The sequence below is a fragment of the Magnolia sinica genome, chromosome 14, assembly GCF_029962835.1.
Source record: "Magnolia sinica isolate HGM2019 chromosome 14, MsV1, whole genome shotgun sequence".
Classification (NCBI taxonomy): Eukaryota; Viridiplantae; Streptophyta; class Magnoliopsida; order Magnoliales; family Magnoliaceae; genus Magnolia; species Magnolia sinica.
The window spans coordinates 76566591-76688363 of record NC_080586.1 but is presented as its reverse complement, the minus strand read 5'-3'; the positions used below and the strand labels follow the sequence as shown (position 1 = coordinate 76688363).

The window sequence follows — 121773 nt, the reverse complement described above, 5'->3', positions numbered from 1 at the left end:
AGAATTTTTCAACCGTAAGAATCTAATCCCCACATTATGGTCCATTTAAGCCTTTGATCTTCTCTATTTTTGATTCAATACTCTGAAATGATATGGAAAAATGGATGGACGGTTTGGATAAAATGAAAACATTACAGTGGACCCTCAGTGACCCTCAGAGCCTCCGCCTGTCCCGAGCTCCGAACAGGCGGGGAAAGCACCTAATCCGCGCCCATGCACAGACAGTCCGGCACATATATCAGGGTGATACACATGTCAGGTGGACCACACCTATACATTATACACCCATGAGTAGTTTTTTTTTTCCTTCTAAACTTATGGCAGCAAATAAGTTATATTATACACCCTCATCGAAGTGGAGCCCACACGATGCACGTCCACATCAACATAATGGATGACCAACATCAAGATGGGCCCCATATCATGGATGGTCCACGTCAAAGGTCAGCTCGTAATGATGAATGGCCCACATCGAAGGCTGGCCCTGCATGATGAATGGCCTACTTCGAACATGCATGATGGCGGGTCCACATAAAAGGTGTGTTCCATATCATGGGCAGTGAATGTTGAAGATGGCTCTCACGTGATGGACAATTAACTTTGATGGGTCCCATGTGATGGATGGGCCACATCAAGGTGGGCCCATGTAATGGACAGTCATTATGATGAATGGCCCACATATAAGGCGGACCCTAGATGATGAAGGCCCACTTCAAATTTAAGCCCTAGGTTGTCCACATTAAAAATAAGCCTCACATGGTGGACAATCCACATTCAATGTTCAGCAAAATAGACAACCCACATCCAAGGTCACCACAACAAAGGTGCATCTTACAAGGTGGGTGGATGGTCCATAACGAAGGTAAGCCCCCACATGATGGAAGGACGGTTCATGTTGAAAATAGGGCTAAGGTGAGTCCAATATCACAAGCAGGTCTACACCAAAGGTGGCTTCGCATGGTGGACGATGGATATTAATGGTACCACCTGAATAAATTTAAATTAGAAGATATTTTGATAAAATATATTTAATAAAAATTGGAAGAAAAGAGGGGAGAAAAAATTTAATAGAAGAGATTTTAAAATTAACTATACGATATTTAGATATAAACAATATATATATATATATATATATATATATATATATATATATATATATATATATATATATATATATATATATATATATATTACTTTTAACTTTAAATATACTATTTATCAAACATATTACCCATTAGATAAACAGAAACTAAAGTAAGCCTAGAGGCATACGGGCCACAAGGGCTGCAGATTGCCTAAGCATTAGGAGGCTCATAGCGACGAATGTGTTATGTGCTCCATCCATCCATTTCGCCGGCTCATTTCAAGACATGAGCCCAAACATGAGGCAGATTTAAAGCTAAAGTGAACAAAGTGGATATGACATATATATCAAGTTCTTTCTTATATTTCTTTTAATAAGAAAAGAAAAGAAAAGAAAAGAAAATCTCACCAGTAGAAATGTGAACTATGGAGGCATCATTTGGAATGCCAGAAAGTGGGCACTTATGACTTTTGCCAACTCAATCAAAATGAAACACATAATGTCAATGAGAGAGGGAGAAGATCCAAGCCGCCTTCTATTTGATTTTCCTTCTCCCAAATGGATTAACTCAGCACATGCAGCATGAATAGGTGATTGGCCATGTGGGGCCGTCAGATATGAGGCCTGCTCAAAGCATGTTTGAAATTTGTCAACTCCAACCTTATTTCTAACAATGGCACATGGTCTAATCAAATCTCACCACATCAGCCATCATGACCAGTACAGCTTTCTAGAGGATTCTTGCTTATTTGAAGAACACAAATGGTATTGCAACAAGATAATAGAACAATAAACCATCGATGTATGGTTCACTAAACACTCAATCCATACTATCACATGCCAGTTCAACTGTCTGCTCATCCCATTTCAATACAGTGAATTACTAACTGGGAGTATACTGTACTCCTGTTTCAAACCCACAAATCCTCATTGCAGCATGATTTTTGAACAATGGACCATAGTTCTAAAACTTACTGAGTCAACGCAAAATTCATACGAGTCAACTCATCTCGTAGGATTTCGATCAAATCACTGGGAAACTTAATCATGGGTCTCATTCCTAACTTGGGACGACTAACGTGACTTGCAGCTCTGCCATGATGCAAGCATTAATAATAAAACACATACAAGGGATAGAGTCGGAACCCACAACCTCACGGAAGAAATGACCCTAAAACCACAAACCAAACAACATACTGTTGACGGTTTTTTTTTTTAATTACTTGTCTTAATGATGTGAGTATCTATTTCTATTCCTTATTATGAAATATTGCGACAAGTGGGGTCAAGTCATCTATTCAACCCAGCATGGCCCAACACCAATACGAGTTGTCGGGTTTTCAAACTATGCAAATGGACCACTCCTGCTGGCAGCATTAGATGAAGGCTAGAGATCAGTACACACCCCTGCACACTAACATATGCCAATTCAACACCCTCTTATGCCATTTCAATCCGGTTAATTTATAATTGGAAGGAAGCAAAATACTCAAACATTTCTGCCTTCTAAATATATCAACATTGCCGGTACAAATTTCAAGATGAAAGTTCTACTGTTGCAAATATTCAGCTAAGACAGAGAACGATGAATTTAACACAATATATGGGCGCTCATCATATTGAAACATGGAAAATATTGCAATACTACACTTGTCCAAGTGTGCCCAAATCATCAATAAGACATGCAGAGATGAATCAATAATAATCATCAATGTTTAAAGTATCGCCTGAAACCTGTGTATCGTCTGATATGTATCCGGCTGTATCGGCCTGAAACAGTCTGATATGGGGGCAATATGGAGTGATATGGGGCCATATCAGTGGTGAACAGTACATGATAACTGATACATTGATTTAAAACCTTGATAAAACACCTGCTCTCACATTGCAACTAACAGAAACTCCCACATTCTGATGATTTGGTTTTACTGGTGTGAAGGTGATTACATTTGCTTTTTCACTAACCTATTGCCCTTTCCGTCTGGTGCCTAACGCGGTGCCATCTCTCCATTCTTTTCTACACTCCTTTTCTGTTATACACTGAAATGAGATGAACAAACTATGTACAGTAACCCACACTGGCTGAAGCAGGGAAATAGAGATTCAAACAACCCGCACCCAGGTTCCACCACACATCGGGCAACCATAAGCCCACCGGCTGATCCACCATGCCTCTCGGTCATTCTGAGCAGCAGAACTTGGGGCACCGGCAGATGCAAAGGCTGATGTCTGACGCAAGCATCTTATGCACTGCATGGAAAAAGAAAAAGAATGCTTTGGAATCAAAACCAACACTATGCTTTGAAATGGAACCAGCATGATATAAAGATAGGAAAAGCAATGATCGAGAACAAAAATTGTGATGTGAGCAATTCACTTGAGCTTCTGATCACTTGGTTTGATCCCACGAGCTTGCAATTTCCGCAGAATGATATGAGTCGTCAATGCAATGGCCTCGAGATTAGGGCATTGGGAAAGCCCATGGTGGGTTAAATATAGGTAATTCACTACAACTGTGCATTTGCAAACCACCTATTGCATGGCAAGCACTGTGACAGAAGAGCTATTACTGCATGAACCATCTCATGATGTGGCCCACCAGATGTATGGCTTAGTTTATCAAAAGGTAACCACCACCTGTAACATTACTGGGTTGAACAAAGGAACCCGGTCTATTGTGATAGAGCATGATATTTACATAACTGCTAATTGCAGCCTGTAGTGATGGAACAGAATAATAGAAGTTGCACCAAATAGGATTGCAGTTTCAGTAATTTGCCTCGAACAGTGCAACTGAGCCAGGGGAATTAATGCATGTCCAGGCCACTAGCCAAGTAGGAAGGCTCACTAGTCAAGTATAAAGGCCCAACAATGTTAAAAGAATGTAGATTCAGATTAGGCCATCATGATGCACCTTTAGGCAGGTATAGGCCCAGGACCCGGCATGATTAGTAGCGCAATTTGGTTGATCCAATCTAAGATCAGGTCTGGTTGGGTCAGGTTCTTTAGGCCTTCACGTTGGGTTCTGGTTGAGCAAATTCAGGTCGGGTTGGGAATAATCACATGAATTTGGGTTGGGTTAGGTAGGGAATAATCATGTGTATTTGAGTTAAGTTGGGTCAGATTGGGCCAGATACAGATGACTTCGGGTTGGGTTCACGTCGGGTCGGTTTGCAATTGGGTCCTCTGGAAGCCGGCTCAGGCTCAGGCTGACCCTCAACCCAATCCAACCTGTCCAAGTTCCACCATTAATGATTAGTCACAGAGCCTGAAAACACAAGCCAGTTCCCATAACAAAGCAGCCTGGCACATTCACTCCTACTTGGAAGTCAAAAGTAAAATGATAAAGACAAAATATGGAGAACTGGCACTTGAATCTTACCTTGTACCAAATCCCGTCTAGCCCAGTTTTCCACACAGCCGTGACAACATCCCGTCGAGATCCCATAATACCCATATATGCACCCAGGCCCACTGAAGTTTTCCAGCCAAATGCAGCATCTCTCTCGGACAACCTACGTTTTCTGGGCCATAGGCCTTGTGCTCCGTAATAGCTATCATAATCCTCAGACGAATTGAATTCGAATGGATCGGAAGACCCACTCATCTTCGAGTTCAGGGTTTCATCCATGAGACCTAGATCCTCTGGATCGGACCACGGCCCGCCAAACATGTTACGTCTATGCCATTCTTCAGCAGGAGGGTGGAGTTCTAACTCGCGGAGCAACAAACCAGCAGCATCTGCGCCTCTGGGTCGGGGCATATACTGGTTGTCATAAGTCCATCATCCGACACAATTCCACAAAAATCACAATTAGCAAATGCCAGAACGCAGCCCCAAGATGAAAACATAACAAAGAAGGTAAATCAATATAAAAAGGGGGGGAGGGGGGCACTGTAAATCATCTCTCAGTCAACTATGAAATGTTAAATTCCAAAGACGTTAAAATATCTCCAAGATTGGACTTAACATTGAAATCCAATGAATGGATTCAAACTTGATGTCACAAGTACAAAAGCCTCTTATAATCGGTCTTTGGACGCAGCCCCAAGATGAAAACATAACAAAGAAGGTAAATCAATATAATAAATCATCTCTCAGTCAACTATGAAATGTTAAATTCCAAAGACGTTAAAATATCTCCAAGATTGGACTTAACATTGAAATCCAATGAATGGATTCAAACTTGATGTCACAAGTACCAAAGCCTCTTATAATCGGTCTAACAGCCAAGTTCGGGAAAATTTCCCACAGTTAACTGACATGCCAGCAGAGTGTAGCAACTCATAAACATGCACCAGCCCACTGTACATGGAACATGCATACACCTCAACCCAACCCATCCAAATGGTGGGGCACATCATGGATAGGTCATAACCCAGAATCAGAATAAATGTATCGTCTGAACTGTCCAAATAGTGGCTATCAAATGCATGAGTAAAGATGTAAAGAATCCATGGTCTAAATTCAACAAACAAATGTCGATTAGTTGGAAGTTATGACTGTCCGACCAATCTGATTTTCGTGATGTGCCCCTCCAACAGAGGGTTCTAAGTTTTGGACACTTCGGATTGATCTACATTTATACAACAGGTCCCGTAGGCTGCTTCCATATGTACAGATGGTGATAATCTGCCAGAGCATCAAGGTTTTTAGAAAGTTTCTGGATAAGGCCCAGTTTAGGATTTCAGTTAAAAAAAAAGTGCATTTCACTGTACAAATTAGCGTAAAACAGTGTTCAGACATGTAAATACCTGCAGCGTTCTTAAAATTGCATGATTCGAATAGTATGATTCAAATCAAATCGTACAAAGGATGAATCAAATTACAAAATTGGTAGAATCATACGATTAAAAAATGTGAATCTTATGATCCAATTGGATTGTATGACTTGACGGAGTGGATTTAAATGCATTTATGGTCCTTTTTTTTTCCTTTTTAAATTTTTTTTTTAATACCCACACATCCAAACATATCCCAACCCATTAAAAAGCTTTCTTATACTCTTTTAACTAATAAACCAAAATAAATTTTTGATTTGGGTGAAATAAAAAAAGAAACTACAAGAGACAAGATGTGATTACTGTGCAACCACTCACCTAGTTCATTCAAAGGGTTGGGCCCTAGAGTTCTAGGAACCTAGGGTTTGAGTCTTGCCGCCTGCTGGATCCAGGTCATCAGGTTACAACCTAGAGTTCCAGCCTCCAGGACATGGGCTGATTGGGTCCAATTCTTGACGGGTACAAGTCCTTTCAAGTCGGGCCCTAGAATTTCCTGACCAAGGTTGATTGGGTTCGGTTACTATCGGGTCCAGGACCTTTCAGGTTTGGGTCTTGTTTTTGAGGACCCAAACCAAGAACTGATCAGGTTCGGATGCATGCTGAGTACCCATCAGGTCTTTGGACCTTGGTTTCAAATTGCATTAAGGTTGAATCCATGTCAGATAAGGGCATTTACACAGTTGGGCCCACTCGAATGGATGGATAAGATCACACACGTATGTCATGTGCCATGTAAACAGGTTGTCTTACTTGCATGTGGCTTAGCAAACCTCATTTAGTTGCTAGAATAATTCATATATTATTTAATAGATATAATATGACTAGTTAAATTAACTAGACCTGAGACAAACCTGATTTTAACTGGGTCCAAAATGGTGGACCCAACCCGAACATGAATAGAATTGTTTTTAGCTGGGTCCAAGATATCTCATCCTATACCATGTTTCACATCATCTACAACTGAAGGTAAAAATAAGATATCCCTTTTTCTTTTTTATTGCTTTTGATATTTATTATTGATTTTGTGAATTTTTTTTCTTTATTTTGTTGCAACATGATGGAATGTAGGTATTTTAGCAATAGATGGGTGGTGATATGGTGAATGAATGTTTAGAAGATGGGATGGGTTTATGTTGGGAATATGATTTTCTTTTTTTATGGATGGGGTTATTCTTGGTGATTGGCAAATGACATGTGGATTTTCTGTGGATGGGTTTATTGTTGGTGACTGTGACCGGTGGATGGGTATTATGGTGGTCGATGTGTAGAGCTATGCCAAATGAAATGTGGGAATATTGCAAAACTGTAAAACCTATGATAAGCAACAGTTCTGGTGTACCTATTACTGTAAGTAATATCATTGTGGTGTCTTCCGTAGGAAGCACCACCTCGCTTGTACAGGAAAAAATATCACACTATGCACCCACAACCTAAAGGAAGTTCACATAAAGTTTTAAGTTAATTAAAAGGAATAGTTGATACAAAAAGGAATGAAGCTTTATACAACATAGTTTGTCGTTTGAACTTGTATTTTCATGGCAAGGCAAGGCTAGAAAAAAGGGCCAACTAAAGGGAAATGGCCCCATGGATGAGTATATCACAAAAAGAATAAGGAAGCAAGCAATTTTTGTTGGAAAGGATAAAAAATGTAGTATAGAAAAAGTGTAAATTGATTTTTGCACCTATGTGTCAATCGATTGTGGGGTTTGGTCCAGGACTAAAGTTACCATCATACCATGAAATGAGAAATCTATTTTTAAAGATAGAGGCGCAAAATTTTGAGCATATGATTGAAAAATATAAGAAAGAATGGGAGGAGTGCACCATTATGTCAAATTGTTAAATGGATGGAAAGAACTATTCAATTACAATTTTTTTAGTAAACAGTCCCATCTGAAACAGTCTTTTCAAAGAGTAAAGATACATCGAATGTTGTTAACAATGATGGCAATTTATAAATTTTATTAGATTCATTTGTGATGAAAGTTGGAGAAGACAATGTTGTAATAACGGATGATTATGAACAATATCAGCTCATATGTATAGGATGGAAAAAATGTTGATGAAAAGGAGAAGAAACTTGGTACGGGCCCTGTGCACGGCACACTGCAATGATTTGATGCTTGACATTAAGGAAAAAGAAAAATTGAAGCCGATGCCATTATGAAATCAGAGTACTAGCAAATCTTATCTATGGGCATGAAATTGTTTTAAACATGGTGCATAGGTTCACGGAGAGTAAAAAGCTCATTCTCGCTATGAAGTAGAAAGATTTGCAATTTGTTTTTTGACACTAGGAAGCAGTGTTTTGAGTAGCGTGGTGGTAGCGTACGCTACGTAGCGTAGCGCTCGAAAAACGTTACGTAACGTAGCGCTCAAAAAAGATTACGTAGCGTGTACAGTAGCGTAAATCCCCTGTAGCGCACGCTACAAGGGTCATAGCGTATGCTATGAACGCGTAGTGCGTATTGCAGGTAGCGCACGCTACCTGTGGTGATTTTTTTTTTTTGTTTTTTCACTGCCGTAAATGGTGGTGAACCCACACCACAACAATAAGCTTTTTTTTTTTTTTTAAAAAAAAAACAAAGCCATTTCGAACAGTGTATTCGACAGCCGGCCCTAAACCGAAGCTGCTTCCTCTCCCCCCCTCTTCAATCTTGCGATCGAAAGGCCCTTCGAAGGGGCTTCTTTGGCCGATTGTTGGAGACTACAAGAAGCTCCATTTGGTGCAGTTTCATCAACAATGGAGAAGAAATAACGGAGAAATCGGATTTCTCCTATTTCGGTTGCGATCGGCTGTGGAGCTTCAACTTTGCATATTTCATTAATTCAATCTCATCTTGAGACAAATAGGTACGCACGCTCCATTGCTTTGAATTTTTTTCGATGTACAATGAAAATAACTTGGTATTTTGAGTTTTTTCTCATTTTTTCTTTTAAAAGGCCGGTTACTGTGCATTTTTTCGTTCTTTATAATTTTTTTCTTTTTTTTTCAATATCTCTGTAGATATAGATTTTTTTTTTCTATGGTATGGCCCACGTGGGGCCCACTGTGGTGTGTGTATGTGTGGATGTGCATTGTTTTTTATGGTATGGCCCACGTGGGGCCCACTGTGGTGTGCGTATGTGTGGATGTGCATTGTTTTTTATGGTGTGGCCCACATGGGGCCCACTGAGGTGCGTGAAGAGGTGGATTTACATTGTTTTCTATGGTGGGCCCACTGTGGTGTGCGTATGTGTGCATTGTTTTTTATTGTGTGGTCCATGTGGGAACTACTATATTATTTTTCACAAGTTAATGTTGATTTTTGTAATTCACTGATTTGTTTGTGACGTGTTTTTTTTTTTTTGGTTGAGTAGTGAACTAAAGAGAGAAGAATGTTTGAAGAAAAAGAGAGATTTTGCACGGAAATATGTGGCTGATAATATTTATCATATTTTTTAAAAAATAAATTTTTTTTAAAAAAGAAGTATTGTGTAGCTTACGCTACACGCTACGCAATTTCGCTACATGATACGGAGGGTTGAACGATAAGCAACACGCTACCGCTATCTAAAACACTGCTAGGAAGTATTTTGGAGAAAAAAGGCACTCAGAAATATGTTTGCATCACAAGAATGGGCTTAGCTACTGCTACCAAAGAAACAAATAATGGTTAAGATTGATGCAAAGTACCATTACCACTTTGGAGGTTCTTTGCTTGGTCTATGGTGATAAAACATCTACAATGGAAGATGGAAAAGGCGAGGACCAGGCCAAAGAAGTTCCTACAAGTTTTGGAGATGCAAAAATAGATACAAGCCAATTTGGAATTCACTGACGAGAGCTGAAATTACAAACTTCAACTCCCTTTGCATGCTGCAAAATATTATTTAAATCCTTGATTTCATACAAAAACTCGTTCAATTTAAACTTAGAAATGAAGACCAGTCTGCATGATGCCTTGACAGGATGGTGATGACCATTGTAGAAAGGATCCTAATCGATAATTGGACCTATTCAGAAATGCTACAGGCTTTTTGCAAGAAACACTACTATCTTAACAAGGAATACAAAACAACCAGGTAAATTGGTTTTCTTATTTATAAACTAATATTGCAAATGATTAAAGCATGCAGCTTTTACATCTAATTTTATTTCAAATATGTTTTTACTTTCAACTATCATGTGAGAGTATTATAGGTGGTAGCATAGCTAAATTGCAATGAGTTGTGATTAGGATTATGAGTCTCACATGCAGTGCTCCAGGTTGCAAGCACAACTGGAGCCCTTTTGAGCAAGTGTGAAATTATAATGCTCTCCCTGTGTATTATGTAATGTTCTTTCATACTGAGTAATTACACATTTAATTACAACAATTTACGCATTTTTATTTGACTTCTGCAGATTCACACGAAAAGGAATAGGCTTGAAGAAATGAGACACAATGCTCTCATTTTGTCAACTATAAGATGCCCTCATTTAGAGTAAGAGAGAACCTGAGAAGGGGAAGCAAAATCCAGATCTGGTATGTTCAGCAAATATTAACTTGGATGATGAGTGGGGGACTGTGCTAGATGATCTGGCTCATCCACAAGCTTTGTAACAATTGGTGATGACATGCTTGAAGAAATAGAAGTGCAGCAACAAGTGCTTATAGAAAGATCAAGGAAATGAAGGATAGCTCATATATCAATGTCGTTTAGTTTAATTGAATTAATATATCTTTCATGGGGCCCAAAAAAACTACAACATGGAGAATAGGAAGGAGTCTATAGAAGAATAAGTGTTGAATTAGATGTAGAAGATGATATTGGTGTAGACGATGTTGATTATTGCAATTGCTCTTAGAATGTTATTACATATGAACTTGGTCAATGGTTGAAGATTTCATTCTTGTGTTTCAGACATTCATAACTTGGTTTCAAACTTTCAATGCCAAATACTTAGACTAGTTGGCTATATATACATTGGTAATTTGGTATAGGATTTGCAACTTGTAAGTGATGGACATTATCGTAGTCTAGCATGATGTCAGGTTATGCCGTAATGACTAAAAATTGTAGATTAACTATCTTCATTTTTTCTAATTTTTGCCAGTGTTGTCAAAGTCCTACGATTTACAATTTAAGTCCAATCTTAAGAAAAAACGATTTGAATCTTGAATCCCTTTTTATATGAATCCTATGATTCTATGGTTTGAATCTTACGATTTATGATTAAAATTATACTTGTTCTCTTCTATTTTAAACTTCACTTGGCTTTCATTTATGTTTCTAAATTGGTGGGGATTTACGAAATAATCTAGAAAAGGTAAATTATTTTATTTTGTTGTTCATAAGAGATTAAATGATATATATTCTCTTCAGCGTTAAATCATAGAGCTTATGTTTTTAATGATTTCTTACCTCTTAACCGGTCGAAACACCGAATCAATGTATGCTTATCAAGAATATTTTTAGGGATGGTTACGATCATGCTTGATTTATATGTATTATAGAATGATAGTTAGAAATCAATCTTTTTTTCGTTGGCCTATAGAATCAAATACCGTATTTCCTTGTGAACATAAATTATTAAAGGATCCTTGTATGTTTTTAAGGAAAATTTCTTAAAAGACAAAGAATAAAGGAAAGATAAGAATCATTTAACACTATCACAACATGGTATTTCCTTGTGCACATTGATGACAAAAGGAAGATTGATGACTTTTTATTTTTCCTGATTTATTTATATTTTTCAATTTTTTTAAAAAAAAAAAAAAAAAAAAAAAAAAAAAAAAAAAAACTTACAATTTAGGATACGATTCAATCCCAAATATGATTTGTGATACGATAACGATTTTGACAACATTGATTTTTGCATACTTATTTATATTTCTCTACAATTTTATGAAAAATAGTAAAAACATTTCAAGATCAGATTCAATTTTCAGAACATTGCATACCTGCATGTGTGGACCCAGGGCTGCTTCTACCACCTCTGGTAAGACTGTATAGTTCCCATCAATATAATGAAGACGGATGATAATGTTGTTGGCGCCCACCTGAGAAATGGGCAAGGGGTGTGGTAGAGATGACGTTCGCCTACAGAGTTCCACCAGAATGAGGAAAAGAACCCTCACCTGCATGTCAGCAAACCAGATTAATCAGACTGCATATCAAACTTTCACAAACACAGGAAATTACATGATCTTGCTCATAAGCAAATGTACAGCTTGCCACCAGTAGGCTTCTCTGCATCCAGGGCATGTTTTTAATGATCCAAACTGTTGATATGATGATAGGCTTCACGAGGGAAACCTCTCGGGTTCAAATCTCTGAACCTCGATATTGTGGCCACAGATATACACAGTTGTGAGAAAAATACAGCAACAGTCTACATTCAATGGATAAAGCCAAATATCAAAAGGTTATGATCTACCAATCTAGGAAATTTCAAGGACACTCCCCGTCAATGCTCAGGCTCAACATATCAGTAGCTTAGATTGTTGAAACCCGGGCTCCACATGCCCGAAATCCAACTGGTCAGAAAATGATACATTTGCAGTTGAGTGGGTCACTATAATTCCTCCACAAAACACAGACAAAAACAAAAAACCTAAAACCCATAATAATGTCGGTCAAAGAATCTAGCGATAGACACTCATATCTAAGGTTAGTAATTGAGCACTCTCTCCATATACATGGGACACGTGTGCAAGATCCCTACATTCAATTATCTGTTCCTCTATGTCAAAAAACACACATTTTGTCATTTTTGAAAGTCTTCCAGTCAGTGGCAAGGATAATCTGACTGGTGAGATTTCTGCAACATGACCCGTCAGTGGTAGGGCCTGGCAGATGAATTGTCTGCATCTTGTATATGAATGCAACGAGTACAGAGATAAGAGTGCTTGATGATTAATTTAGAAATAGTGTGTTGGAAATGGGTGAAAATCATAATAGTTCATCCATAGTAACAAGATTTTGCTAGTAGTTTTCATGCGAGAGCAGAGTGATTTGGGACCCAGCCAAATAATTGGCCTCGCTTGTGTTATTTCATGGTGATTAAAACTATATAATCTTGTTTTCCAGTTATTGTTAGTCTAACAGATAAACAACTCTAGTTGTTGAGAAAACACATCAAAGTAAATTTCTGTATCAATGATCTCACTAACAAAAAGTGCCAACTGATCCAAATACAGAAGTTCTCTAACCATGGAAGACTGCATTATCAATGTTTCTAACCAAAAGCATCATCACATAATCATACTATAACTTTCTGCAGTCTGCACTTCTTTCACACACAAAGTCGGTCTTCACACTGGCATACAAACTTCTCATGGGTCCCATATTTGGAAGCAGTTTTTGCAACTAGCATAGAGAGTTGAAGAGAAGAAGAAAAAGCTGTTACCTCTTCTGATGTGTACCCTTGACCAGCATTACCAAGACCATGTCTTGCCGACCGACCCGTAGTACCTTCTTCAAGTCCTTTCGCTCCAGGAATAAGCTGTCCTGCCCGTCCCTGGGCTTCTTCTGATCTGACCATTCCTGCAGCAGGTCTCGTTGTCACAGAGTTCATCTCCTCCACCTTGGCACCAGTAATAGGCTGCGGTTTCTGCATATTTGGATCCATGTTTCTCTGTGCACCCGCAAAATGCCTAGGTATTTGCTTTTTTCTAAAGAAATAACAGAAAAGCAACAGCTGGCACAATCTATGAAGGAAATGGCAATCTCCAATAAGCCTGACGGCAGGGGTTCCTGGAAAAGTTCCCGTATTGATACTGATCGGCATAAAAGGAGATGGTCCACTTATGGGGTTTGGTGTTGAAGGGGCAACTCCATCTGTGTTACTGCTACTAATCTTAGCAATAGCACCTTGAACCCATGCCTGCATCTGTGAGCTTCCAGTGGAACTCGTAGTTCCACTCTGACCACCTGGAGGAATATAGCAATAACATGATCAGAAGATGTATTAAGTTTGAACCTCTGATTATTGAAAAAAGGGTGAGAGAAAGAAAGACAGAGAAACTAAATGATGACATGTTTCAACTTAGTTACACAGCTAAAGAATCTGGTACTCTTACTTTGCACAAGGGGCAGGTGATTATTCAGGTGTGGGAGTGGGGAAACAGCAGATTACAGAAATCAACGAAGAGCCCCTAGGAAGCACTTGTGGTAGATGATATTCAAGAATTTAAAATGGCCATCCCAATTTAATAACATGTAGAAATCAAGTTTGTGCCCCTAGCTCAATGGCAGACTGTTTTTCAACATCGAGGTCTCAGGTTCAAGCCCAGATTACCTATCCAATGTCATATCCAACTTCAAAGAAAGAGGGATCACATTTGCATTTCACTGTTGTGGGGTCTTTAAAAAAAAAAAAGGAACGCTCGCATCCTTTAAAACGTTGTGATGCTGATGGTCTAACTCAAGGATTTCATCAGGCACTATCTTACACAGTGGAGCCTTATTAGGAAGGATTTTAAGGGAGCTTGGATTATGGACCTTGTTTCCAATTGGGGATAGAAGGAAAAGGAAAGGTGTTGAAAGTGAGATAGGTGCATTCCAACACCAGCCAGAGTTTATGAAAGTAACGTCAACATATTAATTAGAAGATAGACATGTGACTGGTGTTCTGGTTATGGTCAACATATTAATTAGATGATAGACATGTGACTGACGTCCGGTTATGGAAAAATTCTAGCACTTCCCTGCGATTAGCTCCAAACTTCAAATTTTCCATAATGAATACTCGTGTTTCAGTCTCTCAGATAACATCAGGACCAACAATCCAACTTTTCAAGGTGAGCTGCCATTTTAAAGAAAAATTGGTTGTTCCAGAACCACCGAGTGGAAAATCTTGGGCAATTTAGTTTCTCTCTTTTCCTTTTCTTTTTTAATGATCCCGAGATCAAACAAATATTACTTGACATGTACAATATCTTGGAGTATAGACTACACTGACCCTGACTTGCCGACGGAGATGCAGAACTATGGGTTGGACTTGCCACCATATTACGGGCGTTGCCTGTGCCAGCAGATGGTCCAACAGCATGACTCGCCAAAGTACGACAAAAGCTTGCATAACGCCGCAAGCGGGTAATGAAGTGTGAAGCTAGATCAAGAACAGCATCAACATATGCCTGCAGCATGTCGCAGCAATCAAAGCAAGCTCATGCAATGGGTAATAAGATAGATTTGATGCACATTTCAGAAGAAAGGAAGCAAATAGTAACTGCATAATCCATAAATTAGAACTGATCACCTACAGGCGACAGAACCACAAGTTGTGGTACAATACCATCTTCCTCACCAACATTCAACTTATGTAGGACATCGGTACCATGAAAACGGTATATGCCCAACCAGAAGATCATTCTTCTCAAAAATCAGGTTGATCTGACCACTAGGTGGGCCACACATATATGTGAAGCCAGATCGTGTCGGTTGCCCATTGTGGATAAGAGAACGGGCATGATTTTCATGCCAGGCAATCCTCGTGTTGCGGACTACCACATTCTTGGCACTGATGTACTACATGAACAGCATGTTGCTGAGAAGAAGGTACTACACCACACGTTGTGGTACCCTGCATGTAGGTGATCAGTTCGCTATAAATAATAGTTGAGTATCTGATAATAAAACAAAGTGCATGAAATTGTATTCGGAGAACTATTATAAATCACATAGGATACAATAAATGGGAGACTATACAGCTGAAAATTATTATTTTTTTAAATGACGTGGAACCAAGTTATGGTATTCCAATTGTCCAGAAGGGTCCAAGACATTCAAACAACTAGGAATACTGATGCAACACCTATGTTCCAGAATGTGAGTCAATCAGCTCAGCAAGCCACTGCTTCTATCACCTGAGTGACTGAATCCCACTGACAAAATCTTCTCTCACATAGAAGATCAAGAGAATACTGGCTAAACATCATTGATTCATACCACATGGAAAATGGTGCAATGAAGGACACCAGCATGTAAAAAAGGAACAAGGAAAAATATCATGGCAGAAACTATGGATGGATAAAAAGGCACAAACATTGGTGCCTTCCAAGAAAAAAAAAAAAACAAATTGAAATGCTAAAAAAACATGGAATTGAAAACAATAGAAATGCATTTGTGATGCAGGACAACTAACCACTTGCTCTAAAAGCTCAAACTTTTAGAGCAAGTGGTTAGTTGTCCTACATCAAAAGTGGTATCAGAGCGGGAGGTCTCGTGTACGAGACTCCTCACCAGGGGTGATTAATGCAGGGATATTTTCACACCGGGCTCGAGTGGGATAGCCTGTGTGAAGCGGGGACACACTCGGGGTGGGCAACACATGTGAGGCGAGACCCATGTGAATTGGGGGCCATGAGGGGGATTCAGCTGAGGGCCTGACCTAGGCTATGAGATAAAGGGATTGATTCGCCACGCTCTATCAGCTTAAGCTTTTAGAGCAAGTGCTTAGTTGTCCTGCATCAATTTGCTTATGAAACCACACAGCGTGGAACTGAAACCTACCAGTTTCATAATATTCAGAACCACCTCCCAATAGACACTATAATATGTTATTCCCTTTTTGACTTTTGTTTCAGACTTTCAGTAACTCATCTGGTAATGTTGCCAAAGGTTGTCATTAACCAATTATAAGCTCCAAATCAAAATAATAAAGGGTACTGACATCACTCCCCAGTATCTATGTTCTTAACAACTATATGGGCAAAGGTGCCAACATAAGTGACAAAACATACCTGGATGCTTGAAACCAGTGCTGGTTCAACAGTCATTGATTCGGCATCGAGGCCAGATAGAGTCTCGCTAGAGGCCTGCCAGGGCTCAGGTATTAGAGTTGCTGGATTTAGAAGGGCCGATTCAATTCCTTTCCCTAACATATCCAGCAACAACCTTGCTTGCATGTCCAGAACAAGTGCCCTAACATCTTGAGCATTTGTACCTTCCAGCAGCCTGCACTTTATCCTATCCAAACTCTGCATGAAACTAAAAAAACAGAGTTCAGTTCACCGCTTCCAAAGGAAACCACCAAATATCTAAATCCAGTATCTCAATAATAACAATAACAATAACAACAACAACAACAACAACAACAACATCAATAATAAGTAATAATAATAAGCCATACAAACTCAGATTGCAAAATAAAAGATTTAAACACCTTTAACCCTAGAACAAGGTGGGGGGGGGGGGGATAACAGAAATTCTTGCAGGCTTCAAGTAATAATTTGTTAGATGCTTCATTGCGCATAATCTTTTTTCCCCCTTTCTTAGGAGCATCCATTCAATTCTTTCAAATAATTTGTTACATGATACATGATGCATGATATTTATCTATTGTTCGCTAGGATGATCATAGTGGAAATGATGATGTTGAGATGTATGAGTGCCAAGACAAGGATAGAATAAGAAATGTATCCATTCGAGGAAAAATAGTAGTGGCGCCAATAGGTAATAAGATGAGAGAAAGTAGACTTTGTTGATTTGGCCATGTGCAACAGACAACAAGAACTGCAGTTAAGAGTGAGTCAGTTCAAGTTGAAGGCTCAACAAAGGTAAGGGGAAGGCCCAAAAGGACGTGGGTAGATAGTAAAAAAAGACTTGAGAACCTATGGTTTAACTGAAGATATGGTACTTGATAGAGTGGAATGGCATAACATGATTCATGTAGCTGACCCCAATTAGTAGGGATAAGGCCTTGAGGATGATGACATGCTTCTTTTCTATTCCACTTTCTAACATGTGTGGATGCTTTTCCACTATAGCAGCCTAGCTGTATCAAACAAAAAGGAGAAGATAATTGACATCAAAAGTGTAAATTATCCACCTTTGGGAATTCAACTTTGGCCTTGTTGATTATGGTCATTGCCTCAAAATAAAAATCCTAAGATGTGGCCTACAACTAACTAAAGAAAACAAATGAAGTGAGATTAGAAAAGACAAGATATTTGTGTTAAAATGAGTATGACATGCTCTTAGTTTTTTTTATAATGGTGACAGAACTTATTTAAAACTGAACAAAACAACAAAGGAGGCAATGGCTCAAGATGATGAGCAATCTACCCATGAACGACCCTGAGTAGAAGAAATCCAAAAAATAAAAAGCCTTTTCCTCACAAAATTTTTGGGAATATTGACTTGGTGAGTTCCAACAACTCCACTCGATTTGTTTCCCAAAACATGAGTTTGGTGGAGAAATCACGATCCAAAAGTAAATTCCACCCGGAACCCCAAAGGTAAGAAAAGTTTGTTTCTTTCAAATTTTCAACCGATTAGCAACAAATGTGGTAGAATCTATATCAATGAATGCATTTCATGCACTCACATTGATTTGAAGTACATAATTTCAATTTTGAAGGCGAAGAACTAAAGAAATTGGGGGAATTCGAATTTCTTCCATTTTTGCCGTTTATAATCATAGTGTGAGCATGGAATAGACTTGATGGCCGATTGCTTAACTGAGGATATGGTCCTCAATAAAGTGGGTTGGCAAAGCAAGATTCTTCCAACCAACACTAATTAGTTGGGAGATGGCATAACTGATGATCATGTAGGCCAATTCACAGATTGACAACACTTTCATTTTTTGGTTTTTTTTTTAAACCAAATGGTAATTCAAAAGTACATTTAATAACAGAGGGATGCAATGGGTGATCCCTTGCATATTTCTAAGAAATAACTGGACAATTATTTATAAATTTATGCATCAACCACATATTTATTAATAAAAAAGAAAAAAAATCATGTTAATTACTATACACCAAATATGTAATGGTGAGAACATTACATGTTTGAGCTTTTACAAGTATAGATTATTAATGGATTTTTTTTTTTTTTTCTTCTTTTGAAAGGCAAAGATAATTTTATTAGAAAAGCACCGAAGATGGCACCCAAACCAAACAACCCAATCAAGCAAAAGAAAAAGGCCAAAAAAGAAAAAAGAAAAAAATTACAACTTTTAAAATAACAATACAAGAGGCCCCCTCAGCAATATAAGATTTTGTCCTTCGAATAAGATGAGAAGCAGGGTTGCTTATATTGTTAAAAAATCTCCCAATCATTTACACCCACAAGGTCCAATTAACTGCCACCAGCGCCAATCTCCACTCAGCCCTAGCTTGCTTCCCAAAGTTCACCCTATGTCATGCCATAAGCAAACTCGCCACCGAATCTGGCATCAGCATTTATTGTATTGACAATATCGACTAATATTATAGGTATCGCACGTGGGCAATACGAAACATGCATAGAACCTTCGATTTCGAGATTTGAGGGTAAGTGGTTCGATTTGGAGGAATTGGATTTATTTTTTTTAATTTGCCCAATTTCTCCCAAATTGGTTGCAATATTAGACTCCAAACGCGCGCGCACACCACACACACACACACTCGATCGATCATCTGTCATGTGTGTGGCATTCAGATTAAGGTGGTAGTTTGGGCAAAAGGAAATGGCGCTATGTTTTGATGGTTGTTCTTTGGGCGGTTTGGGCCAAGAGAAATAATCGAGTCTTTAGAAATCTGAGTGTCTCCTAGGCCTTGGTTTTCTCTAAGATCTTGATTCTCTTTTGCAATTGGGGGCCGTAATTTGTTTGTTGGGGCTTGCTTCTTGTTGGGGGGATGTTGTAAATTTATTTTTTATTATTATTTTCCGTAACCTTTTTGGTGGTTCCTGCCACCTTTTCAATAAATTATTATCTTTAAGAAAAATACCTGATACAAACAATATATCCCGTGTGATAACTAATACGTATCCCTATCCCAAGGGTGCGACACTTAACACGATACCAATACGGTAAACACCGTCTGGCATCACCCATGACACACTAAACGAGCTGAGATGGTTGGCCCAAACCCCACATGTGAAGGGGCGGTCAATAAACAAATGGTCCGCCGATTCAGCATCTCCCATACGTATGCATATGTTGGGAAAAGCTATACCAATTTTTTGAAGATTGTCAATGGTAAAGACCCTCTTCCTACCTACTAACCACACAAAGGCTACCCACCTTCGGAGTGTCATAATGCCACACCATTATGGTCGGAGCCTGACACTCTTGTCGGTGGCAAAGCAACTCATCGAAAGAATGAACGAAGATTGGCCTTAACTCTCCTTCTGCCAAATCATGCGGTCTCTTTCCCCCAGCGGAGTAATAAGATGGATTCTCTCGAGGAGCATAACTAGGTCTTCAGTTTCTTCTTCTTCAAATAGATTCCTACCAAATTTCCACCAACCATGCAACATCTAGCAACGGGAATATCGCTATCCGGCACAATATGCGCGGGTCTTGAGAATGCTTTTTGGAAGAGAATCTCACTCGCCCATGCATCCTTCCAAAATTGGATATTTTCTCCATTTCCAACCACGAAGCCGATCCCCTCCTTAAACTTGGCTCCCTGGTAGTTATTCAAATGAAAGGATTGCCCCAATTTAATGAAGGAGGTAAGAGTGCCAATGAAGGTGTTGCATTCTACGGTTGCACGTAAAGAAAAGCAAGTTGCCTTATGTGGCACGCGACGAGCAAAATAATGGGAAAATTTGTTAGGGACCTTTAAGAGGGTGTCATAGTGGCATCAATAGTAGTAGATGGTAAAGTGAGGCCTTAAGAAGTGGGACTGCTGGGGGCCTAACAAACACACAGATAGAGCAGCCGAGTGGTGGATATACCCATAGATCCAAAATTATATAAGAGTGAGCGTGAGAAGCAAAAGCACCTTAAGAATATTTTAAGGAAAATGTGGGGGAGAGGCTAAGTTCCTTCATTTATGAGTTTCTCTCATTTAACCATGTGCTAGCCAATGCAACAACTAGCTCACATTTAATGAATATGATTGATGAAGTGCATCACACAGTCTAGACTAGGTGGGTGTGAGCCTCAAAAGTAACATAAGATTATGGGGCATCACATATGAGATTAAGCTTCTTCAAAGAGCAATTGAGCTAGATTTCATTAAAGGCGGAGTGTGGGTAGAGCAGAGCTATATGTTGTCACACATGTCCAATATGTTGACAGCACTTTAATGTTGGAGATGGGTTGATTCAAGAAGCGAGAATGATTGAGGATATGTGAGATTGCTTTAAGATCAATTCATGGCCTAAGATAAATTTAAGCATTGAAAATTTGAGGAAGGTTGTGAGGTGTTTTAAGGCGCCATCTGGCTTAAAAGTTAACAATTCGAAGAGTGAACTTCTAGGCATTTGATTGCAAGAGGAAGAGGCTACAAATCTAACAAGAAGTAATTCACAAAATCTTCCACCCAGTATAGGGCTTCAGGTATGTGGAAACCAATGTTTCAGATAGAAGCAAGGTTCTCGAAGGACTGTCGAGGAATTTTGAAGCTGGTGATCGTAGTAGATTTTGGAAGGATAAGTAGTGTAATGATAATGAAGCTTGCAAGAATATCCTAAACCATATCGGGCGGCTTGTGGAAAGGAGATATTAGTGGACTGGGTCTACGAATGCTTGAAAGACAACATAGTACAATAGCCGATGTTCAGGGTATCGGAATCGTTACATGTATTGATGACAGGAGATACGAAAACATGTATCGATGTCACCGATATTATAGTCAATACTCAGAAGAAAAGTATCACTAACTAAAGGAAACATTGGAGAACATCGGAGAAATATGGAATTTTTCAATAAAACTTCACGAGATGTCAAAAGACACAAATTTACACATTTAGGAATCAAAATATTGCAAAAGAACTATACATAATAACTTTCCATTTATAGGAGCTTAAATAATGTGTTGTCAGAGAAAAATAAGCAGTGCAATTATATCCAAAATGAGTTCATACATTCAAATATCATACAATACAAGTAATGAAACATCAATTCTTAATTTGAGCAATAAGGAGGAAATTAGGATTCCCCTAATTTCCATTGTCACCCTCTCAAATGTTGATTTATTCACCAAAAATCCGTGCCAATGCATGAGATTCCTGCATGGACATTGAAACATATGCTAACATTTGATTTATTTTTTTTTGAAACAAAGTTTTTATGGATTTTTTGTCATCTTTGAGTTTTGGCCCATTACTGCTTTGAGTCAATATTTCTCCCCGACATCCTAAGGAACAAAATTTGCAAAAAAAAAAATCCCACAAGAAATCAATGATTCTTTCAATTTTTTCCCAATTTACAGCATTCTATTTTAGTATCTCTAGTATTGGCAATATTGTCGTTGATTGCAAGGAACTTTTTATATTGTCCAAAGACCAAATTATTGCGATTTATCAACAATATTTGGATTTTTTTTTTAAATATTGCTTGGGGTTTGTATCATTTACTCAATAATATAAATAATATTTTTGTTCTAAGGATAACAATATAAATAATATTTGCGATAGTATCGATAATATCATTAATAATTGGAACTATCAAATAACCACTTGCTCTAAAAGCTCAAGCCATTAGACGATGGTGTATCAATGTATATCAAGGGACTTTAACATTTCCCCACGCATGCGAGGTGGAGCTCCGCACAGGAACATACTAGGCAAGGGTGGCTGGACACTCACACCATAAACAGGCCGGCCTTGTTTTCTTGGTCCCCAGGCTGGACTTGATTTTCCTGGCCCCTCGTGGGAGAATATATTACGGAGGCATATTTGTTGTTCATGAGATTTGAACACTTGACCTTCCGTTCTAATACCATGTCAAACAACCACTTGCTCTAAAAGCTCGAGCCATTAGAGGATGGTGTATCAATGTATATCAAGGGACTTACAGGAACAATGGTGGTAGCTGACCTTTAGGAGAAATTTTGATGACAAAAACTAGTGGAATGCACATACATGATGATGCAATGCATTAGTAGGTACATACTAAGGACTGGGTGTTGGGAATAAATGGAGGTGAATCTTTGCTTTAAAAAATGAGAATTGATGTAAAGTCATTTTATTCTATTTATTGGAGGAGCTTCCTAGGCAACAATTGCACCAATGACGGTTGCTTCTCAGGAGTCAAGACACCCCATTCACCACAAACAATGCGTCATGACTCAGTCAAACTCCTAAGATGCCCCCTCCGCCCTCCTCATAGTTAGTTGTCAAATTTAGATTCATCAATTTCTGCATAACTATTTGCTACTTGTTTAAGGAAATATGCCCTATGGTTAATGTCTTCTGATTTTGCCTTTCTTCTAATCATCTAAGTAAATTGTGGAGATTCTCATTATTTTCTATACAACTTCTTTGACAGATTGTTGCGCAGTTAAAAAAAGAAGATAGAGTAATGCAGTAGAATTTTCACACTAGGCTCGAGTGGGGTAGCCTGTGGGATGCAGGGGCACACTCGGGGTGGGCAACTCGTGTAAGGCGGGTGGCTCATGTGAGGCAAAACCCATGGATTTGGGCCCACGAGGAGGGTTCGGCCGAGAACCTAACCCATGAATGTGGGGCCTGAGCTATGAGATAAAGGGATTAATTAGCCATGCTCTATTAGTTTGAGCTTTTAGAGCAAGTGGTTAATTGTCCTACATTAAATTGGTATCAGAGCGGGAGGTCTCGTGTTCGAGACTCCTCACCGGAAGTGATTAATGCACGAGCAAATTCATACTAGGATCAAGTGGGGTGGCCCGTGGGATGCGAGGGCACACTCGGGGTGGGCGGCCCGTGTGAGGTGGAAACCATGTGATTTAAGGCCCACGAGGGGGGCAGAACCCATGGATTTGGTGCCCACGATGAGGGTTCGGCCGATGACCTAACCCATGGATGTGGGGCCTGAGTTATGAGATAAAAGGGATTAATTCGTCATGCCCTATCAGTTCGAGCTTTTAGAGCAAGTGGTTAATTGTCTTACATCAAATATTAATGCAAAGGCATTTTCACATCGGGTTCGAGTGGGGTGGCCTGTGAGGGGGCGAAACCCATGGATTTGGGGCCCAAAAGGAGGATTCAACCGAGGACCTAATCCATGGATGTGAGGCCTAAGCTATGAGATAAATGGATTAATTCGACATGCTCTATCAGTTTGGGCTTTTAAAGTAAGTGGTTAATTGTCCTGCATCAAATTGGTATTAGAGTAGGAGGTCTCGTGTTCGAGACTCCTTAACGGGGGTAATCAATGCAGGGACATTTTCACACTAGGCTCGAGTGGGTGGCCTGTGAGATGCGAGGGCACACTTGGAGTAAGTGGCCCATGAGAGGAGGGTAGCTCATGTGAGGCAGAACCCAAAATTTGGAGCCCACGAGGAGGGTTCAGCCGAGAACCTAACCCATGGATGTGGGGCCTGGGCTACGAGATAAAGGGATGAGGATGTTAAAATGGATGAGTGGCAAGATGAAGGATAGAAATGAATTCGTTCGAGGAATCGTTGGAGTAGCAACAATAGGTAAGTAAGACTTCGATGGTTTGGCCATGTGCAACGAAGACCAAGAATTGCGCCAATTAGGAGTGAGTTACTTCAAGTTGAAGGCTCTAAAATGGCAAGGGAATGCCCTAAAGGGAAGTGGAGGGAGGTAGTAAGAAAATGCTTGACAACTCATGGTTTAACTGAGGATATGGTCCTTGATAGAGTGGAATGGTGGAATATGATTCGTGTTTCCGACCCCAAGTAGTTGAGATGTGGCCAAGATGCTGACGGCGATAGGCCAACTTTTCCAACATTTATTAATGTCTCGCAAGCCCATCTAACCTTCTCACTTTACTAGTCTTCCATACTTTGCATCTGCTTTGACCACTTCTATGACCTCTTTCACTTGAGACTACCACCTCATCCCTACTTTAGGTCCAAACTGACTGGATTGGCATAATTAGAATTCACCATCAACAGTGCAATTTTCTTGAAAAGTCAACTTCAATAATTGTGGTGTGATCATGGGCCACAACCATCTCTTTTGATCCCTACTTGTTTCTAGGCGTCTCCATATATTGTGTGATGATATGATCTGAATTAGTTTTAGGCTATTATTGTTGACATCTTTTTTGAGGTTCATCATTTATTTCTCCACTACACGGTTTTTAAGCCAATTATTAGGCATACTCCGGGCAGCCACTCCACATTAACTAATATGATTCACACAAGAAAGTTCTGTCCAGCTGGGTAATTTTGCCAAACTAGCCCTCTTCATGATGGGCATTGCAAAGATCCTATTGTGTGCCACTACCTTTCAATGAACTGTTGTGACAAACATTGATAGGGTCTGCACCTAAATTGGAATTTCGTCCACTCCCACGCCCTTCGAATTTTGACTTCGCCATATCACGCTTCCAGCTCAGCAACTTCACATGGGACCACCCCTCAAAGGCCTTCCACCTGACCCGCAACTTAACATGAGACCACCCCTCAAACACCTTCCACCTGACCCACATTCTTGTTATTGTTATTGTTATTGATATTGTTATTGTTGAAAGAATTTCTCTCACAAATTTGTAATCACATAATCCTCCAGACATGGCATTTATAAGCCATCACTATCACAGGTTAGAAAAGTATCCATTAACAAGATCTCATAAGTGATTTATGAAAGAAACCAGACAGACAGATAATGAAGAGAAGAAGTCATGCATTAAATTTCCAATGAAATTATCTTTTTAGAGTTCCAAATACAGACAACAATATTGCATGGTAGAATTGCTGCTAGCGAAAAACAGAAAGAAACATACAGGGCCATGTTGTTGCCGATGCTGAGTAGATGGCAAAGAATGGAAATCCGCATCCAATACCGCAATCACACTGTTCAGTGACACTGAAACCAGAATAAAGTCATTGTCAAAAAACATTAAACCCATCCACATCAGTAGATGTTAGACATCAGAAACATCATTTCCAAGAAGAAATGGTACTTTAAACTATAGGTTTTAAGCATCCTATAAAATACCCACAAAAAATGCAACACAAAAAATAAACATAAAATCAACCATTTCTTACGCAAACACGCATGATAAATTTTCCATATCAATTCTGCTAGAGAAGCTCATCCATGGGTATAGTTATTCCATTGTAGTGCTAATAACATGATACGGATAGAAAAAACTGAAGATGCAATTAGGGAGAAATGTACATATGGATGGCTATCATATCATACTACCGTGTGGTTACCTAGTACATTCTAAATCTCAAATTCGCGGGATTTGAATATATGAAGGATTAGTTACAACCCATAGGTATAATCCTGTCAAATATTTCTCCAATTCTATTCACAAGTCAGGTTCTAGCTGAGCAGTTGATACAATTTGATCCAAAATTCTAAACTAGAAACCTTACTAAAAGAAAAGAAAAAAATCCAAAATACAAAGGTCTGGAGTTAAAAACCCTGGAAACTCTGAAATTCAAGTATCAGGCCGTATCCAAGTACCCAAGCAGGCTACTCCAGTTCTTAAGGATATGGACATCACAGTCGGCTGCAAATTGCTAACATTAGAAAATGGAATAGTAGTGAGTAAGAGTAACAGGCCAAGACACTAATGTAGCTAAAGTAGTGATGAATCATGTCAGTAAAATGGGTCATATGGAAAGTCGATTGGTTCATAGTCCCTCGTAAAAAATAAAAATAAAAATAAAAATATTTGTCCATTTATATCTTCCAATTGGAAATGATAACAGAAGGCATAGGTCATTGGAGAACAGTACTTGTTGGCAAAAAATTAATAATGGGTACCAACTCCCAATTTTCAACAAAACTTATGATATGCATGACTAAATATATTTGCGGAAACCACACTTAATGTTCCTTCATCATATTTCCAGTTACCATAACAAAGAAATGCGATCGTCTCTTACCAATTCCATCCTCTGCAGCACTCTGTGTGCAGCCGACAGCATCCCACCAATCAACTCCAACCAAAAGACTCCACCAAAACCTGCTCGCCCATCACAAACATCAATTACAGTAGACTGATACATATACAGTAACAAAATTATTGTGTATTATATGCACTTGGTATTTTGCATACCTATCAGCAATAGCACGTTCCCATGTAGCAGAATTGACTTTCGTTTGGGTGCCAGGAACAGCAGGAGGAAGAACACGCATTATCTTTAGTATAGTGCGGTCTTTGCTAGTATCATGCCACACAGAAGCCAGGCAACAACCAGTAGAAGAGAAGGCGGGTGCAGAAATTGTAGAACCAACATTAACACGGTAGCTGTCAACTGGAGCAAAGCTTGCACCAGAAAAAATGTGGACTCCACCCCGAATAAAAGCGACAGCAACCTCACCGCCATGTGGAGAGTACACAATTTGAGCTAACATACGGGCATCACTTGGAACATCATAGGGATCAAAACTCAGCCGGTTTGCCTTCTCAACACTCAATTCAGATAAATTTCGCTCATCTGATAAAGTTGGTACACCTGCAGCTACTTGGGGACATTTACCATCAACAATAAGAGGAATACTTTTATTTACTCTGCTCAACCAAACAGTTTGCATGGGTGGCTGGCCTCCAAAATTGGAAGCTGGGTTTCCAAAAATTGGATGGAGGACAACAGGTTGAAGAGAAGACTCCCAACATTGCACTCGCCATCCCGTGATTGATGGCCCCTCGTCAGGATCGTAAGGAGACATATATTGCCCTATAAAAGGGAAAATCCTTTTTAAATGAACATAACGTTCTCTAACAACATAGTGTGCAGGGAAAGCATTCAGTTCAGGTGATATCATCAAACAAATCTCAACATGATTTTGGTAACATAGAGTTCTAAATGACTAACATACATTCACTGAGTTTCCATTCCACTCGGAATCAGAAAAACATAAAGGTACCTTCAAGTATCACAACAGCGATAACAGATCCGCCTCGAGTTGGATCAAAAGTAACTGCTGTAACACCAGAACCCCACGTCGTAGTTGCTGCTGATTGGGCTGCAGCCTCTGGACTCACATAAGCAGAAAAATTTGAAACTGGTGAACAATGAAGTGATACTGTTTCATTTAACTCTTGATCTGCCGGCTTCAACCCTTGCTTTCCCCCAGATCCTAAGTACTCCTGCCAACTGAGTAAATATGCAGCCAAAGGAGCGAAACCTGTCCAGGAAGGAGGATTCAATGAAGGCGGAACCCCATTGCTTGTGTTTGTCTTGGGAGTCGTCTGAAAACCATTGCCAGGGCCAGGGGTAACCTCCCAAACAACAACTGTAGATGGATTCACGATTGGAACCCCAGCAACATGCAGGGTTCCTGCTTCAGTTATGATGGCATCAGCTACCATGATACCACTAGGACCAGCTCCTAGCAGTCCCTTGCTTGTAGAAAACCATTTTGAGGTAGCATCGTTCTGGGTAGGAGGCCATTGAGACCAGTGAAGTTGGACAGAGCCTGAAGAAAAAACTGAGCAAACACAAAGGAAATTTGGCCACCCTGCTGCAGCAGAAATAAATTAAAATGATGCATTAGATATGAAGAATTTCAACTGAACAAGGTATCCAGGTCTACGAGACTACAACTCTACGGACTAAAAACAATTATAAAAGGAAGAGGACAGCCTGCTGGGGGGGGTTGTATTCAAACACAATAAGATCAATATCATATATAGAGAATGAGATCCATGATAAACATATGATGAGTATAGTGCCTACACAATACAAAATGTCAGAACAGCATACCTAGTTTGCAATTAACCAATATAACAATGATTGAAAGAACATAATAAGACATGTGACCACTTTAAGTCATGGTGGTAGTGTGGTACATAAGGGATGTCTTTTCATCAAAGTCGCCTGGAAAAAATAACCAGAACAACTATATTACACAAAGGATTGAGCCTCTGGCCCCTGAATGAACTCAAAATTTCAGACCAATAGTTTCAAAAAGCACAGCTCTCATTTACTCTACAAAACTCTCCATTCCTTAAATTCAAGCTTCACATGTGTCTTCAGTTCCAAGAAGAACTGGAACAAACAACTATGAAAGATAGTTGCATGACTTCATCCCTTTTAATTCTGAACCATGGAAACTAGCTTCTCTTACTTCCTAATGAATGGCAAAAATGCTTTAGTTTCTGATTGAAGTGTTGCATTTCATCATACCTCAAGAGAAATTAATGAGACCATCCTTTCCAAGTAAAGGCATGCGATAGCTGCTCTTTGTATTGGCTCCTCGTAGCTTGTGCCCTTGGAATCCAACTTGATTTAACGTTGATTGGAACTTGGTCCTAAGTGACCATTTACGATGAATGCAATTTGGTCATTAGTAAACTTTATGCTTATATTCTTCTTTTGTGTGGTGATACAGTTGTCCACAGGAACACTGTTCATATATGCTTTAGTTGGCTCCATGGTGAAAGAGAACCGACTCATCAGCAAGCTTTTGGTCATGGGAGGTCTTGCGGTTCTCGAGTACCCTAAATTCCATAACCACTCTAGGATATTGGACCTTCCAAATCTTGTTTATCGTTATCCTGTGTGTTTTTAGTCAATAAGAGACTAATCGGGATGGCTTTCCCCACTGTTGAGTCATTTGTCGCATCTTTGTCTAGGCCCTTAACCACATGGGAGTTCATATATTCACTTAATTAAGAATCCTCTATCAAACATGATTGGACATTCATATTGGAGGATCACATAAAGTCTCCTAACCAAAAGGCCCATTGTGCTCGGATTGGATTGACTTAATCATGCACTAGCTTGGACTTATCCTTTGGCTTGAGGATACAAAAGGTGATTTTATTCTTGATGTGATGACTTTGACACATCTAGCAACCCCATAATATGTGGTTGGCATATGGATGTGATTGGGTACATGTATTGAGGTTAACAAATCTCTTGTGATCTAATAAAAGACCCATAGTTGCCGCGGACTTTTGATTGGTTGCTTAGATCTTAGTTATTGAGGCTCCATACTTCCATATATGATCCAGTTCAGAAAGATGGTTTGCCTTACGTTTGGTGAGTATGAGGAGATTTTGTGGCTCTTTACCAATTCGAGGAAGAGAGGAGCTCAGAAGCCTGGTAGGAAATTCGAGGAAGCTCCAATTGACACTGTAAAGGAGGAGGAAACTGATGATGCTCAAATGATCAACCCACTGAGATAAGGAACCAGTCCAGCCTACTTAGCTGTTAACAACCCTTTGCTTAGCTCCTCCAAAGAACCATTGCAAACCCAACTATGCCAAAATAATCAAAGAATTTATTACATACCTTCTTTGCCTGGCTACGATTTATGAAAATGCAATCAGCTTTTTCCTTCTCCCAACATAAAAAAGCAAATGTTTGCAAACAGCTTGGGGTCCTTTATGCAAGTATCAAGAGTCAAATATTTGTTTGTTCTGGCTGTCCAAGCAAAAGCCTCCACCACTAAAGATGAGGGATAAACAGAAATGATGTCAAGGAAAAGGACTCATGTAGCCAACCCCAATTAGTTAAGATAAGGCTGGATGATGATGATGATGATAGTATTAAGTCTGTATACAGTATACTAAGAAGTACATAGCTGATCGCCTAAACTTGCACGAGCCTTCCTTTTGGATGAAAAACAGCTTTAGAAGATGCACGGACAATGTGGGATTTGGAAGTTAAACTAAAACCACAAAATTACATGTACAGAATTATTTATTTACACTTTAAAAGGGCATAACATTTCACATGAAAACTTAAGACATTTTAGGTACAGCACTATGCATGGAAAATCACCAGTGAGGCAGTAACAATGAGGTTCTAATTGCAATCCAGGATCAAAATACCCATCCAGAAACGAGTTCAGAAATAGCAATCCAACTTAACAGTGTCCGAGTGGAGTATTTCAGAGCATTAGTAAACTAGATGTTGGATAAAAGTAACTGACCACAAGTTTTAGGCTGCTGCGAAAGAAATTTGTCCTCAAAGGTCAACTTTGAGTTGGCAGCACTACTAGTACTTGAAGAAAGCCACCGATACTGAGTTTGACAACAAACAAACCAAAATGTAATCTTAGGAGTACAAAAAATGAAGTGAAAAGAGAAATGGTTACGCATAGCAAGTAGAAACAAAAGCAGAACTTGAGCATGTGAATGGATGCCACTAAGAATATTTACAATTATTTGCAGGTGCATTCAAGCATACCTAATCTTTAAGATATGGATAAAAATAAAAGACTGGATATGATGGTAACTCTTTTTTTTTATACCCATATGATGGCTGCTTCATAAAGCCAACAAAATATAGAAAGAATGGAAGTTCTGCAGGAAAATCAGGTTATCCAAGGAAAGTAGAAGCAAAACACAGAAAAATTGAGCCTGCTAAAGCATAAAACAGACTGCTAGAGGAAGGAATTAAAAGAAACTTTATTCAATTAAGGGCCTGTTTGTTTTGCCCATTTTCCTGGTAATGTAAAGTGTGTCATCATTACTATCTTACCACTGCCAAGCTAAATATAGGATTGGTTGGTCAAATGCAGATGTATTCGACCGACAAGTAATTTGTAATCATTGCACCTTTTTCATGTAATTATTATAAAAATCTACATCCAAATAGCAACATCAGTTTATTTTAATGATGATTTGACATTGAAGTAGTGCAAATTTGCATAATTATGAATAAATCAAACAATGTAAAATTGTTATCATTGCGGTCAAATGCAGCTGACGTCAAGAGAAAAGTAATTTGCACTCATTACGCATTTCATTTACAGTACCAGGGAAATGGGCAAAACAAATAGGCCCGAGGAAGAAGAAACTGAAAGGGCTAAACTATCAATTGATTATAGTAATTGGCTTAGAAGGAAGAAATCAAATGGCTCAAGGAGGGGGATAAGAGCACAAAGTTCTTTCACGGTATAGCTAGCGCCTAGGCAAGATCCAACCGGATCCACAGCCATTGTATGGTACAAGAATTGCCATAAAGATCATATGTGCAACTTGATTGTCTAATTCTACAAGAACCTCCTACCAATAAAGAAGTGGTTCAGGGAAGGCTCAACAACCTACCATTTAACAGAAATTTTCATGAAGACGCTTATTTACTTGAGAGGCTTGTTTCAAAGGAAGAAATGAAGCCTACATGGATGCATTGGGTAGAGACAAAGCACCGGGGTCGGGGTACAAAGAAGGAAAATAAAAATACAATCCTTAAAGGCTTCCAAGGAGGAAGCCCACTCAAAACCACTCTCCACTAGAGTACACTAGTTACAAAAGCACTAATTGTTGCACTCTCCCCAAACCACCCAAAGGCTTGCCATTGGCCCATAACAGCTAGCCGCCAAAGTGGTTTCCCGACCTTCCCAATCCCTCCTCCATGCCAAGCTAAGATAAAGTCATTTATAGAGTTCAGTGACAGCCACACAATACCAAAAAGGGACAAGACTGGAGCCCGAACAGCTCGGGCAAAGGGACAATGGATGAAGAGGTGGTCAACCAACTCTGCATCTCCAAAGAACGAAGGTTTTGATTGCTTAAGGGACTTCAGACCCATTAGCCTTATCAAGAGTCCGTACAAGATTCTAGCAAAAATATTGGCATCAAAGTTCCGAATAGTTCTCTCGAAAGCTATCCCCAATGCTCAAGGTGTGTTTGTCATTGGAAGGCAAATTTTGGAAGGTTCTTCAATTGAGCATGAATGTATCAACTTGTGGCATTGGGGTGGTAAAAACGGCATCATATGCACATTGAATTTGGAGAAAGCTTAAGATCATGTGGACCGGGGCTTCATGGACTAGATGTTGGGTCGATTGGGGTGTGGCCATAAATGGAAATGGTGGATTCAAGCTTACATCCAATCAGCTAAGTTCACAGTGCTAGTTAATGGGTCCCCTAAAGGCTTCTTTAGGGTTACTTGAGGCCTTTGGCAGGGGGATCCCCTCTCGCCATTTTTGTTTGTAGTCATCACGGGAGCCCTTTGCAAAATGTCAAATAGGGGTCAAGTTGCAGGCCTTACTAGTGGATTTAAGGTGGATAACTCCGAGCTTCAAATCTCCCATCTTGCTACAATCTTCTTCTGCAAAGCGCAAAAAGTCATGGTGGACCATTTGTTGAAGATAATAACACGTTTTTAAGCAGTGTTGGGGTTAAAGGTAAATATCCTCAAAAGTGAGCTCTTGGGGTTTCGTGTGTTTATGAAGGAAGTGGTGAGGTTTGTTGCGATATTTGGGTATCGTACCGGGTCCTTTCCAATGACATATCTTGGCCTCCCGCTTTGCATAGGAAAACCAGCGAAGCACTTGTTGGATAAGGTCATCGAAGGAGTGGAGAGAGCTATTGAGGTGGAAGAGCATACAACTCATGTTGGGTAGTAGGATGCGCTCATCAAAGCTGCCTTGTAGAATTTGCCTATCTATTTCATGCCTTTGTTTAGATGTCCAAAGATGTTGTTGACTAGATTGGAAAAGATGAGGGATTTCCCTTGGCAAGGGGCTACAGAAAATCAAAAGTTCCATTTATTATAGCGGATAGAAGTATGCAAACCTTACGAAGGGGAAGGAATTAGAAGGTTGGAAGTTGTAAACCTCACTTCACTTGGGAAATGGATGTGGAAATTTGAAACAAAAGAAGGAAGCTGGTGGTGAGAGGTGATTGCAAGTATGGCAATGGCTATGGGAGGTGGTGGGTCAAGTAATCATCTTTATACAGGGCGTCAAGTCTTTGGAAGGCTATTGCCAGCACAACAAGCAAGCTCAAGGAGGGGATTTGCTTTTCCGTTGGGGATGGGGAGAGGGTTCTATTCTGGGACAATGCGTGGCTTGGAGAGGATCCACTCCATGTCGAGTTTACAAGGTTGGTTGGGCTCTCTTCAGTGGAGATCTCTATTTTTCTATTTACAACACAAAGGTTGTGCGGCCTCCCCCATGTAGAATGAATTGTCGGATGAGGAGGTGGAGGTGGACGTGGACAACTTCAGTCGGCTCCTAGCTTGGCTTGATAATTTCATGCCCTTGATAGGCGAGAAGGATGCAATGGTGGGGCATAAGGATCACTCTGAAAATTTTTCAGTTCGCTCCTATGTGTTGATTTGTCATTTCCCCAATGGGTGTAGTTCACGCCGCTTTTGTGTGGCATTACGACATACCCCCAAGGTTGAATAGGGTGCTCGCTATTGACAATCACCGAAGAAAGTCAATGGTCATCATTGATATATGTAGCTTGTGCCCTACAATATGCGAAGTCGATAGATCACTTGTTCATCATTTGTCCCTTTGCCAAAGTTGTTTACGAGGGATTTTTTGTCTTCTTCAATGTTGCATAGGTAATGTGGGGAAACATTGAGGCTTTCCTCCTCGCATGGCATGGGGGAGGATCTAGGAAGAAAGGAAGGGCAATGTGGAGCTTAGCTTTGTTGTCGGTCTTTGGACTTTAGGGGGAGAACAAAATAACCGATGCTTTCGGAACCAAAGTAGGTCAGCTTTGAAGGACTTTAGAAGGGTGAAATAAGACGTGGTGGCTTGGGTTTCTTGATTGTTGGGGTAAGTGTATCTTATTTTTGTTCTGGCTTGAGCTTTCTTGTTGTGTATCTTTGTTAGGAGTAATCCTCATTGTTGGGTGTTGTCCTACAGACTTCTTCTTTTAAAATTTTATTACCTTTCAAAAAAATAGCTAAAAGTCCCTTAAATCACAAGCCTAGCCAACTTATACAAGATCTAACTTGTAGAAGTCAAAACATAGACTAAAAATAGATAAGTAGGACAGCTAGGACTGCTTAAGTTGCTCAACAAGCAAACTGAAAACAGATAACTAGGAAAGCTACTAAAGTTATTAACTTGCTCAATAAGCAAACTACTACCCCTAGCTAATGCAACCATGTTTGGATTGACTTGATTCCACATGTGGGCCCCACATGAACACCTGGGTGGGACCCTATGATCTCATGGATAATAGCTCAATATTAGTGTTTATTTGCTATTTTTATTCTCCTTTAAACCTAATAATGACCAGGATAACCCTGCTTAAGTAGAATAAGCAAGGTTCTTTTGGTCATTTCATTAGTATTAGGATTTTCTTTCTTTCCTAGCAATTAAATAATAGCTCAATATTAGTGTTTATTTGTTTTTTTTTTTAATGATTATTTAAAAATGAGTTTAGGAAGGTGAGCTCTATCATGTTCCGACGAAGAACGACAAGATCATGGGAAAGATCGTGAAGCTTCTAAGCATCGTTGGGGAGATTCATCTATAGACGACAGCGATCACTCCCTTGGTGATCGCGAATCGGGGAGAAACAGGGATCTAAGGAATATACATGATACAAATGCTACTTTAGAGGAAGGTGAATATGTGCCTCAACAAGACGCGGACTGGAAGGAAGTTCATCGCCGGAAGAATGCCTCCGTCGCATCAACAGCAAGGAATCGAACCGCGTATCCTACTTTATTTGTGAAGGGTTTCCCGGCTGGTTAGTTTCCTCTCAATGTTGAAAGGGTTCTTGGCCGGGTGGGTGCGGTCATGGATGTAGTTATGCCTAGAGATCGAAGAAGTGGCGCTTTCAGAGGATTTGCCTTAGTTTGTATGTCCTCCGAGGCTGAACTTGCAAGAGCCGTCACCATGCTGCATGGAGTGAGGTTTGCTGGTTGTCCTCTGCTTGTTCAGCGAGCTCGATTTGGACCCCTTTTTAGCCCGCCATCAGTTCTCTCGCCCTACTAATCCCATTCCGCCCAAAATCTATCGACCTAAGCGTGTCCTACCCCCTCCACCCCTCCCTTCTGAGTCTGCGGCCCCTTCCTTTAAGGAGGTCCTCCTTTTCCAGCATCAACCTCAAGCTTCCCCCCCCCCCCGGAACATACCCGTCCTCTGACCCTCCTTCTCCCTTCGTCCCTTCTCCTGTGGATTCTTCCTCTCCCTGTTCCAAAATGGGCGTACCTATTCATGTCAATCCTAACCTCTTTCATAAGGCGAAGGAAGATTTGGTGGTGATAATATATAAAGAAGGAGCTTCGCTATCATAGGTGAAGGACTGGATAGCAGAAACAACGGGTTTTAACCCAGAGAACTATAAGATCAAACTGTTGGGCTATAACGAATTATGGGTTAAGGTGTGCCCCGGGATTAACCCGAAAATGTTGATTATGGCAGGTCATCTTCATTCCGGTGGACCAGTGGCTACGGTAAAGAGGTGGGAAGAATTCTCGACCTTTGGCATGGAGAATGTTTGGTTCCAAGTTTGGGGAATTCCGTTAGAATTATGGTTTGATGAATTCTTTATTACAGTCGCCGCTTATCTGGGATCGTTTCTTGAGTTGGACGTGAAGACGAAACTAGGGGAGGAGATCGGCGTTATCAAACTCAGAGTTAGAAGAAAGAAGGGTCTTGATTCGCCTTCATCGGTGAAGGCGATCGTGCAAGATCATTGCCTCGACTTCCCGCTGATCAAGGAAGCCTTCGAGGATCGGCTACCACGTTGGGGCGATCTATGGCAAATCAAGGAAGATCCTTCGCCGGAGCAGCCGTTAACCTCCCAACCATGGCGGAAAGAGGGCCCACAAATCCCATGCTCCAGCAGAGCTCCGGTTCTGACGCCTACCATCTCTCTCTCCGTTAGCAGACGGAATGACCGCTCTGTAGCCACCACAGCGACACGTGGAGTTCATCTATCCTCTCAGCCGCCCTCTGCAGTTCCTAATCCTCCTCGCCAGGCGTGCGATCTGTCAACGGTCTCAAATAGGGCGACACGTGCTGTTCTTGGTGAGACACATACATCCAACAACTGACCTTCAACCAATTTTCCAATGGACAATTCGGAGTATGACCAGACTCGTCAGGCTTTTCTCCAGGAAAAACCGCAGTCGGCGTCAGAGGCAATTATGTTAGCTCTTTCGCGATACACAATCTTGGACACGTGGCACACATAGAAGGAAAGAACGACGGACGCGAGGAGCTCGAAGAGTTTGATGGGTGTATTTCCTCATATCACGAGGATCTATGTGATGGACACGTGGAGGGAGCTGACGGCAGATTAAGTCCTATCCAACGACACGTGGCAGACGCTCAGGTCATCCCTCCTCTTTCGGTTCGTTTATCGGGCGGGTCTTCTTCAGATCCGGACCCGACCTCCGTTTCCACCCGTTCAGCCATCATACCTCCATTGCCTCTCTCGTTAGCCATTACTTCCTCTTCTTGCCTCACGCCTCCTTACAACCTAAGTCTTCTTTCTGCCTCGGATGACCCTTCTAATTCTCGATTTCTGTCCGACCACAGTTCCTCTGAGACCTTCTCTCAGGCCTCTTCGCCCTGTTCTCCTTCTGCCTCCTCCCTCCTGTCTACTGACGCCCTGGATATGGGGCCGATCACTCTTTTTCAAGAGCCTATGTCTACTGAGTGTCTTATGGCGGAGCCGCTGTAAATGATTGCTGATCCTCAAATCGATCCTTCGACATCGGAAACGGACAGATCTGATCTGTTAGCCAAGATCCAGAAGAAGCGGTGGATTCGAGATGCAATTGGTAAAGTGGGAAGATCCCTTGGTTTGTCCTTCAGGGACAGGGTCGAAGATTAAATTGCCTTGTTTCAATGTATTGAAAATAGAGATAGACCCATTGAGAAGAAATCTACTCCTGCAAAACACTTAGTCAAGATTTCGAGTTCCCGCGAGCTGCTACGACTTGAAGCCAGCCCAGGGTTCATCTCATCTTCTGTTTCTAATTCTAGACGTCAGGGCAAACGGGGAAGCGTAGTGATCCCATAAAGATGATCTCCTGGAACGTTAGGGGGGTAGGCTCCAAGCATAAAAGGAGTCTCATTAAGGCGACCATCAGCAGAAAAAATCATGACGTTCTCTGTCTGCAGGAGACTAAGGTCTCTCATTTCAAAGACACTCTTTTGGCTTCTTTGTGGAAAGTTAATGATGCGAAATGGTTATCTGTTGATGTGGTAGGCAGCTCGGGTGGGATTCACATCGCCTGGAAATCTTCTAAATGGGACCTTGTCTCCTCTTCTTCAGGCAACTTCTCGGTGTCAGTGACTCTTCAAGATAAGTCTTCCTCCACTCAATATCTTATTTCAGTTATCTATGGGCCTACTAGTCAGTCCCTCAGGGCAATCTTCTGGGATGAGCTCTCGCAGGTTAGACAGTCATTCACTGGACCGTGGTGTGTGGTTGGTGATTTTAATGTCACGCGCTTTCCGGAGGATCACTCCAGGCGCAGAAGATCCTCCGCCGCCATGGCTCGCTTCTCCAACTGGATCCAGCAAGAGGAGCTTATTGACTTGCCTCTCTTGGGAGCGAGATTCACATGGACTAATGGGCGGGCTTCTCCTATCCAATCTCGCCTGGATAGATTCCTTGTCTCTCCAGAATGGCTTGAGGCTTTCCCGACTATTAAGCAAATCGCCATGTCTCACACCACTTCCGATCACTGCCCGATTCTTCTCAGTGTGGAAGCTGATAACTGGGGCCCAAAACCTTTCAGGTTCAATTCTTCTTAGCTCCATTCGGAGGGTCTCCATCAGAAAATCATTGAATGGTGGAAGTCCTTCCAGGTGAAAGGATTTGCGGGTCATAAGTTGCTCTGTAAGCTCAAACTTCTCAAGGAAAAGCTGAAGGAATGGCGCAGGGAGGAAGCTCATAATCATGAGGTAGAGATTGAAGCTCCTCTATCCGAGCTTAAGAGAATTGATCGCGACTCTGAAGAAGTTCCGATATCAAAAGAGGACTTAGTCAGGCGTATATTGATGCGGACACCAGGTCATTCAAAGTATATCAACACAGGAGGCGTACATTACCCGTGTCATTGTGGTGAGATGACAGATACGGGTCGGGTCTCTAGAGGTTGAAGACCTTACACATATATTCATGACATGTGTAAGTTGCTTAGAGGAGACATTTGGACCATTAGATCGCGAGGACGGTGTGATCGGACCGTTGGATCGTCACGGCCCACCTTCATTACACCACCTTCACAGCACTATCATCGGGGGCCCATCGGGCATCTTAAATTTACATTAGTTTATGAAAATTTGAGTTAATTAAGTTTTGAGACAGTTTGTGCACAATATTGTGCGAATTTCTTTTTTTTGAAACTTTTTTTAGTAGGGGTATTTTGGTAATTTCATGTAATTACGAATTTATAAGGGTTGCCCTAAACCCATAGCATGTTATGTGATGTTTTACGAAAAAGAAAAAAGAGTTTTTTGCTTTTTACGATTTCGTCTTCGACCTCCAGTGATTGGAAGAGGGCATGAGGCCCAGGTAAACGATTTCTCATCCCCTACTTCTTTCTCCTTCTCTTTTTTCTTAAGGTAATATTTTCTTTAACCTCATTCTCTTCTTTTTCTCCTAAAACCTTTAGATCTAGAAGCCAAATCTTGTTTCTTTTTTATCTAAATCATTAGATCTCAAAAGATTTTCATCCCCCACATAAAATCCATCACCCAAATCTAAATCTGAAGAACCACCAATTCTTTTCTGAATTTTCCAGATTTCTCAATCCAGGAAATTCCTATTTTTCTGGATTAGAAAATCCACTTGAATCGTTAGACAGACCGATTGCAAGACGAAAGTTCTATCTTTCGCCAGATCCAACTAAACTCAGATTTTAAGATTCAATACTTCATGTTTGTGATGGATGGCCATAATCAATACTATATTAACCTTATTTCGTTTTTGTTTTATGATGTATAAGGCTGATATTTTATTTGTTTTTTTTACATTGCATAAATCTGCCCCTTTCATATACCATGCTCATTTAAGGTTGTATTAGGTCGTCCTACATCATATATCCATCATTCAGGACCTCTCGAACAAAGCTTTAGAAGAAAAAGCATCTTGGAAGATTAAGTCTAGAGCCAAATGGATTGCAGAAGGGGATAAAAATACTAAGTTCTTTCATCAAGTATCAAATATGCATGCTCGGGCTAAGGCTATTCTCAGCATTCACGACAAAGGTAACAGAATCGAGGATAGAAAGGAGATAGAAGATCTCGCTACTTCTCAATTTCAAGAGCTTCTGTCATCCGAGAACTGGTCCAGACCGACCCTAGACTCAATTTCCTTTAACAGGCTTCAGGCAGATGATGCGGATTTTCTGGAATCCCAATTTACGAAAGAAGAGGTCAAGGCTGCCGTCGATGCTTTGGGAGGGGATAAGTCTCCAAGCCCAGATGGATTTCCAATGGCCTTTTACCAAATCTTCTGGGATTTAGTGCGCCAGGATGTTCTTCAATTTCTTCAGGAATTCTATACTCGAGGAAGATTGTCGAAAGGCCTTGGAGCCACTTTTATTTCTCTGATCCCCAAGGTGGCGGGTGCGTCCTCATTTCCTGAATTTAGGCCGATTAGCCTCATAGGGAGTCCCTACAAAATCCTGGCGAAAGTTTTATCTGTTCATCTATCAAAAGTTATTGGGAGTCTCATCTCCAGCAATCAGAATGCCTTCATAAGAGGTAGACAAATCATCGATGGTGAGCTTATTGCCAATGAAGTTCTGCATACCTGTCATAAATCCAGATACAAAGGAGTCTTCTATAAGCTGGATGTTGCCAAGGCTATGATCATGTGGTTGGAACTTTCTGTTATATATGCTATCGCGGATGGGCTTTGGAACTAAGGGGATAAGATGGATCACTGCTTGCATTGGATCGGCCCACTTCTCCATTATTCTAAATGGATCGCTTAGAGGATTCTTCTCAAGTTCGAGAGGTTTGAGACAGGGGGACCCTCTCTCCCCGCTCTTATTTCTTATTGTGGGAGAGGCGCTGTCCCAAATGCTAAAGAGAGGTCAGGAGCAAGGTCTTCTTCGTGGTATCGAGATGCCAGGTCTGTCATCTCCCCTAACTCATATTCAGTTCGCAAATGACACCCTTATATTCTCTGAAGCTTCGAATGAGAAAATTGAGCACCTCCTCATTGCTCTTCGTTGTTTCGAAGCGGTCTCGAGATTACGGATTAATCTGAATAAATCGAAGATCCTTGGTGTCAATGTTCCGCAGCAATCTCTTCAGAAGTTTGCTTCCATGCTCGACTGTCACATTGATTCCTTCCCAACATATTTTGTTGGTCTAACCCTTTCAGTGGGTTCCTCGCCGAAGAGCATGTGGGATAAGGTTACCAGCAAATTTAAGAGATATCTCACTTCATCGAAATGCTAATATCTGTCTCTGGGTGGTCGGCTGACTATTATCAAAGCTGCTCTATCTAGTCTTCCCCTTTATTTCATGTCGTTGTATAGATGCCCAGGGTCGGTTCTTAAGAGTATGGAGAAAATTCGAAGAAAATTCATGTGGTTTGGTAAGGAAAATCAGAGGAAGATTCATCTCCTAGAATGGAATCAGGTATGCAAGGTTTTCAGAGAGGGAGGTGCAAATGTGAAGATTCTGAAGATTATGAATTCGGCGCTGCTGGGGAAATGGGCTTGGCGATTTGCCTCGGATCAAGATACCCTTTGGTCTTCGATTGTTAGAGGAAAGTATGGTGCTTCCATTGGTAACTGGTGGCCTAAAGATAAGTCATACTACAAGGCTTCTCACATCTGGAAAGGAGTCCTCAAAGCCAAAAACCATGTGATAGCTAACAGGTATGTATTGGGTAATGGTTCAGCAACTCGTTTTTGGGAAGATTTATGGGTAGGAGAAAAGCCTCTCAAATTCGTTTTCCTGCAAATCTATCGGCTTTCCCCTGACAGAGGGATTTTTATTAATAGATGTGGTTATTTCATTTCTGATCAGTTCGTGTGGGACATCAAATGCTCCAGAAATCTCAATGACAGCGAGGCTGATGAATATACGTCTCTTCACGATCGCATCTCCAATTATAAGCTTATTCCCTCTCAGCCTGACAACATTGAGCGGCTGCTGGAAAATTCCGCGGTCTTCTTGGTCAAGTCCCTCTATGCAGCTATTTATCCTGCGGCCCAGCCTCAATTTCATGCAACTCCTTTTATTTGGAAATATCAAGTTCCACCAAAGATCAAATGTTTCGGGTGGCTTGCGGCTCGTAATAGAATTCTTACTATTGATAATCTGGCCAAGAGAGGCATGCAGATTGTCAACGTTTGCCCTTGTTGTATGCGTCAGGCGGAATCTATGAACCATTTGCTGGTACACTGTTCCTTTATCTCTCCCATATTGATAGAGTTCTGTCAGCTATTCTCAGTGTCCTGGTGTGCTCCAGAATCGGCTGCTAATCTGTTGATTGCGTGGAATGGGTCCAAGCTTGCTAAAATCAAATCGATTATCTGGCGCATGGCCATTCTTGCTATTTGGTGGGCTATTTGGGAGGAAAGAAACGAAAGATGTTTCAATGATCGATCGAATTCTGCGAAGGAGGTAGGTGTCAGGGCTAAATCAATGGTTTTAGAATGGGCTGTTAATGTAAAGGATTTGAATAAGGCTGATCTTTCTTTTTTAGGTAGTTAGGAGTCGTCTGCCATCTTAGCAGCCCTCCTTCTGTTGCTTTCCTTTTCCTTCGTTTGTAGTTCCTTTCCCTCTTTAATGATATTCTTCGTTGCTTTTTCAAAAAAATAATAAAAAGAGTTGTTAACCGTGTAGTCTCATTATGCTGTTAGAGAGAAGTTTTCTTCCTTTTCAGAAAATATTCATCCTCTTGCACGTGTAGTCTCATGTCCAAGCTTGACGATAGCAGTGGAGCGCTATCTGCGGTGGCTGTTGCTAAGGAAACACTCGACGGATCGAGTGACCCAACTAAAAAACAAAGTCATCGCGCTCCCGCGCGCGTACTCATCTTTTTTTCATAAAAAGAAAAAAAAAAGTCATTTAGACAGTCGCGAAGCTCCCCTCGTCTACCAGTTGCAACAATTTCCATACTTGGCAACTTTAAGGTACATTCTTTAACCTTTTTCAGTCTCTTATTTCTCTTCCATCCTTGGGAACTGAAAGAAAAATAAGGAGTTTATCATACCCATCTTATTCCCTTCCAAAACCTATTCCTTCCCAAACCCATCGAAACACATTCCCTTCCTAAACCCATGAAAACCCTAACAGTACCCATTCAAAAAAAAAGGGGACCTTACCATTCCCGTACCTCCCCCCTCCCCCCCCCCCCGAAAAAAAAAAGGAAAAAAATCCCAATCTTTCCTTCCCATGGGTCTTACCCAGATTCCAGATCCAAAATATGCAATCCATTACCCATCTAGATATGAAGTGCTTATGTCAATAAGATGTGAGGCTTCATACAATCCCAGGATGACAAGAGAAGATCAGACTAATGTGTTTCAACAAATTCTAAATATAACAAATCATTGAAAATATTAATTGGTTTTAATATTGTAGTGAAAAATAACTTGTAATGTGAGCTACGTAGCATGTAGTGTAGTGTTGCTCATGCAAATTATCATGAAGAGTAGGCTACATGTGACTTGAGCAATTTTCATTAGTTATGTAGCATTAAGGCTATGCTACACTACTTAGTGTAAGCTACAAACTACATAGCGTAACTATTTAAAACACTGTTCTAAACAGACTTAAAATCAGAAAGGTACTTCCTCTTTTTTAAACAGGCAAAAGGTACATTCTTTTTTTTTCTTGAGCGAAAAGTACTTTTCTATCAAAAGATTTAAACAATTAAGAATCCTTTATGAATTCATATGTACAGTAGGTCAATTGTTTAAATGTATAATCACACAACTAAAGAATCATTACAGTGCATCCCAGCACTACCTTGCATGTATGAAACAGCATTGTCATATAAACATCAATGATGCATGCAAATTAGAATGTAGCAAGTTATAATGCCAGGGCAGAAAATCCATGAAAGCATACCGGAGACATCCCTGACAACCACTTTGTAGCAACAGCAATATCCTGCCGCCACTCATGTTCACACCGCCAGCAGGTGGCATCCCGTACAAGATTTACAGAACCCTGAATATGCCAGAACAAAATGCATTAAAGGTCGAAGTTGTAGCACTGAGAAAACAGACAACACGCCTCATGAAAATAAACAAGCGTATACCACCTGAAAAAGAAAAGGTTGCTTGGACATCCTAGGATGACAGCTTAAGAGAACAAATTACAAAGAATAAAACTCAATTTCTTGGCTGGAAAATAAGAGGTCATACTTATTGTTTACATTGAAATTTGCAAAAACATTGACAAGAGGCCAGCAGGATTTTTATTTTTATTGTTCTTGACAGAATGCGAAAAAGATCCCATAACAACAACAACAACAACAAACTATCAAACAAATAAATAAATAATAAGGAGAAAATTCTAGCAATGCCGGCTTACTTGAGAAGGCTGAGTCCAGATAGTTGTCCTTCCATGAAAATTAGCAATTAGTAAAGCACGAGGACAAGATGTAGGAGACCATTCAATAAACTGAACTGAATCACGTGGAGAATCTGCAAAATAATAATCATAATAAAAAACTTTAAAAAGTAGATTATGGGAAGTGCAAATAAACCGTGCTAAAATAAGTAAAACCTACACAAGTATTCCACTTGACATTGTTAGCTTACTTCATAAACTTCTAAGATATTCTAGGGATGGAGTCTGAAGACAATAATGCTCCCAACTCTCACATAAACATCGCATATATGTTCCATACCTAGAAGTTTAATGATTGCAAGATATCAAGGCCAACCAGAAGGTCAAACTTGGATGACGGGCAGATGAAGTTGAACATGGTTGATGCTATTAAGTTTATAGAGCTGTATTCCAAGAATGATTAAAAGAAGGGTTGATTCAACGTTTGGAAAGCCATAAGTTTTGAGATGCATCCAAGAAGGAAACTAAGACTCTTCTGAATAGGATAGGGTGACCCTTTTCGATAGGTCTGCACTAAGGTCCATAGAGAAATTGGGTTAGATTCTCGAAAGACATTTAGAAAGCAAGAAAGGTTTGTGAATACTCATCAGAATTATGTGTTGGACATAAGAAATGATGGCTTGGTTTCCTACTACTAGGAGATTTTGGAAGCAAAGTGGTTAGGAACACGAACATCACAGAACTTCCAAGGGTGAAGAAATTGGGGCTTCTGAAGAGTTGGTGGGGACTCTCAAGAAACTTTCATTGATACTAGGGGGAGAATTCAAGAATATGGAAGCTAGCTTAGACAGTAACTTCCCTTCAAAAGCAGTCACAGCTGCTGCCATGCGTCCTAAACATACCAGGCAGCAACCGACCAAGCATTTTTAATCCATTTCCTTTTATAGTTTACCATTCCCTACAGGTGCTCAAGCTGATGGCTCCCATCCACAACAAGTACTAACCACTTGTCTGTTCTCCCAATCAAGCCAGGACACATCCTGTTACATGTGGATCCGCCCGATTGAAAGCTTTCCCAGGCTATGTAATCCAAGGTTACCTGGATCGCGGGTCGCTTTGGTACGCGGTACCTGTGTTCAAATTATCTCCGATATTATCGAAATATCTCTGATATTATCTTTATCTCTAGCTCAACGATACCGATAACACTGGTAGCAATATCGATAACGCTGGTAGTATCAGAAATTCTAGGTATTAGCAATGTATCGCTAAGTATCGCCAACATATCAATATCGCTAATATAATCATCAATATTTTCAACTATGTAAATTCTAGGTGTCACTTGTATTGTCAATGCATCAATATCGCCACTGTATCGCCAATAATTTCGACTATGTAAATTCTAGGTAATGCTTGTATCATTACTATATTGACGATATTTCAATAATATCGCCAACATATTGATATCATCAAAATTTTGTTTATTAGAAATTTTTTTATCATAAAATTTTTCCGCAGGCACATGGACGTAGTGTTCAATTTGTCATTGATAATATTGATAATATCTCAATATTATCTCAACATGCAAGACAAAAAATATCTCGATATTATCGATATCGCAACATGCAAGATATTGAGACCACAATCTTTCGTTTCCTTTCCAATTGTTGATGATTTCTTGGTGAAATATCATGTGTTGTTGATATTTTGCAATATAAATGGATGTTTAGATGGAATGTTGGATGATTAAATTGGCCGGAGAGGATGGTTGGACTGATTTCTTACACCAGCACATGCTTGTAAGGCCCCATTAAATGGAAACTTGCTATGTATATATTCTTTTTGCATTATTTTTTTTAATTTCTAAATATGCAAATATGTACATTTTAACATCTCCTGAAGTTTCACTGAAAAATCCATCGTTTATCCTATGTTTCCCTGCATTTCTGGTTATCAACGATATCGATATTGTTTCCATATCCTTGGCCAGCGAAACTTGTAGTTGTAGCGATACCGATACTTCGAACACTGCGTGGTACACAGTGTTACCTAGACACTTGCATACACTTGGACACTCCCAGACACGACACAACACTTCAAAATCTGTACAAATAAAATATCTTAGTGATGTCAGAGAAAAGTGCCATGTGTCAGACAATTTAAAGTGAGGTGTCCAAACATATTTTTCACAAAACTTCCTTTAATCCCTCTCAATTTGTTTTATGTGAATTACTATTTCAAGTCAAAAGATGTCTTCTTCCTAGACCTCAAGCTTGCCTCCATTCTCTTGTTGTTGAAGAAACTACTCATAAAATCTTCCTCTCACCCTCTAGATTTTAGTTTATTTTTCACTGCAGGTACCATGAGGCTATATAACAAAAAAGCACAAGCTTTGTTCTTCTTTTTGCTTTTCTATCCTTCCGTGGTCGTTCTCTAATTTTTTAAGAAAGCAAGTAATGTTTCATACAGATTACCATTTTGTGAGGCAATCATAAATTATTTTCAATATTTTGTTTATCAATTGCTTGTTTTTATGAAAGATAGAGGGAATTTCATTAAGAAGGCACCAAGATGGTGCCAAAAACCTTACAACCCTATCTAGCAAAAAGAAAGATACTATCTTTCAATAATGCAAAACAAGAAGCCCAATCAGCAATGAAGGATTTCACCCTACGGATGAAAAATCCAACATCCTTCTCAGAATCATTAAAGCATCTTCCATTCATCCCCCACCCTACGGATGAAAAATTCAAAATCCTTCTCAGAATCATCAAAGCATCTTCCACACCCCCACCCCCCCAAAAAAAATAAAAAAATAAATAACATCCAGGACAACAAACAAGTGATGAAAGAATGCATCTAGGCCACAGAAATTGTTAATTAAAATTAAGCCATTAGAACGCATACTGCTCAAGCTAAACCAATTGTCCTTAAAATAGATTGGACTGATCCAACAGCCCAGATTAGAGTTCTGGACCATTTAACCATCTGAATTGTGAATCTAGACCATTTCAAGTGCCTAGATTGATTAGATTAAAGATACACGCCAAGTCAAGGTCAAATGACATGTGGACGCAATTCAGTGGTCCAATTTTTTGTGTTCTGCCAATCCAATCGAATGGCATTGATGGAATAGACATGTAGCTTGGACTTGATAATATATGATGTAGAGAAGGACATAAAACAATGAGAAGTCACCATCTTCCTCAAGTAAGCAAAACCTTGAATCCACAAGATAAAGAAGGCAAATTCGAAATTGTATTGAGATATGATTCTAAGACTTCCCAATTACATCACTTATAAAGATAAAGTGAAACCCTAATTCAAAAGTTACCTAAATTATTAAAACTCTTCTAAAGCCTAATTTGCCGAAAATAGAAAGTCTAGATCAGCCTTATTGGAGGATTCCTAGCATGATTACAAGCAATTTCAAAAAAGACAGAAATCCTAAAACTCTAAAAATAAGGAGATACGACAAAAATAGAAATTACTAAAAATAGTAATTTTTTCCTAAAACTACAATTTTGAACCAGAAGGGTGGGATTTCTCGCGAAATGAACAGATGCAACCCACTACGCAGGTCAGTTGAACTTAGATGGCCCGCTACATAAAGATCGATAGGTCATGCATTCCATGACGATACCTGGATCAAAACTTATAGCTGATTTACTGTCCACACTTCGGACAACAATTTCTCCCCATCCGGAATGAATTTGTTTGAACCAGATGCGCCTGGGGCCCAGTTACGCAATGCCCTACGTAAGACTAGGCTCAGATTTGACAAACAAATTTCGCTTCCATTTGGGCTTCTTTTAGTCCAGTAGTGCCAAGAATGCATCTATGACATGTCCTACATCAGACCCCCGCACTTGGAAAGAACTTGTCCTAAAGTTACTCAATGGACTCGGCTCATGATACTCATACAAGTTTGTTACATTGAAAGTTTGTGAGATCTCCATGCCCTCAAGAAGATCAACAACATAGTCGTTATCATTGATTTTCCTGAGAATTGAAACAAGATCTATCTTTTTATTCATCGGCTTATTATATGTCCCAGTTGAAAACCTCTCCTTGCACAGGTGAACTGGCACATTATCATCCACTTCAAACACCTTCAAGCACCGATGTTTATTAACCTCTTCCTTATACTTGGCATTAGACTCCTGTAACTTCTTGGGCACCAATAGGGTAGGGTTGGAACAACACACAGACTCATGCTCTCCCTCACTAGACCCTTACGGATTAGTTCCTCCACTTGTCCATGCAAGATCTTGCATTCTTTCGGTCTCATCCGATAATGTGGGCAATTAGGCAGACTTGCTCCTAGGACAATATCAATGTGGTGCTAAATAATATGCATAAGGGGCAACTCGTCAAGAAGTTCTTTGGGTATAATCCCCTTTAACTCCTGCAATACAAGTTTCAACTTATTCAGAATGTTTGTGGGTTCTACTTCTCCCTCCTTCACAACTAATGCATTGATCACCCCTGTCTCCTCAAATTCTTTGACAAAATCCCATAAGGTTACAAGAGACCACCCCTCCGCTTTAGAAGTCTTGGGTTGGTTCTCCGTTCTCATAAGGGCGATGATAATCTTTCTACTATCTTTAACAAAAACAAATATATTATCCCAGCCTGTATGTATGTAGCATTAACATCGTACCGCCATGGTTGACCAAGTAGCATGTGACAAGCCTGCATATCAACTACGTCACACGTTACTTTGTTCTTAATCCATCCAATCATGTACTGAGAGGGGTGCATTTCTATCTTCAATTGCAACTTTTCCACCATAGTCTTCGACACGATGTTCTCACTGCTCTACCATCTATGATCAAATCACAGATCTTTTGATTCACAGTGCGCTTCATTTGAAAGATGTTGTGCCACAGCGGATTAACCTCCTCCTTCGGCATGTACAACAACTTCCTCATGATTAGAGTAGTGGATTGCAATTCACCATTATCGGGTATTGGACTGTGATTCATCATCAGTATCACACCATGAACATGATGACCACGAACTCCATTACAGATCTCATGTTGCTCATTATTACGAACACAGGTCTGTCCTAAAGCTTTCGTCAAACAGTCGTACGCCGCCTGCAATCCTTACATGGCTTAGAAATTCTCCCCACTGGAAAGCTTTAAGGGCCATCATTGCTTAGGATTGTTCCATGGAACACTGTCCATGGCGTTGTTGCCCAAATCCTTGTTAGATGTCGTCAAATTGAGGAAAAGCCTCTCTCTGATACCAACTAACATTAGGAATGACGTGAAACAATGAGAAGAAGATTATCGTCTTCCTCAGGCAGGCAAAACCTTGAATCCCCAAGGTAGATATTGAATCCACAAGATAAAGGGAAATTTGAAATTGTATTGAGATATGATTCTAAGACTTCACGATTACATCATTTATAAAGATAAGGCGAAACCCTAATTCGAAAGTTACCAAAAATAGTAAAACTCTTCTAAAGCCTAATTTGCCAAAAATAAAAAGTCCGAATAAATCTTACCAAAGGATTCCTAGTATGATTAGAAGCAATTTTTAAAAAGACAGAAATCTTAAAACTCGAAATTATTAAAAATAGTAATTTTTTCATAAAACAACAATTTTGAACCAGAAGGGTGAGTTTTCTCACGAAACGGACGGATGCAACCCACTATGTAGGTAGATTGACCTCAGATGGCCCACTACATAACTATCGATAGGTCGTACATTCCATAATGCTACCCATATCAGAAGTTATGGCTAATTTACAGTCGACACTTCAAACGGCAATTTCTCCCTATCTGGAATGAATTTCTTCAAACCAGTCACGCTTGGGGCCCAGTTACATCATGCACTACGCAGGACTGGGCCCGGATCTGACAGACTACTTCTGCTTCCATTCAGGCTTCTTTTGGTCCAACTATGCGAAGAATGGATCTGTGGCACATCCTACATCAATATATTTTGGAAATTTCCTGATTTGATGTCTCCATTCAGTTATGCTATTTCCCTTTTAGTTTTAGAATCTTTAGAATAATTGTCAAGTTTCCTGCTTTACTAGAAGTCCATGTGTCCAATCTTTTAGGGATTTTGTTATGTCATAGCTAGCTTAAAAATATTCAAGTCTAGCTTTGTTGATGAATATTTGGAATAGTAAATGGAAAATGTTTCTTTCTTTATCTTTTCATGTAGTGGGAATTGGTTGTCTTTTGTTTAGATACTACTACTAGAACCATCGGTGCAATGCCATTGGATTGGGCGATTTTACCTAGTTACTCATAATTTTCTATTTTCCTAAATTCATGAGTGCAAACATGAAGAATTTTTAGCTCCAAATCTGTTGTGAAAAGGTTTTAAATTATAGTTGCACAAAGCATGAAGCGAAAAGCCAACAGTATCAAGTGCAGGGGATCATCTATTTCCATATGCTAGCAAGTATAAACCAAGGTTGGCCTTATAGACTTGGATCGACTTGCTTAGTCCACAAAATTTGACTCGAATGGGTCAACATGGCGACTTGGGTGAGTCATGTTTTTCTATTTAATCAAATTTATAATTAGAGAAATTATAGATAAATATTTAAAAATGCTTAATTACTTGTCAATTCTCAATAGTATTGCTTGATGTGAGTTTGGAGATATGCTCATCCACAATATACCCCATAACCTGGACAGTCAGGACAGTACATAAGTACCATGTAAGAGGAGGATGAATCATCACTAAATTTAAAATTAAAATGGTGTTGAACTATCACAGGATCATGTACTTCTTTAAAGCATTTGGTTGGCAAGGTTAACTCTATCAATGGGCATATGGACAAGAGAGTAACTTCATGACACCACATGCCAACATGGAACATGTGTGAGATCTAAGAAGACCATCAGGTGGATCCCACCCTATAGATACCAATGCTTTAAAGTCAAGCTCGCTCCACTTGTGAATTTAAGAAACTTTAGGATGTCTTAAAAAGGCTTGGCTAAACATTTTTATCCATTCATTTGTTTTGTAGCCTCTAGCTCTAGTGATCCATGGATCGGGCTTATCTTTTGTCAATGGGATTTTCATTGTGGCGCCCATCTAATAGGTGAGGTGGATTGCCCCACGAGTGACACTTTGTCACACGGGTGGAATGTAGATGGGCCATGTTATCCACACTCATGTGGTTAGCAAAGTTCTAACTTCTGTCTAGTCAATTGGGAGAGAAATTTCACAATTTTGTAGAGCATGAGTATGATAGATTATACACAAGCTCTTCAAGATTCTGCATGTGGAGTAAAAATAACTCAAGTTGAACCACCTAAATTGTGAATCCCAATTTAGATGGGTTATTAACAAAAAAAATAATACTAATTGAGTAACGTAACTACCAGATCTGTGAACTTTTACGGGACGACTTGATTGAAGAATAGAAAACGGAACTAATTCGACAAATAGGTAAAGCATAGGGTTGTACATCGAGTCGAACCGAGTCGAGCTGGCCTTAGCTTGACTCAGCTCGAACATTGGCTGACCTCAGCTCGAACTCGGCTCGGCTCGGTCCTCGAGCCTAACAAGCTAGCTCGGCTCGATTCGGTCAGCAGCTCGGGCCAAGATCGAGCCGAGTTCCCCATGGAGGCATTTCCACAAACACCTGAACTGCAACTTCAAAAACCCACTATTTTATAAACAAAGGCAATGGTTTTATAGGTGTTTTATCAAACACCTTTTAAGTAACATAAAAACCAAAAAAAAAAAAAAAAAAAGAAGGAGAGAGAGAGAGAGAGAGAGAGAAGGTATTTATTTAATGTACATACCTTGCTTGCCACCGGCCAAACCTTCCTTGCCACCAGCCACATTTTGTTGAGTCATTTTATCAAACAGTTGGTGAGCAACATCAATGGCAAAGTAACCGAGTCACCAAACTGGTTCGATTCGAGCTAGATTCGATCCGAGTCGAGTCGAGCTAGGGCATGCTCGAACTCATTTTCGAGCTCAAAAAATCAGCTCGAACTCAGCTTCGAACCGAGTCGAATCGAGCTTTTTCGAGTTGAGTTGAGCGAGCTAACCGAGCTAGCTCGGTTCATGTACACCCCTAGTAAAGCATAAGTCAGAGGCTTGGATCGTTCAACCAATATGTTTTAGGGTCACGGTCTCTTTATGGTAGGTTCCAGAATTTAGATGGTTTATTTGGAGTGTTTGCTTTGGCACGCCTACAATTTCTAAGCGCACGTGTATGATGTATCAACCATTAAACTCTATCAAAGTATCAAATAACTCTTCTTCCCCCTTATCTTCTCCTCTTCCAAGCAAAAGATGGACAGAAACCTATCCACAAAGGGAGATGCAGCTCCTCCATTCTTAACTCCATCACCACCTACCATCGGCCTTTCATATGAAGCATTAAAAACCCCCCACAAAAACCAACGTGTTCCCAGACGGCCATTTTTTAAATTTTATAAAAAAAAAAAAAAAAACACTGTTACAGGACCGTTACGGGGCTATTACAGGGCTGTCATGGGACCGTTACAGGGCCTTTACAACCTATTTTTTCTATAACGGCCGTTACGGCCGTTTCAATCCTGTAATGCATAACAATTATGACCATTACTGTTACGGCCGTTACATAATCAATTTTGAATACCTTGACAAAAACAGTTCAAACAAATTACCACGACTTGACTGGTTATCACCACTAGCACAAGTCACTGAGTCACTTGACAAATTAATCAAACTCGTCCGAGTGACATTCGATTTTGACCTCCACCTTGTATACACTTATTCGTTTTTAGAAAGATGGTAAATTTATCAGGCTGCAACCGAAAGAAAAAGAAGGAAAACAAACAAAGGAAAAGAAGAACAAGAAGAAGAAGAAAACGAAAACGAAAACGAAAAAAAAAAGCTAGACAAACTAAAAATACAACAACAACAACCCAACGGCTAGAAGAGACCCCGAGGGGACAACCCAACCCCATAAATAATCAAGGAGCCCAATCTCTGAACAAAAGGATCCTACTGAAAACCCCAACATAGTAAAGACTTTTGTTGCGAAAGCACCAATTGTTCCTTTCTCCCCAAATAACCCAGAGAACTACTAACAAAACGACCCTCCATTTCTTCCTACCAAAGCTTCCTCCAGTGGCAGCATGCCAAGAGGCAAAGAGGCCATCAATGGAAAGAGGCATGACCTAGTGAACCTTCAAGGCCAACGACTTTGGACCAAACACCCCAAGAAAACAGACGATGAAGGAAAAAGTGGTCAATCGAGTCCGCATCTTGCAAACACAACATATAGACATTTGGCAAAACTATTCTCCTTTTGTGACGATTATCAATAGTTAACGTTGGACCCCTTCCCAAGGTGTTTTGTATCAATAATGGTGGCCGTAACAATCACCACCGTTACCGATACAAGGGGCGTAATGGCCGATACCCCCTCGTATCACTTGAATTTTTTTCTTCAAAAATTCTAAAAAATATCAGAATAAAGCAAATACTCCAAATATATGAGGTTTGAATCAATCCCAGGTTGTGAGGTTCATAAATTCATCAAACAACCCAATGCAACATTCTCACCAAAGAGTGGACCGTTACACTACCATAAACATGTTCAAAACAAAAAATGAATGCATGTTTGGAATATTTACAATTTTTTGGATTTTCTGCATATTTTTTCAGATACGACCGATATAAGGGCAAAACGGCCAATATGCTACTATATTGATTGAATTTTTTTCTCGAAAAAGTCTGAAAAAGATATGTAAAAAATCCAAAAAAAAAAATGTAAATATTCCAAACATGCATTCATTTTTTTTGTTTTGATGTTTATATAGTATAATGGTCCACTCGTTGGTGAAAATGTTATATCAAGCTATCTGATGAATTTAAGAACCTGGCAACTAGGGATTGACTGCAAACCTTCTATATTTAATTATCTAACTATATAATATCAATGATAAATTTATTAGAATGAATGTACTACCAAAACATCTCACATTTGCAAGTTTTACCATTATTTACAGTATTGGTTTATTACATGACTTGCGTATATTTCATTTCAACATCACTCACATTTGAACATGTAATTCCTATACCTAACAATTTGATATCAGTTCCCCAAGAAATCTTAAGAAGAAATTGAAATTAAATTCGGGCAGACCACTCGATGCCCCAAATTGACCTCAAATTCATGCAATCTATCGGCACTTATCCCACTAATGGATTGGTCGACATTTACCCGACGGTGAAGAATGAAAAATATCAAATGGTCCTATTTTAAAAAACAAGTGTCCGCAAATTAACAACTAAAATCATTCAAACAATTTGATTTGGAATTGTGACTTAGCAACGACGGCTCCATAATTTAATTGGTTAAATTTTGAGTTAGTATATTCCTCATGTAAAATTTTGTTAAGACCCTGTATGTGGTGCCCACGTCGATGTATGTGTTGTATATCCATGTTGTCTATCTGTTTTGCCAACTCATTTTGGAGCTGGCCCAAAAATGAGGCAAATCCAAATCTCAGGTGGACCACTAGTGGGTAAGGCCCTAAACATGGGGCCCACCTTGATGTATGTGTTGTATATCCATGTCGTCAATATGTTTTGCCAACCCATTTTAAGGCATGGTCCTAAAAATGTGGCAGATCCAAATCTTAGGTGGAGCACCAATGAGTGAGGCCTTGAATGTGGGCCCCACCTCAATGTATGTGTTGTATATCCATGTCGTCCATCCGTTTTGCCAACTCATTTTCGGGCATGGTCCCAAAAACGAGGCGGATCCAAATCTCAGGTGGACCACACAATAGGGATCGAACACCCATCGTTAAAAACTTCTTCGGACCAAAATTTTTTTGGATCAAGTTGTTATTTGTGTTTTCCCTTCATCCAAGTCTACATGACCTTATCAACAGGTTCAATGGCAAATAAACATTACAATGGCCATAGGAAAACTTCTTAGGACCAAAAAAAGTTTGGATCAAGCTGTTATTTGTGTTTTCCCTTCATCTAGGTCTATGTGACCTTATGAACAAGTTCGACGGCAAATAAACACTACAATGGCCATAGGAAAATTTTAACTATAGGTATTCAATCCCTACTATGTGGTCCACCTGAGATTTGGATCTGCCTCATTTTTGGGACCATGCCCTAAATGAACTGAAAAAACTAATGGACAACATGGATATACAACACATACACCAAGGTGGACCCCACGATTAGTGAAACAATGCAAACACTTAGCACCATACGTTGCCAAAGTTTTTTTAAAAAATATTACGTGGCTATTATTATTAACATCGTCCATCCGTTACGTGGTTGCTGTCAAAGAAGAAGATCAAAACAAGTAAGCTTTTTTTCTTCGTTTGTTTTTTTAAATTTTTTTTCCCGTTCTCTATAAGGTTATTGTGCGTAATGACCATTATGAGAACCAGAACAGTTGTTATGCCTTGTAACAACCATTACGGCTCCCGTAACAAATGTTACGGTTTCAAATTTCAGGGGGTCACCGATTTGACCCCGTATCATGTAATGTTATCAACCGTTACTATTACGTAATGGTTAATACAAGCATAACATAACTGCCTTCCAATTAGCCAAGCAAAGGCCGGCGTGGCATAGGAACAGAGGAAACCCATGTGGTTGTAGGTGCTTGAGGAAGCGGACTCAAAAGGGATGACGTAGAAGGATCATACAATGAAGGCGCCAACGCACTGAGCCTCCAAGCCATTGAGTCATCCTCCTTCGAAGAAAGCGAGACACCCTACAGATAAGACAAAAGATTAAAGATTCCTCCTAAATGGAGGAAGCCAAATTCCTTCCTCACCACTACCTGAGTAGTAGGAAGCCATGGAAATGTCCACATCAAGGCTGAGGGAGGCAAGCTCAGGGAAAGCAGATTTGAGGGAATAGTCACCATACCATATGTCATCCCAATATCTAACTCTAACACCATCACCCATGGAGAACCCCAAACCTACAAACACAGATAGAGCTACCCGAGCAATTCCTTTCAAAATATAAGATGATCAATAAAAGGAGGAATTTTTTGTCCACTATCCATAGGAGAAAGACCATATTTGGCAGAGATAATAGATCTCAAAAGACAAGAATCCTCCTTACCAAGACGACGGGCCCATTTTCCCAGAAGCGCGGACTTCCTTCCTTCCAATTCAATAGAGGAAATTTTCATAAGGAGCCCCCTTACCAAAGGAAATCTCTCCAGACTCTGTCAATCCAGGAGATAGATGATTCCAAACACTGGAAGAGGGACATGTAGTAGAGGGAAAGGTTGGCAAACAAGGCCTTAATTGGGGTTTAGGGCTCAAAAACGAGTTGACTTCGGCAAGTCTCGAGTGGAATAAAAAACAGTTAACTCTGACAAGTCCTGAGTGGAATCGCCTAAGTCAGCCAAGATGGGTTAAACAACTACGAAACACCACTCAAAAAATAAGAAGAAGAAAAAAAAAAAAAACTATGAAGCCAAAGCAAGAGCAAAGTGGGATGCAGCACCTGGTTATGCAACTAAGTCCAAAATGATTGTGCAACTTGACGACAATAATTTCCCATTAACTAAGAAGCTCTATGGTAGGGCCTAACATTGAAGGTGACATAATGTTGTGAGATGGAATTCTTAGGAGTTCATCTCCATGAAAACATGCAAACATACCAAAAGAGATCCATGACTTGTGACTTCCGCTTATTCCACCATGTTCATAGGAGAAGCAAATGAGAATGTTGATTCCTTAGCTAAGGATAGGTATCACTAGAACACTTCTACCATCTGGAGACTTAAGTCTTGTAAGTTAATCTTTAAAGAGTTTTCTGGTGCATAATGTTTCTTGTTGCATATTCATTCTTCGATGAGAAAGTATCACAAAAATATGCATGTATGATTAAAATCCTGTCACAAACAATCATGGACAATCTTTTTTTTTCTGATCAACAGTGTACAATCAAGTTCATTGCACATGTTTTCCAACAATGACTACTGCAGTTAGTATCTATCCAATTCTGAATCTCAACTCAAGGATTAAAGATATTTCAAAGTTGCTAGGGAGCCATGAAGCTTACCTGCTGTGACATTGAACACAGCACATTCAGTCGGTCGCTCTGGATTTACAATATGTATGGGTATCCAAAATGGTGGATTTGTGGTAGAACTACAAAACACCATTCCAGTTGTCAACAAATTATAGGCAAGCAGTGAAAAGGAACATGCATGTGATTTCCTTCTTCTGATAGAAAATTAACAGAAGACTTGAGATAATATCTTAGATGTTTCAAAGAAACAATATGAAAGAATTGAACGTGCTCTACCCAATTCAAATTGGATGCATATTGATTTGAGAGCCCAAAAGACGGGTTATGGTCAGGCAGAGATGGAAGCAACATTGGTGGAGTGTCATTGTCGCAGCTCAATCATGTTGGATGCATATTAATTTCATAGCCCAATTGCTTGCCATGCCCAAGGAAAAAAGGCTCGATTGAACTCATATTTGATTGCAATAAAGAGGGAATCTGATCCATTTTACCAGGGCAGGAAGCGAGGAACTAAAATGGAATTTGTTGAGACTGTTTTATCATCCATTGCTTAGCCTCATGGTTGTGGGTGGACCCCTTGATATTATTGGAGAGGTTGACGGCAGACTAGATTTGACATTGCCCAAAAAACAAAAGTGTTCACTTGGAGTTTTGATAAACTTGGTGTTGTATTTTACTGAAAAGACGTGGATATTCATGAGATGGCAATTGATAGCATTATTGATGCATTGCCCCTATCATGGGGTTTCTAAAAATAACCCTTTTCATAGAAATAGGTATTCTGAACAGGCTTTTGGCTGTGGGTAAGCTCATGGAGTTTTGAAGTTCAAGCTTTTATCTTTGCTTTCTTCCTAAAGCTCTTAGATTTGACAGTATAATTCGCCTTAAGTGGATCGCAAGAATATCATAGACGCACAGGTAACATATTAAATTATATTATATTTTCTTATATTAAATATATATATATATAGACAGAGGGAGGTAACAGACTATATTACACACACACACACACACACACACACACACACACACACACACACACACAGGTTTTAGGTCCAACTGGTTGGACTTGGACCATAGGGTACAGGCCACCCAGCTGATAATTTCCAAATGTGTTAATGCAAGTGACATCCAACCCTTCCAAGATCATCTAGTGCAAAAATCATCCATATCTATTCATTAGGTGGGCCGCACCATAGGGAAAAAAAAAAAGTCTAGCCATTGGAAAATAGTAAAATACAAGTGTGATCCACTCAAAGAGTGGATATGGCTGATTTTTGCAGAAGGTAATCCTCGTGATGGAGCCAACCTATTGGACGGATTGGACATCACATGCCTATGAAAGGATGGAGGTTATCCACTGGGCAGACTGTAATTTATGGCCGAACTGGCTGGAGATGAAATCATCTCATACATTCATACATATATAGAAGGCCAGGGGAAAGACGAAGGTTAATGTCTGCTGCCAATCTACCATTTAAAAGCCACAACCTTTTTTCTTTTTTATTTTTCCTTTTTTTCACAACAATAGCAGCACCAAGTTGGGAGAAAGGCTAAGATGATGATGATGATGATTCATTACAGTAGCATGCCATTAGGAAAAAGGTCTAGTCTCTACATAGGAGAGAAGATGGTCACACTCATGAAAGTACAAACCTGGGTATCCTGGCACATGTCTCAGACGCGCATGCTATAGCATTCAATCTTCCACACCAACCGACAGCACTGGCCAACAAATACAAGAAAGAGATCATAATCAGCTCATAATCTTAACAAACGAAAAAGTTCCCCATGAGGCTCACCCTGTCTACCCACGACATGGTAATCAAGTCACTCCTCCAGGCCTGACCACTGACAGGCCACATTGAGAAAATCTCACTGATCAGAGATTCTCTCGCCATCCATACAAAGGTGAGACGAAAATAATGGTACAGATTTCAACCAATGCAAATACAAGTCAAGGAAATTAATATTGGAATCTCCAACATGAATGATTCGAACCACCATCTGGTGGTGCAGCCATGCAAGAACAAACCCAGTGCAGAGGTCCAAAATGGGCCCTGCTGCTATCGAATTGTATTATTTGTAGAGCAAGGTCTTGTTTGAAGGGCTAGATATCTTGCATTGATGATATAAAAGATTGCAATCTTTCTTTTCTTTGAGAGGGTTGTCAGCTCTTGCGCCATCTCGGCGCTCGTTTAATAAATTTCATTCCTTTTCAACCAAAAAAAAAAAAAAAAAAAAAATCCAATTAAAATTTGGACCACATCAAGGGTCCAGATTGACAACCCGAACAAAATCAAGGGTACCAATTGAAGATCTTAACGACATAAAAGATCTGATTGAAGGTCCAGACAATATTGACAGTCTGACTGAAGATCTGAACCACATCAACTCTCCTGATGGGGGAATCTGGAGGTCCCATTGAATTGTGAGGCTGACAAATCCAATCGATTTGCCCAATTTGTCAGCTGATTGGACCATGGGGCCCACAAGTCCACATTCTGAGGGCCTACATCCAGACTGCAAAGAGACTCTTGTACCAATCATGCGGCCTCTATACTCATATAAATGATATATACATAGGGCATTTATGAATATTTGGAATTTAATTCCTTTCCTTGTTTATTACAATAAAACTCGTATATGGATTAGTTGAGATAATTTAGAAAAGAAAAGGTTGGACCGATAGGAACTTTTGCATTAACTAGATGAGTTTTCTGAATGCAATTCTATACTTATAGCCATAAGTGAATGAAAGATGCATGTTCTGACAAAATTGTCATTTGAATATGAACTTCATGGATTTTTTTCATTCCTCTAGATGAGTCATGATTATTTCCTTCTAGTGGGTTTTTGTCCCTAAGAGGCTGTTGGGTTTTCCATCGGTCCCCCTAATTTCTACTAGAGGGTTTCTTCTCTCTTTCTAATTGAATTAACTAAAGGCTGCTGGAAAAACAATTCCAGTCCATTATTAGACCCTGATTTTCATTTGTGTGTCATCCATAATTGGATCTCAATTTTGTGGCATCTGAGACAGGAGAACCTACATACCAATACATATTTTCATATTCAATACTTTAATTTATCATCATTGTCATCATTTAAGCCTTATCCCAACTGATTGAGGTCAGCATATTCAATCCACTCATTAAGTTTGGGCCACATGTATGTTGGGTTAGATTGTTGGCGATCAATGATTTCAACAGTGTGGTGTGGGGACCTGATGAGTGGATGGGCCTGAATTTTGAGCGAAGTGAGCTTCATGATCATTCCCACCTGGTACAGGACTCACGGTGTCTTACATGTGGGACACTGCAGCACTGTAAGCTTAGCACATAAGGGACTCTGTACTCATTCCTCATGTACTTCCCCTACACAACTAAATAGGCCACTCGTGTGGGAAATTCCACTTTATCATCCCACAAGAAATTGAATTTTCAATCTCAAGAGAACTTGTCATATTGTTCAATTTCCTCGTCCATCTCAAGTGAAATGGAAACAGCTTGATTTCATTTTTATTGAGTGAACAACATGCGTGTGTGCTGAAACTTAAAAATAAAAATGCAACCGCCAAAACTGAAATCCAATGGAAAGAACATCAGCAATACATCAAATTACACAAAATCAAAACACTAGAGTACCATTCCAAGTCCAAACTCGACTCCAAAACATGTCATTGACGGAACCAAAACCCTGGAATAGAATTCCTAACAAAACTCTTCCGAGAAACCAGAATTCGGCAGAACCAACTGCCCCAAGTCCAAATTCAACTAGAATTGGAAGTCAATGGGACTGAAATCCGTCGGATAATGGGAGGGGAATGGAGGCACCTGAAATTGCGGCAGAGCTCAGGGACGCTCATCTTGTGGCGGAGATTGGAGCGAGGCTGCTTGAGGCGGATGCGGAAGACGGTGGCGGGTGACGGAGGATCGTCGTCGATCGCGGTAGTCGGGTGGTGGTCGTCCTTTCGATCGGCCATCGGTGAATCGTCTTGCGATTCGTGAGGAGGTGGCGGTTTTTCGGAAACCCTAGTATCAGTGGGTCGGGCGGGAGCATCTGCCGAATCGCCTTCGGTGTCTTGGACAATGATTGGAGGATTATTCATTTGGAGGAAAAAAGGGGTATTTATGAGAGAGAGAGAGAGAGATGGAAAAGTCGCGATTGAGGGCGACAGGAAGAACTGTAGAGAGAGAGAGAGAGAGAGAGAGAGAGGTGGGATTTTGGTGGGGTTTTCGTTTTCTTTTTGTTTTTGTTTTGAGAGGGGCTGTAGAATTGGCGGAGATATTCGAGCGAGTACATAAGACATGGGAGGAACGCAAATTCCCTGTCCCCGGCGTACAACTGCTCCTGCGAGACGGGCTCGGTCCAGGAAGGGGCTCTGTGGCGGCCACCATGACGTGTTTTTTTTATCCATGCCGTCCATCCATTTTTCAGATGAATTAAAAAGGAGAGAGCCTGAGATAGAGGTAGATCCAAGACTGAAATAGACTACACCACATGAAGTAGTGGTGATAATGATGCCCACCATTGAAACCTTCTTAGTATTGGGGGCCGTTGCACAAAACCTTAGGATCTAGCCTCCCAAAAACACCAAAGTTATTAGATAATAAAGCAATGAAATAGATCAGAGCATAAATCATAAGACACAAGAGATTTTTACATAGAAAACCTTCAAAGAGGTATCATGGGACCTAGTCCAGAACAACAATCTACTATGAAGTAAAACGTTACAACCGATCACAAACACACCTTTCTATGATCAAACATTCTTCACTCACGCAGGAGTGGATAAACAACAAGAGAATTAAAAAAAAAACGGAGATATCTCACCGATCACGAGGACGTAAAAGCACTAAGATGTCAAGTGCACAGTAGATCACCTCTACGAACAGAACTTCTCTTCCACAAGCTTCTTCTATCTCTTTTTCTCTCTCTCTCATACATTTGATAGCTCTAAACCCTTTAGCAAACCCTTATAAAGCTTTAGAAAACTCTCTTGCATTCCCTATAACAACCCTAGGGACCCTTATTTATAGTTTAGGCAACTTGCTTTCGCACCTCTTTGAAAACCGCCTCAAATTTACGCAGTCCGCACAAAATCCAGACATGAATCTGTGTAACCTCGACTGGTCGAGTAGGGTCCTCGACCGGTCGAGCAGCCCACTTGACCGGTTGAGCACCTCCCTCGACCAGTCGAGCACCTCGGAATTTCCAAACCAATTGCTCGCTGGACTTTGAGTCGAGCACCACTCAACTGGTCGAGCACCACCCTCGACCAATCGAGCAGCGCAGTACAACACATCCGATTTACACCATGCTACCCAATCTCTCCTCTAAACTGAGGAGGACAACCTCATCAAATCACCATCTTTTCGACTCATGAGAAATTCACTTTCTTCAAGTCAACCCGGTTTCTACAAACCTCAAACTTGCCATTGAGGAAAGCCTTGGTCATCATGTCTGATCCATTATCGTCCGTGTGGACCTTCTCAAGTTGTAACACCTTCTGTTCCAAAGTATCTCTGATCCAGTGATACCGAATCTCTATGTGCTTCGACTTGAAATACTGACTTGGATTCTTGCTCAAGTGTATAGCACATTAATTATCGCAATAGATCACATGCTGCTCCTGCTTCAGGCTAAGTTCATGTAGGAACCTCTTCATCTAAAGCATTTATTTACATGCCTCTGTGACTGTAATGTACTTGGCTTCTGTCGTCGACAATGCTACAACCTTCTATAGCTTGCTCTGCTAAGTGACCACTCCCCCTGCAGACGTGAATATGAACCCCAATATAAACTTCCTGGAGTTTATGTCGCCTGTCATATCTGCATATGTGTAGCCTTCTAACATAGGTTTTCCGTCACCATAACATAGACTCGGCCTGGATGAGCCTCTTAAATACCGTAGTATCCATTTCACCATATCATGGGTGTGATTTTTATGCAAGGATCTCATCTCCTCTTGCATAGCTTTCAACTACTCCCCCTTATGTTTATCGGCTACGGCCTCAGAATAATCTTTTAGCTCTCCCCCATTAGTGAGCATAATCTACTCATGCGGCGAGTACCTCTTGGACGATTGTCTGTCCCTATATGACCTCCTCACCTATGGCTCAACAGATGGATCAGGTGGAGGCTGTTCCCCCGGTCCATCTTCTATAGGAACTTTGTCGTCCTCTGCACCTTATTGTACTCCCCCATCATCAGGCACCACGGGAGGAATAACCAGATCCATATCCTTTAGCACACCTGAGCTAAGCTGGTTCTTTTCTGGCTTACCAATGTCTTCAATACATTGATCTTCGAAGAATACCACATCTCTGCTTCTGATGAGTTTCTTCTCGATCGGATCTCACAGTCTGTAACCGAATTTTTCAACATCGTACCCCAAGAACACACACTGCCTGATCTTCATATCGAGTTTGGACTTCTCGTACTTTGATACGTGAACAAATGTCATGCATCCAAATATCTTGAGATGATTGTACGATGGATCCTATGCATTCCACACATTCTCAGGTACTTCTCCATTCAACGGGGCTGGTGGAGACTTGTTTGTCAAATATACTGCAGTGTGCATTGCTTCTCCCCGGAGTGTATTGGGCAACTTCACATGGGATAACGTGCATCTAATTCTCTTTACAATTGTGTGATTCATTCGCTCAGCCACACCATTATGTCGTGGGGTCTTGAAAACCGTATGTTCATGCCGTATACCCAAGGACTTACAATACTTATGGAAGTCATAAATGTATTCACCACCATTATTAGTGCGGATGTACTTTAATGATCTACCTGTCTCTCTCTCGACCATAGCATGAAACAATTTAAACACATCAAAGACTCCGTCCTTGGATTTCAAAGCATAAACACAGACCCTCTTAGATGCATCTTTTATAAAAGTGACAAAATACAATGCCTCACCCAAGGTTTTTGTTCAGACCACAAACATTAGAATAAACCAAATATAATACATGCACTTTATTAACATGAGAAACAGATTTAACAAATAAAACTTTATGTTGTTTCTCTCAGAAAGAATCAATACAGGTTTTAAGAGGTATACATGTCACGTCTGTAAGGAGCCGCTTACTCGCTAGTAGTGAAGCCATTTTTCACTCATGTGGCCTAGACGCCTGTGCCACATGTCAATAACTGAATCTTTCGTTACGTTCAACCCACCTTTGCACATACTGATACTTACCCTGTAAAGGATGCAACACTTATTTCCTCTAAGTATGGTCAACGAACCCTTTATGAGCTTCCAGCGCCCACTAGCAAACTGACTTTCATAGTCATCATCATTCAACATTTCCGTCAACATCGAGTTGAGGCGAAGGTCCAGGATATGCCTCACATTCTTAAGAACCAATGTGCAACCCATATCGGTCTTCACACGAATATCACTGACTCCTGTGATCTTTGATATGCCAGAATTTTCCATCTTCATGGTCCCATAGTCACGTAACTTGTAGCTTGTGAAGAAATTCCTGCGTGGAGTTGTAAAAAATGAGGCTCTCGAGTCTATCACCCAGTCGGTGTCCTGACTCGTAGCCATGAGACAAACATTGTGATTTGCTAAAAGAATAACTACAACGTCGCCATCTGAAGCGACCGCAGTGGAATCTGATTCATCTTCCTTCTCATTTCCTTTTCCTTTCTTGTCGTTCTTCTTATTACGACATTCATGCTTGCAGTGGCCCTTCTTACCACAATTCTAGCATTCAACATCCTTCATAGTACTCGACTTGTCTGTTGATTTATCTCGAGCCTTCCCGCCTTTCTGTTCCTTCCTCTCTCTCGATCTTGTATCACAAGGGCCTCTTGCTGAGTAGACCCCTGAGACTTCCTCATTGTCTTCTCATTAAAGAGACAACTAGTTACCTGTTCCATGGACACATTTCCGTCCAGCGCAGAGTTACTCAAAGATACCACTAATTTCTCCCAACTATCAGGTAATGAGCTAAGCAATAGTAAAACTTGTAATTCATCGTCCAAGACCATTTTCATAGCGAAAAGCCTGTTCAATATATTGTTGACTTCATTCATATGTTCAGCCACAAAACCACCATCTTTGAACTTGAGATTCACAAGTCGTCTTATTATAAAATTTTTATTGTCGGTTATCTTCCTCTCATACAGCCCTTGTAGTTTCAGTCATAAACTAGCGGCTGAGGTCTCTGTAAATACATGGTGAAATACGGAATCGTCCAACCACTGTCTAATAAACCTCACCGCCTTCTGGTCCAACTTCTTCCAATAATCATTTATCATATCCTTTGTCTTTGCTGATATGCCAAGGATTGCAGCATACAAGTCCTTGTAATAAAGCAAGTCTTCCATCTTAGTCATTCATATAGTCCAGTTAGAACCATTGAGACTGATCATCCTTGATGAGGCACCTTCCATACTTCAAACTGATCTCACTTTGTTCAATAAACCTATACGCTATGATACCACTTTGTTAGGGGGTCGTTGCACAAAACCTTATGATATAGCCTCCCAAAAATACTATAACTATGGGATAATAAAACAATGAAATAGATCAAAACATAAACCACACGACACGAGAGATTTTTACGTGAAAAACCTTTAAAGAGGTAAAAACCACGGGACTTAGTCCAGAGCAACAATCCACTATGAAGTATAACGTTACAACCGATTACAAACACACCTTGCTATGATTAAACCTTCTTCACTCGTGCAGGAGTGGATAAACAATAAGAGAATAAAAGATAAATGAGAGATCTCACCGATCACGAAGACGTAAAAGCGCCGAGATGTCAAGTGTACAGTAGATCACCTCTATGAGCAGAACCTCTCTACCACAAGCTTCATCTTTTTTTAAAATCTTTTTTCACACCTTTGATAGCCCTGAACCCTTTAACAAACTTTTGTAAAGCTTTAGGAAACTCTCTTGCATTCCCTAGAATAGCCCTAGGGACCCCTATTTATATTTAGGCAACTTGCTTTCGCACTTCTTTGAAAACTGTCTTAAATTTACGCAGTTCGCACAAAATTCGAACATGAATCTACGTAACTTCGACTGGTCGAGCAGGGTCCTTGACCAGTCGAGTGGCTTACTCGACCGGTCTAGCACCTCCCTTGACTGGTCGAGCACCTCGAAATTTCCAAACTAATTGCTCGTTGGACTTTGAGTCGAGCGCCACTCGACTGGTCGAGCACCACCCTCGACCGGTCGAGCAAGACACTCGATCGGTCGAGCAGCGCGGTAAAATATATCTGATTTACACCATGTTGCCCAATCTCACCTTTAAACTGGAGGAGGAAAACCCCATCACTTAGGACCCTACCATGATAAAAAAATCGGGTGGGCCACACCAAAAGAAGATAGTGAGAATGGAAACATTCGTCGAGCCACAAGTTTTGAACCAGGTTGACAGCTCATGGTGGGCTCGGTCTCACCAGTTTCAACGGTTGGAGTTCCATCACCACTATTTTCTTCTGTGTGGCCCACTTGCCTTCTATCATTTGAGCTCATGCCCTATTGTTAGCTTGTGTGATAGGTGGAAGGAGTATATTTTTTCGGGGACATTGGTCGCTTGCCTCCCTCACATGGCAAATTTGAGTCCACGTTTGAAAGGTTATTGGGCGGCAAATGTTTGAAACGGAATACGTGTGAGGTATCTTAACCATTATCCAATTCAGGATTACTAAGAACCAGAGCTAGATTAAGTATAAAGCTGTATCCTAATCGAGTTAGATCGGTTAATTGGCTCAGCTCAACTTGGAAAAGCTTGACTTGACTTGGTTTGAGATTGGGTTCATGCAGCTGATTTCTTTAACTCGAAAAAATTTCAAGCCAAACTTGAGGTCGACTGAACTCGAATCAGTTCGAAACTTGACTCGAACTTGATTATGTTCAATTGATTTAACTCGGATTAAGCTCACTTAATATAGATATTTTATGTATATTTATATATTTAAATTTTATATATATATATATATATATATAACTCTAAAACCTAAATTCGAACTAAGCTCATAAATTTGAACTCGAACACAGTTTGAAGGACTGCTCATGCTCAGCTCGAGTTGGCCTGAGCTGCTGACTAAGCTAAGTCGAGTTGAGCTACCCAACAAGACTCAAAGACTAAATCAAACTGAGTTCAAGTTAGGGTAGCCACTTACCTGAGCTAAGTAGAGGTGTACATAAGTCAAGTTGGGCATGCCTCGGCTCGGCTCGGTCCTCGAGCCTGACTGGCCAATTCAGCTCAGTTTGGTCAACAGCTTAGGCCAGTTCGAACCAAGATTGAGCCAAGATCAAGCCAAGTTCACCTGTGCAACATTTTCACGAACGCATGGATTGCACCTTCAAAATCTCACTGTATGTAAAACAATGACAGTGGTTTTACAAGTATTTCATCAAATACATTCTAAGCAATATAAAAATCAAGAAAAAAAATGGTATTTGTTTCATATACATACCACTATTGCCACCAATCACACTTTGTTGAATCATTTCATCAAACACGTGGTGAGCAACATCATTGTTGAGTGCTGGAGAACAATGAGAAATAAAGGAGAGGAGAGTGGTATTGGTCAGTCATTTGGGCGCTGAAGAGAGTTGAATTCAAGTTGGGGTTAGGGTTTTTAGGGTTAAGCGAACGGCTGTGACGAAAAGGTGCTGGAGGGTTAAGTTTTTTTTTTTTTTTTCTAACCTATTTTAGGTGTCCGATTTTTTTATATATGCTTACTCAAAAATCAATCCGAGCCGAACTGAGTCGAGTCCGAGCTCAATACTGAGTCGAGTCAAGTCAAGTCCAACTCGGACTTGACTCAAAAAGTTTCGAGCTCAATATAATTGGCTCGACTTAACTTAAACACAATTTCAATTCGAGTCATGTCGAGCTTTTCCAAGTGACACTTCTAGAGCTAAGTTTGAGCTGGGTTACCTGCTCGACCCAATTCAACTCATATACAACTGTAATTAAGTATGAGATGTGCTAGGCTATAACTACCTGAGCATGGGGGTGTACACGAGTCGATCCGAGTCGAACTGGGCTCAACCCGGCCCGGTCCGGTCACCAGCCAAACCCAGCTCGGCCCGATCACCGGGCCAACATGTCCAGCCTGAACTCAGCCTGGTCAGCAATGGGGCGAGTTTGGGCCAGTTTCGGACCTTACAGTAAGTTCATGGGAAGGGCTTTGGTAGGTAATCCGCGTCCCATTACAAGGCCATTGATCAATGGTTTAGATAGGTGAACTGTAGACTCCACAAAAAATCTAACTAGTTAGGACATTATAATTCCCTTTTGTATTTGGATGAATCTGGGCCGTTCAAGTTATATGTTTGTGAGGTGGATGAGTCACTGTCACATCAAAGATAGGCGGTGAACTATCCCAAAAGGGTAAAGGGACGGGTAGGGTTTTGAGAATACACACACACACACACACCCCACTTGACCGAATCGGGTTTCAGGCTGAGTCGGGCCGAACTGGGACCTATTCGAACTCAGCCCAAACTCAGTTTTGGGCCGAAAAAATGGCCTGTCCCGACCCGAACTTAGTTCCGAGTCGGGCTGAGTCAAGCTTTTTCGGACCGAGTCAAGCGAGTTAACTGGGCTAGCTCGGTTCGTGTACAGCCCTCCCTGAGCACCATGTGGATGAGAACATCCACGACATCCATGTCGTCCATCAGGTGCCCTACTTCTTCTCGTTGGAAATAAAAATTTGGGTTGGTCCAGGACTCAGGTAGGCCACCCCATTAGAAAGGGTTAGGGGATAAGACACCCACCACATGGGGCCCACCTGGTTTGTGCGTGCCATCCAATCCATTCACGAGACAAATTTCAACAGAAGAATGTACTCTGGCAAAAAATCGCTCTATTTTGAGACTTAGGTGGCCCACACCACGTGATTATAAAAAATTTTCGGCGAATAATCCGTACTTTCGGGCCGGAGAATATTCATGCTAGGAATTACCTGATGAGCGGTCTGGATCGCACGTATTTGTGCATTTGTCATTTCTTAAGAGAAATACCAAGGCAGTCTATGTAGCACGGGTCCCACCATGTTACACGTGTCTGCATACGCTCCATGTATCAGTAACATGGCCCAACTCATCAGGTGGGCCAGACATCTTAACCGTTGGTATTGTTTTAAGAAAGTCGTTTTATACGTACATGCATGACTAACTGATGATGAATGGACCCGAAATTTTGGGCCAGGGCATGTTTTGTGGGCCCTTCCTGATGAATGGCCCAGATCTCACATGCACGTTCTAGATCAGGCACATGTGCTGCGAATTGCCTCGTGGATCCGCACGTGCTCAAACGGCCTTCGGGTTTCTTAAGGGATGAGATTCTTTCAGATGTGGAGGTTAGAATCTGGCGGGTGGGCACACGTGCCTGTGTCACAATAACATACATGTCGGATGTGTGGGGCCCACCGTGGAAGTGCTGTAGAACAAACGGTATCCACGTCAGCTGGGGCCCATCTGTATGTTACATAACGATGGTGAATTGTATTTGCGGGCCACGTGCAAGATCTTAGCCGTTCACGTACGGTCGGTGGACCCTATCAGTCATGTGAGCTCATCCGGTCCTACATCGAACGTGGACGACCGTCGATGAACTTCGTTTAAAATATATCTTACAAACGGTGGCCCACATGATTCCATCCATGGCCGCGCACCTGGTGATTAGCACGGTCCCTCACACGTGTGCCACACCGGCACCTGTTACACGAGTATTTGATTTCAACGATCAAAGTTCAAACCCCGTCAATAGACGCGGATGGTCTCGTGACCCTGCCACCACCAACTTCCGTGGTCGCAGGATCTGTAGGGCCCACCATGATGTCTTTGTTTTATCCACGCCGTTCATCTGTTTTTCCAGATCATTCTAGGGCCTGACTCTAAAATTGAAGCATATACAAAGCTAAAGTGGACCACACGATAGGAGAAATTGGGGATTGAACGACTACCGTTGAAAACTTCTTGAGGGCCATGGAAGTTTTGGATCGAGATCATATTTACCTGAAATGAGCTGACGAAATGGATGGACGGCGAGGATAAAGCAAATACATCACGGTCGGCCCCACAGGGTCCTGCCAACCTCAATGGTTTCTGAATGGTTTTGAATTTCCCGCCAAATGGGGTACTAAACAACCCATCCATACGCCAACGACTGCCAGAGACGACCATTAAATCGTGGGTCCCATTTTTATGTTGCTCGCGCTGAGTGATCCTAACCGTTTATTTGGCAGCCACCAAACGGACCGTTTGATAAGGAGATGGTCAGGTCTGGATTCTACAGTCAAACAAAAACGTTAGGACCTCAGAAATGGGCTGCAATTTCCCTATGACCCCAGCCTATAGATAGCCCATGTGGGCATTAGCTCTGTGTGGCCTACCACTGTCTGTGCCACATCTACTGTCTCTATCGCTCTGCACCAGCTCAGAGATGAGCCCAAAAGCCAATGGGAATGAAATATCCACGTTAACCAGGTATTTAGTCACACAGTCCTTCCATTTTAACGGATCATTTGAAGGCATGAGCGAAAGAAGGAAGCACATCCAAGAGAATTATTGGAACCTCCCTAGGGTCCACTGTGATGTTTATTTGCTATACAACTCATTCATAAGGTCACATAGACGTGGATAAAGGTAAAACACAAGTAGCAGCTTCATCCAAAACTAACTTGGCCGTTGGGAAGTTTTCAACTGCAGGTATTCAATCACCGCTGTTTACTGGGTGTGGCACGCTAAGGGCCATTTGGCCAGACCGATCCCACAGTATTAGGAGGGATGGGATGGCGACCTGGGATATGCATGACGAGCCAAACAGACCCAGTGATCTTGTCCGGGATGTAAGCAATCCCATGGATCTTAAAACAATCCACTGACATCACCATCATTACCTTAAAATGGATCCCATCCCTTGGTTGGACAGATTGGAAGGTAAAATCCCAGGATATGCTCGGTGTGCCAAACAAACCCAGTGAACTTGTCCCGGATATAACAATCCCATGGATCTTAAACCAATCCACTGACACCACCATCGTTACCTTAAAATCCATCCCATCCCTCCTAATCCCATGGGATTTGCCGGGCCAAACAGGCCCTTAAGCTTTCATTCTGTCTCTTTTTTGGACTCATGCCTTAAATGATCCGACCAAAAACTAGTACATCCTCACACAGGTAGCAGGCAAGGTTAAGTCCTAACTAACAGTAATAAGGTTTCAATGCCTAGCTTTCAATCCCCATTGTTTCTTATGACATGGCCCTCTGGACCTTTTGATCAATCTCCTTAATTGTTTCATGCATATCATAAGCGGACAAAAAATGATTAGTAGAGTAGATATCACAAAGATATTATGACAAGTCTCAAGAAGCTTAAGTCTACAAGTTACAAGAATTTTGAATCCCTCGAGAGCTCAGATTAGCGTTGATCATCGGGCCATGCCCATTGGTCCATCAGGTCCCACAATTTAGAAGTCCAAATAGTTATGCATATGGAATTTCTGCTATGTGTGATGTAGATGCCTTGTCAACCATAAATAAATGGTTGTCATTGAAGAAAGTGGCCTGCTGCAAGGAGTTTTGGTAGAGTTGGTTGCGAGGCTTCTCTATTATTATTGAAACAGAATGTACAACAAGAAGCTCTCTAAGGCTATTTTAATCATTCCATACATCTGTTAATTTCTAAAATAAAACCAATCTAAAACTTAAGTGGACCACACCACACAAACTATATGGTTAAAGACACCCACCACTGAAACTTTCTTAGGCCCCACTATGGTTTTTACATGCCATCCAACTCATACAAAACTTATTTTATACATTGGGTGGAGTACACTTAAGCTTTTGGGGCCAACATATAAATCATGTGAAGTCCAGTCCATCCATCAGGTGATAAACTTTGAGTTTCGATCAAGCTGATTTTTATATATGCTGTTCATCTTAGAGGGCCACACATGATTAGAGGATTTGATGAATTATAGACACCATGGTAGTCCTACGTACAAACATATGGTTGGTGACCCACCTATGTCATTCCCAGTGGAATAGCTCACGTGTCCTAAGGCGCCTCAGCCATTAAAGACTGACTAGCGATGCAAATTCAATATAGGTGAAAGGCTTGCCAGATGACTGGATCCGTTAGCTGGTCAGGTGAGTGACTTGAGTTTCATACATGTGTGGGACGCTAGCACGTATGAACCACCAATATATATGGGGAAACGTATTGGCTACTCCCCCTGCCACCAGCCCGGTGGCTGGTGCTCGTTGCTCTGTGGGCCCCACCATGATGTATGTGTTTCATCCATTCCGTTCATCCATTTTTGCAGATCATTTTAAGGCTTGATCCTACATATGAGAGGGATATAAATCTCAGGTGGACCACATCACAGGAAAACAATAGTGATTGGATATTCACCATTAAAACCCTCCTAAGGTCTTTATTTGACATCCAATATGGATTAGATCATACAGGCCCAGATGAAGGGAAAAAACAAAGATTAGCTTGATCCAAAACTTTTATGGTCCCCAAAAAGTTTTTAATAGTCAATGTTCATTCAACACTGTTTCCTGTAATGTTGTCCACTTGAGATTGGGATATAACTCATTTTTGGTCTTATACCATAAAATGATAAAAAAAAATAATAGATGGACGGCATGGATGAAACACATACATCATGGTGGAGCCCACAGAGCACCGACCAGAGCCCATCTTAGACCAACCTTACATTATGAACAATAGGCCGTGGGGCAAAAACATCCACTCAGTCCATCAAGTGCAGGCCTAAATGCTAGGCCTTGTGGTAAAAAGATCAGCTAAATGCAGAATCGGGTGGGGCACAATCAGGATGGGTCGACAACAATGGGATTGTATGTGGGACCCATGAAGTCTCTAATTGATCAAATTCGTTCATTCGGTGTGATGTCCAAGAAGATCATATATAAAAGTCAGCTGATCCAAACCTTAAGATGGCCATGATGTGTGAACTTAGATGTTTTACTCACAATTTAAAAATGTTCCTGTGGATTTATCCCATCTTAGTTTCGCCTGTACAAAACGTGAAACATGTGTTTGGAGACATGCTTCGGTTGTGAGTAATAATAAGGGTATTTTGGTCATTTACATGAAATTTATCTGCAGGACCAGATGCGGCAGTCGCCCTGTATTGGAAAAGCTTTGTGGGCCCTAGCATGATGTATGTGTTTTACCTACACCTATCATTCATTTTTCCACATGTAAAGACATGAGGCAAAAAATGAGATAACTCATGCATGTGCTTTTATTCGGTTGTCCATTCATTTTTTAGCACATGTTAGAATATGAGGCCAAAAATAAGGTAGATCAAAAGCTCAAGTGGAGCACACCCTATGTAGCAGTGGTGATGCCCTATTGAAACCTTCTTAGGATCTATTGAGATGTTTATTTGCCGGAGCTGAGTCGTTATGACCAGGCATAGAGATGTTCATGTGTTAGGGCCCTGTGGAGCTCATAAAAATGTTCCTGATAAATCCACTCCATTCATCAGTTTTGCAAAACCACAATAAGACTAGATTCTGGAAATCAAGCAGATCCAAAACTTATGTGGATTATACCACCCGAAACAATGGTGATTGAATACATGGGGTGACAAAAGTTTTGTATAGGATGATATGTGTGCCTATAGTTTATTTAATTGATAACAACCTTATGAACAATTTGAATGGCATATAAACATCATGGTTAGCCCTATAAAAGTTTTAATGGTGGGCAATTTTGTTTTCACTACTTCGTTGGTATGGGCCACCCTATTTATCTGATATTTAGATTCCATTCCTATTTTGATCTTTCAAATAAATGTACTGAGCGGATGTCTCATGTACATCTCTGTGGACTCTACACGACCCAGGCACAGAAATATCTCCCAACAATCCACTTTCTCATCTGCTATCCCGCCTGTTCACAAGGCCATATAAAGGAAACACCTAGATCCATAGCTCAAGTGGTAGATTGAGTGATAACTACCCCGTTTCAACACGGTGGTCTTGGCATGGATTCCCAAGTGGGGTTGGGTAACAGTGAAGTGTGATCTAACAATGAACAAGCTAACCAATAAAAAAAGAAAAAAGTAAGACGTCATGTAAAGGAAAAAATCAAAAAGCAAAAAACAAAAGTAAATTATCCAAAACTTATGTGAAACATAAAAGAAATTCAACAGTAAGTATTCAATCCCAGTTGTCTCGTATATTTTGCTTCACTTGAGCTTTAGATCAACTTCATTTTTTAGATGATCAACTAGAATGAGCTAAATTGACGGCTTGGATAAAACACAAACGTAAATGTAAGTGCATGAAATAAAGTGATAAAAAACTCATTAGATACAAGTGTAATTAAATGATTAACAGATGGACAACCATAATTTATAATATAAATATAAGTGTTGTTTTACTGAAGTTTTTTCTCAAAATAGTTCCTTAGCTCCAGTGCCAACACTAGGTTACAATTCTCCTAGTTGCATTTGGACACTTGAATGGTCCAATCCGTTGATCTAGACGGTTCGTTATGTTCAACGCCCATTTCATGAGCTACCATGCAAACATCACACCCATCCGAGAAATATGAACCATTTGATCATCGGTCTTTAATACGAATGCTCAAAATCATTTCCAAAAAAAAAAGAGGTCAAATTAACTATTTGATCCATCTATTTGTTAGGAAATTGTAATCATTCCATCCAATGGCTTAAAATTTGGATGGTTGTAGAAATCAGAGATAGACTGTATTGTCCTGTCAGTATCATTTTTGTTTAATAGCGTATCCAACGTGTTCTGGACTTAATGGACCGTCCAGATCGATTGATTGGACTGTGTAAGTGAACTGATGTATAATAATGGTCATTTATTTATTTATTATTATTATTTTTACCTTGATTGGGAAAGCTCAGGGACATGGAGATTTTAAATGAGTGGTGTAGAAAAGGAGTTGGATGATAAAGACAGAAGAAGAGAGGTCGACCGAAAAAGGTGGGCCCCACCAAGGACAGGCCTAGCCCATAATCCATCGCATTCATTGGGCGGGTCGTTTCTGTACGTATCTAACTGAATCTGGACCGTCCAAACCGCGGAGGTCTCTGGATAGGGTATAAAACTAAAATAATATCAATTTAATAATCTTAATACGTGGATTATAAAAATCTCTTTCTTGAATCCGTGCCTTCATTTCATGTTCACCCTCCGGTAGATATCAACTAACTATAAGTTTCAGTGTAATTGTTGCTTTACAAACCATCTAAAGTGGGGCCCACTATCTGGACGGTTTAGATTGAGTTAAAGATACTCCACCTGTACAATTTCTGAGTTCTTCCTTATCATTCATCAAAATAGGATAGATTAGCAATGGGCTGGGTTTGGGCTGGACCTGGCAAGGTCCAAGGGGACTATCAGTGTGGTCTGGCCCAATGTATGGTGAGGTTCTCGTGCGTGTATGCTGACACGTGTAGGGTGAATCGTCCGTTCGTTTCTCCTCACGCAAGGTGCCCAAGAATTTCTCGTGGTAGACATGATGGGGGATGTTTTACGGTTTATCTTATTCGAATAGAGAGGGGATATGTACCAGGACTGAGATGGCCCACCTGGTTGGTCTTTTGGACATTTCTACCGCTGTAATGAATTTCTCCACTGGCATGGACCTTCAAATGTTTGAAGGATAGGCTGCTTTGATGGTAAAGCAATGTCAGTAGTACAGTATTATTTATTCCGTAAATTGTTAACAATATTACTAAGGAGTCATGTAACAAAGCTTATAGAGTCAGCTATAATAATCATGTAAAATTCACTCCATGTATTTATTGTGGTACCTCATGTTAGGACATTATACTAATAAAAAGGCCAGTTCAAATGGCCCCGGAGAAGAGATGGATTACCCACCTTTACAAACTTCAGTACTATTTTCTTTTTTTCTCTTGGTGTGTAGCTCTTACTTAAGTAATGTGGTCCTTACCATGGGGCCTACCTTGATGTATGTATTGTATATTGAATTTATCCATCATTTTTGCTGGATCATTGTGGGGCATGAGCCTAATAATGAAGCGGATCCAAGTCTCAGGTAGACCATACCTAATGTAGAGCAAGTTGCGTACAATTTCATGGCCTAGACTAGAAAAGGCCCAATTGGAGGCAGAAGTGATCTGAACTATCGGAACCTTAAAATGGGTGTATTCACACGCTGAATTTGTGGGATTCCATTGGATTGACGGTTGAATTTTTGTTTTTACTATTTATACTAAGTTTTAATTTGATTATAACTCTTCATCCGTTAGGCTTTAGGAGTTGCGTCCAACATGGGAAGTGCTTAGAATAATTAGGAGAATATCTTGGTTGAGCCAGATTGGACACTATTTTTGGTTGAAAATAATGAGATCTAGTGGTAATCATCACCGTCTACAAATAACAAGTTTACTATTTATAGTAGGTCATGATTTTTAGGAGTTTTAGTTGTAGTTTAATTCTAAAACTTTTTTCTAGGTTTCAAATCATTATTTAAGAATGCTATAAGCTCGTTTTAATAATCAATCAATTATTTTAGAATGTCTAAAATTATTTTATTTTTATTTTCCTTGTGGATTCAAGGTATCTTGTGAGGAGTCCAGAGAAGCTCTGTGGATTCTGAGTACTTATCCCCCTCAGTAAGATAGTGCCCGACTCAACACGCTCATTCCTGCGTCAATACCATAGGAAACTGTGATAATTGATTATTAATGGGCAACAAAAGTTTTGGATACATCCAATAATTCTTCTTTCCTCTCATCTAGGGTTATGTGACCTTATCAACAAATTGGTTGGCAAATAAACATTATGGAAACATTGCATGGGCCGCAGAATGTTTTTAATGGTAGGGCATTCAATCACCATTGTTTCCTAGGGTATGGTCTCCCTGAGAATTGAATCTACTCCAATTTTGGGCTCATGCCCTAAAATGATATGACAAAACGGAATGAAGTGAATATAGAATATATACATTAAGGTAGGATCCATGACAAGAGTTGCACCTAATCCACTACCCTCACCTAAGACATAATTTCTCTAGCATGTCATCAATAGGTAAGGCTGTCAATGGGCTGGGCATAGGGTAGGTCTTGGCCCTGATTCTGAACTGTTTTGAGCCAGGCTGTTGGGTTAGGCCAATTCAAAATTCTGATTTTTGAAGCCTAAAAAATCAGAATTTTGAATAGGGCCGGCCGAAGAGTCCAACCCATTGACAACCCCAGTCATCAAACACAATCTTATGAAGGGTATGATATTCTTTTGGTGGTCCAGCATGATGGGCTCAAATGGATGATATTTCCACGTCACAACTAGCATAAGGAAATGAGCGTAGATGATTTTAAAATGAAAATGATCATGCATTAATTGGACAAATTACATGTCATTTGAACATCTTTTGATGTTTGGAAAATTACTTGCAAATTAAATAATTAAAATATTAACAATGACTTGCAAAATAAATACTAAAATATTAAGAAAAACTTATGACAGAATATATTTAATTAACTCAAATAGTGGTCGGCCAATTTTACCTCTACAATTGATCACATAAAAAAAAAAGATTTAATTAAGGGCAAATTTGTCATTTCAATTCTTTAATATGAGTAGCACTCGTGTGCATCTCCTTGTATGATGAAAGAGTATTAGTGAACCCATGCAAAATTCAAGTGGGCCCACAAATACTTTTAGATGTTTTAGGTATGATTTCACATGGTTTATTTTTGAGACATCCCATAAATTAGAGGGGACTCACCAATTGCATAGTGTAGATGTCTAACACATCATGGCGTGACCCATGGAGCTGGTTCTCATGGAAAGCTCTAAACTTTTTTCTTTCTTTCTTCTTTTCTTTTCATTTTTTTATTTTTATTTTTATTTTTTAACACCTGCACACACTCACGCCTTGGTGAGATTTCACCACCTATGGATGCTCGAACCCTTGACCAGGTGTTGAAACTCCTGTGAGTCTACCACTTAAGCGGCTTATTTTTTAGTACACCACGGAGAACCTACTCACTTGTCAGAGCTTGTAAAATCATGTCTTTCTTTTTCCTGTACACTCACAAACTTACTGGCGACACTGTTAAATAGCTACGGGAAAAAGGCAAAACACACCTCTATTATTGCACATGAACGCCACCTGTATTCCAGTCCTCTCACCCGAGGAATTTTATTTACAATACGACATGCTCGTGGACAAAAAATCCTCACTTGTGGGAATTTGTTAAATGGTTCCTCCCTTCTTCCATTGCATTACTTTTTCTACAGGATTAGCAGTCTTGTTGGGATTTTTTGGATTACCAATCACGACAATAATGTAAATGAAAACATTATATTATGATTTTATTATCGCCAAACAAAATATAGGAATTGTTAGTATAATACAAATGTTTTGGATGGATAGGTGAAAGACTTTATTGTCATGGTACCTTTTTTATAGTATTATTATAGAAATATTGAATTCAAACAATGACATTACTATACGGATATGATGATTTAACATTAAAGTAATGAAAAAATGAATTCATTACAATTTTATTGCCAATAAACTAAACATGCGAATCAGTTGTCAAATGCAAATGTTGTCAAGCGATGGATAAATTATTATTATTATATTTGTAATAAGTGCACTTTTTCTTTATATATCAATGTGGTAATTGGTAATCCAAATAGGACTAAAGTATTTTTTTTTAAAAAAGAGAAAAAGACAAGAATGCCTCTAGTTATTGCACTTGAGCACTGCCCACACTTCAGTCCTTTCACTTGAGAAATCTTATTTGCAACCCTATGCACCTAACGAAAAAACCTTCTTCACCTATGTGAATTTGTAAAATCATTTGCCTTTTTTATTTTAAAAACAATGTATTTATACAAATCGACCTTTGTATTACTTTTACCTACCGGATCTAGCAATCCTGTTAAGTAGTTTTAGATAGTGGTTGCTTTTTCGTGAATATTCGTGTTTGAAAGAGAGGAAATAGATGAACAATTGCATCTTAATCGGGAATCATATGCAGCGAAATTCATGGATACTGAGTTTATAATTATGGGGCCCACCATGCTGTATGCATTTTATCACACCGTCCATTTGTTTTAGTAGCACATTTTAGGGCATGAGCCCAAAAAAGAGATACATCCAGGGCTGAAGTAGACCATATGACGGGAAACAAACAGTGGTCCTAATGACATCTACAATTTGAAAGTTGAAACACTACTACAGACCACCGTGATGTTTATTTGTCATCCATCCTATTCATAAGCTTAATCTAACATAGATAAAGGTAAAACACAAATATTAATTTGGATCCAAAACTTTTGTGGCCACCAAGAAGTTTTCAACGACAGTTCAATTTCAATTGATTCTCGTGGTGTGGTTCACTTGAGCTTTGGATTTGCCGCATACTCTAAAATTAATGACTTGACCGAATAGATGGACCACATAGACAAGGCACATACATCACGATGGGCCTCACTTTTTTGTGCAATTCACATTTTCCTGCCTCTATCTTTTGGACTGAAACCGCCTAACGCGGTAGCTGTCACCATCGACGTAAGGGTTACTGCCTCCATTACAATAGTAATAATGACTTATTTACAACTAATTACATTAATTCTAATTCAAGAACCAAACATGTTGGGAAAAAGACAAGAACACGGCTAGTTATTACAATGGTACTCCAATCCAATCTTTTTACCTGAGGAATATTATTAAACTCAACTTTTGTGCTACCTTTTCCATCATATCTATCGATACTTGGGAAAGAGATGGTTATTGCAACAAAACATCACCGGCACTCCAGTCCTTTCACCTAAGGAATCTTATTCATACCCCTACACGTCCATGCATCAAAATTAATCTTGAACATTCATCTAGATGGATCCTAGTCAAATCTTTTCTTTTTTAAAAATTAATTCAGCCCTATTACCTGTATGATGATTGAAATTGTATGAAGCAGAAAGAAAAGAAACACAAACTTACAGGCCGGTTTAAAGTGTATTATAGTGTTACTATCTTTAAAGCGATATTTACACTATACTAATGGCTAAATCAGTTTATAGAGAATTACAGTAAATCTGCTTTTAGGATACGATAAGCCTCTTCTCTTTTAACAGAAAATATGTGTGCTTCAATACGTGAAACTGAAAAGTCACAACACTAAACACACTTTTGCAGTATACACCTAATTTTTTTTTTTTTATTGTTGCACTTTGTTCCGTGACTTCTTTATTATTACAATTTACCCCTTGACATTTTATTTGTTAACAGTTTACCTCCTGAAAAAACTGTAGTGTTTCTAACTATGGTTGTCCTTGGTAACTGGATTCAATGGGGTCCACCATGATGTATGTGTTTTATCCATGATATTCATCCGTTTTGCAGCTCATTCTAGGGCATGAACCCAACATTGAAGTATATCCAAAGCGCAAGTGGACCAGACTATAGAAACCAGAGGAGATAATGACAACCATCTTTTAAACCTTTCTAGAGCCGAGTTGGTGTTTATTTGCCATCTAACCTGTTGTTTATAAGGTTAAATAGGCCTGATAAAGGAAATACACAAATATCAGCTTGATGCAAAACTTCTACTTCCTCAAGAAGTTTTCAATGGTAGATGTTCAATCCCTACTATTTCCTTTGGTGTGGTCCACTTGAGCTTTGGATATACTTTAATTTTGAGCTCATGCCATAAAATCAGCTGCCACTGTTTCCTTTGGTGTGGCCCACTTGAGCTTTCGATATACTTCAATTTTGGGCTCATGCCCTAAAATCAACTGCAAAACGGATGACAGCCCGGACAAAACACATACGTTATGGTGGGCCCCACAAAGTTCGGTCACCATATATATCAGTGCAGTGATGTTGGGGTCATGGGCATTTTAAAAACGGGCTGAAGATGGCCCAGGCCCAGCTCGTTGACAGCACCGGGACTACACTGCACATGGTCATCGAATGTGGATTGCTGGTCTTTTTATTCTTTTTTCTTTTTTAAATAGTAGGAGTTGATAATTTAACTGTCCAAAGCTCTATTAAAAGACCATCATGGCCCACCATGGTAGGCGTGGTTTAGATTGAAATTTGTTGGGAGTTTGAATCGACCACGTGTAACAAGTACATGGGTGCGTACCAACAATTCCGGTGGTCGAGCAGGCTACCAAGACTTCTCTGTCGATTTGCACGTGTGGCCTTGCACATGCTTAAAGATCAAAAGTGAGCTAGATCTAACCGTTCATCAGATGGGCCCATATTTAACATTAATAAGACAAATTTGTCCCATCAACTCATCAAATCTGCGGCTATTTGAGAAATGATAACCAAAGGTCCATAACGAACCAACTCACGTGTCCCGATGAAGTAGTATCAACGGTTGAATTTTACTTAAAAAACAACCATCGATGTCTGTGTACGATGAACGCTGCAGATCTCTCTCATGTGTGCCAAACGTGCAAGTTACTGTTGCCACTACAATACCTCTTCCCGAATAGAAGGGCTGGGAAGGGATTTGCCGGCGACCCCCAGCCTGATGTTAGGTGGGGCCCACCATGATGTTTGTGAGAAATCCACCGAGCTATTTGACAGGAAACATTCGGGATTGAATGTCTACCGTTGAAACATTCATGAGCCATAAAAGTTTTGGATCAGCTTAATTTTAATTTTTTTTCCAGTTCATCATAGTAGGGATGACCTTGTGAATGGTTTGGATGGCATATAAACATTAAGGTGGACCATGTATGGATTTGAACGGTAGGCATTTCCCTCTCCACTTTTTTCCCATCCGGCAGCCCGCTTGAGCTTTGGATATGCCTTGGGCTCATGCCCTTTAATGAGCTGAAAAAACTGTTGGGTGGGGTGATTTCTCACAAACATCAGTGGGCCCCACCCAGCTTTTGACCACTTGTTTGCATCCTTCCCTGGATGGACTATGGTTAGGTAAGGCGCGGATTTCCAGCCAAAGCCTTTCGCAGGAAGTTCCTGCGCTATGTGGGCCACCATGATGTTTGTGAGAAATCCACCTGTCCATCTGTTTTTTGGGCTTTTTTTTTTTTGGTAACATCAGTTTAGGACTTTGAGACCAAAATTGATGAGGATCCAAGGCTCAAGTGAGCTGTACTGAAGGAAAATAAGGGTAGGAAAATTTCTACCGATGAAACCTCTTTGGGATTGACAGTGATGTTTACATCCCATCCATACCGTTCATAACTTCATTCCTGTTGGGATGAACTGAAAACAAAAATATTAGCCTAATTCGAAACTTTTGTTGTCTCACAAATATCTCAATCATGGAAATTCAATCCCCAAGTTTTCGGCCCATTTGACTATTGAATACTGCTTATTTTTGGCCTCTTGTCTTAAAATGAGGACGCAAAATCGATGAACTAGGTAGATTTCTCACAAACATGAAGGTGGGGCCTCAATTTTGCCCGGCGTGAGCTGAAAAATGAGGCAGCTCAAAGGCTCAAGCGGACCACACCACAAGCAGCAACGGTGATAATGATGTCCACTGTTGAAACCTTTTAGGGCCCACAATGATGCTTATCTACTACTCGAGAGAAGTTTTTCTTAATATTGAATGTTCAATCCCCACTGTGGTCTCGTTGAGCTTTGAATCGGTCTCATTTTTAGTCTCATGTTCTAAAATGATTTAAAAAATAGATGGAGGATGTTAATAAAACTAATACATTACAATGGGCCATAGTGCCACTTCCTGCCAATCTGCTTTAGAAAAAGCAATAGGGAAGAAGATTCAAAACCTCCTTTTCACCTCTCATTGTCGTTTCAATGCACACAAACTCACTCTCCTTTGAATGGATTGCACTCCGTACTCATGAAAAAGCACCATACAATAGGATTATGCGTGTAGCCCACGCCATAAAGGAAAAAGTCATTTTCAATTTGGTCCCACATCTTCACTAGTGCCAATGACGCTTTATTTATTTATTTATTGAAGTGTATCCCACTCAAATACATGATGATTTTGACCTTTTCAACATGGGATCTATTGGTATTGGATGATGTCTACCGTTGATGAAAAAACACCATATGCGTGCATCATATGTGGAATCTACACTTCAAGAGAAAAAACTTCCTGCGTGAAGCGATGATTTTGCCTTTTTTATTATTGCCTTCCATGCTGATACACACTTTCACTGGCGTTGGATGGAATCCGTCCAACACTTTGTTGGACATAATTTATTTACACATACTAATTAAGGAGAGAGAGAGCTACGAGAGAAGATAGTTGATTTACACATACTATTAAGGAGAGAGGGAGCTACGAGAGAAGATAGTTGCAAAGGAGAGAGATGTAAGAGTTCTATAAGATGGGATTAATTGATTTGTTGAAAATTAGATGTCTTAAATCTATACTGAAACATGGGCCATTAATGGGTCGACACTAGTCTGGTAGACAAGTCAGAGTGGTATCGAAAATATTTGATTTTTTGACAAATCTTTTTTAAATGTTTTTTGAGTTTTCGACTGGAATTATGGTTGACATGTTAACTTGGCCAATCAATGCGTCTTGACCGGTTGATTCAATAGGTCAATGAATTGCACTGGTTTGCGTGTTTTAGCGCGGGTTATTTTTATTTCTGGTTTTACATTATATATATGGGTGTAATTGAGATTAGAGTTAAGGTTATACATGTTTAAGGGTTTGAAGCGGTTTTGGAGAAAAAAAAAAGTTACGATTTTTATTTTTAGAGCTTTGAAGTTCATGTTTCATCTCTTATAACTTTGTAATTCGTAGTGTATTATAGATTTATGCCATGAGTGTTCTCTATTCAATTTTCTTGGGTGATTATGATTACCTTGTTTGATTATGCTATGTGTACTTCCACAAATCTTAACGAGATTCACGGTTTAAATTTATCTGAGGTTTGAATATTGTGATGTTTTTTTATCCGATGATATTATTGTGATAATAAGGTTTTATCACATTTCATGAGTCCTATGAGAATCATGGTTGTTACTTGGGACAGACCAGGGGTTGACCTAACTTGATGTCTGGTTGCGCTCAAGTTGCACCCCAACTGGACCACATGGAGTACCAGGCTATCTCTCTCACCATCGCTTGTACATCTGCACCATGAAAATGATAGACCCTAACGATGAAGATCACACGGGACATGGTTTGGCTGGCTTCAAAGCTTTATAAGGCCCCACCGTGAAAATGGTAGACCCTAACGATGAAGATCACGTGGGACATGGTTTGGCTGGTGTCAAAGCTCTATAGGATCCACCATGATGTATGTGTTTTATCACGCCCCAGCTCATTTCAGGGTATGATCCAAGAAATGAGGCATATTCAAAACTCAGGTGGACCACACCCGAGGAAATCAATGTTGATTGAAAATCCATCATTAAAATTTTTTAAGGCCCACTGTAATGTTTATTTATCATCCAACTTATTGATAAGGTCACGGGTAGCTGGATAAAAGGAAAACACAAATATCAGCTTGATCCAAAACCTACGTGGCTCCCATAATATTTTCATTGGTAAGAGTTCAATCTCCACTGTTTCCTGTGGCATTGTCCACTTGAGATTTGGATTTACCTCATTTTAGCACTCATGCCCTAAAATACGCTGGCAGATTAGATGAACGACCTGGATAAAATACAGACATCGTGGGGCCAAATGAGCTTTGACACCAGCTATCGATTTCATGGTACTGATTTCCTAAAAAAGTGAGATGTTGTCATTGGATCACATCCCAGATGATTAGGTGGGCCACCAATATCAACGGACACATATCCACTCAATGACGCATATAAGAACGTAAGCAATGACCGGTTTCCAGAAAAATCAACCTCTTTAAAGGACAATTCGTCCGTGTACGATTCCTATGACACATGTGAAAGAGGGCCATAGGTGATAGGACTGGTGGACGCGGATTGCGTCCTACCACCGCAGGGACGGACTCGGTCCATGCAGGGGGTCTGTGGGGCCCACCGTGATGTATTTGTTTCATCCATGTCGGGGTCTATGTTTACAGATCAATTTAGGGCATCTGCCTTATATATATATATATATATATATATATATATATATATATATATATATATATATATATATGGAAAAGCGCCGACCTCACAATAAGCTCCCGTGAGGTTGAGCTGTGTGGGCCCCACCATGATGCGTGTCGACCATCAATACCGTGCATTTGATGGGTCCCCTTTAAATTATGGGATATTCCAAAAATCAGCCGTATATGGAACTCAGGTGGGCCATATCATCTAAAATCATTTAAAGACACCGTTAAAACATATAAAAGCACTTGGTGGGGTCCACCTGAAATTTGCATGCGTCTGAAACTAGGCCTGAACCCTCATCCAAGTGGGACACACATAATGGATGGGGTGAATTTGCAAACCACATCTCGGTGGGCCCAAAAAATGATTATGAATGTTTTAATGTTGCCCGGCTCCTCTCCACTTCTGTATGTGGTGTGGCCCACACAAGTCACGGATTGACTTGATTTTTGAGACCTAAGCCCACGATGGAAGTGGGGCCCACACAGCTCGACCTTATGGGACGGACTCGTGAGGTCAAGCGCATAGTATCTTTTCCCACACACACACACATATATATATAGTCCCTCCCATGAGGTTGAGCTGTGTGGGCCCCATTGTGATGCGTTTTGAACATCTACCCCATCAGTCAGATGCAACATTCCATCGTGTGCCTAGCTCTCAAAAATCAAGTCAATCCGTGACTTTTGTGGGCCACACCACATACAGAAGTGGGGAGGGGCCATGCACCATTAAAACATTCATAATCATTTTTTGGGCCCACCGAGACGTGGTTTGCAAATCCAGCCCATCCATTATGTGTGTCCCACTTGGATGAGGGTTCAGACCAAGTTTCAGCAGCATTCAAAAAGGTTTCAACATTATCACTACTGCTTCCTGTGGTGTGGTCCACTTGAGTGTTGGATATATCTCTTTTTTCGGCTCAAGCACTAAAATGATCAGAAAAATAGATATATGGCATGGATAAAAAAAATACATCACGGTGGAGCCTACAAGTCCCCTACCTGAACCGAGTCCAGACGGGTGTAGGACGCAATCCGCGTCCGGACTCGTCACCATGAAGCAATCTTTCCTGACTTTCTCGTTGAGCTTATCATTATCAGTCAAAGCACTCAACGTTGTGGGCCCACAAGACTTTATTGACCATGTCACCGTTGATTTTGATGCATATACATTCTGTAATCCAAACCGTTGATTTGATTGCTGCACTGTTGTTGGACAGTCCGTAGAAGTCTCACATACTCAAGATCTGTAGATGATTGGGTTAACAAAGATAAACTAAGCTAGTCAAAGGAGAAAAGGCCACAGGAGGAACCAATGGTCAGGATCTGTTGATATTGGAAATTTCGCGGCATTCATGGCCATGATAGCCATGAGCACTACACGTGTAAAAATAAGGACGTCAACAAATCATGACTGTAGGATCTTTGGGCTGTTCATGGGCCTGAGGCCCACCCAATCATCGGGTCCAACCTCTTTTCTTTTTCCTTTTGAGGCCCAACTGAGCCTGAATCTAGACCGTTGATAATGGGCTACGCATAGGCTTACTTTGAAGCCCATGGTGCAAGACCCGAATAGTCAAACCGGGTTGGGCTGGTTTCAGTTCATGGTTCCAATGAAGATGGGTCTAACCCATTTATTAAACAAATTTGAAAATCTCAACCCTAACCAAAGCCATCCATAAATGGGCTAACCCAAGTCCAATCCACCTAACTCATTTAATTAAAAATAAAAATATTATTATTTTATATATGAAATAAAAAAAATGGCAATCAGTATTGTAAGAGAAATGCTCACATACAATTAGTTGTATGTCCAACTAGTTGGCATATGGGGCCCAATATAGTGTTTGGTGATATCTCGTCCATCCAACAAGGATGTCTTATTATGAAAATGGGATGCTCCAAAAATCAGGTTGACCCAACTATCAAGTGAGGCACGTTATTGAAAACCATGACCAACCACTCGAAAAACTCCACATTCATGTTGGGTATACCATATCATAGTTGGATCGACCTGATTTTTGGGAAATCCTATTGTCATGGTGGGACAACCTTATTAGACGGGTGAAATATCCAAAAAATATAATGGTGGGCCCCACACACTAACTAGTTGGACGTACACCTGGCTGCGTGTGAGCATATCTCCTATTTAAAACCCTTAATTAATATAAAATCAAATACTTACTATAATCTAAACTACAGCTATCGTAACCAACTTAACAATAATTAATATAATCTAAATCACTTAGTTTACAGTTGTCCATCATAATCTATGTACGAAAATATTACAATGTAACACCCAAACCATATAACAAGCCATATTCACAACAGCTTATCCAACACATTCAAATATAACCCATTCAAATTTGGGTTGACAAAATACAACCCGAACCTAGCCCATATGGAAGTGGGTCGACCTAAACCTTGACTTTTAGATCGTGTTTAGGTCTTGTTGGTGGTTCAGGTCATGTTTGACCACCCCTTGGTAAGCCACGCCAGTGGAAACAATGCAAGATTTCTACTTTCTAATTAGAACACATGTTGTGGTCCACTTGAATTTTAGATCAGACTTATTTTTATATCTTCCCTTCATCACACCCGATGGACAAATTTAGAAAACATACTATGGCAGCCCACACACAAATCAATAATTAGTATTTCTATGGTGCGTCTAACTTGAGTTCTGGATCTAGGGTTTTTTTTTTTTTTTTTTTTGTTTGTTGTTGTTGTTGTTTAGCCTCACTCCAATAATGGAAGTGCCACTGCCTCATGTGGTTTACTGGCTCATGTAGCTTATTGGCTTGCCTCGAGAATGGACTAGTTGAAGTGAAACTTCTCACATAAAAAAAAATATTGCAGAATAGTCTGCCCCAAGATCAAGGTATATGCTTAAAAGTGTTAATAGAGACATTAATCCAGTAGTCATGAAAATGAGAAGGCCTCTTGTCCTTGAAGGTAGGATCTTCCATCTTCCACGGCTATGTATGTGGATTAGCTGACCCCGGAATTAGTTAGGTGAGAGCAGCCCTGACTCTAGATTCCACATTGATGTGTGAAATATTGTATACCTGTGCTGTCCATTTATTTTTTGAACTTATTTTAGAACATGGTCCAAAAAATGAAGCATGTACAAATCTCAGGTGGACTACACCATAGGAAAGTGGTCATTGAATGCCTACTATTAAAACTTTTCTAAGGTCCACCGTGATGTTTATTTGTCATTTGACTTTTTGATGAGGTCACACAAACCTGATTGAAGGGAAAACACATATAGATGCTTGATCGAAAACTTATGTGGCCCCGAGAAGATTTTAATAGGAGGAATTCAATCCCCATTGTGTGATCCACTTGAAATTTGTTTCTGCTTTATTTTTTGGACCATGCCTAGAGCTATACACGAGTCGAACTGAGTCGAGCTTGGCACAGCTCAACCACTACTAGTAGCTAACCCAGCTCGAACTCGGCTTGGTCCTCGAGCCTATCTCGCTAGCTCGGCTTTGATCAACGGCTTGGGCCAATTCGAGCTGAGTTTGAGCATGTTCGTCATTTTCTCAAATAGGTAAAATGCATCTTCAATTTCTCACATAATGTAAAACAGTAACAATATTTTATAGGTATTTCATCAAACACCAACATTAAAATCAAACACTCGAGCAAACAACATCAAAATCAAAAGCCGACGTATCTGTTACTTCCTCGCCAACACTTCATTGAGTCATTTCATCAAACACTCGGCAATCAGCATTCATATCAAAATAACCGAGTCACCGAGTTGATTCGAGTTGAGCTCAGGCAAGCTCGAACTCTGCTCAAATATTTTTCAAGCTCCAAAAATAAGGTCGACTTGATCTGAATCCAATTTCGAGCCGAGGAGTCAAGCGTTTTTTAAGTTGAATCGAGTGAGCTGACCGAGTTAACTCTACTCATGTACAACTCTAACCATGCCTTAAAATAATTTGGCAAAACAGATGGAATGGATGTTTTATGCATGCAACGGGATGGGCACTACATAGTCACACTCACTTGAGATTTGTATCTACTTTATTTTTGGACCATGTCCTAAAATAAACTGACAAAACAGATGGACGATGTGGATATACAATGCATACAACGAGGTGGCCCCACATTCAGGGTCGTAGCTAATCTGCGTTCTGGCAACATCTCATGCTTGATATGCGAGTCCTTAATTACTCACGCCTCAGTTACATTTTTAGCTTTTGATGCATTTAAACTGGGACCCACAATTTGGCCAGTTCATTTTTAGTCATTTGTTTGTCAGATTTCTCGGTGCACGTGTATCATCCATCACAATCGGCCAGAGTATTAAGGTTTCCTCAAAGTAAACCCCAATCAAAATGAATGCAAATATAAGAAAGGCTCTGGCTAAAAAGCTCCCCATTTCACCCTTTATCTCTATATGACCTCTCTCTCTCTCTCTTTCTCTCATTTACCCACACCCCACCCACCCACACAACATGACCATCGATTCATGGTCTCTGTGTTGAAACAAAGTCTGTCTACCACTGAGCCATGGAGCTCCCAAAACTACTCAATTTGGTTATATTCTGCCCTCTTTATGACCGTTGTTTGGCCGGCCCAGCTACGATTGTCTAATGAAAATGTTTCCTTGGAGACGTGACCATGGAGACTTAGATCGACCTGTTTGGTGGACCAGTTGAATCACGTATGGACTGATTGGGTCAACTGGGTCGACTCAACCAAAGTCCAAGTCGGTTCAGACGAGTTGCCTTTGAATCATACCAGTCGGCATTCCATGCACCTTTACCCACAAATTGAACTTTATTGCATGGATTATTTGTGCCTACTATTGGAATTTCTTTGATCCAGAACGTACATTTTCATATGTGGCATTGTTTGGATTAAAAAAAGTTACTCTAATCAGAATGAATTATTCACCGTGTTCTAATGGACGGTCCAGATTCATGGATAAAAGCACTGGCGGGCTAGAGCGCCAGAGTTTCGAGAGATGGTCAAACATAAACAAATCTATATTTAAATCATGACTCTCAATATTATATTCTGATTTAAATCTTTGATTTCAAAATAATGTGGTTCAACATCAACAATCCTGCAACTACACGTTTCTCCCATCAGAATCTATGTAAGGATTACTTAAATTCAAGCCACAGGGGTCTTAACAGGCCAAAAATAACCTTATTTATTTTGCACGTAAAATATATATATAGACACACACACACACACACAATAGTTCATGGGAACTTTCCATGAGGTTGAGTTGTGTGGGCCCCACCATGATGCGTGTAGAACATCAACATTGTGCATTTGATGGGTCCCCTTTAAATTATGGGATATCCCAAAAATCAACCATATACAGAACTCAGGTGGGCCATACCATCTAAAATCATGTGAAGATATGCCTAAAACATATAAAAGAACTTGGTGGGACCCATTAAAATTTGGATGCATCTGAAACTTGGTTTGACCCCTCATCCAAGTGGGACACATATAATGGATGGTCTGGATTTGTGAACCACACCATGGTGGGCCCAGCAAATGATTATGAATGTTTTGATGGGAGGGTAACCCCTCTCAACTTTTGTATGTGGTGTGGCCTACAGAAGTCATCGATTGACTTGATTTTTAAGTCCAAGGCTCACCATGGAATAGTACATCTGACTGATGGGGTAGATATTTGACACACATCATGGTGGGGTCCACACAGCTCGACCTCATTGGAGGTTCTATTTCCCACACACACACACACACACACATTGTTAGAAAGCCATCAATGAGCTCTACACCTTGATAAAAAATATACAATTGTTAGCCGTAAGGGCTTTGCAAAATCCAATCATTTCAGGGGTTAGATTAGGGTTTTAAGTTGAAAGGGAGTCATGACTCAATTGCAAACAAACTCTACTTCAACATTGAGATCATTGGATTGAGTGCCCATGTGGTTGTCTGTGTGAGTGTTTGTGGTGTCGGTGTGAGTAAGAAGAAAATTTAAAGGTTTGTAATTTATGTTTTTTTTTTTCCTTTCCTTTTTCCTTTTTGAGTTTTAAAGGATGAGTTGGTGTTCACACTCCAAGTATAGGGTTGTGATGTAGTAATAATTTTAATAAAACTGAGGTCGAATCCACGGGGACTGAACCTTGTATATAATCTAAAAGTAACTTAAACTATAACTAGGTGAAGATGTAATCTAAATCAGAAAAGTTTAAAGGAATAATGGTGAAATCTTAAACTAAAACTTGCAAAATTCAAAGGTGCCTATGATCCACTTGTAGAGATCAGGGAGATCTAAGCTTGATTCATGAACACAATTGGATTTAGAGTCCCTTTTTCATCAAGTTGGAAGATATCTCATTAAAAACCAAATCTGAACTTCTTTTGATCTTGTTATCAATGGATAAGAGGTATGAGAATTAAAATTGATTTCATCACAAAACGATGCCCATGAGACAAAGCAAACAACAAAATTTAACTAATCCACATCCAATCTAAGAGAGTTCTGAACGTTAGGAAGGATTCTATCATCTAACCATGCCTAGGAGACGATGGTGAACAACAGGGCCTCCTAAATTTACAATCTTACAATGAAAAAAACATACTTAAATCTATTGTAGATCTATTGTAATTTGAGTCATAATAAACCATTAAAAACTGAAAGTATATCTTATAATCAAATTAGAATCTAAGAGAGTTCAACTTAAACATGAATCTAAGCATAGAAATTAACCCATCACACTACAAGCTTCACCTCTTAGCCCTACCTAAGAGGTATAGTTCGTCATAGTTATGATCAAACTAAAACTCAAAAAAATATTAAAGAAAACAAAGAAAACTAAAGAAGGGGAAGAAGAAAACTCAGCCGGCCCGTGCTCCACGCTCTCTTTCTTTCCTCCTTGTGCTATCACGTCTCAAGATGGCCTCTCCATGCCCTCTCTCTCCTTTTATGGGTGTTTAGGTCAGTTAGAGTGGAGAACCGACTCCACTTTTGCAGCAAGAGGTGGTGATGCAGCAAAAGCGTGGAAGCAGTTGCATTTGGATGAGATTTTGGAATGGTGATCATTGCAAACGTGGATTCTGACTCCTTGGTGGGGTTTAAGACTCCCCCTCTGAAGGTTCTGAACGGTTTGGATCACCCATCCGATCACAAACATTGACCCACAACTCCCTGCAATGTTCGGAAAAATCGGACGTGTGTATGGTGCGAAAGAACCTGCGCTGACTGTTCGGTGGGCCCCACAGTGATGTTTTCCACGAAATTCACACCATTCATTGGATTCCTAGAGAAATTTCAATCAGAAAGGAGAAGTGGTTTTGATTAAGTTTTGGTACGGTCCATTGTATCAAATCACTTCACTGTTCATCTTGCATTTTTCGATGATCCACGTGTGTACGTGTGCATGGGACCAAAATACTACTATGACCAGGGTCGTAGCACCCCTCTGGAGCATATGGATGGTTTGGATCATCCATTTGGGTGATGGGTGGGCCCCACTACTCAAAATCAGTTGGTTACGCAGAGAGAGACAGAAGGAGATGGGTCAGCTTGCGCCGACCTGTTCTCGACTTTTGGTGCACGGCTAGTGCACTTGTGCACTGTGCACACACCACTCAAGTTGGGGTCTATTTTGATGTTTATAAGAAATCCGTTTCGTCCATTCGTTCTGTCACCCTATTTAAGGAGTTGAGACCAAAATTGAAGTATATCCAGATATCAAGTGGGCCCCAAATCAAAGTATTATGGACTGATATATCCATTGGGCCACTTCCATAAGAATTCAATGATTGAAATTAAACGTGTACGGTTAATTTATGGTCATCAGGCCAAATATAAAGTTTCGAGCCGAACGGATGGTAAGAACCCTCTGATCTTGCATTCTGGACAATTATCGGGCGTCTTAGATTTTAATTACTTGATTTTTTTGGATCTTTGGCATGTAAATTCCTCAATCTTAGTCCCTTAGGGTCCTTCCTTTACCTTGGTGACTTCAGAGCATTAAATCCATGCTTTTAGTATCTTTTTTTAGTCCAGACTCCTAAATTCACCTTGCAACACAAACATGATTAAAATAGAGCGTTAAACATTATCATGCACGTATAATCTAGTAATAATTGGGGTCTAATATGCAATATTTGACCCTTAACAGTTGGGGTATGAAGTCTTTGTTTTAGTCATTTGAGGATTGTTTATGATTTTTGATCACCACGTCCATTTCAATAAGCACTTGCAAAATGGACACTTAACTAGTTTTACCCTCTCAATTTTAGAACATGAAAACTCAACTCTGCTGGACAGTTAAGTCAATTACAAAATTTATTGGAGAATTGGAAGTGCATAGTTTTATGCTACCCCACTCATGATGAAAGATACATATATATCGTGTAAGAAAAGGTAATGAAATATATCTTCAGATGCAAGTACACTTATGCAAGCATTGAACTTACACATGGTGACTTCTTATTGGTCCACGTCGGTGTGATGAAAAGAGGTGTGAACATCCTTTAAGTTTTTAGCAGTGTTGAACATTGAATATCAATATAAAGCAATGTCAAGTGGTGCTGCACTGAGTTGAGTTTTGTTGTGCTTTTATTGAGTTTTGCCTAGTTGAGTTGAGGTGAGTTGAGTTATGACCGAGTCATGATCGCATCGAGCTTTCACGAGTCTTCGTGGAGTCTGTTCTAGTCAAGTCAACTTGGGTGAGGTGAGTAGCTTTAAATGCAGGACTCAACCATTCGTGTGGACCTGTTGAAAGGCCTCTGTTGATTATAGGTAGGCCTGTCATCGCCCTGTTTCTCGGACACGGTTTGGCTAGCTCGTGATGTGAACACCACCCAGATAAATGATGCCAAAGCTCTGTGGGCCCCACCATGATGTATGTGTTTTATCCAAGCCGTACATCTATTTTGTGATCTCCTTTTATGTAAATGAGCCCGATCATGAATCAGATTCAAAGCTTAGGCAGACCACAAGACAGGAAATAGTGTGGGTTGAATGCTTACGGTTGAAACATTTTGGGGACCACAGAAGTTTTGGATCGAACTGATATTTGTGTTTTCTCTTCATTCAGGTCTGTGTGACCTTATCAACAGGTTGTATGGATAATAAACGTTACAGTAGGCCTTAGAAAGTTTTTAACGGTGGACGTTCAATCAACATTGTTTTCCCGTGGTGTGGTCCACCTGAGATTTGGGTTTGCCTCAACTTTTGTCTCGTTCACTAAAATGAGCTTGAAAAATGGATGAATGGCGTGGATAAAACAGATAAATCATGGTACGACCCACAAAGCTTTGAAACCACGTCCTACTCTCGCCCGGACGGTAATCCATCCGGGCAGAGATCTGTGGGGCCCACCGTTATGTAAGTGTTTTATCCACTCCGTTCAGAGTTTTTGGCTGATCATTTTACCATATCTTCAAAAGGATTGAGGCAGTTAAAGGGCTTAAGTGGACCACAAAGTGGGGATTGAACTTCCACCGTTTAAAACTTCTTGGGAGCTGGAGAAGTTTTCTATCGAGCAGATATTTGTTTTTTCACTTCATCCACTTCTACATGACCTTATGAACAGGTTGGATGGTAAAAAACATCACGGTGGCCATTAGAAAGATTTCAACAGTGGATTTCATTATCGCTGCAGCTTCCTTTGGCGTGTTCCACGGGAGCCATGGACCTGCTTCTTTTTTATCAAATTTCCTTAAAATGATCTGAGAAAATAGATGAACGGCGTGGATAAAAAACTTACATCACGGTGGGCCCCACAGAGCCCTGCCCAGACGATTACCGTCCGGACGGGGGTAGGACGCAATCCGCGTCCGTGTGGATCACTGCTCATAAATAGGGTGAGGAGAAATCGTATCCAATTGTCATCTCCCGACGAACGAGTGAATCTCATCCACACAAAATCATTCCATCCACGTCAGCGAAAACAACACCCTTTATTAGGGACGCGGATTTCCTGCGAAAGCCTTTGGCTGAAATTTCCTTCAACGGTCCGTTAGGTGGGGCCCACCGTGATGTTTATAGGCACGTCCATCAGTTTTGCAAGATCATGTTACGTCCACCGTTGAAACATACGTCCACCGTTGAAACAGGCTAATTTTCATGGTCAGTGCTCTCTGAGCCCCACCATGATGTATGTGTTTAAGCCATGCCATCCATCTATTTTTATAGATCATTTTACAATATGAGACCGAAAATGAGTATATCTCAATCTCAAGTAGACCACATTACAGGAAACAGTGTTAAATGAAGGTCGACCGTTAAAAACTTTTTGAGGGCCATAAAAGTTTTGGATCACGCTTATCTGTTTTTTTTTTTTTTTTTGGCTTCATCTAGGTCTATATGACCTAATTAACAGATTGGATGTCAAATAAATGGTACAGTGGGTCTTAGGAGGATTTTAATGGTGGATATCCCATCACTATTCCTACCGTTGAAACCTTCCCAGGGTCCACTGTGATGTTTATATACCACCCATATCCCATATCTTTCGTAAGGGAAACGGATTGGCTACTCCCCTGCCACCAGCCCGGTGGCTGATGGTCTGTGCTCTGTGGGCCCCACCATGATATATGTGTTTCATCCATTCCGTTCATCCACTTTTTCAGATCATTTTAAGGGTTGATCCCAAAAACTAGAGGTACATAAATCTCAGGTGGACCACACCACAGGAAAACAATAGTGATTGGATATCCACCATTAAAATACTCCTAGGGCCCACTGTACTTTTTATTTGAGATCCAATCTGTTGATTAGGTCGTTAAGGCCCAGATGAAGGAAAACAACAAAAATCATCTTGTTCCAAAACTTTTATGGCTCCCAGAAGGTTTTCAATGGTCGACGCTCATTCAACACTGTTTCCTGTAATGTGGTCCAATTGAGAATGGGATGTACCTCATTTTTTGTGTAATACCATAAAATGATATGGAAAAACAGATAGACGGCATGGATGAAACACATATATATTATGTTGGGGCCCATATAGCACCGACCACCCGCCATTTGCTTCCGCTAGGTCAAGCCGTACAGAGGAGAATTAACTGACTCCTGTTCTTTTCTCGACTTTTATTTAAAATCTGAACATGAAATCTTTGATTTCTCATGCGTGTGATTATATGTGTGGCCCACCAACAAGTCGTTCCTAATCTAGAGAGACTTCAACCACTTAAAAGTCTATGGAAGCCTTATGCAAAGCAACTCATTCACATTGGATATACGAGGGATTCATGGTGGATTGCAGTTGGTAACTTTGAGACTATTTTTTCAAGATGAAATACTCCATTCATTTAAAAGGGGTAAAAATTAATAATTTATAGTTAATTTACTTGTATTTATGAGAGAAATAAAAAATCAAACACCTAATAAAATAAAGATAAGAAAGAAACGAGGATAATAGAGTGTGTACACGACTAGCAAGTTACGTAGACACATGAAATTGACCGGAGTATCAACTGCCTATTTTTTTAATATTATATTTTAATGGTTGGTGGGTTTAAATTGCGGAGATTTTCAACTTGTATCCCTTACGTCATCCTAATTACATCAGAATTGCGAGAGTATCAGAAGATGCGATAAAAACAAAAAGAAGAAGAACGGAGATCAAAGTTACATGGGCCCAAAAATGATGTATTTATTATATCCACACCGTTCATCCATTTTGTGAGATCATTTTAGAGCAATATACCAGAAATTATTTATATCCAAAGCTTGAGTGGACTACACCAGAAATAGCAGTGGGGACAATGATTCTTACCGTTAAAACATACATAGGGCCCAACACAGCATTTATTTTCCATCCAATCTGTTAATAAGGTCACACAGACCTGGATGAAGTGGAAAAACAAATATCATATTGATCCAAAATTTATATGACCGTAAAAGGTTTTCAACGATAGAAGTTCAATCCCCCCACAGGTTTTTTAGTGTGGTCCATTTGATCTTTGGATCTGTCTTAATTTTCGTTTGAAGCATTATTATGAGTTCTCCGAATGAAAGGACGGTTAGGATATAACACATACCTCATGATGGGACCCACATAACTTGGTGACGTCAACATCCAGCGAGTTCGGTGGTGTGTGGTACACTATGCAATCCGCTTCTGTATGTATAATGTATTCTACATTCATGCTGTCCATCCATCCAAAAATGAAGAAATCTAAGTCTCAGGCGTAAACAATACTACAGCAAAGGGGCCCACCTTAATGTTCCCATAATGCTTGTTCGCCGTACAACTTGTTGATAAGGTTGTACGAATGTGGATGAAGGAAAAAATAATCAACTTGATCCAAAACTTTTGTGGCCCTTGAGAAGTTTTTAATGATCAGTCAAAAAGGATGGACGGTGTGGATCTAGTATACACACATCCAGGTGGGCCCCATGGTAAAGGCCACACCGTCTTGGGTGAGCCCGGCCGCACCTAATCCCTTCCGTCCATATCAATGGCAACAACTCCTTGACAAAATGTTTCAAATGTGTGGAAAATTTTATCTTGATAGGGTAGATATGTTTCATATAAAAATAACCTAAATTGAACCGTCCATGGGAAATCAAAATCACATTGATTAAAAGGTTCTATACTAGGATTAGTGGGCATGTGTTTATTGAATCGATACATATATAGTTTATTGATTCCAGGCATAGAAATAACCAAGATACCTTAATGAAATCAAGTTTACGGATTGAGTATGCAGAAAACTCAAAATACACCTGAACCCTTGCACCCGTTGATAAGAGTGTTCCACGGAATATGAGACATCTATTGTTATATAAATTCTTCTTCTTTCCTCTTCAATAGAAAACGTTTGACCCTAGCTTTAATAAGGTTTGCACATGTGGACTGTCTTAGATGTGTGTTTTCTTTTAAAAATCAGATGCCTCAAATCTATGTTGAAATAGGGGCCTTCGACTGGTTGACAATTTGATCGATCGATCGAAGGGTATTGAAATAATTTGGTATTTTGGTAAAACTCTCTCTATATATAGGGTCCCAACCAATTAAAGCGTTTCGACTGGTCGAAGCGACAAGTCGACGGGTTACACAGTTTTGCCCAAATTATTTCTACTTCTGTTTTTTCCTTAAATATATGTGTTTAAATGAGATTACGGTTAACGCAAGACGTGCTTAAGGGTTTGAAAGGGTTTTGAAGAGAAAAAGGCCAGGGCTTTTCCTCATGGGGCTTTGATCGGTAAGGTTTCATCTTTTGTATAACTTTATTATTTATAGTGCGTTATCATCGTAGTTTTTTCTCGTAAGGATTTTTTCACGTAAATTTAGATTATTCTCCGGTTAGATTTTCTTGTGAGATTATGATTACCTTATTTGATTCTTCTTTGTGTGCTTTCGCGACTCCTAATAAGTGGAATCAAAGATAACGCTGGGAAGCAGATCGAATATGAAGATTGTATCTATGGCATCTAACATGAAGTTCGGTATAGAGAAGTATTTCGGGAAAAACAACTGTGAACTATCGAAGGTGAAGATGAAGGATCTTTTAGTTCAGCAAGGATTGAAAGATGCACTACTTGGAAAGCGACCATAAACTATAAAAAAAGAATAATGGAACAAGTTAGATCAAAATGCTAATATCTCAATCCAGTTGTGTCTAACGGGTGAGGTCATTTACGATGTTATGTGAGAAGATTACGGTTAATATATGGGTAAAGTTAAAAAAACATATATGTAAAGAAGTCTCTTGAAAATCGTTTGTATCTAAAGCTACAACTATTCAATTTAAAGAAGACTGAGAGGGCTGACATTGAGGCCCACATCAATAACTCTAATAGGTTTATTTGCAAATTGTTGGACGTGGATAAGATTATGAAGGATGAAAATCAAGCATGTATTATGTTGAATTCTCCTTCAGAATCGTATGAATCGTTCAGAGACTATTTGTACACCGGTAAGACAACCATTAGCGTTGAGAACGTCATCTCAACTCTTCAGTCAATGAAGATGAGAAAGAAAAGCGGTGATGTGGGTGCTTCGACAGATGCACTGTTTACGAGGGTGAGAAAATTTGAGCGAGGTAGTGGATCTTTGCGATCGAAATTTAAATCCAATAGTAAGGGCAAAGGCAAGCTGAAGTGTTGGAATTGTGGCATGATATGGCATATGAAGAATGATTGTCAGAATCCTAAGTCTATGAATGAGAAATCAGAGAATTCTTTCAGAGAGGTCAACACTGCGTAATCCAGTGAGGAAGCGAATTATAGTGACGTGTTGATTGCATTAAAATTTCAGTACTTCGAAGGTGAATGTATTTTGGATACGAGAGCTTTGTATCATAAGACCCCTCATAAGAGTTGGTTCACCAGTTACAGTATGTGTGATGGTGGCCAAGTGCTTATGGGCAATGATAATGTCTGTAACGTGGTTGGTATTGGATTTGTGCGCATCAAGATATTTGATGGCATGGGGTATATCTTGACCGATATGAGACATGTTCCTAAGTTGAGGAAGAGTCTGATATCTCTCTGTGCACTCGAGGCACTAGGGTGCAAACTTATCGGTTTCGATCATGTCCACAAAGTTTCAAAGGGGACACTCGTAGTCATGAAAACACATATGAATGATAACATTTACAGGTTGACCGAGAGCACTTCATTGGATGAAGCTGTAACGTCTTTAGCGGATTCCACGTTTACGTGTATGTGGTATGCACACCTAAGCCACATGAGCAAGCGAAGCAAGAAAGTACTTTCTGACCATTGTTTAATTTCAGTTTTTAAAAGCATTGATTTTACTATATGCGAGTATTATATATATGGTAAACAGTCAATGTTATATTTTAAGTCTGTGAAGTATGTTTGTAAGATAGTTTTGGATTATATGCATTTTGATGTATGGGGGTCGTCGTCATAGTTTCTGGTGGAAGGTCATCATACTTCGTTATGTTCATTGACGACTATTCCAGAAAGGTATGAGTTTATTTTAAAAAAAATAAATATGAGGTTTTCACTAACTTCAAATAGTGGTAGGCGGTGATTGAAAAAGAGTTAAGGCGAAAGGTGAAAGTGTTGACAACAAATAATGATGAAAAATTCACTTCAGGGGAATTCAATCATTTTTACAATGATGAGATTGTAAGGTATAACAAAGCGTGCCACACACTAGAGAAGAATAGTACGGCTAAGCAGATGAATCAGACTCTCTTAAAGAGAGCTCGATGCATTATTAACAATGCTAGGTTAAGCAAAAAAATGTAAACTAACACCATTAACATAGCTTGTTATTTGGTGAATTGGTCTCATTTTACGGTAATTGATTATAAAATTTTAGAGGAAGTGTGGAGTGGTCAGTAGGTAGACTACTTAGAATTGCAAGTATTTGGTTGTAATGCTTACTCTTACGTACCGTCAGTTGAGAGAGATAAGCTGAACCAAAGGGCTAAAAAATACTTCTTTGTCAGCTATGGTAATGGTGTGAAGGGGTATAGGCTATATGATCGGGTCACATAGAAAATGATCTTTAGTCGTGACATCAAATTTGACGAATGATTCTTATTTTATAAGGATGAGCACAAGGAAGTGGAAAAGTCAGTTGTAGACATTTAAATAGACAAAGATGAGACACAGGCTGATCCTGAGAAATAAACAGAAGTACATAAGCAGATGAATCAACCACCTGTGAGAAGGAATCCAGTAAGGGATCGTAGGTTACCGGCGAGAGACAGGGATGACTTGAATGTTGCTTTGCCCTTATTATGAATTAGGGGGATCCGTCTATCTTTAGGAGTCTCTTGACAACGTATATGTCGAAAAATGAAAAATAATATTGCATGATAAGATAGACTCCTACAAGAATGAGACATGGGACCTGATGGAGTTTCTCGCCAACCGTAAAGTAATCGGGGGTAAGTGGATCTTCAAGAAGAAATATGATATGTACAATGTAAGGTTGGTAGTGAAGGGATATGATCAAAAAGAATGTGTCGATTTCACCGAGATCTTCGCGCAAGCAGTGAAACAAGTATTTATCAGATTCATATTGGCGTTGGTTGCCTAAAACAATCTCGAGCTAGAACAGATGTATGTGAAGACTGCATTCCTGCATGGGGAATTGGAAGAGAAAGAGAAAGAAATAGAAAGAGAGAGAAAGAAGAAGGGTGAGAGTAAGAGAGGGGAGATTGATACCTCATTTCACCGATTCCCTTCATTCAAAGCCCTAGCCGCTATTAAATCATCCGTCAAATCTATATTCATTGCTGATCGAAGGTAAAAATGCTTCCTATCTTCCGATTAAACTACTTCTAGTTATATTTTTGAATCTTACATGTTTTGTTTTTAATATTTGATTTAAGATTTTGTGATTTTTCCATAAAATCCTAACCTTAAGTGCGATTAGGTCGTGTGAGATGACCATTCTTCTAGTTTTTCTTTTATCAACCATTGACAATGTTGAATAATGATCTTTGGTTTTTATTAGGATTTCATATGTTAATTGTATTTATTTTATTATTGCATCCATAATATTATTTGAAGTTAATAGCTCACCTGTTTGATGAAATGCTTGAACAAGATGAAATTCCTATTGTTAAGACGTTTATATGCAAATTGATAAGTGATGTTAATATACATTGAATTGTATTGATATACATTGAATTGTACTGATTCGTATATATGTTCAATTGATGCATCCTATTATGTATTAAGTTACTTCGTGATTATGTCTGTGCATTATATAACATGATTTGTAGTCGTGTGGATCGAGTCATGCACAATGTTAAGCGGCTGACCCACTTTGGTTGGCTATCCTAAACTTATACGGTTGATCGAGGTTAAATACGGTCGACCAACAATAGTTGAAGCTATATGGGATGCTTCGCACCCAGTGCCAGTTTCGTCTGCGGTACCCTGTTGTTGATCGGATTAATCTAATGCATGACCCAATCATTCATATGTTTGGTGGTTGCATAATATTCAAAGGAATCTAAGATACTACAATTATCATCGAATTAAGTCTATTTATAATCGTTAATGCGTTACTATCGTATAAAGACTCATGAGCCGAGCGTGGTGGTATGAGATACCGTGTTCGAGCTATCGACATATGCTGGGGTAACATACATATCATATTGGTTAAAAAAATAAGGCAATGAGATCGTTATATTGGTACAAAATTGAGTGATGAACATCCCATAGTGACCATTGAGCACTTGTGAAGGCCATGAGCTTAGCATACTGTAAATTAAATTGATGTTGTGACTTCACCATATTTGTGTTTAGGTGATGACCTTTATATTATTTGTAGTCATCCTTGGGTGATGAACCTTAAAATGAATCAAAGGACATGGGTGAAGAGCCGCTATGGCCGCAACAAGCCTCATGATTCGGTTAGATAATGGTGGTATCATAACTTCATCTATTTGCTATATGAATTAGGATTAATAATCACTTAACTAATCATGCATACATTAGGATAGCTAGTTGCAGAAGGTGTTAGAGTCGCTTGTTGAGGGAGTGCTGACATTTTACGAAATTGGCGTTGAAGTTGCTTGTTGAGGAATAGTTGGATTGTGAAGATCATGCATCATCTCATGATAACATTAATGCACTTAACAACTAGATTAAGAAATTATTTATTTTGTTAGGCCGTCATTACCTATATTAAAGTATGTTGGTAACATATGTAACTTAAGAATCATCTCATTATAACATTAATGCACCTAACAACTAGATTAGGAAACTATTTATTTTGTTAGGCCATCATTGCCTATATTAAATTATGTTGGTAACATAAGTAACTTAAGAAAATGAAACCAATGATACTCCCACCTAAGATGGAGTTTTCAACCGTATATGTAATGACCCAAAATTTTGGTACACGTGCGTACACATACATGTATGTACAATTGCCTTCATTGGAGTATACACACATAGACCCATGCATACATCCACGCACCCATGCACACATGTATCTATCGGCTCATGTAAATTGTGATCGTTTTGCTTGGTACGAACTATTAATTAATGTCATTAATGATTACATGATTTTGGTAGAATATATATAAGTTTATTTATAATGCACACTCTCAACTCATATACTTAAGACCACGTGTTTAATTATTAACTAATCCAAATCTAACCAACATTAACTATTGACTGTGCACTGAGATTAATCTGATCTTAACCACTAGATTGTTGTTAAAAAATAAAATAAAAATCAAGAGCAACCTATTTTTTTGTGGGAACTAACCCCGCCGTCCGTTTGCATGTGGCCCACCTAAGTTTCAAATCAGCCTCATTTTTTTTGCTTTATATCTTCTCTTGGCCAGGCCGAGATGATGGACGGATTAGATTTAAATTATTGTTAGTGGGACCCACTATATCTTAAAAAATAAAAATAAAATAAAAACAAATGAAAGTTATATCTTCCGCATGACTAAACCACTTTCTCCACTTTCCTTCCGTTTTGTACGGTAATGGCCGTCGAAGCTCCCACTACATGAAACCGTCCCATAATTCTCACTCCTCCATTCCATTACGCATCCATTTATAAAAAAGAAAAAAAAGAGAAAGAATCGAAGGAATCAATCACATTAAAAAAAAATGAGTGAAGAAGTGAGAGAGCTCTGTAAATCAAGAGAGAGAGATCAAAGCGGGGCCGGATCATCAGACTTTAAGGTAGGTGATCTTAACATGAAATTTATCATTTTCAGTTATGATTATGTTTATTTAATCTAAATTTTCTTAGAAATATTATTGTCAGTTAAATTATTTTTTTGTAGGGAATCTACTTATTTAGGAATTTCTATTTTATTCTTTTTTAAATATTTAATACTGAAATAATTTATATACAAATAAAATAAAATAAATTTACAAAATTAAATAAATAGTTTATTTAAAATTATTTTATTAATTCTTAAATGTTTTGTTTAAAAAAAAAATTTAAATTAAATTTCAAATAAATTATAATATCTTACAATATTTTACAGTACAAACAGAACATATAATTAATTATTTAAAGTATTGATGATTCATTATGCAGAATTGTGAATATAAGTGATGTAAGATTGATAAGTATATATAAGCAAATATGATTATGAAAATAAAATAAAAATATATAATAATAATAACAAATTATAAATTATATAATTGTAATACGTAATCAGTATTAATATGATATATAATAAGATATATAATAAAATAAAATAAAATAAAAAGGCTTATAAGATCATTAAGGTATAGTAAAATATAAATATTATGTTTCATAATAATATAGTAGTAATACAATATAATTGTATGTTAAAAAAATAATAATGAAAAAATATATAACATAATTAAAGTAAACATGTGTAAGATAATATTATATTACATAATTAATACATAAGTATTTAATATTATTTATATGATTATGTTATAAGTAAAAAGGTTTTATCTGATAATATATAAAAGTTTTAATAAATATAATTTATTATTTCTATAAAAAAAAATTATGCAAATGATGATATTAACAATTTAACATAAAAGTAATATAATAATTATATTAAATGTATCATACAAAAGTAAATTTATTAATTTAGATAGTCAATTATAAAACAAGGTTAAACATACTGATATAATGTGGTAACAAATAATTTATATAATAATAATAGTATTCAAAGTCCAAATTAATATCTTTCTTAACCTTATTTAGTTTAGATTTAAAAATAAATAATAATAAAATTCTGAATTTAGATTTAAATAGTTAGATAAAATAATAATAATAATAATAATAAATTTTAAATTATCAAATAATAATTTAATTACATTATTAATGTTATATTATAAAAATCAGTGTGATAATTTTTGTTCTGTAAAGATTAAAATCCAAATTTTAATTCTAAAATTTGAAGAGTTAATTAAATTAAATTTAAATGAACTTAAGTTTAAATTTTTTTTTAAAAATTTTTTGGAATTAAAACTAAATTGATTAGATTTTTATACTTTAAAATTTTAGTGATTAATGTATATTTGAAACTTTATTAAATTAAAATTTTTATAAAGTATAATATTAGATTTTTAATATATATATATATATATCTTTTTCTTGTAGTTCAAAATTTTTGTTTAAATTAAAATTTAAATAATTTACCGATTAAACCTAAATATACATTCTCAATGAATTATCAAAGAGAAATTAAAATTTGTTATAAAATAATCAAGTTATTTCAATTTATATATATGTGTGTGTGTGTGTGTGTGTGTTTGTTTGTTAAGTTTATGTGCTAAATAAAATAATTTAATTTTAGAATTTAGTAAATAAAAATAATAAATATTTTTATGCTAATATTTAACATTATTTAAGTAAAAAAAAAAATTATTTAATTAAAGTTAGAATTTAAATAAAATTTCTTGTACATTATTTCATTGTAATTCCTAAATTAAATAATAGTAAAAATAATATTTTATTTAAGTATTTAAATTATTAAAGTTTTAACAAAATGATATTTAGAATTATTAATTTGAAATAAAAATTTATATTGTTAATATTTTCGATTGTAAAACAGTGATTCATCTTACACACCATATCAGCCCAACAACTCGAACAGTAGAAAACCTTGATTGGAAATAGCCATGGTTAAATAGACTAACTTGAAATCCAAACCATTTATCAAATAGACCACTTAGGTGTTATTTTCTTTTGGTAGATGGTGTTCTGAAACTCAACTTCTCACGCATCCAGCGAGTGTAGACAGCAAGTTAATGCTATGTGTTGCGTCAGTGGGAGAAACTTATTAAGAGCGTAAGCGTGGGTCAGGTCTAGCATGCGATGCTAAGTAGGTCGTGGGCGTATGGTTTAGTCCAGAAATCGACGGTCCAAATATCAGGTGGGTGATTCTCTTCCATTTATGAACTTTCTGATTTTATTTATTTTAAAAATTTTATTTATTTGACATAATGACTTCAAATTAATATTGTCAAATTCCTTTATACGTAATATCTACTTTTCTAAATTTTAGCATTTACTGAATCTGATTAACTTGTAGAGTTAGATTTTAATCTAACTTTTATTTCTAAAATTTGGTGTTAAGATTTAGACCTTAAATCTGTGTTAAAGTAATTGATTTAAATTAATTGGTTTAAAATAATATTAATTAATTTGATTCTAAATTTTGGTTTTCTTTTTAGAAAAAAAAATGGACAAAGAAAATAGCTTGATGTTTCAGTAAATTTCAGGAATTGAATTTTTACTGCATCGAATTTCTACACATTTGTATAGAACTTGCATTGTTGTATCGGGATTTAAATAATTAAATTATTTCACTACTGATTTTGGAATAATTCATGACATGCATTCGTCTTTAATGATTACGGAATTATGGAAAAAGAAAGAAAAATGAGAAAATGATTGTGGTATTAGCAAGTAGGGCAATCGTGTCCCTTGGGTGAAAGACCCTAAAGCCAGCAAGTAGGGCAATCGTGTCCCTTGGGTGAGAGACCCTAAAGCTAGCAAGTAGGGCAATCGTGTCCCTTGGGTGAAAGACCCTAGAACCCGTTGGATCCTTCGGAGTCTCCTTTGTGTACGGCGTATGAGTACAATTGTGTGCGCGGACATACGTCAGAGGTACAACTGGAGCAGTAGTCTGACTAGCTAACGTATAAATGAGTCCCTCACCATGAGGTACTGGTGTGTGGGCGTTAATGCAACGTGGTCATACACCTAGGTACGGTGTTGTAAGATGTGGTGATTATTTAATTTTATTCTTGAATTCATGATAGTGTGGCATTCAGTACGTATTTATGATTCCAGCATCGCATTCATGTCATATGAAATATTTAATATTTTGATTCATGTTTTGAAATTTCAGAAAGTATTTTTATTATTTATTCGTTTGATATAAATTTAGAAATTTCATATTTGGTTGGATAAGATCCCACGAGCGGTTGTGCTCATACCCAAAATAACAGTGTTTCAGGTCTTGGAGTTTAGTCGAGGCGAAGCAGAGTGAGGATCTAACCATCGGCTTAGTGGTAGCCATATCTGTATTTGTATTTAAAAAAAAAAAACAATAATAATAAATTGTATAGCAGCAACTTAGAAGTGAGTTTAGGCTGTAATAGTTAAAGATTGTATTTGATGAATATTGTTTATTGTAATAAGTTTTAATTAAGTGTGGTTGTGAATATTTAAAATTAAATCATGACCTGCGATTCGAACCTGGGTCTGGCCAACTCGGGTACCGAATTTCGGGGCGTGACAGTATAAGTTTTGCAATTAAACACAAGTAAAGATGGCAAACGTAAGAAAATTGTTTGTGTTAATATACATTTTTTTTATAACAATTTATGTTTTATATAGTATAATTCTCCAGGGTTTTACTATTTTTGAGTTAATATCGCTACAAAAACATGATATTGTAAACTCTCTTGAGATTTTGAGAATACATTGATAATATCATTTAGTGCATTTCTCGCTTGTGGGAAATATTTGTCACACTATGGTTACAGTGTGGAAAGATGGGAAGAGATGATTGTGCATGTGCTCCGCACCTACTTTCTCTGAAGACGAGAGGAAGGGAGAGAGAATTGAAAAACTAGACCATTTTTTCTGAAAATTTGCCATACTTGTGCTTACTAATCTCTATACTATATTGGAAACACATGAGTCAAATCCATCCCATTCATCGGATGTGCAGTTACTATTTTAACGTGGATTGAAAAGTAAGTTGAATTCAAAACTTAGGTGCGCCACACCATAAGAAATGGTGCAAAATCATACTTAAAACTCTACATTCACACCGTATAGCCTAAGTTAGTCTTAGAATGCCCTGATTTTCAGTGAATTCATTTAAACTATTGTGGCGCACTGCATAAGATGATATGATGACTGATGGTGGTGGAGCCCACATGCTGTTTGGGCGATTTTAGTGGTGGGGCTTTCCATCACAATTGTTTCCAATGTCGTAGCCCACGTAAGTGCTGAATCTGCCTGACTTTTTTATTATTATTATTATTATTATTATTATTGACAGTGCCTTTTCACTTTAGTACTAAAAACGAACATTTATAGAAAATGTACATTATATATATATATATATATATATATATATATCACATGTGATTGTGATGTAACTCCAAAATCTGAATGGTTCACTTGAAGCAGCACCTCATTAAACCCCCTAAGCCTAATTTTTTACTTTGATCCAAAATTTTAGTGGGTCATAAAAAATGAAAATAGTTTCCACCATTGTTTTATATTTATCTTTGTTACGGCCCACCAGAATTTTAGATCAGGGTGAAAATTTGTCCCTTGAGATTTTATGGGATTTCGCATCACATGGACTGTTCGGATTTGACGCCCATGACACGTGCGCTAAGGTACATACGTGCCTAGGTGCACAGGTGAGCATGACCACACACGCACGAAAGGAATTATTAAATACTAATCGATATACATGAAAGGGAATGATTCCCTATCGTTTCAAGTGAGCTTTTTTGGTTTTCACTGATGTTTTGCTAGCAATATTAGTCATCGGCAATATCTCAGCTTGATATTTTTATTTTTTATTTTATAAAGATTTTTGAATTACCAGGTTTGTCTAGAGATATCATAGAAAAGTCAATTAAGAATGAAAAAATATCTTAAAATATGTATTGCTTATTATTAAATAAATATAAATTTTTAATATATTTTTATATAACAAATTTTTAAGGTTTTTACTGAAAAAACATGATAGTGTAAACTCTCTTGAAATTTTGAGAATATAATGATAATATCGGTATTATCGTGATACTTTCAATATCATTGGTCACCCTTGCCACCAGCCAATTGGCTGCTGGTCGGTGCTCTGTGGGCCTCAACATGATGTATGTGTTTCATCCATGTCGTCCATTTATTTTTCCAAATCATTTTATGACATGAGATCAAAAATAAGGTAAATCCAAATCTCAAGTTGACCACATTATAGGAAACAATGTTGAATGAGCATCAACCATTAAAAACTTTTTGGGGGCCACAAAAGTTTTGGATCAAGCTAAACTTTGTTTTTTTATCTTCATTTGGGCCTGTACGACCTAATCAACGGATTGGATGTCAAATAAACAATACAGTGGGCATTAGGAGGATTTTAATGATAGATATCCGATCACTATTGTTTCCCTGTGGTGTGGTCCACTTGAAATACATATCCCTCTCATTTTTGGTATTAAGCCTAAAATGATATGCAAAAATGGACGAATGGAATGCATGAAACACATATATCATGGTGGGGCTCACAGAGCACCGACCACCAGGGGGAGTAGACAATCCGTTCCGGTAGATGGTGTAAAATACCTAAAACTCGGCATGTTTGGTATTGGGAATTGAATGGTATTATATTGTATTAGATGGGCTTAACATCATTATTGTACAATGATTGCATGTATGAATATTGTGAAATTGTATCCATCCAATCTCATGTTTGGGATAAAAAATTTTGCTATGGAAAAACACTGGATTTGGCAAGATCCTGTTTAGTGGACCATGTAATTAATGGATCAAATTCACAATGGATGCTGTTCACTTGTACACATATATATATATAACCAAAATATCACGTATAAATGGTATATATGGATAGATGACATGTATAAATGCATGCATCAATGTGGGGCCTATATGTGTAGTGGATTTCAAAATCCATGAAAATTCCGCTTGGGACCAAATGCAATTTTAAGGGGTGTTTGGCGCATGAGAGTAAGAGACTTTCAATGGGAGGGGGATTTTAAGTCGGCTGCCAAGGCTATGGATTGTCGCAATCTCACATTGGACTTCGAGCTAGCCGCGAGTCACCAATCTCACAGCTGGACTTTGGGAAGACTTGGGAGGTGTTTTGAATAGCGAGACTTCCTAATATGTATGTTTTGTATCCACACCGTTCATCCATTTGGAGAGATCATTTTAACATGATCCAAAGAATGATTCAGATGCAAGGCTTGAGTGGACTCCACGATAGAGAACAGTGGAAAGGTTTCAACGATGGGCATCACTATACCCTCTGATTTCTGTGGTGTGGTCCATATAAGCTTTAGACCTGTCTCCTTTTGGGCTTATCAACTTGATATTTGTGTTTTCCCTTCAATTGGGTTTATGTGACTTTTTGAATAGGTTTGATGGAAAATAGACATCAAGGTGGGCCCTAAGAAGGTTTCAACTGTGGGCATCACTATACCCACTTATTTCTGTGGGGTGGTTCACGTAAGCTTTGTATTTTGTCTAATTTTTTGGCCCATCACATAAAATGATGTCTCAAAACGGATGGATGGTGTGCATATAACACATGCACCATAGTCCGGTCCGCATAACTTGGTGACACCCCACGTAGTACATAGTACGATGGTGGTTGGTGGCATTTCCAAACATGCCACGGCAGGGGATGAAACTCCACAGCTTTCGCCATTCAATCCAAACACGTTTGGAGTAGTTAAAATAGCAGATCTACATTTTCAATCTCTCTTCCATACAGCCATGAAATTCTACGGCAAACCTCACCCCCATGTAATTATTACATTGTGCTCCCACCTAATCCCATCTAATCACCTGAGCCAAACGCCCCCTATATTTACACCGTATAGCCTAGTGTTGAAATGTCCTGATTTTAGTGGAGCAACTTTTCATTACAACAGTTTCCGTGACTTTTTTTTATCCAGTCCAAACCTAATGTGACAACTTTATTGGCACGGTGGGTCCCATCTACGTGAAGGCTTCTCTATGATAGTGGAAAGAAATTGATGCGAGTCATGGGCCATGACATCAGAATCTTAAATCAGGGAGAAAATTCACCCCCTAAGGTTTCATGGGATTCCGCATCTTATGGACTGTTCGGATTCGACGCCCAAGACATGTGTGGAAAGGTGCGCACGTGCGTAGGTGCGTAGGAGAGCATGCCTCTCTCTCTCTCTCTCTCTCTCTCTCTCTCTCTCTATATATATATATATATATATATATATATATAGGGAAATGGTTCTATGCCGTTGACGTCATGGGAACTTCCCATGAGGTCGAGCTGTGTGCTCCCCACCATGATGTGTGTCGAACATCAACTGCGTGCATTTGATGGGTCCCATTTAAATCATGGGATGTCTCAAAAATCAGCCATATTGGGAACTCAGGTGGGCCATACCATCTAAAATCATGTGAAGAGATACCTAAAACATATCAAATCACTTGGTGGAGCCCACCTGAAACTTGGATGCATCTGAAAATTGGTCTAATCCCTCATCCAAGTGGGACACACATAATGGATGGGCTGGATTTGTGAACCACATCAACCTATATCAAATGGACATGAAAATTGTGTTTCTCAATAAAAACCTAAGTGAGAACGTATATATATTGCAACTAGAAGGTTTCAAAGCCAAAAGATTAGAATATTTGGTCTGCGAGCTTAAAAAGTCTATTTATGGGTGGAAACAGGCGTCACGACAGTGATACCTAAAGTTTCATGAAGTTGTTTCCTCATATGGTTTCATTAAAAACACTGCGGATGAGTATATATATGTGAAAGTCATTGGGAGTAAATTTATATTTTAGTATTGTATGTTGACAACATTTTGTTGGCCAGTAGTGATATTAGATTGTTGGGTGAGACTAAGAAATTTGTGTCTCAAAACTTTGAGATGAAAGATTTTAGTGATGCATCATTTGTCATCGGTATTTAGATTAGCCAGGACAGATCACGTGGACTGCTTGGCTTGTCGTAGAAGGCCTATATTGATAGGGTTCTTGAAAGCTTTAACATGCAAGATTGTGCTCCTAGCCAAGCACCTATTGTAAAAGGTGATAGGTTTGGCCAATTTCAGTGTCCTAAGAATGACCTAGAAATGGAAAAAATGAAAGATATTCTATATGCATCGGCAATAGGGAGCATCATGTAATGCCCAAGTCTGTACGCGACTAGATATTGCTTTTGTGGTTGGAATGTTGAGCTTGTACCTTAGTAATCCAGGGATAAACCATTGGATAATTGTTAAGAAAGTATTATGCTCTTTAACGAATATGTGACGTTTATGGGAGTTGTAGATCCCAAGGATGTATTTGAATAGTGGGAGTTTTCAATTTTGATTCGATTATGTGCAGATATTTCAAAATTTTCTTTTATATGCATTGACGATAACCTAAGCCTACAGACTCCAATAGCTTTCACGTCTGCTCTAATGTCGTTCCCCATATAGACCGATCTTTCTGCGTATCGGTTGGTGTCCGGCTTTGGAGCATATCCTGCGTGGAACTACATATACGAATAGTTACATCAGAGTCTATCCACTAGGAGTCTGTGGACATATTAGCTAAATTAGATTCAAAACATACTAAACTTGATTCTTACCCTGAAAAATGAGTTATTCTTTAAACTGTTCGCAATCTTTTTTTTGATGACCAGGCTTCTTGCAGAAGAAGCATCCATCGTTAGGTCCTTGCTTTTTCTTTTTTGATTTTTCCTCAGAGTTAGGCTGATTGCCACCCGCATGACCCGAAAAATGATTTCCTGAGTTATGCTTCATTTTCTTATTGCGTTTTCATCCTTAACTAGATGTCACTAGATGTGCACTCTATGTCTTGCTCAACCTTCTAAGTCTCTGAAGACATTCCGTCGACATGAATCTTGATCTTCCGCACCTCACACCTTTAGGATAACTTTCAGTGGGATTGGGGTTTTCTCGCTTATGTTGGTGAGGGAACCAAGACATCTATTTATAGGAAAGAGGGCTAGAAGCTTACCCATCACACTTCTCCCTCTAAGTTCTCCACACCGTAGGTTTCCATATCTGGCTTAATAACAGAGTATACGGACAACGGTTCAAGCGTCCCGCCCTAAACCTATATACAATTATCACAATTATAGTGGGGCTCACTGAATCACTCAATCTGAATAATCCAACGGTCAAATCTGAACCGATGATCATGTTGGCCCACCTAATAAGAGTCTTACAGGCCCAACAAACAATTATGAATGTTTTAATGGGAGGGTAACCCTCCTCAACTTTTGTATGTGGTGTGGCCCACACAAGTCATGGATTGAATTTATTTTTAATCCCGAGTCTCACCATGAAATGGTGCATCTGACTGATGGGGTAGATGCTCAACATGCATCATGGTGGGCCCACACAGCTCGACCTCATGGGAAGTTCCCATGAGGTCTACCGGATAGAACCACTTCCCACACACACACACACACACACACACACACACACACACACACACATATATATATATATATATATATATATATATATATATATATATATATATATATTGAATTGATTACTTGCGTAGGGGATCTCGTTGGAACTTTTTGAGAACTCATCTCACGTTATGCGGGCCCAAAAATTTGAACGGTCCATGTGATGTTGTGCCCTATAAAATCCCTAGGGCTAACGTTTACCCTGATCCAAAACTCTAGTGGGCCATGGCAATCGGAAATAATTTTCTTTATTGATTTTTTTCTCTTCATCAGGTGAGCGGTCACCTTTTAACCGTTGATCAAAAAGTAAGTCGAATTCAAGATTTAGATGGGCCGTATCATTAAGGAATAGTGTAAAATCATATATATAACTCTACATTCACACCGTACAGCCTAAATTTGTCTGGGAACGTCTTGATTTTCAGATAATTCATTTATCCTGCCATGAGACATGCAACCAAAAATAAGGCGATCTAAAACTCAAATGTGCCACACGGGAGGAAACAGTTGGGATTAAGCAACCACAGCTGATATACAGAAGTTTTGTATCTGTCCAAGTTTTTGGTGTTGTCCATCCTGGTGAAAATTAAATGACCTTATAAACGATTTGAATGGCATATAAACATAAGTTAGATCTTAGAAAGGTTTCAACGGTCTGAATTCTTTTCTCCACTCTTTTATCTAGTATGGCTCAGTTTAGTTTTGGATCCTCCTCATTTTTAGTCCCATCTTAAAATGAGCTCGAAAAATGGATTCACCCCTTACATTTCTCATAAATATCATTATAAACCCCAACTTGCATCCCAGCCCACGAACTTCGCGTCAGAAACTTCCGTGGATTTCCTGTTAAAGCCTTTCGCAACAAGTTACTGCACTAGAAATCTAAGCGGGGCCACTGTGATGTTTGTTAGACATCCACCGTATTCATTTATTTTGGGAGCTCATTTTAAGACTCATGTGGGCCACACTAAAGGAAAAGGTGGGCAGGGAAATTTCTTCCGTTAAAACCTTCCTGTGGTTGACAGTGATGTTTACATGCCATCCATACCGTCCATAGCACGCGTCATTCCTACCGGGATGAACTGAAAACACAAATGTTATCCTGATTCAAAACTTTTGCGGTCCCATGAATATGTTAACTGTTGACATTTAACCCTTACATCTCCGGCCCACTTGAGTATTGGATCGGGCTCATTTTTGGCCATATATCCTAAAATGAGCTCACAAAATGGATAGACAGGGTGGATTTCTCACAAATATCATGGTAGGCCCCACGTAGGTTCCCAACGCAATAACTTCTAGGAAATCCACTTCCTGTTGAATCTGCCTAACTTTGTTTTTATCCACGGTCCAAACTCAAGGTGGCAACTTGATGGACGGGGTGGATCCCATCTACATGAAGTCCCTTTTTTTACTTATGTTTTCATTTTCTAAGCTTGTCTTTTCTTTTCCTTTTCCTCTGTTCAAATAAGCCCCCATTTAAACATGTTTAAGGAAATACCATACATTAGTTATGTTGTTATCCACATGTGATCGACTACAAAAGTAGTGGTAGATGATCTATTGTAGGCCCACAATAAATGGCCCCACTTCAAGGATATCTTGTTCCAATTTCATGAAAATTTTCTGAATTTATGAAATCTAAAACATAATAGTATTTTGTGTGTGCACTCCCATGTGTGTATATTTTTACTAACTGTATAAATAAAGTAACCTCTGGAGATCTCTCCCTCCCTCTCACACACACCACCTCCCCCTCCCTCTCACACACACAACCTTTATCTCTCACTGAAAATAGCCACCACAACAATTCAGGCTTTTTGGGACAAGACAACTCATCGCTAAAAACTTCAAACTCGTCACTAAAAACTTTTTGTGACGAGTGTTACTCATTGCAAATATAGCGTTACAAATTCTATTTAGCGATGAAAATGACAACCCGTCGCCAATGACTTAATTATTTGTGACGACTTAATAACTTATCCCAAAATATATCTAATTAACGACCTAATACCATTCAATGTTCAAAACTAAAATCTTCCTAGGCCCATAGGGATGTGTATCTAGTCATCCAACCAGTTCATGAGATCACACTAACATATATGTAGGATCTATATAAATATAGTGCTTGATCCAAAACTTTTATAGCTTCCAAAAGTTTTCACTGTTAGGTGTTCAAATCACACCATTTTCTGAATTTATGAAATCTAAAACATAATAGTATTTTGTGTGTGCCAGCATGTGTGTATATATGTGTACATGTGTATATTTTTACTAATTGTATAAATAAAGTAACCTCTAGAAATCTCTCCCTCCTTCCCTCTCACACACCACCTCCCCCTCCCTCTCACAAATGCAACCTCTCTCTCACACGGGAAATAGCCACCACAACAATTCATACTTTTGTGACAAATCAACTCATTGCTAAAAATTTTAAACTCGTCGCTAAATTTTTTTTGTGACGAGTGTTTCTTGTTGCCAATTTTGTTGCAAATACGGCGTTACAAATTCTATTTAGCAACAAAAATAGTAACCTGTCGCCAATGACTCAATTATTTGTGACGACCTAATAACTTATCGCAAAATATAGCTAATTAACGACCTAATACTATTTAATGTTCAAAACTAAAATCTTCTTAGAGCCCAAAAGGATGTGTATCTAATCATCCAACCTGTTCATAAGATCACACTAATATATATGAAGAATCTACACAAATATAGCTTGATCCAAAACTTCTATAGCTCCCAAAAGTTTTCCAGTTAGGTGTTCAATTCACACCATTTTCTTTGGTGTGGTCCATTTGAGCTTCAAATCTAACTCATTTTTGAGCTCATGCATTAAAATGAGCTAGTGGAATGGATGAATGGTGTAGATAAGATACATACATCATAGTGAGTATCACAACTTTTACATGCGGAAATTGTATGAATGTAATCCATGAAGCCGGAATCTTTGCAAATAAGCTCTCAGTCAATGTCGACTTCCAAACTGTTGCGGTAAATATATGGGTAAATAATAAATACTTATTTACCAAGAATTACATTAGTAAATGAAAAATCAAACAGTTGCTTAAACATGCATGATTTTCCATAGAAACGTGTAAAGACAAACGGTGAAGAAAAAAGATCCGGTTGTCATAATCATGGAATTCATGTGATATTTTCCATTTCAAAGCCTGGAAATAGTCTCTTTTTTAGTTGAGGTTATGGATATCAACTTTTGTTGTCACATATATGGGTAAATGTCGCACTTAAGGAAAAATGATTTCCTTTCTATCGTAGAAAACATATAACATCACGACAAAGGAAGTATAATGTGACAAATGCTGACTTGAGTGTAGCTTTCTAACTCCATCTGGCTGTATACAGCTCCTCTCGGATCTCTCCTTAGAAAAGGAAGCGGATTGGCTGGTGTACCACACACCTAGCTAGAGTGTGGAAGTGTTGTGCGTAGACTAGCATTGAGTAGGGTGGTACGCGAACCGAGTTAGCTCGGTTAGCTCGCTCAACTCAGCTAAAAAAGGCTTGATTCCAAACGGTTCGAAACTGAGTTTAAGTCGAGTCAAGCAGATTTTTTTAGCTCGAAAAAATTTTAAACTGAGTTTGCGCTTGCCCGAGCTCGACTCGACTCAGATCAAACCCTGACTCGAATTGAACTCGGATCGAATCAGTTCACTGACTCGATTACTTTGATATTGATGTTGCTCACCAAGTGTTTGATGAAATAATTGAATGGCTGGTGGCAAGGAAGGTATGTATATGAAACAAATATCTTTTTTTTTTTTTTTCTTGATTTTGATATTGCGTACATAGACAGTTATTTTACCTACAGTAAGAAATTGAAAGTGCACTCCATGTGTTTGTGAAAATACCCCACAAGCTCGATCTTAGCTCGAACTCAGCTTGAACTGGCCCGAGCTGCTGACTGAGAACCGAGCTAACCAGTTAGGCTCGACAACCGAGCTGAGCCGAGTTCAAGCTAGGATCAACTAGTGGCCGAGCCAAGTCGAGATATGCTAAGCTCGACTTGGTTCGACTTGTATACACCTCAAACGTTGACACTCCTCGAGGTCTGAGCTCTACAAACAGTTCAAAGGAGATCAAAGTTACATGTCCCCACAATTATGTATTTATCATACCCACACCGTTCATCCATTTTAGAGCATGATCCCAATGTTGATTCATATCCAAAGCTCAAATGGGCCACACCGCAAATAGCAGTGGGGAGAATGATTCTCACCGCTAAAACATTCGTAGGGCCCATCATAACATTTATTTTCCATCCAATCCGTTCATAAAGTCACACAGACATGGATGAAGAGGAAAAAAAAATATCATTTTGATCCAATACTTCTATGACCCCAAAAAGCCTTTCAATGGTAGACGTTCAATCCCCCACTGCTTTTTGCAGTGTGGTCCACTTGATCTTTGAATCTGTCTTATTTTTCTTCTCAAGCTTTACAACAAGCTTGCTAAACAGATGAACAGTTTGGATATAACACATACCTCATGGTAGGACCCACAGAACTTGTGACGTCAACACACAAGCCAGAAGCCAGTTTGGTGGTGTGTGGTACACCAGCCAATCCGCTTCCCTTAGAAAAGTGCACGCCGGGCTTCAGTTCACTGCATGGAGTTGTATTGACTACCCCATTAACATCAATCATGTTTGGAGGATGGTTGTCGTCCATTGATCTGTCATATTAGGAAAATTAGAAATATTTGATTTTCATTATGTATATTTTCTTTCCTTTTCTATCTAGTCTGATGCATGGAAAGGTCCAGAGATAAGATTGGCTGTATGTTAACTTAACCTGACTGCTCTTTTAAAGTATTGTGTGCATGCATTTTCAAAACGCGTGGTGAATGAAAAAGGAAACTTTGTTTCCTAAGGAGAAGGTATGAAAATGATAGAAATGGGGGAAAGTTTTTGAGCGGAAAACTATTATGGTTTCAGTAATCATAAACACCGAAAAGGGTTTATCAAGAAAAATATATACTCTATATTTATTTCAACAAATCTGAACAGCCCCAAAGGGTATGCTTAAATGCCCTAAATAAGTTACTTAAGTTACTTTTTTCATTTAAGTTAGTTTTATAAATATAGTTGTTGTTTTGTTTTTTTTCTTTTTTTTTATTTTTAAATTTTTTTTTTTTTCTTAATAGCTTTCTAATGTATTGCTATTCTACTTCTCTCTCACGATCCCTATCAATGAAGGCTCTTCGATGGTCCATATCAAAGAGGCCCCACATGATGGATTGTCCACATCAAAGGTGAGGCCCACCCGATGGACAGTCCACATCAAAGGCAGGCTCCACATGATGGATGGTCCTACAATAATGTTGGCTCATATAATGGATGGTCCACATCAAAGATCAACCCCTAATGATAAATAACTCACATACGAAGTGGGTTGGTATGATGGACAACCCACTTCAAAGGTGGGTTCTATACGATGGATGGTTCACATCAAAGTTGGGGCCTACACGATGGACAATCCATGTCAAAGGTGATCTCCACATGATGGGTAGTGGACATTGAAGTTGGGCCCCACATGATGGATGACCCACATCGAGGTGGGCCCCATATGATAGATGGTCCATATCAAAGCTCGACCCTTAATGATGAATGGCCCACATCGAAGCGAGCCCCATGATGGGACCCACATGAAGATGGGGCCCACATGATGGACGGTCCACATCAAATGTGGGCTTCATAGAATGGGCAATTGATCATGAAAGTGAGGTCCACATGATGAATGACCTACATCAAGTTGGGCCAACATGATGGAGGGCCCACATTGAAGGTGAGACCCACATGATGGACAGTCCAAATCTAAGGTAGACTCCACGGGATGGGTAGTGGATATTGAAGATGAGCCCACATGATGGACAATAACATTGATGGTGGCTCTAGAGGAAGGATAACCAACATCAAAGGTGGCCCTTACATAATGGACGGTTGGCGCAAGGAGAGACGTGATGAGGTCAATCGCCATCTTCCTCGGGAGATAAATACTTTAAATCCATGAAGCTCTATGGACTCATCACAGAGCTTCTTTAAATACACGAGGGATCAAAGTAGTAATAATTTCTAATAAATTCAAAATAACTTGATTAATGACAAAAATAAAATAAAATTACAACTCTTTGAACAAGGAACTCTAGGATGGAGTTTTAGACTTTGACACAAACTAAAATACCCTAAAAATGTGACTTACTATAAATAGTAAATTTACTATTTATAGACTACCTCTATTCCTACAAGACTTCATGGTTTTTGGCGAAAAATATCAAGTGTCCAATTTGGCTCAATCATGTTATTCTCCTAAATTTTTTAAGCCATTTTTCATCTTAGGAATGATTTCTATAACTCAAAGGATCAAAAGTTATACTCGAACTAAAACTTATTATTTATAGTAAAAACTAAACTAAACAAGACTTTTAACTGTCGATTTGATGGAATCTCTCAAATCTAGCATGGGCAACCTGACATAGCGAGTCGGTTGGCTTAAGTTAGTCCTCTTACCCCAAAATCATATATAATATGTCAAAAACTCATCCCAGTTTGCGAGATACGAGTGATTTAAGGTTCTGACGGTTTAGATCATTTTTGCCTTTGATCGGGCCTTCTTTGGTCCATCTTTGCAATGAAAGTGCCTATGACCCACTTTATATCAACGATGCAAATTAAAGATCAACCCCTAATGATGAATGACCCACATCTAGGGTGGGCTCCGCATGATGGACAACCCACATCAAAGGTGGGGCCCGCAAAATGAACAGTCTACATCAAAGCTTGGCCCCACATGATGGACACTAAATATGAGGGTGCACCAAACAAACTTGGGGAATAAATACTCATGTGATGTTAGAAACACTTTTCTACCTTTTAGCTAATAAATATATTACTTAGTAAGCATATTTATCCGTTGAATAAGTGGAAATCAAAATAAGCTACTTGAGGCATCATAGTTCAACTAAAGTAACTAGCAATCCAAACTCCCCTATAATTCACCGTTCATGAACACTTCACTACTAGTGTATCTCATTAGATGACATCCCACATTAAAAATGATTAGTGGTCCACCAACCATTAAGGGACATCCAGCCACAAAATGACACATGTAAAGACAGAGAAATGACACAAGTGAATTAGGAAAAATATCTATCTTATTAGAATCTTAGATTGGGCCTTGCCCGTTTTAGACCTAAATCTCTCCTGCCATAACAGAATTTGATTAGACAATAGAGTCGTATCAAAAATAGAATCAGACATGGCATATTCAAAAATTGTTCCATACTTGATTAGACTTCTTCGAAATCCCTCATGACCTAATGTGTAGGAATTTAATTGGACTGCAGTCCATTTTTAGAAATAAAGTTAGATAAGATATATTTCAGAGTTGCTTGGTAAGACCTGCTATGTTTCTGATAATAGCTTATTATCCAATCAAATTCCATGACATAAGATATGAATAAAGCTCAATCCATACAGAGCACATGGTCACCCATGCTCAACTCATATGCCATTCATAAATGTGGGCCATAGGCAATGAAGATGATTGGACGGTCACCATGAAAAATTCTTTCCAAACAACCTCAGTCCATATATATTGTGGATAATGGTGGGGCCCAACTTATAATTATCAATCACACCAGCCAACATCATGGGCCCTACCACATTGAAATTAAAAAAAAGCTACTTGAGGCATCATAGTTCAACTAAAGTAACTTGCAATCCAAACTCCCCTATAAATCACCATTCATGAACACTTCACTATGAGTGTTTCTCATTAGATGACATCTCACATTAAAAATGATTAGTGGTCCACCAACCATTAAGGGACATCAAGCCACAAAATGACACATGTAGAGACATAGAAATGACATAAGTGAATTAGGAAAAATATCTATCTTATTAGAATCTTAGATTGGGCCTTGCCCGTTTTAGACCTAAATCTCTCCTGCCATAACAGAATTTGATTAGACAATAGGGTAGTATCAAAAATAGATTCAGACACGGCATATTCAAAAATTGTTCCATACTTGATTAGACTTCTTCGAAATCCCTCATGACCTAATGTGTAGGAATTTAATTGGACTGCAGTCCATTTTTAAAAATAAAGTTAGATAAGATATATTTCAGAGTTGCTTGGTAAGACCCGCTATGTCTCCGATAATAGCTTACTGTCCAATCAAATTCCATGACATAAGATATGAAAAAAGCTCAATCCATACAGAGCACATGGTCACCCATGCTCAACTCATATGCCATTCATAAATGTGGGCCATAGGCAATGAAGATGATTGGACGGTCACAATGAAAAATTCTTTCCAAACAACCTCAGTCCATATATATTGTGGGACCTCAGTCCATATATATTGTGGGCCCAACTTATAATTATCAATCACACCACCCAACATCATGGGCCCTACCACATTGAAATCCATGGCCTACCATACTTGACTTTGAGATTACAGACGACCATCCTTTCCAATGGGAAATTACAATTTACATTAACTTTATTGGATGCATCCAGACCATTGATCATTGTTAGGAGATTTCATAAAAGTCTCACAGATTTAAAGATCTACAGATGATTAGGATAACAAAGAAAAATTAAAGCAATGGTCCAGTCAAAGGAGAAAACACCACAGAGCGAACGGTTAGGATCTTTTGACCTGGGAAATTTTGGGCCATCCAAGTCGTCGATGGCCATACAAGTACAAAACATAGGTAGTGAACAAA

General features: G+C 39.2%; 1 protein-coding gene across 1 annotated transcript; it reads right to left on the bottom strand.

The window, feature by feature from the left end:
- Positions 1–2703: 2703 nt before the first annotated feature.
- On the bottom strand, positions 2704–61092 carry LOC131226267 (mediator of RNA polymerase II transcription subunit 16). Its single transcript, XM_058222053.1, has 16 exons — positions 60685–61092; positions 58508–58576; positions 56882–56970; positions 43865–43977; positions 43397–43498; positions 30569–30659; positions 27554–28150; positions 26742–27363; positions 26569–26648; positions 25452–25534; positions 16579–16815; positions 14796–14973; positions 13242–13765; positions 11794–11970; positions 4467–4850; positions 2704–3334 (listed from the first exon to the last, which is right to left on the bottom strand). Exons 1-16 carry the CDS (start codon positions 60957–60959, stop codon positions 3188–3190), a joined length of 3768 nt encoding a protein of 1255 aa, XP_058078036.1. The 5' UTR covers positions 60960–61092; the 3' UTR covers positions 2704–3187.
- Between the last annotated feature and the right edge of the window lie 60681 nt (positions 61093–121773).

Excerpts from the sequence above, each read along its gene's own strand:
- LOC131226267 (XM_058222053.1), bottom strand. The coding sequence starts at position 60,959 with ATGAATAATCCTCCAATCATTGTCCAAGACACCGAAGGCGATTCGGCA. Across the intron at positions 25,535-26,568 it reads TGCTGCAGAGGATGGAATTG|TGTCACTGAACAGTGTGATT; the intron begins GTAAGAGACGAT and ends TTCTGGTTTCAG. Across the intron at positions 3,335-4,466 it reads TAGACGGGATTTGGTACAAG|TGCATAAGATGCTTGCGTCA; the intron begins GTAAGATTCAAG and ends TTTTCCATGCAG.